Source organism: Ruditapes philippinarum, unplaced genomic scaffold, assembly GCF_026571515.1.
Source record: "Ruditapes philippinarum isolate M1 unplaced genomic scaffold, ASM2657151v2 ctg947_1_1_1_1, whole genome shotgun sequence".
Classification (NCBI taxonomy): Eukaryota; Metazoa; Mollusca; class Bivalvia; order Venerida; family Veneridae; genus Ruditapes; species Ruditapes philippinarum.
This window is the reverse complement of record NW_026861481.1, coordinates 155,343-264,488: the sequence shown is the minus strand read 5'-3', so window position 1 is coordinate 264,488 and position 109,146 is coordinate 155,343. Positions and strand designations below refer to the sequence as shown.

The window sequence follows — 109,146 nt, the reverse complement described above, 5'->3', positions numbered from 1 at the left end:
GAAACATGATCAAACCACAACCCCCAAATTCAATCTATGACTAATACCCTCCTTTTACGGGGTGACTCATATACTAATAATATACATACTTTTAATTCTCGTAAACTACACGGACCAAACCGAAGTGGGATCGAATATTTAAATGAGTGCTATGATGTATTCATAATTGACAGGTCAATAAAATCAGACTATAACTGGGACAGTATTTGGTGTAAAGGTCACGCATATAGACAGCAAACAAAGATTGTCTTGCGCAAACTTGGAACAATTGAACATACAATAAACAAACTTCTTGGCATGATTGCATGTTATTAGTAGGATCATTTTGATTTTAGACTACTTCCGAAGTAACACAAATGATACTTTTGCCAGATTGTTATATAATAATCATTGCCTAGATAAATATCCGTTGTTAGTCATACATGGAGAAATGTTTAAATTTTAGACATATTTAACTTTAATTGTTTGCGATGATTAGTGTACAAGCAATATGACAATTCACAGTAACATAAATGAATTGATAAAGAATAAAATGGTCATTATTACTAAATTAAATAGTTAAATGGTCATTTAATTTAGTTTTTGAAGGTGCTTATGATTAACGATGGATATTTCCTTTGATAAATAGACGTTTTTATCCGTTGAAATCTATTTCGCCTGCTATATTGATAGAACTTTTCAAGAGAGTTATGGTTTTATCTTCATTTTGAATATATTTAACCATGCTTCCAGTAAAAGTTTCGCAGCGTTGCAAGATTAAATTCAAAATAATTAGAGGATACAATGCCATTTTCTTCTCTTTTTTGTTCTTTAAAAGACAATGGATAAAAAAAAACAAATAGGATAATACACATAAATATATTTTAAAAAAAATCAACAATTACAGACTATAAATAAGACAGAGACATTATGTATATGAACTAATCTCCGACGGGAACATCAAGATCATGACTTTGTATAGCCATTTTATCACGACCTTTTCTGTCATTTGTTGGTGGGACATTTTGTAACAAATCTTTGCCTTGGCAGCCACTTCCCGAGCATGTAATGCTTCCTACTTGGGTTTTTTGATCTGCCATTTTGTGGTCTTCACTGTCGTCTGTTTGTGTCCATCTATCCACAAAAGCCGAATTTGTCTCGTCCAAGATCTTACTGTCTTCTGGTATTCCATTGCGGATTCTATTTATTTGAATATCTATTAGGGTTTGCCTGAAATACAACAACTACCGATAGTAAATAATATGTATTTTACAGTAAAAAGCACTATGTCTTGGCGCCATCATTCTATAAAAGTGAATACAACAAAAGTTAAGTTAAAGATATTGATAGTTATTTTCTAATTATCAATTACATGTTATCAGTTATCAATTTACTAGTTTAAACTACATGTATTTTTTCTTCGTACAGTTAAGTGTATGCCTGTTATGTATCACTTACGTAACTATGATAAAACTAGTGGGAAAAGTGGGCTATTTATGATCTAGGATTGCATATTTTGACATCAATGCAATACGCATGAATCTTATTGCCACAGCTGCTACAAAAAATATATCTTACAAGTTCCAATAAGTTTACTCTGAAAAGAAATCAATTTGATTAATAGATTTAATCCTGAACTTTTGCATCATTCTTATAATTTCTTTTTCGATGAACCCGATTTCTTCAATCATAAAGTATTACTCACTTTTCAGTTGAATCCAGATCTACCCTGTTTTGGTTTCGTTTCACAAGACAACAAAACCAGACGATCACACATCCAAATGACAATATTAAAACAAATAAAGCTGACCAATTTAATATGATTGATGAATAATTTCTTTTAGCAATTTCAATTTCCAGTAATCTGTTCTTCTTCGTGCACATTTCCATGTCTGCAAAAAGAAATTCACATTAGCTGCTTATTTTATTTCTAAATTGATTTCATACATCTCTTTGAACAGGATAGCTGTTTTTAATATATACATGTAATTTACTTTATTATTGTGTACAATATGTAAGTGGTTTAATATCGTGTTATTTCTTGTTAATGTTGAATCCATAACATTTATCATTCCATACCCTTTTCATGCTGCTGCGACTGGTTCTGTGGAAGGTTTTCCTCTGCTCTCTCTTCCGTCAAAATTGCTGTGAAATTGTTTTGCATATCTTCCTTTTCCTTTGAACACAGATGACGCATTTTTGCTCTTTCTTCATCCAAACTCTTTGCTATAACATCAATATCAAAATCTTAAATGTTTGCAACTAAAATGAAAACGAAATAAAGATAAGTCATCTTTATTTCATTATGAAACGCTCTTGAAATTCTATGTAACTGATTTTCTGTATTGAATAGCTGTATAAAATTGTTTTCTCGTTAAAGATAATTTGTTCAAAATATACCTTCTATAGCATGCAATAAACTGTTTGATAAACGACAATTTAAATCCGTTTAAATTTAAGATAAGAGAAAATAAAAAACTCAAAATTATGTAACATTTACACTTTTGTACTTGGTTTTGCAAAGTACTTACCAGTGCAGTAGAGGTTGCAACCTTGCAGCTGGTCTTTTGTTCCGCATAATTTAGAAACATATTCCTGGTCACATGGCAGACAATAATATTCTCCGTCCGGTTTTACACATGCAGTGTAACCCCATCGATAACACGTCAGATTTAATGGACCACACAGAAATCTTTCAGCTGGTAGATCAAGTGATTGACTATTTACTAAAGAAACACTGACAATCACCAAAAAAGTATTACGTATGATGATTTTAAGATACATTCTTCAACAGCAAAATCAATGGTTTGTCCGACCAATCTTGTTATCTGTGTTCAATCTGGAAAAAAAGTTTTATCATTCGTAAAAACAATTTAATTGAATATAACCAAAAACAGCATCAATGACAAAATTGTGAACATAGTTTAAACCGTCATGTGAATTTTACGAAATGTTTATAATGAAAATTAAATCGAACATGACTATTAAAAGTTAACAAACAAAACTATATATACTTTTCCTTCCCTCACCTTAAAACGTTCATCTCTTATTTGGCCAGTTTGTGTTGTTCTCTTTTCAATTTTAAATATTTCTTTGCACAGCCATATTAGATTAAATTTCTTATATTATTTTCCTAGACTCAAATTTGCAGCTCACACTTGTCGCCTATGAAATCATAAACCGATAAATAGTACATTTATTTAGATATACGGTACAAAACAAATCATCAGGTGCACGGGAAAACCCAATGGATTAACCATATGAATTAGAATGATATAAAAACTAGGTAATCGCGCGAAACATTTAGATATCTATTTTGTAAATTAAGTTACCAAGCATGAGCGTATATCTGCAGTAAATAAAATGATGTTATTTGCATAATTGATTATGGATTCATCAGATATGAATGTACCCCTTTAAGTACATGTGGCAGTCAGTTTTATATCCTGCTTCACAAATCTGCGTAAAAAGGAAATTAGGTCAGAGGATTTTCCAATGAACTTTTCCAAATTACATAATAATATGTTATATAATTATGAAGATAAGACCACAATGAAATATATATATATTTGTGATTAAATTAACCTTTGCACATGTAATTTTTTAAATTGGTATGCATTTATCTTAAAACAAGTTATCACCCATTAGTAATTTAAGAGTCAAAACAATTAGGATTATAAACATCTTATAAACTGAAATATATTTTAAAATTCGATCCGTGTTTATGTTATTAAGATAGATCTCTTTGGCCGAAAAAAGACTGATTTTGAGAATGATAACACTTGGCTTTCTTTTGTTTTTGTTTTCGATTGTGCAGCGCTATAACATTGATAAACGCAAAGAAAGTAAGGCTACACAGGTATCCTTTTTATAAAACTTCGACTATACATCTTAACTTGATACATGACAGCCCAAAATTAAAAGTTTTTTTCTTTAATATATAAATCAGGAATTGCTGTTTAAAATGCCGTGGTTATATATACACATAAAATACATTTATGAATATTATATTAAAAGAGTTAATCTTTTATCTTCATTTTCTATGCACAATGCACGTTTTTACCTCGATGAAAACTAAAAATCAGTCATTTTATTTTTCACATTGAATATTAAAGTTTTATGTAAATCGACAAGTCAAATTGAATAAATGCAGGATCATTATATTTAACACCAGTTATTGTATTGTTTAAAATTTATATCATTAACACATAAGATAGATAAAACTTTAACTCATGACTGTAATATCTGTTGTATATATCTGTATGCTCTAAATGGGTTTAAGTCAGTATTAGGCCTATCATTAAATTACGTCTCATTTAGTTTGACCCAAAAATAGTAGGAAAGTCCATATGAATTTCAGGAAGTGAAGTGCGTATTAACTTAAACAAACCGGAACACTACCTAAACGTCTTAAAAGTACTCGATTGTAACTACATGTAACATGATAAAGTAATCTCATGCATGTCACGAACGCTCGTCTCATAAATAGGTTTGTTATTACTATACATTTTAACATTAAATATTAACTGTCCCAAGACAGTACATTTTGTAGTATAATCAATGGTAAATATGGCCAATTATCCTAGATTTGAAGAGTAGACATCTTGATCATTGGGTTAATGTTAGAGATTGCGGAGTATTCTGTTGGTGTGGTTTTTTATTGTTGTTGTTTTTACTGTTTTTTTTTTTTTTTTTTTTTTTGGTTTCTTTTTTTTGGGGGGGGGGGGGATGTTTTCTTTAACTCACCTGTACACTTTTTTGGAATTTAAAAATGCAAACTTAAAAAATCATTATATGCTTTGGCTTTTTTTACTCTAAATAAATGCTATATGTATTTGCTTTTAATACAAATTATCAAGATATCACCCATTGATAATTGTTGCCAAAATTCCAGATACGTCCAGATACGTTCAACTGTCATTGTATTTGTGTTATCGACGAACTGAAATTTTTATTACTGTCATACTATTATGGAAACGAACTTCTTCTTTGTATGTTAGAAGCGTGATTAAGTAATTCAGGCCTTTCTTGTTAATGGGGTTGTGTGAACATTGAAATGTAAGTGTCGATATGAATTAAAAGACATGCGCAAGTTTGCAAACGACTTTTACATGTGTTAATTAAAAAACGCGATAAATGTATTATTTAAGGAGAATAAAATACCTGACACATTTGATGATCTTTTTATATTGGGTGGCAGATCATATTTTTGCAAGATGTCCAAAATATGGTAACAACTCCTCAGCCCCCTCCCCGCCCCCACACACACAGACACTGAAATGAAATATTCTGCTGATCATAGAACTAACATATGCTGTTTTAAAATGGAAATAACCAATCAGTTCATTTTCTAAATTACGATTTATTTCAACATTATCTTTGTTTAGATAAAAAAATACCTTCCAGACGCTTCCACAGTTTTTAAATATATAAGTGTGAACTGTACTTCGCACAGACATACTACGTCCGGGTGCAGTTCACTAGTTCAAAAACTATCGTATATCGGAAGTTTTAATGGATTAAAAGATTTTTGTAAAATAAATGGTAGAATAAGTTAAATAATTGTTTCGTAAGTAATGGACAAACATGTACAAAAGGCATACTTTAAAATTACATTACGAATCTTTAAAAAAAAATTATATTAGGTCAGTTGTTTAGATCTATATGTTGTTATTTACTTGTTATTTAAAAGTTGGAAGCTTCAATTAAATAATTGGATTAAGAGATTTATTATTTGCAATGCACGGATACAGTCTAAAATCCTATGCATTGACATTTTCAAAAGTAGTTTTCAAGAAACTCTCCTGCCTCTTGTACTTAGGAATAACCCTACCTTTACTCTTAAGACAAAATCTTCCTAATGGAGATAAAAAAATCACTTGTGTCTTATCCTGCAAGTTATTGTCATGCAAAATAGTAGAGAATGACAGATGATTAAGCAGACACTTGTTAAATATAATTATGGTGTTAGTTGACATTAATACATTAATATTTCTTATCTTTTAATTTGCTTCACATCGTAAATGTTATAATGTAAGAGGACTTATAATATTTTTAGTTTCTTTTAAATCATTCTTAAAAGTGCATATGGCAGACATGATTTTTGAAAATATGTTTCATATTTTACTGAAACGGAAAATAAACTACTTCTTAATATTAAGGAAATAAATCTAAATTTTGAGTGAATTGTTGTAGGATAATGCACATTCTGATTTCTAAGGAATGTAATAACTAAGATTTGTAGGCCTTAAGTAATTTATTACAAAACAATTGAATGATTAACCATGCGTTATTGTAATGTAACATAAAAAAATATCTATCTCCATCAAAATAAGCAATAAAAGCATTTAAATTTTATTATGAGTAGAAGTTATTTTTATGACGTCATTTGCTTTATTGACGTCATATCTGACTTCATATGATGTGTTATCCTTCCTTTTTTATGCCATGCATATATCATGTAGATCTAATAATGCACTTGACTGCCTTTTCTCTTTATAGGGATTTTTGAATTTTCTGTTTATTGTAAAAAAATTACTTAATCTATAAAATAAAACATACGCCAAACTTAGTCCGGCAAAGCCATACCAGTTACAATGTCAGTCATATAGCTATGAGTGGTACGGATTTTCTTTCACTAATTAAACCTTTAACTAATAAAATCATTAGATTGGTTAGCAAGATTGAACATGTTATTTTAACAAATGTTTTATTTACCTTAAAAGTATTTAATTAAGTCATATACACAGCACTTGTTTTTGTATTTATGACTGAAGACAAAAGTTAGGAGTACGCTGAAGCACCCATAGGAATAGTCCTAAGTTTAGTCTTAAAATTGTACTTAGGACTTTTCTTGAAACGCAGTTTTATCACAGTTTTGCACTTACGACTAAAATCGGTCCTAAGATTCTTTATGAAACGCACCCAGACTTTTAGCAAAGAAAGCCCTCCATAAAATAATTGCTTGGCGGTTAATCACCGAACACATTATCACATCTTTTTTTTGTGACCTTGTTGTGCGACTGTAAATTCAAAAGAAGGAATTCACGGATATGAGCACCTCGTATCAACTCCTCTTTTACTCATAAAAGCTGCATCATCCATTAAATATTGAATCTCGTTTTAACTGAAATATATTTCGATCATGCACTGTTCAAACAAACTAGTACACTATCTTATTTATAAAAGGATTCGTTGTATAAGATAAAAGGCAACAACGAAATTCAGTGATAAATATGCAAATTATATTTTTGGAGTGACCAGCCTCATGCCGCATATGCAATGCAGTTCCTAATGAGTATAGCTCTTGGAGGAGCTTTATATGTTGCCCTTTATTTTTCAACAACTGACATGCAAGATACAAAAGTGATGCATCGCTATGACAACAAAAAAATACTAAAAAAGTCAGCGGGCAACTTAGATTTTTGAGACTAATGTTGTCTGTCCTTTTATTAATAATCTATTTACTTACTTTGGTCTAATAACTGACCTCTTTTTCGTTTAAACTCTAAACGTCTTTTCACTGCAATTTCAAATGGTCAGGTCTGAATATCAGTTGACCAATATTCACTGACTTTATAACGTAGTGTGTTATTCTGTAGACCCTAATATGATGCTTTCAATAGGCTGACTATCGGTGTGGATGACTATTTTTTGTTTTAAGAATTCAATTTTGTGGCCCCACTATAGGGACTGGAGGATTTTGATTTGCCCTTGTCCGTTCTTGCGTTCTTATGTTGTGTCAAAAGTAGCTCTAAAGGTGCCTGAGCTAGAGTCAGCACAATTTACAGGAATGTTGATCAGCATGTGAAATTGTGCACATGGGTTTTTGCCTGTGAATTAATTCAGTCTTGCCATAGTTATTGCCCTTGACGTAGTTAAAATTTGCAATTTTCAACTTGTGTCGCCCAAAGCCCAAAAAGTATTTGATCTTGAGTCATGACACTAAATAAATGTTGGTCAGCATGTGAAATTGTGCACCAGATTTATTCAGAATTTGTAAAGTAGTTGCATTTGACTTGGTATAATCTTGCTATTTGCAACTTGTGTCGTGTGTAGCTCAAACATATTGGACCTGGAGTGATGAAACGTTACAGGACTGTTGGACAGCATTTGTTGTTGAACTTTGCCGGTTGGAGAAAACATTGGAAAAATTGGATGTCGTTTTTTATGCCCAAACCACTTAGGGGTAGGGAAGTCATGTTAAACGTCCTATGTCTGTTAATCTGTCATACTGACCTGATTGATATACGTCAGCAGACAGGGGAGTATGGGGGCATCCGTGTCCGATGGACGTATTTCTAGTTATAACTATAAGGTATTTTGTTGATCAATTATATTTTCCAGTAACATACTTTCATAGAAACCGAAGCGTGCACTGAAGAGTGAAATGTCAATAAAATATAAAAAATAATTCATCTTGATACTTTTCTCGTAGTTTAACTATGTCGATATCTATATTTTGTCAACGTTTTTTTTTATCACAATTAATATTTATGGCGGTGCTATTTTTGTTACAGATTCTATGTAATTTTGAGTTATGGAATGATTTGTTAACGTGACACCAAATCAGAGACAGAGTGACTGACAGAAACAAATATGTTGATAATATAAAAAGGCAAGCATGTTATATTAAATAATAAGAAAGTTCTTAAAATACTTAGAAATATACATTTAAAAATAAACTATTGCTTATTTTTTATGAGTGCAGAAATGTTTAACTTGGCTTAAATTATTTTACTAGTATATTTCAATATATATAGTTGTTTTACAATAACAAAACCATGTGGCTTTATTTATTTGTCATTTGTTTATTTATTAGTATGTGTGTGCAGACTGTGTTGGTTTAAAGTCAAACCAACAGAACGAAGGTCTAATGGCGAAGGGAGTCCTCGTGTGCTCTTTGCGTATTATTCCAGATAGGAGCGGTTACATGACCGAATCCGATTTAGATAATGGTATCCGAATCAATAGAGGTGTGGGCAAGTGCCATAGCAAGATAAATACGCTCCAGGTATAACAACGAACATATTGTCTAGCAATAATAAAGGTATTTTTAAACATTAGTATGATGATTACTTTTCAAGGGGAAAATGTATGACAAAGTAAAAACAACAAAATTCCTATACAACGTACAAGAAAAGACCTTTATTTATGCTGAGTAAAAAACTGTTTACTTTTATTATTTTTTGAAATAACAACAGTTTTCTTTCAAATTGCATATATCTTACAAATGATTGACATACGAATTTTTGTTAACTGCCTTATTAGCGCTTGTAAAAGCAAAAATTGAATCATTATCTTCAAAATAGTAAGAAACCGTGTACCACATCTTGCCTGGTGGTATTTTCTTTTGTAAATGTTTGTTTTTGTTGTTGCTTTTGAAGTAATAATCAGACTTCGTGCATAAATGTGATTGGCATTATTTAAACTTTAAAGTCTTGAATCGACACCCACCTAGTGAGTAAAATTAATCTGCAAGAAATCAAACTTTACAAAAAGATATATCAATATTTAAAGAAATGTAAAGTATTCATATTCAAGATGAAAATTTGAATGTATTATATATACAAAAAGTGGTAGAGTTCACTATTATAAACGTATCTATAAAGCTACAAATCTGTTCATTCCCTATCCAGTTTCAATATTTTTTATGTTAAAACTACTTTTCACAAACTTGATTGTTTGACAGTTGTTACAAAAACTTTGATACAAGAATATATTTAGTTGACGCAGTAAATTTGTTCAACAGTTAACGTTGTAGTTGAGTTTTTAATAAAACCAAAACATATGAATAACAATAAATTATAACAATATTATATCACCAGGATGAGCATTAGTTATCACAGCAATATACAGAAACATTAATTCATAGAGCAACATGCTTTAATTAAAACAAATAACAAACAATATTTCAGTTTTAAACAATTAGGGTAACAAATTTATCTTTTTCAGGCTGCTTTCATAATTGCGAGAGGACTTCCAGAGATGATCATCATTTGGGTACAATATTGCTCTTCAGTTGGTACAATATTGTTCTTCAATTGGTGCAGTGATGATCTTCAATTGTTACAGTGATGATCTTCAATTGTTACAGGGATGATCTTCAATTCATTCCTCAGTTCATACAGTGATAGGATTTAAACAAAATACAGTATATGCAATCTAATCAAACAGAATACTGTTGGTATTATAGTAACAATATTGGAGAGATCATTGAAAAGACGAAATATCTAACCGGGCAAGCCCAACATTAGTTTCGAAGAAATTCTTATTTTTATATTAAATGACGAAGAAAATTTAAGCTTAAAGAATATAAAATGTTGATGTACAATGTTTTTAACACACATACATGTATATGTAAGAATCAAACAGTTCTTTCAATAAATTTATATCACAATAATAAATACAATCAGAAAATCGATCTGTGAAAACAACTATCTTTTTTGGTTTTAGTCAAACAAAAAAGGAAAATGGTATTATTATAATTTCGATGTCAATATATTCGCGATCAAACAGGCTATGGTTTTCTTGTATCTTCATCCTGATTCTCAGTTAACCTGTATTTGTCACTTGACTGAAATGAAAATAATTTCTAATATAAAAATATAATAAAATGCAGTTCCCACTCCCTCGATAAATCTTTTTTTTAATACTTAATGCAATATATATAATAATTAATGAAATAAAATGCGTATTTTCGTTTTTTTCGTATTTTCAGTGTAAGCATTTATTTTCACTGCAGTGAAACATATTTTCCGTAATTTTACTGGTGTCTTGCTAGACTACTTCATTTTAAATTCAGCCTATACTTATTTTTCTTAAAAATAAAGGATTTATTTCCATCATGCAAGTGCTATGAAAATAATCATATTTCACCCTATGCTACTGTCACTCACGAAATATTTAGTTTCATACCACTCGTTAAAAATAAATCCTGCATTTATAGAAAAAAAATTGAATATCCTCTTTATGAGCATAACCATTTTGAGCAAACGACAGAACGAGTTCTGTTTACGAAAAAAATATAATCATGAATAAGGAATGTGTGGCGGCGTGGCCGAAAGGCTAACGCGTCATACTAGTTATCTAGAGATTGCTGGCCACGTGAGTTCAAGACAGTTTCAATAAGATTATAGATTCCAACACAAAATTCGTAGAAACTGAAGTAATAATAAAAAGGGGAAGTCATTCAATAAGATACAAATGTCAGGTACTTGGAGTTACCTCTCTTAAATAATTATACAATACGTTATACATGTAACAGATCGGCAAATTCTCTAAGAAAAAGCTCTTATGTAAACTTTTGAATTCCTTCGTCAATAAATGTAGGAACTATAAATAAGCATTTTAATCATTGATAACTAAAAGGCTTCGGTGATCGTAACATGCACCCAGGAAAACTTCACAGCTTACTTTTGTTTTTCCACCTTTTGATCTCAGTCCATGAATAAAAACTCGTAAATCAGACAGAATGTCATTCAATTCAGCATCAGAGTCTCTTCTTTCCGGCTTGTTTTTGCCTAACAATGAACAATTATTTTTTAAACGTATTACTCTTTAACAGACGCATAAATATGTTTGATTTTCCACGCAATCATTAGATTTATAGATAAAAGAATATTAGTAAACATCGTAAATTAGATAAAGTAAACGACTTATATGATATCAATATTATCAACAGAATAAGACAATTTTAATTCTGAAAAATTACATTATGAGTAGAAATACTTTGAGCAAAATGTGATATTTGAATTAAGCTTTAACAATTCTAGTCCACTTTTCAAATCATTTACATGTATTCAAATCAATCAGCATGCATTTACTCTGATCAACGGAATATTTTAATACTTCGCCTGAATAACACATTATTTTTCAAACGAGAACATTACTCTAAAATTCTACATTCAACAAGTTACAGCAATACAAAATTACAAAATTGCAGACTCTGTCCAATCCAAAAACGGCACAAATAAATAATACTTATATTGAATAGTTCATACAAAACATATGTTTCCTTACTTTCATTCTTTTTAGCCGGCTTTAGTTTCCTCACTAACATTCCAAGTCTGTCAAATATAACCTCAATTATATTTGTTGGAGCTAGCTTCTGGTGTTCTTTCCGAACCGTAGAAATGCTGAAGTTCAGAATGGCGGCTGCCATTGTTGCAAGGGTCATTAAAACGAACAATACAAACGTGAAATAGTAAAATTCAGCGAATCCTGGTTTTGCTGTTAGAATATTTGATACTCTATTCTTCCCAATTATAGCCTCAGTTAAAGTGCCGTATGTTTGAAACACGTCTTTATATTTTTCCTGCTCTTTCCCAAACAAAAGTGTACCGCAAATAACGTAAGCAAAATAAGAAATTCCAAAGATTAGAAGAAATCCGTATAAATCATTCGCAGCATTCGATATCACAGCCGCCATCTCGTTAATCTTTCCACTATAACCAAGAATACGAGACACTCTAACGGAAAGTAGGAATACTAAAACACCATATGAAGTGTTTGTGATGAAGTCATAAAAAGCGAGGTTTTCAAATCCAACATAGGCGTTTTTGTCTGACTCGAACTGTTCAATTGTTTTCTGTATTATTGTTATTTTGTAAAGGAAAATCGAAATGGTAGTGTAACTCATTAATAACGCAAGAACATCCAAACAATTCCAAACGGATCTGAAAAATGCTTTCACGTCTGTAAACACTTGGTAAGCCATAGCAAATGTCGCAGCTATGACAAATAGAAAAAAGAAAAATTGTAAAAATAAGAGAAAGTCCCCTTCGGATCCTGAATTCAAGAAAAGTCTGAATACTTGAATGTCAATATAAGGCAAGAAACCTCCGACTTCCGGAAACTCGCCCACAAATTTTGAATAAACAAACAAATTTGTATTTGCATTATATAAAGTAAACTCAAGAATGACTGCTCTTGTTTGTATATCAAACCATTGAAACTGTACTAACTCGTCAAATATGATTACGCAAACATCTCTGTTTACATCCAGTTTCATAAAATAGCCACCGCCTCCATACGTACAATATTGGGCTACAGTTGGAAACCCCCATACTTCTTTAGCAGATGTAAATTCCCATGCTGTGGAAGAGAAATAAGTAGACTTCTCTGCTACAGGACATGGCTGTTTTTTCCATCCTAGACAAAAATCTTGCGATTCTTTCTTGTCGTCCTCATATTTATTGTGACATGTCAAATTTACTCCCAACGGGCCAATACAGTCCTCTGTAAAATAACATAAAATTGCCAGTATCCGCCTTTCTGCAAGTTTAATAGGTACGAGTACTTTATCATTTTGATATTGGCTACGAGTTGTAAGCATACAACAACGAGATAATGAGTCTTGAAAATTTGAACTGTTTTTTTTACGTCTTAAAAAAATAACAGAATCAGATACTTAATCATTAATGTTGGTGACATAATGAAGCTGACTGACAAGAATGTACTGTGGAACGAAATCTAATATTTATTTTTTACCTTGTATAATCCGCAACTGTCTCAACCGTGCCGGTCCAACACGTAGATTGGTTAGATCCTCCATAAAAATTCTATTTTCGTGTCCTACATAATCGGCACCGAAGAAAGATTTCGAAAAATATGCATCAATGAATGTCCCCTTCAGCCATTTTGTGTAAGATTCCAAATCCGTTACCTAAATATATATGAAAATCTTATTTTTATATAACAACTGATAAAACAGAAAATGTTTGGCATTATTATATAAAAAAATCAATACTAAAATGCAAAAAAATATCGCGACACGGCTTTTGCTTTATTCTAAATGGGTCTTCAAATAATATAGTTACAAATATGTTAAATATGTTTTTATTAAACAAAAAAAAAAGCTCAATGATGGTAAGTTTTCACAATAAATATTTAAGTAACATGTATTTGTAGCGGATAGTTTCGTCATCATAGAAACTTTTTATTTCAAGCCGATGTTCCAAGAAAATAAAAATACTTTATCACAGACAAATCCCATATAGTCATTAGATTCCCTGGAGACCGTTAAACTATAATATTAAAAACATCGAAGGTCTACATTAAACCTTTAAAACATCATGTCTGTGATTAGCTAAAGATATAGAATTCATTAACTGTTGATTTTTTTCAATCGTTATACACACAAACCTCCGACGTGAAATGAAACATCTGCTCGACGTGATTTTTCAAGTAGAATGACCGCGGGTCTCTACTCTCGTAGCTTATTGTGTATACCATATACAATAGAGCGCTATACAAGACAAGTTGGGAAACAATCTTCAACAGTTGGTGGTTCCGAATTCGTTTGACTTTATTCTCAGTCAGGGTCTCTTTACTTGGGTTTTCGGGTTTATACAATACGTTGCTGTATTCTAAAATAGCAGAATAAAAATATTTTATATGAGGATTTGTTTATTTGAGTAAACTGTCGTACGATATTTACAATTAAATATAAATACTAGAGCATACAATCTGAACATTTCAGTACATTATTACACTGTGCATTCGTTTCTATATAACTTTTTGTCCTTGAGCATTTATAATTTTAATGGCTTATATGTCGACGACATATCGACATATTTTACTTCCACTTCAAATTGATACATTCGGATATTATTTCAAGGCGTTATTTATTTGATATTTTACATTTATAAATTCCTTCTAATGAATCAAACCATGATGAGCTCAGTATTTGAAGAAAATTACCAAAAAAAAGCTCAGTATTTGAAGAAAAATACCAAAACAAAAACAGTTTGTACATACGTGGTCCAATAACTAGTGTTGCAGAATTATATCTAGCTATTTCCTCAAGTCTGTCGATGTCTATATAGGGTTCAATAGGTTCGTAGGCTCTCTGACACATCAGGGCGTACACTAGTATTATTATGACAATCTGAAACAAATACGTGTTTAATTAGTCTATGGCAATTGTTCCTAAAATTCTGTATAAAGTGTTTCTTTGACTACATAATACCGGAACCTTATTTAAAACGATATCTGAAATCTCGTTTTATACACAATACATTTGAATGAAAGAAAAATAAAATTAATCTTTGCCACATAAAAATGTTACCGTAAACTGAATGCAAGAGAAGACAAGTTTCAAATATTAAGAATTTTGATCTTGAATTTACCTTTGCACCTTCAATTATGATGACCGACGCCAGAAAGGACACAAACACGGCTGTCATCCATTCCTCTGATTTAACAAGTGCCCAGTCTGAGCTAAATGATACCAGAAGAAATGTTGCTACTATCAAAGCCATAAGGAGGACAGTCCAACCGACATATATGCAAAAATGAGGCAAGAAAAAATAATTGTGATCTACAGCTTCTTCTGCTGGAGGCCAGTATCTTCTAGAAAGAACAGACTTGTCCAATTTTATCTTATCATTTACTTTTCGATATGTTTTGTTCATAAACGAATCCACATGAGGACCCTTCTCCTCATTTTCAGCATTCCTAAAAAAGACTGAAACAATAATGATGATAACTGACGCTACAGTCACTGCTATAAGTGCTGCCTCAAAATTCTCCATCGAGAACCGGAAGGGACCAATTACGGCTTGATAAATCGTTGTGGTGTCATCCGGTATCTCGACAATCATTGTGCAAATGATCATTGTCAAATAGATTAGACCAAGTAGACATGAGAGTCGTTGGACACGTGTGAAATTACTCTGAATCGGACGTACAGATACGGACAGCCAGAGATGATGTTCTGCTATTGTATAAGCTATCAAGTCCTGGTAGGAGCGAACATCCTCGTAATGTTGGGCATTAAGCACCCGGTCAACTCGATTATCACCGCTGTCAAAATCGAACCAGGAGTTACAAATAAAGGTGTACCTACAAATAAATGATAGGAATGAATTTAAATATTATAACTGAATAATTATACTATTCCATTGAAGAACTGCAAGCTTAATTGTACACTTTTCAAGTAGCCAAATTGACCGTAATATAAGCAGATAAGTCTATGCAGTTTTAAGTTGATTATTGACTTATTGAACGATCAATAGACTGATTGATTGATTGATTGAGTGTTATTCTTAGATTCGATAGAGAAGAAGCGAACACCTTAATCACTAGCATACAACTAAATGACGATATCATTTACGACATCAACGAAACAGTTAATAGACATTAAAATGGTTTAGCTTATTCGGTTGATTTTGTGTCTGTCTTTCCCTACTCTGAAACTACCTGTAAATACTGTGGAATAATAAGCCAATAGAAACCATTGCTCATTTCGTTTTTGTTCATTAAAAATGTGGTTCACTTGATATGAAAAAAAAAAACAGAAAATGCAAAAATATAATATCTACCGGACTTCTATCTATTAATATGCACCCGTAAAAATATTTTCTAATGGTAACTCAAATACGTCATTTAATTTAAACAAGTTTTACTAAGTAAGTTTCCTTTTCTTTATAAATCATTCATTCATATTTATAAAATTATAATAATTCTGACAAGAAACTGCTTTTTATATGTTTATAGATACAAATAATAATAATAATAATATATGAAAGGCTTTTTTTAATTCTTCACATGCTGGAACCAGTTAGTGATTAGCCATGTCTCAATACTGTTGGATGATTAACTTTAAATCTTAATCATCACATCTCCAAAACTGACAATGGACAATTCAGTTACAAAACTAGAGAATGAACTAATTCATTTACGAAATACAGCGAGTGAAGGATAAACACAAAATATTACCTTTTTCCATCAACTAGATCTGTGACGTTTATTTTATTTAGATACCACGATGAGTTATTTCCTCCGGAATCGTCGTGCCATATTCGTAAACATATTAGTTCACCGAGATGTCTACGTGAACTCATCACAAAAGTACGTATACTTCCTCGCTCAAAGCCCTGAAAAAATATAATCAATAGTACTGTCTTTTGTTTGTAACGGTCTACGAAAAACGCACTCAATGAATTGTAATTTATTTTTGTTGGTTTTACAAATAAAGCAAGATTTTGAGAGAGAATAGTAAGAGTATATGTTTCTGATTCATAGTATAAAAGAGTTCAATTTGTGAAAAGGTATCAGCTAAATAAGATAACGTCTGTTTTTAATACATAAGTTATTCTTTATTCCGTCATCAACTGCCTTAAATCGTGATATATATAGAGTATATCTGATCGTGCGGCGATATAGTTATCACATATCACACGTGTGTGCTTGGTTACACTGTTAGTTTATTTGAATATTATAAGTATTCATATCTTTTCAGACTCTTATTGAATTAGTGATGTCATGAAAGAAATGATGTATTATTTGGTACTGCATTGAAACGAAGAACATAAATTTATGACATAAGCATAGAAAAAATCGTCCACATTGTTGTGATTACATATATCCTTGTATTTAAATCACTTAAACAAATTGGTAATTGGCCACCTAATGTTATAATATCTGATAGTTGTTAGAGCAAAATATGAATAAAAAAATACGCGCATGAGTTCATTCTTTGCTCATATGTAAAATAGACAGCGTTGCTATTTTGTTATTAATGGCAACATACACACAAAAGCAGGTGTATATGATTAGCCTTAAAGCAAAACTGCAAAATAAAACTATGTCATATTTGATTTTTTTAATACATAGTATCAAGCCATTTTGTCCATATTAGTACACATATTATGCTCTGTGAACTTTTGTGTTTTTTGGAAAAACATAATAGTAATATAAATCAGGCGTAAGATCCTTGAAATTTTGTAAAAGCAGCTGGACACACTCAACTCACACTCAAGACGTCGACCAGAATAATTCCGACGGTTTAGGGCATTCCGTAAAGCTTATTTTTGGAACGTTAAATGTTTTTCAAAGAAAGCATTTGTACCATTTGACGACTGCCAATCCGTGCCCGAGGGAAGTCCCTGCTAAGATATTTACGTATGTGTCGTTTATCATGGATAATTTTAGACAGAAATACATATTTCCTTTTATGCAACCGGGAGGTTAGTGTGTATTAAACTAAAACAACCATATTTTAGATTTATTGATTACTAAGCTCGAAAAATATCATATGTTATATAACGGCCGATTTGAAATTCGTTGAAGCATATACATGTATTATTCATTGTTGTTAACTTACAATATGACTATCATCGTCAAGAATCCTTATATTTGTATCACCATCTTCACCAACAAGGACAAATCCAATCTTTGACTGTGTCCCTGCCCCTGTCCGTAGACCAGTAAACACTCGGACAATGTAGAAATAACTATCAGCAATATCGTTATCTATCATTAAGGAATACGACCACTGTAAAAGTAAAATATATTTGAAAAAGATGTTGATTTCTAATTATTATAAAAATTAAATTAACTAAAAACATTAACATAATGGGTCAAAATAAGTTAATCAGAAGTTAAAGACATAATTTGAAACCATATTGTCAATGAAATTCAATGTACACCATTTGATCTCTTCGAGTAATATAGTTCTTCTTGTTTTCCAGCATTTTACGTGAACTAATAAGATTTATTTCACAAGAGGTAACAAGGACATGATACGTTAAGTAACAATATCAGTAGAAATGATTTACCTTATACTGATCCTTCATGTCTTCCCTCCATGCCCAAAACACAAACATGATATAAACAACCACTGTCGCAATCATCATACCAATGACCGGTGACCGTCCCATCACATCACTTATAGAGTCAAGCGTTTTAAAGTCAACTTTGTTAAATGGTACGTAAAATGTTGTGCCAACTGTCATAGTATCCCCAGTATTTTTGCAAGTACAGTAAGTTTCCGAACGCGTGCTTGAAAGCGAAACCTAAAATTTAAAAGATAGACAAATTACTATAAAGTTGTAATAAAGCTGGTTACTTTCTTCATTTTATTATAGACACGATTAATTAGAGTGTGTGCTTTTGTAAAAAGAATATCATTTTAAAGTAAATGAAATATTCGTATGCTATGATAACATTCTTAAGAGTGATGATGATGTGAGACGTAAACGTAATGATTTACCTCGCATAAGTCTTTGTCCCAAAAGAATTCATTTGTAGAATATTCTTCTCTCCAGGCCAAGCATTTAACACTCGTTACATTCGCACAAAATTTTCTTGTTAGAAGAGATAAATCGCCAGAATTTTCTGAAATTTGTATTCATAGTTATTTCTAAATACGATAAACAACTAAAAATTATGCATATTTATTACACATAATACTGTTTTATTAACCTTTAATTTAATCAGATGAACACTTACTTTGATGTAAGAACGTTTTCCTGTTAGTTTTTAAAGCAAATTGGAATGAGAACTAACAAACGGATGGTATATGTACATAGGAATAATTGATGACCAAAACAAGAACTACCACATTCAGGCAAGGATACCCCTTCATACTAATTTTTGAATAGTTTTTTTATTTTGGCCAATTTACAACTGCGGACATAATAAAACAGGGAAAAGCTGACTCTAGTATATCCATTTCAAACTTGTTTGCAGGGGTATAACAAACAACACTTTTGAAAATACAAAATTACATTTTTGAAAAGGTTCTTAATATAGTTTTTACTATTTAACCAATTTAATTATGATTATAAAGTTAAAAATCCGATTGATGATTATAGTGATTTTACCAAGCAAAGGTCTTAGGGCTATCCATATTTTCCCAGTTTCCGAATATTCACTTGATTTAATTAGCAATTTATAACCATCTTCGATATTCCATGTCTGATCATCTTCGTTCTTTTGCATCTTAGTAGAATAAGTATATACATCTTCGGCAACTTTTGGCTTCTCGTTCTTGTTGAAATACAGTTCGTACACCTACATGTTTCAATTATTAAAATTGTACTGTATTTATATTTTATATAAAAATACAACAAGATTATATCGCTACATTTTCATTAGCATTTATTGATCGAAAAGATGCTAATTGCATGTTTAACCTGTAACTTTAAAAATGCCCACTTATTTTCTGCATAACAAGTAAATATTTAGTAAATATATTGTTGACGTTTCAAAAACGTTCAAATAAAAACGCGAGTGACGTCCATATTTTGCAAATGCCTGTGCATGTTAAACTTTATACATTCTTATTTGTGTTTTTAAATATCTAACCAGTTCACTGGTATTAGGTCTGACGAATATCAGAATATCGTCTTCTGCATGCTGTCTGTCAAACAATATATAAATCATCTTGTCTGGGTCATCTTCTTCGTATGTGGGATCCTGGTCACTGTAAAATATGTCAGCAATGTAATATATTTAGTATTTAAATCGTGATTCTCGTAAACAGTATTTGGATCCTTATTACTGAGCGCGTGAAAGCAAGGTAAGCAATTTTATATACATGTATGTTTAACTTTTGAATCCTTGACACTGTAAAACACGCAATCACATGTAAAGCATTTGAAGCATTTTAATACATTTTAGAAATTTATACATATAAAGCAATTGTATCTTGGTCACTAGGCGCATGCCAGCAAATTTATATAATAATGCAAAGCATTATAGCCCTGATACAGGAAAGATATGTCGATAAATTAACGTTTGTGTAGCATTTTGGTTATAGTCACTTGAAATATGTTAGCAAATTTAAATGTATCATTTCATTGATAAAAAATAGAAAATAGCTGATGAGTTCACAATTTTCTAATTTGAAAATTCATGTGCAGAAATCTCATATGCTTTTTGTAATTGTCATTTCTGTCTTCTATAATATGGGTTATGATCAGGTTTGTCCATCAAATATATATATTCATTTCTATCGCTATACAAAGAAATCAGTCATACTTGCAACTGGCTTCTATTTCATTCTGAAGTCTGTATGTAATCGTATCACTTCCAAAAGTAGCTCCATCAATTTCAAACACGGGGACGTATGAGGTTATCCGGTCAGCAAATTGACCCCAGAAATAGGGATTCTTCTTAAATACTATTGTCTGTAAAAAAAAGATAGCATTTGCTTTTCAAATAACTTAGTCGCATGTTGGGAATCATATTTGATTTATTGACAATTTTTCATGTAACCTTAAACATTTACAAGAAGAAAAACTTTAGATATAGAAAGATTAATCAAAATGACATGACATAATATTTTTAATTTATTGTACTTAACCAAATTGTACATGTTGAGAGTATTCGTGAGAGTATTTTAAAATATTAAATTAATTATAAATGAAAAACAAAACGCACCCTAAATTGAACCTCGCTTGAGTTGCAAGCTTCAGGAGTGTCTTCTATCAACTCATTCAGTTCCAGTTCAACACGAGGTCTAGAAATAGTTTTTCCAACAAGAGCGTACGCAGGTTTTATCTCTACGGAAATGTATAGAAAATTATTCTCCAGGAACATTTCCTGTTCGCCCAACGCCGATAGTCGCATCAGAACATATGTAAGATTTTGTAAAGCCAGTGTCAAATGAGGGAGAGCCTTCTTTGACTGTAATAAATAATTACACAATAAATACTCAGTGTAAATGTCACATAAAAACACTCTTTTTTAATAAGTAAGTATTACTATAACACATTCAATGAGTGCTGCTATAATTTTGCTTATATACTGATTCCTTAATTTCTACATGATAACATGTAAAACTAGCAATAATTGTTCGTACTTCTATGTTATGTTATGCTACTCAGGTTTTAAAGTATTGAGTCTTATGCTTACCGCTTCTGACTTTATATACTTCTGCAGATGATACTTTTGTAACTGCTTTTGTGCAAGAAAAGTTTGTTCTTGAAGACTTAATGGGGCGTTTAAAACCTCTTCTGTTGTTTTGAATATACTGATGTATTCGAGGTACTTTCTCATTTCATCAACGGTCGGGTCCTGTGGAAGGTTTGGTGTTAGAACTGTCTGTAAAATCCCTAACAAATTTTGTATCAAATCAATCACACCTGAAATTTAAAATCATAACGAACATCAAAGTCAGAATAAGATAAAGACAACCCCCCCCCCCCATTTGAGTCCGCACGAGCCCGACGGGGTCATAGCACACTGAACTTGGATGTTTACTATTTGGACTGTCTTAAAATTATTGACAAAGGCTGCTAAACAGAAACAAAATTGAAACTGTTGTATAACCTAAAGTGACATGTCAATGATAATGTTTTATTTTACTAAATTGATATCATTACACTTAACGATATCTGTGACTTCACTGTTCAAGCCTGATTTATTTACTAATTTGATTAATTTATTAATATTAAAGTAAAAGTGTTTAAATGTGGTGTACCCTTTGCAGCTGCAAAAAGCTGTTCCGTATTTGGAAATGTACGGTCATTAGATATATGGGCTAGATTTCTGGCTAATACTTCTGCGCAATTCGCACTCAGTATCTGAAATTTAGAACAAATAAACAACTATCGTACATCTTTATGACATATTGAAATAACACAAGCTAGAAAAGCCGTTTTTTACATTTCAAGAAGATTTTCATACAATGATTCTTAGATTTGTTGCTTGTGACATCAAAAAAAACTAATCAGTGATCTAATATCTACATATAATTTCATTTGTTAATAAGGGTGTAAACAAACATTTCAATGAATCGCATGTATATTTTAGGAACATGACATTACATATATACCAGGTCTATGACAAGCTAATACAAGAAAATTTAATAACTACAAAACTTTTATTTTGTTTGCATAATTCGTCATAAAACACAACTCACCGCAGCTGTAACGTTTGAATATTCAGCAATTGCCGTAGATTCATTTAAAGCTCTGCTGATAGTTTCAATTGCCACAAGCGTCATTCTTTTATCAGGCGGCCAGGCCATCACACTTGCATGCAACATGTATGCGTGTTTTTCGCCAACCTTTTGATTAATAGGCAATGACTTTACAAATATGTCCATTATTTAATTTTAGAGGGGAAAATCGATGTTATCTTCATTTGTTATAATAAATAAAGAGTATTCGTATTGTTTTTTTATCATAAAGGTTTAATGTCAAGACAAACTGATAACGTGTGTACTGTTGACCTTTTCAATATATATACATTATATTAAATTGTATCATAATGTAACACACATTAACAAAAATGTGAAAGATAGTTAATTACACTTATTTTGTATCAACTTTGACATGATTTTATGTAAAAGGTTAGGGTTATGTAAATCTTAATGCAAATTACAAAGGCAATAAGCAAGTCGCATAAAAAATTTTAAACTATGACTGAGTACAAATAATAAAATGGATCGAGTGCAAGGAACAAGAAAATATGATAAACAAGATCAACAAGGACTGGCGGCGTTCAATGAACGCAATTGCTTATAATACTCAAACAGTAAGGGTTTGTTTTTACTTGAATGAGGTAATCTGTGGTTTGTGTATCGACAACTTCCACTATGATTTTCCAGTAATCTTGCCAACCAAGTAATGTTTCGTCATCAGTTCTAACATAACCAAGAGATAGTAAGTCATCTGGTGATAAAATAATGCCGGAAGATGTGTTCAGACTCTGTAAAAATAATTAAAGTCAAAAATAAAAATAACAAATTTTGTTGGGAATGAAAAATATCATTCTTTCTTTCACAAGAAAATAATTCTGTCATATATCAACAAAACAACTCAAGTTTTATATATCTGATGTACTTAGAAAATACTATCAGTTATTATAGCTAAAGGATGCAGTTGTGCGATAAAAAAACGAAACGATTCTATTATTTTTAAAGTAAAAATACTTTTATCAGTAGAATTATTTTCATTATTTATGTTCAAATTTGAAATCTGAAGATAAAATGTTATAAGTTTATAAAAAATAAAATATATATATCAAACACTCCAAGCGATAAAAATGTTGGCTTGAAAACATGGTTTGACGCGCAGCGATTTAAGGTGCAGCGTTAATATGATAATAAATGTAACAATGAGAAAACAACTGCTGTCATAACAGGCGTGTGTTTTCCGGATCATAATACTTGAGTTCATATGAACTCTTATTACATACTTACTGTTTTAACTCTTATTACATACTTACTGTTTGCATTGACTTAAAACATTTTCAAGTTTTTTATTCGATACATGTGCAAATTTAATGTTATTAGTTATTCGATTTCTGTCAAAAATTCTATTTATGTACGGCAATTAATTTGCACGTTTCTTACTTTTTCATTTAGTCTAATACATATAAAATACATCATTGAATATGAAAAGTACAATTTGAATAATAATCAAACCTCTTTTAATGTTTAATTTATGTTCCTTAAACACATTGTGCTTGAAAGTGATAATTAGTTAAAATATTAGTAGATTGCAGTGCCATTATTAAGCGTGTCCATTACAAAACAAATATGTTTTGCTTAGACATATCAGGACAAGGGTTTATTGGTACCTATAATATGATGCGTCCTCATTTTATAATCGATAAATTTATACTCTCAAATTCATCTTAAGTCATTTAAACTGTCAAATTGTGATACATTAATGATACTCAATATATGACTATATCATTTCTAAAGAAGCAAAGCGGTGTTTTTAGCTCCGTTTTGGAAAAAAGGGAAATCAGATTGAAAATGACAAGACTTGAGGTATGTTTGTCTGCGCTCTCTATTTGTGAATTAGTATGCATTGCAAGCGAATATGGCTTAACTAGCTTTGTGTTTGATCAAATGAAAAGCAATTGCTATGTTTAAATAAACGTTTAAAAGTGTTGTGTTCAGTTACAAAATAAAGATCATGTGGCAATTGTGGCTGCGACAGTTGTTAGTAATCGATAATTTGATATATTTAGTAGTTAGTTATTTGTTTATAATAAGCATTACATGTGAAATATATTTTAAATATAAAATTATATGAATTGAAAACTAAAATAAAAAGATGTGTACAACTTGTATCAAAATCTATAATTACTATGTTTCGCTTTGGAACAATCACCTGGTCAATAATAGATATAATAAAACTGGTAAATATGCACTTCCTCTATATATCCATACACGGTATATATAAACTGTTAAAATTAATACAGTTATGTTGCTAATGTATTGTCAAAAACCAATCATTGGTTCACAAAACAAAGAACTCATTTCAACATTTTTCGTTCGAATATCAATAACTGTTATCAATATCAAGACATGTTCGAAAGTTAACAAAGATAAAAGCAGAGTATTATGCAATATACATTATCAGGCTCTTTACAATACAGTACGTTAACAATCAAGTTGAATGCGTAAAAGATTGACCAAGACGCAAATACGTTTAAATTTAAAGATAAATGGGATACAAATATTCCCATTTCCTGAAGTATGAAAGAATCATGTTATATAGATAGAACGAAAGCTAAGTAAACATATTTGTACATAAATACTTCAAATCATGTGTTTATCTGTACCTTTATATAACAAAAAGTTTAACAGCTGAAAACAAACATTCATATCAATATCTGAAAAAAAGGGCTCAACATCTGAAAGTAAATAGAGGTTGAATACACGTATATATTTGAATGTATAACTACCTTTTCCAATGAAAAAAATATAAATAAATGAATTTAGTATATTCTTATAATTGAAATATTGAGAAATAGTGATGAAATAAAATGGGTATTTTCATTTCATGTATTTTCACTGTAAAAATACTTTTTTATTTCAGTGAAACATATTTTCCGTATTTTCACTGATGTCTTGCCGGACTACTTTCTTCTAAATTCTGCCAAAAATTTAAAGGAAAGTTTTTCAAATTAAAATGTCAATTAAGAAAAAGATGTATATAATAAACAGAAAATTCAAGTTTTTTCTATAAATACAGGATTTACTTTCATCTTAACAATAATAAACTCTTTATTTAACGGAGGTAACTTATTAAGACAATACATCAAAATATTAGATACAACACATATTATGCAAAATCTTTTTTTCAACAAGACCTTCAAAAAACATAAACATAACAAAATAAATATGAAAATTATCATATTACATTTGTGGCTAGCGTCACTCATGAGATTGTTTTTTTCTTACCATTCAATGAAAATAAATATTGTATTTGTAGAAAAAAACTTGAATATCCTCCTGATTTATACTTAATTTACACAATTTGGCACAATTGCAAATAAACAAGAAGAAATATTATAGCTTACTTAAAATTATTTATCCTGTATTCATAGAAAACTCTAGAATATCTTCTATGTGTTAAATTGTTTTTCCACCTTCAAGATGAATATCCATTTAGATAATGAGTTTCACAATGCTCACATTTAAAAATGCATAATGATAGTACTCATTTTATTTCATTCCTAAACAGAAACAGTATCAACGCTACTCGTATAATTACATTATTACCAGCAGAGAAGAAATTGAATTATTCCGATTTAGTTTATCTTAACTCATTATTCATCGTATACACTTCATAAGAAGGTTTTTTATTAAAACTTTCGGCATTCTTATGATTTTACTTATGTGCGTGACTTTATGATCGTAACTTCCCTTCCGGCTCAAGTCTGAGTGTATAAGACGCACAGACAATATTCCCGTGTAACGAAATATAGAAACAGACAAATGAGCCGTGTCATGACAAAACCAACATAACGCGTTTGCGACCAGCATGGATCCAGACCAGCCTGCGCATCCGCGCAGTCTGATCAGGATCCATGCTGTTCGCTATCAGTTTCATTACTTGTAATAGAGTTGGTAAGCGAACAGCATGGATCCTGATCAGACTGCGCGAATGCGCGAGCTGGTCTGGATCCATGCTGGTCGCAAACCCACTATGTTGGTTGTGTCGTGACGCGGCTCAAATATAAGATATATCTTCAATAATCGGATAGACAAAATATGTTTCCTTACCAGCTCATTATAAACAGACGAGATATCCATGACTTTTCTAGAAATAGTTCGATAATCATAGGTTCTGTTGGCCTTGATCAGATCCTCATCAAATTGATCGAAGTACTCGGATGTTATTACGTACATAGCTGCATTACTTAGATCGGCAAGCTGAGCAGTTGTGAGAGACGGCTCCGACTTGAAGAGAAAAAATGGAATTAACTCTGACTCTCCTGGAACAAAATGTGATTAAGCCTTGGCCTTTGACACCAGCAAAGTTTACCAGGCTACACATTCGTGTAACCTGTCCAGGCAGCTCATGTTTTTGTTCATTGATAGATATTAAAATCTTCTAAACTTTGAATAAATGTTTTTGCAAATGCTAAAATACATTGTTGTTTGATGTATAGACTGTAACTGAATCTCTATTGTAAGGAGCAAAATAATTGTGTAAAAACATGATTGTAAGTCATATTTTATGTGCAATGGTCAATTGTTTGTTAATGTATTCATTAAGCTTCTATAAGAGTGATCTGGTATAAACACAATCTACATTTTGAGAAACTTAAAAATCTGAAGAAGACAAAAATTACCTTAACATTGAATTTTACATCAGTGTAATCGCCGAGTACGTCAGTGATGCGCAGTACAACTGTTGCTTTAAATGCGTCATTGGCATTGCCTACTTGGAACGAAACCAAGTTTGACGTTTGTCCGGCTGATAATGCAAAGAAACTCGTGTACATAATTCGGTCTTTGTTAATTTATTAAATATCAGAAAATTTAGTTGATTACTCGTATCTTACTTCATATTATATTTGGAGATAATAATTACTATTGTGGAAAAAAATACATGGAATATTTAATCAGTAACAAACAACTCTTTAGCATTTCAATTGTTTAATTGCTATATTATAAATTTTAACATGGTCTTACGGTCAAAGTAAAGGAGTTGTCTTCTATAGTCAGCTTCGATATCGTCATTGTTATCGTGTTCACCGTAGGAGAGAAAGAAAAGATAGAAAAGTGGCTCTGTTTCTGAAAATGTGTCATTTGTAAACCCCTCATCTTGCCAACTTAAACAAGTAAGGTTGAAAAGGTCGATTCCTGCTATCACAACATTGTATTCCCCTGTAAACATAATTCGTTCTAGATATATATCAAAACTAAATGCACGATTGTTAGAAAACGTTGGCATCTGAACATTATTACATACATAATGTTTCACAGCACTGATGTTTTGATTTTTATTTTAACATTTAGTTGAAAAAGAAACAAAATCGAAAACGTTTAAACTAAATATCATGAAAATATTTATTTAAATACCTGACGAAGCTGTCGTATTTTGTAACTCTAAATTCAATAAAGGTATAAGAGTTGTTGCGTTCACGGGAATTATCGTACATGTTCCGCCCTCTGGTGGTCTGTTTGTCACAAATTCATAGTAAGCTGGCCCATATGTTACGCCATCTAGAACAACGGTTAACGACACAAGATACCATGTACCGTAATCTAACTTATTCTTCTTTATTGTCAGGGATCGCGCGTTGTTTCCTTAAAGAGTTAACAATATAGTGCATATATGAAACGATTGAAAATACGTCAGTACTGAATTCATTCTCGCTTAACTTATTATCAGTAGATATTCTATTTCATTGTGGTGTAAATATTTAGATTTAGATATAATTATATAGCATGATTTCTGTAAATAAATGTAATTCTTATTATTTATTTATGTTCATCAATAATTTGTTTTGTACGAAATAAGTAAACAATTTCTATGCAAGTATCCGTGGTAAAAACACATAGAAGAAACTGTAGCAATGATTTAAACGTTAGTCTCAAGCGAAAATACTTATTACATTAGCAAATTTATTTTGAAAAACAAAAATGTTTCGTACACTTAATTTGTTTAAATTCTGAACCACTCTGTTTTTAACATATTAGTAATTCCCTATCAAATAACGAAATTATTTAACTTTAAATTTACTGAATATCAAACATATTTACCAGCATTTGAGACCATGTTTGTCATATCAACGTCGACATAAGTTAGTCCAGAATACTTCTTTAAGGTCCATGAAAGAGTAGCTGGGCAGTTATTTGACAGCACTGGTAATAGCTGAAGTTTTGAGCTGACCGCGACTTTTGACAGGCAATTTATTTTGCATCTTAAATAAAACATATAACATATATTTTACAATATGATAATTAATTGATTTAGTATATATAGAAATTAGGTTAGTTCGAGTGTGTAAAAGGCTATCAATTAATGCATATTCTCGAATGTGTTGCGTTAACAACATGTATCATGCTATCTTTGAACAGCTTTTCGTTTCACAGAGAATGATTAGCATAGGGTCATAAACTGTTTTGGTATGTGTACAAGTAATTGAGCAGTTATATCAGTAACCATTTCAATTCATAATACACTGAAGCATGTCACTGGAGTACATACTATCTAAGAACAACCAGGTTTAATTTTATTGATGATAATATCTTTTTTTAATATCAGTAGAGGAACATGCAATTTATATGAACATTTAAATGTTAATGAACAAAACAATAATAAAACAATACGGAACTTACTCTATGACGAGCGGTTCCTTGTTTTCTATAGCTAAAACCTGCGTAAAAGTAGAGGTCAATCCCCTATTATTGTCAACCTTGACAGTAACAACGTAATGCGACTTCGTGGGGTTTTTATTAGTATTTAAATTCATAACACCGGCACTGTCAGTGTATGTACAAGAACTTCCCCCTGAACCAGAAGTGTAAAGGTCAGCTGCTTCATCAAAATCAGCCGCGTCAAAACTGCAACAAGAGATGATTAAAGAAATGCAAATTAAGGATTGAGGTTCTTAAATATACGTTCTATACTAATAATATATCAGTCCAATAAAATGCAAAATCGATGCATAAACTTTTTACCGTTGACTTAGTGTTCATAGATTAAAACATTTAAGCCTGCTGGTAAACTAAAACATTAAAAACAATTTACCTTTCACAAGACCAAATGAATGTGAGGTTTTTCCATGTTGGAAAAACTGGATCGTAAGACAATGTTGCTGCATCTATTGTTACAACATCCCTCTTGACGTTTCTCCGTTTACTCCCAACAATCTCTGCGTGCGGTGGTGGCATCACAAATTGTGTAAATGTTGGTTCAAAGATGCAATTGTTTGGCTCTTCTTTGAAACAGACATGAACCTTCACATTATATTTGAGTTCCGGTACAAGTCCGCGCGTAAAAAGTAAACCATGGCGGGTTGGAGGCGTTTGTCCCAATGTCACGTTGTCCATTGTCCAAAGATTTGTATGAGTTTTCTCAGTAGAACTTGCAACAATTTCTAATCGACTGAATATTTCTGTATCAAGCATTGAGGATATATACATAGGAGAGTCCATTTGAGAGTAAAATCGGTCAAACACACCAGTAAAAAGAAAATCTTTATTGGTGACTGTTATTTTTGTCGTCAAATGAGTTTCATTTATAAGATTCCAGCAATGGATCGTGATGGTATGCAATCCTAACGCAATGTATTGAAAATTAAATACATATGGATTTTCGTACGTGACTGTCTTATAGTCAAGCTCATACGTTTCACGATGAATAGGATCGCCCATATTCCACTTACAATATAACCTTGGCAAGTAAAGGTCATTCTCTTTTATCCTCAACTTTGCATCTATCGTTCCATTAGGTATAGCTACCGTGTACGGTATATCCATTGTTATATTTACTATCGGATTGTCGCATGTCATATTCATATAATCAATCTCTATAAATGATCCATTACTTGCTGTCACTTGAACAAGGTGAACTCCATACTGGGGACAAAGGTGGTGAATGTCACAGCTTGCCATACCAGAGGCATTGCAATGATCACTTGGGGAAGTGTCGTTAAAGTAAACTGTGTAAGTTGCTGCCCCCTTTACTCCATACATTGTATACTGTACATCCGTTGTATTAATAAATTGCACTGTGGTGTTATATTCATAATACATCAAACCGCATCTTAAAGAATATGATATTGTATTTGACGTACTGGATACCTGAGCGTCTACAATAACTGTGACAGTGTAATTACCTCGTTCAAAATACTCGTGAGAATAAGTTCCCTTGTCGTAGCAATGGCGAACGCCGTCTCCTAGAAGTATGACCGTCACCAAAATCCCAATCTAAAGTGACGTAGTATGGTAAAATTTCAAAACCCCCATTGTCAATGTGAAAGTATACAACGACTGAATCAGAATGATTTAGTGGGACATTGTCGTGAAACACTAAAGATAGATCCGAGGCAAGGAATTTTCTCACTTCTATGTCAAAAATGTACGTGTATGAACTCACGTCATTTGAACAATTAAAAGTTGAGTTATAAAATCCTTCATTAGCGTAGGTATGTAAATGATTGAAAAAAGAACTGTCAAACGTAAGGTCAGCCTCAGTTCCTGATCCATCATCCGGCTCATACAAGCACGTTGCGTTTGTAGGTACTGGAATGCCGACATCCAATGTAATATTCAATGATATGCTCATATTTTGTAAGACCGACCAAGGGTATTTTTTACTAATTGGCTCAAGAGTGAAGCCAGTATTAGGTACTTTGTTCTGAACATAAACAAATAAATGGTCGGCTCGATCGTATTCGAATGCGCCATTTTTGGCCGTCCAGCTAACTTTGTATACCCCTGGACTTGTAAAGACATGTGTAAAAACAGGCAGATTATATGGAGCATAGAGGAGACTGTCGTCAGTACTAGATACTCCCGTAGTACCATCGCCATAATCAATAGTGTATTCAAAACCATAGTTTGGAACATTTGTAAAATTAAACCTAGCGGTTGTGTTTGTGATTATGTACTTTCCAAATCCATTTATGAACTCCAAATCCAAATCTAAAAGTGAATCCCATATTCTCATTGTTATATTGTAAACTGTTGAACCTAAAATACTATTAAGTGTTGCTTCTACAAGAAAATTTCCTTGCATATCAAATAAATGTGCATACATATGACTTTGGTCCAAGCCATAATTTTGGTCTATGAATATGTTATCGCTTTTGCTACTGCCATGCTTAAAGTCGATGGAAATATTGACATCCTTCATTGGTAGCAATGCAGTTGAAAGCAAATGAAGATCAAAATCTATTTCGTGAGTTGTGTTTCCTAATGTACTTGCGACAGTGAAGGTAAAGTTGTTTATTTTGTAGAACACCTCAACAATTACATCAACTGTTTGTGAACTAACCAAATTCCGTGCTGTCACTTTAATGTTAGTCTTTGGCCTGCAAAATATTGATGGTATCTGTTTATTTATGTGTATATTCTATAAATTAAAATATGCCCAAATTGATTGAGTATATGTACAAATAAATAAAGGTAGAAATTCCTTTGAGATTTTTATAAGTCGATCAAAACTCCTTTATAAATTATAATTGTTTTATAATAACTTAAAGCTACATGCCTCCAGATGAGTCAAAATATTTCAATAAAATCAAACTTGAGAAATATGCACTACGATTTTAGGAAAAGGAAAATGATTCAAGATTCAAGTAATATTTAACATGTTCTATGCGGTAAATGAATACTTTTTTCAGTATTTACTACTATATTTCTACTGCGTTACAAACGCAGTAGGGGCTATTTATGCATATTTTGGCCACTTTTTTGTAATTTACGTGGGTCGTAAGTGCCATTTATAACGTGTAAAATGCTTCCTTTTGGTTATTTCACAATATTATACATTCAAATACATTTTCAAATTTTCATGAAAATAAGTGTTAATCTGGAGGCGTGTTGCTTTAAAAAAAGGCCCTTAGATTGTCATTGCAACAGTCTCAAAACACGTTATAAGATATCATAGCTTGCAAAAGCTTGTTTAAAGTGATTTATTCATGTTAAGTAGTGAATCATACATATACCCATCTATGTTGACTTTAAAATTCAATATGGTTAGACCAAATAAAAATGACTCAATTGAAGGCATTATTGTAGGACTATTGAAGCAAAATATTGTCATACAGAAAATTGTTTGACAAGAAAAAAAGATGGGACATAATATTTCTGCTGCTACTGTGGATCACATTCAACATGGTAAAGATGCTATTCCAAAGAAATAGTTAGCAAAACAGGTAAAAGTGGTTATTTCACCAAACGATGCACATCAGCTACTGCTAATGTCGTACGTTAAACCTGTAATATGTCACGTTGGTGAATCCTCCCATACAAAGAGAAATGGCAGTATGGGGTGTCGCTAGGCACTGTCAACCGAGTAAAATCAAAAATTCTATTAGCAAAACTCAGGAAAAAGTGCCGTGTTTAAAGGCTAAGTTAGGCGTGGACAGTAGCTTGTTCTTATCACTAATGTCTATAAAAAGGCAAAGCCAAACTCAGTTTGCATATTTTCATTTCAGACAATATTCTACACATTCGTTAAAAGTCTCCTTTTAAATAACAAATCGTACGTTGACAAGCATCGTGGTACATCTATTTTCAGAATGTTGCAATAACAGAAACTTTCATAGTAAGTTTACAACGAGTTCATTTTCTTATAATTGCAATCAAGTGACTGTTTCATCCTGCCCAATATAAAAAATATAATGACACATCATGTGCATACATACATGTTACTTTTATACCTACATACATTATTCGTAACGTACATTTTCTTCCGAAGAATATTAAGAATGTTGACATAAACAACTCAAATAAACGATGGCAAGAATTATTGGAACACAAAACGGTTACCATACATTTACAAATGTACTTATTATATAAAATATTACAGTAAAACAAAATAAAACTCACTTTGTAAAGGCGTAGCCAAAGTTGCCAGTACTAAATTCTCCAGGATAGCTTTGTGTAACTGTAATATTGTCCTCCATTTTCCAGTCAATTGAAACGCTTGTTCCAAGTGTTGCATTTGCATAGAAATTATATGTATCCCATACAGCTAAATATATCATTGTGTGGTCCAAAAATGCCTGCAATTTACAGAGAATATAAATTGATAAATATTAAACAAACGTTACTTTCATAAAGTCATTCAAATACATGTAAGTCTATTTTTCCATTGTCTGTCAAGCGAATCAACTCAATTTTATGCATGATGCATTTGCAGGTAAATGCAAAGGTAAAAAATGTGTATAAATATGTACAAGTGTTGTAGAAGCTTTATTAAAACTAAAAAGTGTATACATGTTATATCGCAATGACTTTTTAAAATTAACTGACAACTTTAATTTACAAAGGTTCTGAATCCTAATATCCTGTTACATTATCAAAAGTTACAGGATTTCATCAACTTATGTAAGTAAGCCAAATTATTATAAAATAAAGTATATTTTACAACTTGGAATTGACCATCAACCTGTGGAATGTTTTTAATGGAGATGTCCATCTTCCAATTTTGTTTTGTATTTTGGTATTGTCAATTATCAAAAGAAAATGACCATTTAAACTTAGGCAACAGGTTTAGGTCAGTGTAGAATGGTTTTATTCTAAACCAGTAGCCTATGCTTATCTCATTTTTATTCCAGTAGGTTAAAGGTTTGAAAGTTTTAGTCCGTACACATTGTAATTTCTTATAACCTTTACTTAATTGAATAATAAATAATAATAACAACAAATAAAATTTAAAAAAACTGATGTTTAGAGAAAGAAAATTGCAAAATACAAAAATATAAAAATCGGAAAAAGAAGTTATTTACATATGTTGTGTATAGAGTTAGTACATAAAACTCACTAAAGAGAAATCTAATATTATATATTTTAGTTCAAGACCAAAATATATTAAATAGTAATAAAAAATAGCACACTATCTAGAAAAATGACAAAAATATTTAAGAAAAAAAATTCATTACAATATACAGAAAATACAACTTTCTTAGTTACATACAGTATGCAAAATATCTGCCTACAGCAAAGTTGAAAATTATAGAGAATTATGCCATTTGCTATTCTATCTTATGTTTTGCTATTATTCCCTGCGGTCTGGAGACCGCAGGGTATTGGTATGCGTTTAACTTTTGAGGCATGGAGGAGCACGTGACCTGTTTTCGGTACATGGAGGAGCATGTGATCTGTAAACCGTATATGATTGGTTAATTTACCTTTTCGAAAACCCAGCTAAATACCGTTTGCCGTTACGTTACGGATTTACCTGTAGGGAATTAGTCCGAATTATACCTAATTGAGAACATAAAACTATTACGTGATATTTGTAATTTTCTTTAATTATTTTACTTGAATGATGTGTTTGAAAATTATCAATGTTTCTTTAATATCTATCTCAAATTTTACAAACAATAAATTGTTTAAACTGAAAATCTACAAAATTAAAATATTCGTAGTGGCATCTGCCATAATAAATAGAGATATTTTCTGCGTAAACTTGTGTGTTTACTTTATTTATTTTTTGCTCGGAATTATTCATAAAATGCTAGGCCTATTTAATCATTTTCTTAAAAAGAAATAATTGTTTTATGTTCGACCTTCTCCGGTCTTCAACGGTCACCAGTTTCCAAAGACCTTCTTCTATATTGATCGATTATTGTCAACTATATTCCTGATACAAACGTTTATTTATCCCCCCCCCCCAAAAAAAAAAAAATGTTGAAAATAGTTAAATGAAATATCTTTTATATCATTAAAATGTTCACCGCAGGAAACCATTTTACTTGTAATATAGATACTTTAGTCTTGAAAATTGATGATCTGCCGCTTTTATGTAATAAACAACAAATTTTAAGTTGGAGCATAAAAATGCTCCCAATTAAGAGATATGATTGTTTCAATATATCTATATCAAAATGTAAAGACATACAATTTAGACAAAAAGCTTTCGAGCTAGCTTGCAGAAACAGGTATTGTGGAATGTCAGATATATTTACACACATAAAAAATGAGTTAGAGGATCTTTGAGCCTGTGTTTCATTTATTATCATGTTAAAATGACTTTACTGAATATATCTGTAAGTAGTTTGAGGCATTTCTATATTACAAGTACTAATATGTAAACAGTAGAATTATTGTTTTGACAAAACAGTTTGACCTGATTCTACGATATTGACTAAACCAGAAATTATCGTCATTTGTATTGGACGAGCTGATATATTGAGCATGTTGAAAGTGTGTGTTTTCAGAACATATACATAAACAAATACATAATAAATACATAACATATATCAACGTTTTTTCATCGAAAAACACAAATCATTTAAAATGTATATAGACATTTCTACTGCTAAACACCTCTATATACATGTATTTTCCAATGTAAATCACACACATTTAAAAGCATGCATAAATTGAATAAGTAAAACGCTGTCAAAAATAGAAAGTTATAAATTGTGCAAAGTATTTTCTCAAGCAGATTCGACTTCTTCAAAAGCCGATGAAATAAAACTAGTAGTTTATGATAAAATTGATTAAATACAAAAAGGTCCAGCACTGTGAGATGTTTCGCTACCTGAAAGTTAGTTATTTCGTTCTCCACAACTATCCACCTGTTACCAGTTTTGGAGTATCCACCGTTTGAAACGCTCCAAGCAACATTATAATTCCCAGGTGTTGTATATGTATGGTTAAAATATGACAAACTGTACAATTCATAGAGGATTGAAGAATTAATGCTTTGAAATGTTGTTCCACCTGCATCATTCATATCAATAGAGTATTCAAAACCAGATCTTGGAACTCCAGTAAATTCCAAACTCGATTCTGTATGTGTTACTGCTATAGGACATGCTAAAACACACTCAAGCTCTATATTGTTCAGTTTGTCCCATATCATCATGTTATGATGTAACGTCATTGAACTGATCGGATTAACCATCTCAACAGTGACTTTATAGTTGCCCTGGGTGTCATATGTTAGATCTTTCTGGAACAGTGGTGTACTTGGTAGTATCTCTTGTGTGTCAGTTATAAAATTCACAGGTGCATTTCCATCCAGTAATGTTATAGTGATGTTGATAGGACCCATAGGTCCAAGAGCGACTTCCGAATTGAATGACAGATCAAAACGAGCAATTTGAGTCGTCGTTCTTCTTACATTATTAACGTTAAAGTCGATATTATTCAATGCATAAATCACTTTCAGCGGAATTGTTACATATTCACTACTAACTGCATTACTAACACTGACTGTAACGTTCGTCCAAGGGCTGATAAAATTGCGGAAAAAAAAACAAAGTATAATATTATTTAAATGTAGATCATATTCAGGATCACAAAAGTCTATGTGAAAGGCAGTTTACCACATAATGCGCCATTTTCATAGTAAAGCCATTCACATATATTTCAATTGCACAATGTATGGATATTTCCTACCATCGAATATAGTATTCATACAAGAACGATCAATGATTACATGTGTCGCCTTATTATAGCCAATTGCATGTTGCAACTACTGTGTAACAGAATGCACAAATTCATTAACAGGGCTAAACGCACTGTTTATTCAAGGACAATAAAACGGCCAAAATCAACCAACCGGAAAGCCTTTATTATGTGCACGAGTACTTGAGCTACCAATCAATCCTATTAAGTTTCATTAAAATTGCATTAAGAATATAAAGGAAGAAATCCGGACAAATTTTAAAAATAAAAATCATTAAAGGGTCAAACTTTTTACAAAAATCATTGAGCAAAATATTGTCAATGATATGCACAACTGGACCTTGTATTGACTATTCCTGTGAAGTTTGGATAAAATTGCACTAGTTGTTTCTGAGGGGTAGTCTAGATAAGGTTCTGTGTAGCTGGCAACACTTTTCTTATTGAATGGCCGTAACTGCAAAAAAGTCATTCAACTGTAAAATGTGTGTAATACGCACAAGTGTTTGAGCTTAAAATCAGTCCTGTAACAGTTTCAATGAAATATCATCAGTGGTATAAGAGGAATAGTCCAGACAAACTTTTAAATAAACATCATTAAAATGACATAACTCTGATAAAATCGTTGAACCTGAAAGTGCTGACAATAAACACAACTAGAGTTGGAACTGATTTTTGCAGTAAATATTGGATGGAGTAGTCCGGATAAGTTTTGTGACGAACGGAAACACAGACAGACAGACAGGTAGACGGATGAACAGACGATGGAGAAGTGATCCCAATATGTCGCTACTACTCTGTAATGAATTAATTGATTTGATATTAAATAGATTGGATTAATTACAGTTTCAGTATGTACAAAGTAAAATATCAGTTGGTGTAACGATCTAAAGACACTTATGGATGTTTACTTTTTGACTTAGCTATGCCTATTATACTTTCGAAATATAATGTTGTGAGAAGTAGTGGATTTCATTATGCATATAAAACTTACAACACACAAATATGTGTCCGATAATAGTGGAACAACTGCAATAAGCAGTGTCCAGCTTATCACATTTATTTCAGTTAAAGCGGCCTTCGGCTTTTCTAAAGGTTAAATATGCTTTTTCTTTTGATAAATCGTTTCTTATAATTGTCAAATCAAAATAATTAAAGAGGAAATTTTCCGTCGATGAAATATATTTACAGTAAGGAAACTATAAAGAAATCCCTAGATACCTCTAATGCATCGTTCAACTCTCTATATGCAAATTAGTAAAGGGGAGGTTTTTTTCCCGGTCTTCTTTTTTTAGAAACAATCGACACTGCCGCGTTATAATTAGCTCTCGACAGGCTGTTTTGAAGATTGTTTAGCAGTACTATGATACATTTGCAAGATTAAATTACTGAAATACTTAATTTCAAACAACACAGAATTGTTTGCCCTAAAAAAGATGAAGGCCACTTTAAATCAAAATGTTATATTGTTTCTATTTTCTATCATAATCTACGCGTATATCTACAATTATAACAAGAAATAATCTTATTAAAATCTATTACTGATAAAAACGAGAAATTACAGTTAGTTAATGCATCAATCCTGAAAAAAATGAAAATCATTCCATAAAATTGACAAAACACTTAAATTATACGGGTGCGTGTTGAATATAACCTGTTAAATGTGTGCATAAAATCCATGTAAGAAAAGTCTTCGTTGTATGCATATGGCTTTGTTATATTATCCTCTAATGCCCAAAGCATGGACATAACTGAGCCACTTGTGGCATTGGCCTCAAAATGGTACGCTTTGCCGACCTCTAGGTATACATCGGTATGATCTAACCACGCCTGTAAGTTTTAAAAACATATTGAAATGCATTTCTTTTTCTTTTCTTTTTTTTGTGTTTTTATGCATTTAATATTAATAAAAATCATTAACACTTTCCAGTCAAGTGAATCATATTTGAATTAACCGATCATTTTAATTAAAAGCAAATGAGTGCCTTCTTAACAAAATAATAATCATTAATGTACTAAAGGCATTTACTTTAATTACTGATACATTCGTTCTGGGTCTGTTCTCCTTCTAACAATGTAACAATGTGATCTTCAATTAATTGACAGTTGTCTAAAAAAGACATTAAGGGCTATCACTATTCGAAATGGATGTTCTTGTGAACAATTTTGGTACGTTTATACTCTAATATAGGAGAATATATACACTGGCAGTGAAACTTGTCCAAGCTTTATTAATACATATGTAATAAATATAATTTAACTGAAATTATAAAGTGAGTCTAACATTAGCACATCGCTTAAACAGCAAAATAAAAACTGCATTAAATGCAATGCAATATACCAAGCACATAATCTGATAATCTGAACCATTTTCGAATTATCATTATGTCACATGTTACGTCAAAACATATGAGATTATATCGTGTATACGCTAGAAACTACTTTAATAAAGAATAACTATATTGTTATAAACGCATAATTAAGTGTATTCATAAAAAAGTAACATATATAGTTTATATTGCAATTGCAACGAATAGCAATAAGGCGTGTTTACGTGTTTGTAAGGTGAATGTCAATTGTGTAGCCTTTTAGCGTACCCGTAGCAGTGTCTTGTATACATGTAGATATATAATATACAGCAAACACATTGTGCAAGATAATGTTTACAATTCTGTAGCAAACATCTCATATTCCATACGTTTAATTTGTGGTTTAACTTCTAAAACTCCTCTATTTACATGTTTTCTATTACTGGAACCTTACTTTTTTAATCTTGAAGTATTCAAATGATCTTCGTCATGATACAAATAAAATGTTTTACTCGTTTCTACACCTACGACTAACATTTTCATAAACAACACCATAAAATATGTTTATAATGCATACATATATTTATTACAATTCAATCAGATGTCATTACATTGATTAATGGTTTATCTTGTAGAAAGGTCTAAAGTACATAAAGTATATTATGTCTTTGTGTGTTAGAAATCATACATTTGAATGTTAAGGTCATGTTACGTTTGACAAGATGCTAGTAATCTATAATTATTGATAAAGATCATTCATTGAGGTAAACTAGTAATAAAGGAAACAAATAAACAAATAATAAACAAACGTTCGTACAATGTTATTTACTTTATTTATGTGTTCATTAAATAGTAAGAGAAACTGATATGAAAATGATCCCGTATGTGTTGCTCATATTCTAATTTACCACATAAAATGCTGAAACAGCAGGTGTTATGTCAATATGGCATTCCATGTTCTATGATTCACTACGTATAATATCATGTTATAAAAATATATGAATTTGCGTCACAAACGAAATGTCATGAATGCCAAAGCCTACACTTCATTTCAATTTTGGCGACACAGAAAAAATGATGGGGTGCACCATGTCTGCATCTACTTATGGCAAGGAAAGTTATCATTTCTTATATATTCATTTACATTTTTGTGAAATTTGAAACTGAAATATCTATAAATATCGGAGAAAGGACAGAGTTCAATTTATGTTTCTGTTATATGATCCATGCATTATGATTATAAACATTCCTTATCAAATAATAGTTTTATTTTGATGCATACACAAAATACTCTACTTACTTGAAAACCGACGATTTCATCGCCAAAGAAGACAGTTCTGTTAACATCAGGATAGGTTCGTTCACCATGGAATGAAGACATAGTGCAGATATAGTCATCAAGTTGTGTACTACCCGTCTGTTTCAATGTCATAGTGATTTCAGTCCCGCTAACAACGTGGCTGACGTCTAACAAATTTGGATCACATGTTATAGTGACGACACACATTCCATCAAAATCAAAGACCGTTGTGGTTTCATTAACAGTCGTGTTAAACCAAGTTAACGCAGGTTCAGATGGACTTACTGTTATAAAATGTTTAACTGAAATAAAAAATTATATATTTTTGTCTTTAGACGTATCTTTAGAGGTAGTAGATACGCATACGTTAGATATAAATGTAATATCAAATTTAGAATCGTTTTATTTTTCACCATCTTACTTTACTAATATCTACAATTTAACTGAAAATGAAAAATGTTATGAGCTTTATCCAAATAAACTGTTCATTTGCGACTTCTCGGAATGTAAAAACGCAAACAAAGATCATATTTAAACGTACCCGAGCAGTCTACATCAGAGGGTGGGAATGATCCACTCTCGTTGCAGGTTGTGATGTTGCCCCCGGAAACATAGTGATAGTCAGCATCACACGAGTAGTCGATAGATGTATTCCAGTCATGTTCTATCAGACCATTAGGCACATATGACGTGTGTGCTATAGGCGCTGGAGGGTCACATGTTATGACTGAAAATTCAGTGGCAAATGAAGGTGAAACGCATTATAATCACAATACACAAGGTGAGGATAGGGATAATTAAATTAATACAACTGATCTCTAGCTTTGATATTATTTCACTTTGCCTAACATTTAGCCAACGGTGCTGGTACGCGTTAAAAGGATTTAGCAACTAGTCAATATCAATATTTTTGCGTATTGGTATCTGAGTGACCATAATCCAAAGTAAACGAACAAGTAAGACTTGTTATTATATTATGCGCATACAATTACTGTATTGGTTGCGCATATTGAAAGCTGCATGGCTTCCGTTATAAGGTAGTCACAGCGCTCGCTGCCTGAAGCTAATCCGCCTAAAAAATGAGTATATTATAATAAACAATTTATATTTGGTGCTATATCTATAAGCGAAAAATTCAATCGATAGTATACACTACCAGATTGAACAGTATAATGATTGCTAACAGCACATGATAAAACACATGTGTTGGACCGTGTTTAACTACATGCAGAATGAATATAAACTGGAAACCTTATGTGATTATGAAGCCTTGTAATGCTACTTAAAACATTCCGAGGAGAAATACAGACATGAAAAGCAAATGAAATTATTGCCAAAAACAAAATGAATACAAGTACTTTTAGTCTGCAAAATGAATACAAGTACTTTTAGTCTGATATGAACAGATTCTAAGTACTAAATCTAACTGCATATATATATATATATATATATATATATATATATATATATATATATATATATATATATATATATATATATATATATATATATATCTATAAAATAATATATGAAAAAAGAGCTTTTACAAATCATTGAAACATATATCCTAGCTTTCATGTGATAATTTTCCCTCTAGATGCCTGCTATGCCTGGAAACAAAAACAAAAAAGTCATATGAAGTGCTGAAATGCACAATTACTCTACATGTATATGTGTTGTGATAGTGTGTATTTGTATGCGCGTGAATGTTTTATACAAACTTGTGCAGTTTGGTAGCGTTCCTGTCCACTCGCCGGTATAGTTACAAGTTCTAAACAAGTCCCCGTAGCTATGATTATAGCCTACCACACATGTGTACTCTATTGTAGTGTTAAAGTCGTGGGTGTCGGAGGTAGGCGGACTAAATGTCATGTACTGTACATCAATCTTGTCACAGGTTACAACTAGAAATAAAATATAAAACAAATCTTTGTCATTTGTTTTAAAACATGTAAGATAAATCAATTATATTGCACAGCATATTTTAAATACAGTGCCTCGTTTTGAACTTATTTCTAAACTACTCAGACAAATTCAGTGATAGTTTTGCACATATAGACTGTTTTGTAAAATTATGATGGTTTTGAGGTACACAGACGTTTTTTATCAACAACAAATGATCAAAGACGTACTGCCGGAAACATTTTCTGTAGAGGAAACCCGAGATGTAGTCAAAGGGCATGATCTTTCTGCAAAACAGTCGAGTTCGACATAATATTACTATTGGATCGTATGTTAAGCAGAAATGAAAATTTTGATGAGACATAAAATTTCAATTTATATTTCTCTTCCTTTAATGAATCTTATTTCACGGTTCGAAACCTCGGATATTTTTAATAGTACAATAAAACTGACAGAACATTTTTAAAAAGAAATTTACATGCGAGAGCCAATTAGAAATATGTTGGTTGTATGAACACATACACATTAAAGTATTGCTTTATCTAAACGTGGCATGCCAAAGTTTTGCTAACCGTCTTCACATGATAAGGATTATAGTCACATGCTAATTGATAGATTTTAAAATCTATTTCAATGGAATGAAAATTCATTATCTCAAACGCTTGAAAATAATTAATTTGTAAGTATTGTTACAGGAAAGAGCAGGTCCATACAGTGAGTTAATGTAATTCTGCAATCCTAATTATTTGACGGCTAACAGACTTTGGCGCATCACATTCAATTTCTGCAATGTTTTCTGTGTTTGTCGTTATGGACATGCACCATATTTCTGATTAACTCTCACTTTACGGGTTTACAATAAGAAAAAAATCGATCATTTACATGTACCCACCAAAATAAAAAGAAATCGTTGTTCTAAATATAGAATGTAATTCACAAAGAGGAAAGAAAATTAGATCAAAATTCTATACCTGATCAAATTCTCATTGATGTTCATGGTGCCATGAAACAAATATAGTATATCGAACTTCACTTTTACGTTCAAATGTTATGTACGGTTTTCTCTACAGAAAATGTTTTATGCCTTACACTTTCGATGTTTTTTATACAGAGAAAGACCTACTTGGCAATGGTATTTCTGTCTCGTCGCTATACTTGACTGTAATAAATCATGTTCAAATAGACATTTAAAGATAGTAAATGCTATGAAGATGTAAAGGATCGGCAGGACTTATGAAATATTAAGTATTGTATACCATGTATTCTTTATATTATGATTAATTTTTTGCATATTTGCTTACCAACACATACTGGCGTTATTGCAGACCATGTTTTAGTGTGTAGACAGTATGATTCAAGGTCACCAGAGCTATGATTGTAGCCTATATCACACGTGTATGTCACCGTGTCATTCCACACATAATCTAATAATGCAGGACTATATGTATTACGAACGCCATCTGGTGGGATTGGACAGTGAATAACTGAAAATAGATACAATAAAAAATAAGAGAACGGTTCAATAAAATAAAGGATGGAGCAATAATTAACTATGTTAGAATTGCATTAATTTGTCTAAATAAGAGTGACACAGTGTAGCACACAACTTACTGATATATACATATAAGGGAAAATGAATGGTGCAAATGACATTAAGTCTTTCATCGTGCAAACATTAAAGTGCGGCTTAAGTATGTGTTTTATTTATGGAATATAAAAACAATCTAATATTGACATCGATCCATTTTATATTACATACTTGTACATTCCGGAGCTGTTCCAGTCCATTCTCCGAGTTCAGTGCATGTTCTTGTGTCATTACCGCTTGTCAGTTCGTAGCCAAGGTTGCAAGTGTATGTCAGCTTGTCTAAGTAAACATAAATGCTTTTTATCAGATCCAGCGAAGATTCGTTTACAGGTGGCGGGACGTCACATTCCACAACTGAAAAGAAACATATTAAATTGTATCACATCAAAATGTTTTAAAATAGTATAAATTGTACAAAATGTTACATCTTGTGAAAGTTAACATTTAAGTGACATAGCGATAAAGAATAAAAAGGAGGGACAATTCACAACACAATGTATGTAAGATGCGCATGCTGATATTTACTAGTATATTAAATACATGTTTGATGATATCTGTCAGAGTAAAAGAAAACAGAATAACAACATGATTCCTTTAGCATTTTAAAGAGAGCTTACTTTTCAAACCTAACCCTGCCTTGATCAATATTATAATACGATATATATACAGTATAATAGTTGGTTGGTTTGATTATGTGTGTGAATATTTTATACAAACTTGTGCAGTTTGGTAGCGCTCCTGTCCACTCGCCGGTATAGTTACACGTTCTAAACAAGTCACCGTAGCTATGATTATACCCGATATCACATGTATACTCTATTGTAGTGTTAAAGTCGTGGGTGTCGGAGGTGGGCGGACTAAACGTCATATGCGGTACATCTATTTTATCACATGTGACAACTTAAATAAAATATAAAAAAATTCAAATATCATTCTTTACTTGTATAAACCTGTTGTTAAACACTGATGAAAATAATTTAGCGAAAATCTTCTCGTCAAAACTGTCCGACATGTATATATTCCATTACTCGACAGTCAGATTTATTTGTGTATATCGCTCTGTAGTATTCGGTAATGGACATAGCTAAAAATAGCATTTTCATTGATTAAGCTTTTACGGAAATAGTCGAACATTTTTTATTGGGTAAAAAAGATATTCATCCGCGAAATTTGTGATTGTAACCTCATATTTCTATTGACTAATGTAAACTTTTAATGCACTGTAATTCGTTCACTGCCTACATTAAAATTTATTCTTTCTTTTAAATTTCTGGTTTTTAAGCAGTTTTGAGTGAGAACTACTTTGCGTTGTTAGGTCTGTGAGGAAATTTTGTGTTAGACCGTGGATGTTAGATATGTATTTACTGATCTTGCGATCAGAAAATACAAAAAGGAGGGACAATTCACAACACAATGTATGTAAGATGCGCATGCTGATATTTACTAGTATATTAAATACATGTTTGATGATATCTGTGAGAGTAAAAGAAACCAGAATAACAACATGATTCCTATAGCATTTTAAAGAGAGCTTACTTTTCAAACCTAATCCTGCCTTGATCAATATCATAATACAATATATATACAGTATAATAGTTGGTTGGTTTGATTATGTGTGTGAATATTTTATACAAACTTGTGCAGTTTGGTAGCGCTCCTGTCCACTCGCCGGTATAGTTACACGTTCTAAACAAGTCACCGTAGCTATGATTATACCCGATATCACATGTATACTCTATTGTAGTGTTAAAGTCGTGGGTGTCGGAGGTGGGCGGACTAAACGTCATATGCGGTACATCTATTTTATCACATGTGACAACTTAAATTAAATATAAAAACAAATATCATTCTTTACTTTGTATACTTATAAAGTAAATTGATTTGCAAGCTTCTAGTTTTGTATTAATTGTTCATCTACTCAGAAGTTTTGTATATGATCCTCAGATGGACGAAATAATACAATGTTTAAAACTAGTGATCAGTCTAAAGACAATGAATATTCATTGTTGTAGGGATCGTAATAATTTTTGCAAGATTCAGAAGTGTGTGAAATATATTCTTTATATTAAGGTTGTATTTTGTATATTTGCTTACCAACACATACTGGCGTTATTGCAGACCATGTTTTAGTGTGTAAACAGAATGATTCGAGGTCACCAGAGCTATGATTGTAGCCTATATCACACGTGTATGTCACCGTGTCATTCCACACATAATCTAATAATGCAGGACTATATGTATTACGAACACCATCTGGTGGGATTGGACAGTGAATAACTGAAAAAATAAGGGAAATGTTCAATATACTGAGCAATGGGAAAATGTTTAAAGCTTTAAGTCTTGTAAGTAAAGTATTGCAAGTAAAGAGTGACACACAAAATAAGTGTATGTTACTACTGTTTTGTAAACATTTAATGAAAATGATAGGTCATTACTGCATTTTATCTCGCATCGCGCAAACATTTTAATCATTGTTTGAAGTAAAAGTGTAATTTTGTGTTTTTGTTTAATTTATAAAATAACCTAATTGAGATAGCTAATCAATAGATTTACATACTTGTACATTCAGGAGCTGTTCCAGTCCATTCTCCGAGTTCAGTGCATGTTCTTGAGTCATTTCCGCTTGTCAGTTCGTACCCAAGGTCGCAAGTGTATGACAGAATGTCTGCGTAAACATAAATGCTTTTTACCGGATTCAGAGAAGAATGATTCACAGGTGGTGGTGCGTCACATTCCACAACTGAAAATATGATATACAATATAGTATCACATCAAATGTTACATACATTTTACAAAACTGCATAATGTGAAAGTGTACAGTTATAAGAATTTGCAATTTAAAATAATAAAAGGCAAGATTCGATATTATAAGATATGTTTCTATATTATACTTCACAAAATGAAGCAAAGGCCTTTTAAAGAAAATCTACCATAAAGAAATGTCATAGAACAGGGGAAGAACGAGATAGTATAGATAAAAAATGTGACTGTATCAACATATTCAGGTATTCGTTTACGTCATAGGACGAATCATGCTTACTTGTGCAGTTTGGCGGGGTACCTCCCCAATTGCCTGTATGGTCACACGTTCGTGTAGCATCACCGTCTGTCAGATTATAGCCAATCACGCACGTTGACGTAACCGAGGTGTTAAAGTTGTACAATGTTTGATCAGGAGACACAGTAGCATGGGCTTCGGTAGGTTTGGAGCACTCCATTACTTACAAAAAAGATATTTATACGTTTTGAATGCCGAGAAGACGATGTTATTAAATGCTTAAATAAACACTGTTCAAGCTTTTGTTAGTACAACATAAGACAAAATAACCCACTCCAGGGTATCTTTTTATGATAACCGTCAAGTTAATATATTATTTCTTTTTAGATTTAAGAGTATGGGCAAATAATGTTTCTAGCCAATTTCCAGCATATACTAAAAATTTAACTTCTCAGTATATAGCTGACGGTCGTGTATAAAAAATTATTAATACATTTATTCAAACCTTATAGTTTAACTTCTAAATATACTTTAAAGATCATTGAAATAATATTATACTATATACGTATACATCAATGTATTTCTAAAACGATAGTCAGAACTTGTATCATATAACATTTTTTAATTGAATGAATTGGAATTATATCTGAAAACAACCAAAATGCTTACTTTTACAAACAGGTTTGGTGTTAACCCAGTTAGCATTTTCGTCACATCTTTGAATATTATTGCCACTAAAAAGGAAGTATCCGAAGTTGCAAGTAAAGTTCACCGTTGTGTTATAATCATATTTTGCCAACACGGGGTGATATGTGCTGTCAGTTATATTGGCAGGTGGATCACACGTAACCACTGAAACAAAGAATTCATTCGACAAATTGTATATTTTTGGAAAGGGCATTTATAATTCATAGTAAAAAGGAAATGATCTATAGAGCAAAGTTTAACAGTAAGAAACAATGAAATTTTCATTAATTCATTTAAATAGTTCAATTTATTTTATTTCATTTTTCCACTTTTGCTGAAGAATATACATGACCCTATCGTGAGTTTAGTATATATTTCGTTTAAAGATAAACACTAACCACCGCAAAAGATAACGAGACCCGCCCGTTATTGGTGTGAAATATTTCTTTATTTCGTCCATTTATGATTGCGAAAATACATGTTTTATACCTGAGAGCTAAGATTCCTCGGTACTATTGAAATAAGTTCTTAAAAAATTGTTATTTATGTTTGAATGCAGTAACACACATATTCCATGGTACATATGTCATTGAAATAGAAAATTTTATATTTTAATTAAAGTGTTTGTTAAATAAGCTAATCCATCAATTAATTTGTCTGAATTTAACGTACATGTGCAATTAGCCTCCGTCCCATCAAAAGTTGAAAGTTCTGTACATCGTCTGGTCGCATCACCATCAGTTCGATTGTAACCGAGGTCACACGAATACGAGAGGGACGTGTTGTAATTAATTTCAGCCACATTTGGTGTAATTGACGCATGCGCAGGTATAGCAGTAGGACAGGTAACAACTTCAATCATTTAAAGATTGGCATGATAAATGTATTGCAAATAATCAGTTATAAGGCAACTTTTGTTGAAAAAAAAATCACAAATTATTCAGCAACTTTCAAGTAGAGCAAAACTTATCACCTATTAAATCAAAATATTATATTATAATATTGCAATAAAAATATATGTTTTAGACTTAATATGGCATCCATTTTAATTGAAAATATATATTCATTCTACGGGTGTAAGAACGTTTAAATGGAAAAAACTGAAATAAAACATATTCATACGAAGTACATAAAGCATTTGTTGTGCGGCCGAAAAATGATAAAAAAATTTCTTTCAGCAAAATATGTGTATTAAAATAAGGTTTCAAAGACTTTATAACTGTCGGTTAAGCAAGTTTTCAAACGTTTAATTAAAAGTCGTACAAAGTTAACCTTTTTGCAAAAAATAATTACGTTTTGCCCTCCATCCCTACCCGAGAAAGATATTTTACAGCAAAAATTAATACATTCAATCACGTTTTTTGCTTCAAATGATATGCAGAGTTGTTTAAGCAGACGACAATTATAAAGCCTGACAAAAAAAATAAAAGAAAGCATCAACTTATATTTAATAAATTTAATAATAAATAGCATACTTATGAATATATGTAAACATATATATGCATGTATATGAAATATGGGAAGCTATAGTATGTGCTGACTATATAAGGCTTCTTCATGCAGCGCCGCAGCTTTTTAAGCCAACCATCAGCAAAATGATGATATTTGATTAAAGCATTGGTGCATGACTTTCTCGTTATGATTAAAGTATGAAGTTTCGCTAACTTATATATCAAACAAGATGTTATGACCATTCTATATAATATTCAACGGCACATATAGTTTTCCCCTTAATTTATATATACATGCTATTTAGATTAAATGTAAAAAAAACACAACATTTCATTTTTAATGCCTATATCAAATTAAACTTCATTGACGTATCTTTGGCAATAATAATTTGTTAGTGATTGATTAAAGAAAATCAAATCTTTAAATAATCTAAATGATATTTTAACATATTATGTTATATGTGTCTTCTATTATACATGTATGTATCATTACTTACTGACACACTCTGGTTTTTCTCCAGTCCAACTACCATTATTTATGCACGTGCGATTCGTGTCACCAGAGCTGTAGTTATATCCTAAAATGCAGTCATATACTACAATGTCACCGAATTCGTGAAGAATTTTGTTAGGAGTTGTTGCCATGTAAGTTGAATCGTCTTGTATACAAGCAGCAACTGTAAATAATATCATAATTTAAACATATATAATGAATACGGTAATATAGGATCATTTTAACGGTCAACTTGCTAATCTAACATTACTATATACTTGTATAGTACACAATTGAAAAGTGTATCAAGCTTTAATACAGCTGCTTCTTGTAATGTTTGAATTTTGAAAAGAAAGAACAAGTCAAAAATACCAGGCATATGTTTGTATATTTCCTTAAGAGCCAATGTTGCATGTTAGAAATAATTGCTATACGGTTAAATACCTAGTTAAAAACAGCCTAATATTTTTTTGTAAAACATTTTATTCCGTTTACGAAAGCAACTCATTGATAAATGAGACATTCAGTGTTATAATAGAAAAGGACAGAATCCCCCAAAGCGGTAAAAAGTGGAAAATATAGCAGGCTGAAACTGCAAGCTGCCCTTTCGAGAATCGACTATAAGATCGTAGAAACAACATGTGACCGTTTATAAATCTTATAAAAGTACTTCATAAGATATAGCTTTATACCCTTTAAATTAAACCTCGAAAATAAAGTCATTTTGGACAGGGAATATGAAACAAGAAAATAATTAGATTACATAATTATGTTTTGATAACATATTTTATCGTAACCATTAACAGTTATAAATCACTTGACTACAACGTAATTTTAATTGCCTTTCTTTCCAAATGTTTTCTGGTATGATAAACTATTCCCATAAAAAAAACTTTAGTTAATCAAGCAATCAATCATGTAACACCAAACATTTATCCTATGTCACGTTTAGCACATTTTTGTGTCGAGAAAGTATCAAACTCTAAACTACAAGTCTAAGGGCTCGATTACAAATACAAATACTGACTAAATCTTTGCATGATACTTAAGAAAAACATGGTCCCAACATTATGCCCTAGAATTTGCATATGTGTTTACGATGAGCGTCTGTATACTAGCGATCATTATATTAGATAATAAGAAGATGTTTACTTGTACAAGTTGGGGCGTCGCCCGTCCAGTTAAAGTCTTCTTTACATGTACGTGTGAGGTTACCAGCAGTATGATTGTACGACAGGTTACAGCTATAAGTAATGTCTGTGTTGTAATCAAACTTTACAGCAGGTGACTGAGAATATGTGGAGAACATCACTGTCGCTGGCAGGTCGCACCGTACAACTGTAATATATATATTATTATGCATATGTTTCTGTTAAATTGATAACATAAACATTGTTACACTTCTAGTGTCGCTTGAAATAAAATACATGTACAATCAAAGTATATAAATATATAATTAAGGTTCCTACAATGTATTTTTTAATTATTTTTTATCAACAAGTATAACAATGTATCATAGGAAATAGATATCACGTTCCGTTATAGCTATTTTATTTGAATTGATAATTTCACTCTTAGTACTGTTTGAATGTAGCATCCAGTCACCATATAACAGGCATACCTGTATAACTGTCGTATTACAATGAAACCAACTTACTTACTTCAAAAAATATCTATGTACGTCATAGCGCCAATGTGTGGGGCGTACAATTGGCATAATAAGTCGTGAAAAATAAGCGTTCAAAATTTGATATCAAATAATGTATATAGTATCATTGCAATCTTGATAAAGGTGTCTATTATTGTTTCATATAAGTTTTGTATTTAAAACAGACTTACGCGAGCATATAGGTAGAGTATTTGTCCATGAGCCATCTGTTTGACATGTTCTGGTAGCGTCTCCAGCACTAATATAGTACCCAATGTCACATATGTAAGTTATTGTATCCCCAAACTGCGTTATGACATCTGGCGGATTATAACTTCCAAAAGAAGTATTTTCTGGTATACACGCAGCCACTGTAAACAATTTCAAATTTAAGCCACCCAATTATCATTATAGTGCATATCTAACATTTTAAAGACCAAGTATTGTATCAATACATTGATGCATACCACGTTTGAATGAAAACTACACAGAATATATATAGCAAAAGGTATCAAAAATGTAACAAAATGAAACGATTTCTAAGGTGTGATTCATTTGTTATTGATTTCTGCAATCAACTAATAATTATAATATGAACACACTAAGAAAGCTTTCCTTTAGAATCTGAATTTTAATAAAATAAATTGCACCTCTTTGATAAAATGGTTTGTTATGAAAGAGGTTATCTTTTAAGATTTACCTGTACAAACTGGTAGTGTTCCAGTCCACATAGCTGAAGCATTACATGTTCTTACCAAATCTCCATCCGTTTGGTTAAAACTTAAGTTACAACTGTATATAACTGACGTGTTAAAATCATATGTCGGTGTGTCGGGAACAGCTGCGCCATTTGCAACAACTTCTTTTGCACAAGTTTTAACTGGAGGAAAAAATAACAAATGTAAACTTGCAGTGTGCTTTCTCTGTTATTATGAAAAAAATACGTTTATATGTGTGCTTAAAACAATTGTGCCGAAAATTACATACATTTTGTCGGTACATATTGAGAACATTTGAAAAACAATGACAAAATGAAGCAGTGAGGTTAGTCATACGCATGATTGATAATTTAGAAATATTTATCGAATCTTTGTTTGGATTGATTATATATTAATGAATAGCAATCCGCAAAGCAGTCTTTAACGATATGGTGTACATCAATATTCTTCTTTTTTTCTCTTTTGCATATTCAACTAATTTTAACATGTTGCCCTTTTGAGCGTAGTATTCCTTTAAGATAATAAGTTAAAACTTATATGTATGTGCGGGTATAGGTTTCAAACTAGTACGTGTTATATCAGTATTATATATACACAGCCAGCATTTATTTTTACTTATTTGGGTTATTTACTAGAAGAAATGTACTTGTTACATGCTCCAAACGGGTTACTGACACAATGGTTAAAACAAAAATGAAGAACAAACTGATTTACCCCTACATATTGTATAATTCAACCTATTGGTATGTTTGCTTCTCTGACTGGTTGGAGTGGCTTAAATATACTGATTATATAATTATAATGTTAATTGATAACTTCCAAGATGACACATTGGTCATGAAAATAATATAAGTGGTATTAATTAACATTACTGGTGCAGACTGGTGCAGATCCACTTAAAAATCCAGTAGCTTGGCAAGTTCTTTGCAGCGTTCCACTAGTCTGTTCATAGCCAATATCGCAGGTATAGTCTAATGTAGTATTATATGTGTACGGGTCTGCGATTGGAGTAAGCGATGAATGACTCACTGTTGGAGGAGCTGCGCATGTCACAACTGAAATATAGAAAATTTTAGATAAACAAATAAGTTCTGTAAATAGCAAATAAAAAGTAACATTTTACCATGATCTCTATGAATCAAACGTTTCGCCGCTCTAAACCAAAGTATGATAAAAATTCGTATGTCATAAGCATTACTTGCTTAATGCGTTTTAATCCATGTCATGTATAAATGATTTATATTTTAAGCAACATGCAATATGCCTCTAGATGACTTCTTCCCAAAATATCAGACGTAATAAGAAATGTATAGAAGTAAAAATTACATCCATCTATGTTATTCACAATAGATTAGTTTACTATTTTAACTTGCTTTTACTTTGTTGCTATATGTTTAATAGTTTGTAATAATTAGTAAGACTATCTCAAATCAATTTATTTGCTTATCGTAAGTAAGGTTATTTGCTCACTATCTGATATTCATAAAACAGAAAAAAGACATGCTGCTTTAATAATTTGCAATATGTCTCTAATGGTCTCATTGCATGTTAAAATGATGCGTCCTTGAAAACAATTGTTTGCTGCTGCAAAGGCATTTTGAACAGTTGGAACATATAAGCATATACCAGCATAACAATGTTACCTGAGCACGCATTATATATTTTCTCATCTAATGTTGCCATTTTAAAAATGTATTATTAAAAAAGTACTGCACCGCCTTAGGCTCATAACATCTAAATATAACCAAAACTATTTGACTATATCTATATCAAATATCAGATACTTAGCAACTCTTGCAGCTTGCATGTTTATTTAGAAATTTTACTAGTGCATGCTGGTTGGGTGCCGCTCCAGGTTCCGTCAGCCGTGCAAGTTCGGGTTAAATCCCCGGTATCCAGCTTGTATCCCATGTCACATGTGTACACAACTGGTGTGTTGTAGTCATAACTCGGCTGAACCGGCGACTTTGTTGCAAATGTAATATTAGCAGGCTCTGCGCATGTCACAACTAAACAAGACAAAATGTAAATACCTTATCATTGATAATACAAAATAAACTATAATCATCACTTCTTAAGTATTTTTCTTTCTTTTGTAACAGAAATTGAAAAGAAAATGAATGTGTTACAAGTAATTATTTAACTTGATCATACTTTTGTGTTTAATTGTTTTTTGTTTTTTTATGATCAAAATGGTAAATTATTAACAAGAATAGTAAAGGTTTACTAAATGTTGAATTATTACTACTAGTATTTGTTATGATAACCTTGTGAGACATTGACTGGATCAGGACAAATGATTGAATTACGATTAAATAGATCATACTGACGTCAAAAGAATATCATTCAATTAAATACTTAAATGTTTAAATATGCCAGAACCCTTTTGCAATACCAAATGCTTGATTTAAACAGCTATTTTTTATCATTTGTAAACGTTAATCTAGTTAGAAATGCATGATTTTAATCAATATGTTTTCTCTTATAGTAATTGTTCAAGTTGACAGTTAAATGTAATGGACGTTCTACAGGCCTAAAATGTTCGTTTCCATACTGTTTTGTTTTGTTTCCATTTCAAAAAGAAATATTTAAATTTTTAATGAAATGACATTTAACAAAACTCTATATTGTGTCATAGTTGAAACTAAAAATGTGTTTGAATAAAATGTAAAAATTTACTTTCAATGGAAGATATTGTTTTATTGATTTAACAGTTTGAAGTTGAAGGGACTATTTACTATGATAATATATCATTTCTATAGTTTATTGTTAAATGCAAGCCCATGGTTTCAAAAGCATATTTCATTTCTATTATAATTGTTTTAGAATAATAAATAAGTCGTACTATATCTTGACATTTCTAAAGTTCGTTCTAAACTTCGCCCGAGGGAATCCAGGAATATATCAGTTATGATTATGATTATATATAATCATCATAATTATTGTATAAACATCAAAGGACACAATACCCATGTTGTAAATTAAGAATTAAAACAGAAATGTCCTATGATTCAGATGCATGTTTTTACTTCTTTTAGACCCTCTTGTGTATTATGCATTTAACAGCCTTTATGTCTTAAATACTTAACAGCAAAATGAGATCTACTTTTGAAATATATTGAACGTTAATGATATGTATGACTATGTGTGTGCGCGCGCATGCTTGCGCTTCTGCGGGTTTTGTAAATTTACGTTCTTTAGATCTAAAATAGTTGAAAGATTCTAACAAATTTTATAACTATAAACATGTGTATAACATAGACTTGCAAAATGTAGCTTTTGATTCATTAAAATGTGATGTTTTATAGAACTGAATGCTCTGTAAATATTATCTGAATAATTAATCATTCGGAATAATGTCACGCTAACACAGTTCTAACATTTATGATAAAATCATTAAATAAACAATACACACAAAGTGTTACTTTCAAGCTGAAATATCAAATATAATTAAAGGTAAACAAAAGAGATAGTTTTAGTATCCAATATCTAAAGCGTAGTTTATTTTGATGTTCGAAACATCGATCACAGTTATCTTAAACCATTTTAAGTCCAATGTCACGTTTCAAGTAAAGATCAAAAGAACCACGTACGGTTTTTTTTTTTGAAAAAATAGTTAATTTTTGCAAGACAGGATAATCCCTCGCAAGCCATGAAAACAAATGGAAAATCACAGACATGTTAAATTGTGTTACATAATTATTAAAAGTTCAAAGCAACAGACATTACATGTGATCATTGATTATATAGATGTATGTAAAGTATTCATTTTTTAAATTGTATAATTGTCCAGTTTGCGATGGTTGAAGATCCAGAACTAAAATTGCCTATATTGGCAACATTTTATCAGCTCTATTTGTCGTGTTTTGTTTAATCTATTACGCAATAATACAACCAAAACAATCATACTTGTGCATGTAGGCGCATCTCCCGACAGTGTGCTATTATGCTGGCATGTTCGTGTAAGATCCCCGTTGGTATGGTTATAGCCTGTGATGCAAGCATATGTCAGGTCTGTGTTGTAATTAATAGTTGCTGTATTGGGCGACTTATTAGCAAATGCAATTGCTGGTGCGACACATGTTTTAACTGCAATGCAGGGAAAGCACAAATGCTCGCAGATATATACATAAAGATATACACAGTTGACACATAAAATAATCACTCCAACCTTCTACACGTTCGACATTTTTTTTAAATTGCTTTAGCTCAGATATTTTCATTATAGAAAAGAAATGATAAAGAAGTTTAAAGAAAACAAATTTGACAACAAATAAGTCAAAAGCGCTTCCAAACCATCTTAAATGAATGAAATATTTTACCGAAGAGTTAATACGTATATGGATATACAATAAACAGCAATAATAATCATATTCTTCATAACCATTTTATTAACAAATATTTTGCTAGCGTTGATACAGATACAATGTTAGCTACAGTTTGCCTACAAAGAACAGCATTTTTAGCACAATAATATAAACCAAACTGGCGAGATCAATATATGCTTGAATTTTGAATTTTATTTCACATCTTTTTGTCAAATATATTCGGGGCAGACAAAAAAATACTAACTAGTAACATTTTTAAAAATAAAAATTCATTTCATTTTGTTGGTTGTCAAAATTTACCTGTGCTCGAGTTAAATAGGCTGACATTACTTTTATGTGAAGAATACTGTTTAGAGTGACGCCCTTGGATATTCTTACCAGTAAATATTTCATAGCTTAAAAGTGTGTATTAATTTTTCCCCGAGTGCTAACTGTTCAAATCTCTACAGAACTTCAAAAGTGAAATGTCTTAGAATTGATATGACAATTCAGATGATGCAGAAATGTTTACCATTTGATTCTTAAAATATCTATATACGACTAAACATCGTTTAAACTCTAAAGTTTAAAACGTAAAACTAAATCTATACAAAGAAAAACATTTTTAATAAACAAAGGGTTTATTTAGCGTTAAGATATTTTAATTCACATAATTCTTGGAAGGAAACGAAAGAACCAAAAAACCTACTAGAGCAGACTGGAAGCGTCCCAGATAGATCGCTGCTAGTATCGCATACCCTAACTGTATCGCCGCTCGTGACCTCATATCCTGTGTCGCAAGCATACGTCACAGTTATGTTAAAGTTAACTGGTGACGTCGCTGGTGATTTCGTTCCAAATGTAACATCAGGCGATGCGCAGGTGATCACTAAAAGGGAATGATTAAATGTAAGAAAGTAATGAATGTAAGAATAACGCTGTTCTAAAAAGTTTCAGGAATGAATTTAGATTCTTGGCAGATCATATTGTTGTTTAAATATCTGCATGTACATCGCTTATGAAGATGTGCAGCTTGCTTAGTAAAAGTACATTTCATATCAACGAATGTGTTCGTATGCACACAAGGCAATTAAGCGGTGCAAATGAAAAATGAAATTATGTTAAAACTATCATACAAAGTATTTTATCTTGTGAAAAAAACTTAGTGTGCAAATTGCTTCAAAGCTAAGTAAAATACGTAATAAAAAGTGATATAGAAAACAGATAAGGCGCAGCGCCACTAACATACAAATGCAAACAGGTAGCGTTCCTGAAAGGCTGCCGCTTGCTTGACAAGTCCTTGAAGCGTCGCCGCTAGATATTTCATATCCGAAATCGCATGTATACGTCACAGAAGTGCCGTAGGTGACAGTCGCTGAGGTTGGAGATTTGGTGCCAAGTGTAACAACTTCGATATTAGAGCAGTTAACGACTTTAAAGCAGTGAAAGAGAATGAAAAAGAAGAATTTTACATTTTACTGGACATAACACTTTGATAAAAGCTAAATAAAATAAATAAATATTGTATATACCAAATATTGCAAAAAATGTGTACTTAAGAAATATGTATAAAGAAAAATAGCTTGTATTTGGATCTTGAGAATAAATTGAAAGTCATTTTAATTGTAAGGTTAGCATAGAAATACAATCTTGAAAATACTGTCATACCATGCTGTCATACGTTGCAAAACAAGTAGTTGATATAATATTACTGCACAAGAAATAAACAGGTAAAATCTCAGCCAAATGGTAACAGTTCAATCATTTGACTATGCCCCTTAATGATTAATGGCAGTTAGTAGCATAACAACATGTAGAAGATTGAAAATGACATTATACTGATCTAAGTGTAATTAGTTAGTCTACACGTAGCATTGCCATAATTGTATTTAATTTTGTGTTTGACTTTCCAGATATAATCAATAAGTCACATGACTTATGGAAAATTCTCCTCATTTCAAGCAGAATGTATCTGGAAAATATAGAATAATGAAGAATTCCTAAAACACGCTCAAAACAACAAAATTGAAAATATTGTAGGCTAGGTTTGATTGAACCTGTTGGACGGTAATGGAAAGTGCAATTTACCGTCACCACCCCCTAGCACCGGTTTAAGCAGAATTCAACATTTATTGATACATGAATTGGTAAAATTTGGAACTTTTGAAACATCAACAGATGTGGTCATACAGCGGTTATCATGGAACATTCAATGTGACAAAAGTGCCATTCCATGAAAAGCGGCGTATGGTCCCCATGTTAAAGAATGCCGGTGTCCTAAACGAGAAAACAAAAGGCGGAACTAAAAAATATGGAATTTTGAAAGAGGATCAGAGGTTATGAAGGCTGCATATCACAGATACAATGTAAGACGTCAAAAGACAAATCTAAAAGCAGGCTACATATCCTACGGGTGATTAATCAGTATTCAAGTGAAGAGTGTTGGAACAACCCAACTAGATGAAAAGAGTTAGGCAGTATTTTTATATTTTAGGCAGTTTTTATAATTTGTCCTTTTCATTTTTAATTTTTGTCAATGACCATTGAAATAGTCAATCTTTTTAAATGTATTACTAATTATACTCATCATAAGAACAGGAACAAAAATATAATATTAATTTAAGATATCATTTGAAAAAGAGAATCTGGTGATTGTATAAAAGTCATTGTAAACACAATAGATGCTCATTCATAAGAAAGTCAATATGAGAGAAATACAAATAAATAACAGTTATTCTAAATGTATAACAATTGCTAAGAAATAAAGACATAGATGCCAGAGCACATGTATGCAATGACATGTTTGATGTAAATGCTTAAGAAGTATATAAGTTTTCATAAGAAATCATGTGTCATACGTAATATTGGTTTGCATACAAGTGTATCACTTTCCAGAAGACAATACTTCACAACTATTCTATTAACGTTTCGGGAATTTTATAAGAACAATAGAGGTTTGAATTATGCTTGCTAGCTTGTAGAATAAAACATACTAGAGCAGACCGGAAGTGTTCCGGAAAGAACGCTGCTCGCTTCGCAAGTCCTTACAGTATCACCGCTTGTGACCTCATATCCTGTGTCACATGTATACGTGACAGCTGTGTTGTAATTTACAAAAGCAGACGCTGGCGATTCTGTAGCAAAAGGTACGTCGCTAGAAGGACATGTCTTAACTTGAATATAAAAAAATAAGTGTGCATAACAAAACTATTTTACACATATATTTATTTTTAAAATAATGTAAGCTTGTTATCTTAAAGAATGATGTTCACAACTTCAAATATAGTGGTTTACAACATAGCCGCTTAAAATACATATTAGAATTTAATGCTTATCTAGCCTTATATCACGCTAAATCTAGCCTATAGTATAGCAATGTCGCATGCTTAGAAACTCCTTTTGTACCATTTTCAATGTCATGTAACATTACTATATGGAATCTCTGCTGAAATTTAAGTAATGATATTTAAAGCAAGTCAAAATTCCCAGTGGAGATCAGCGATTGAGGTAATAAATGTTTACACTATCATCACGGTGCAAATCCATATCGGTACCCTCTTTGCGGAATCTGCTCAAACGGTACCCTCTTTGCACATGCACAGGTCATTCTCTGCTAAAAACAAACCAGCGATGTTTAACAATCCAGTAAAATTTCATTGTAATAAGGAAAGGAGGTATGACACGTAGAAAAGATGTATACCACGGAACACTAGAATGTTTTATATATGTGCTGATTCGTCATGTGCCCGTTTTTCATGTACTGCAACTTCAGAATAAGCTACAAAAAATCGACATGTCTTGCCTCGCCCATCACCTCGACATACTTTTCGGGCTGCAATGTAGTATTTTTTACTTTTATGTTATATTACATACTTAACGATTAACGCAAATAAAAGCATATGTCGTGCCTTGAGGGTACCTATGTGTTAAAAAATGAGAGGGTACCTGTGATATAAAAATTCAAATAAAGAGAGGTAGCCTGAACCGCTGCAAAACCGAAAGTAGGGTGTTTTTATAAATTTTACATTTATTTTTGACAATATACTGCCATTTGTCCGAAGATGATATGTAAATGAACATATTAAATATGTACGATACATATATAATCAAGCCACAGGTTCATTGCAGCCCGAAAAGTATGTCGAGGTGATGGGCGAGGCAAGACATGTCGATTTTTGTAGCTTATTCTGAAGTTGCAGTACATGAAAAACGGGCACATGACGAATCAGCACATATATAAAACATTCTAGTGTTCCGTGGTATACATCTTTTCTACGTGTCATACCTCCTTTCCTTATTACAATGAAATTTTACTGGATTGTTATCCATCGCTGGTTTGTTTTTAGCAGAGAATGACCTGTGCATGTGCAAAGAGGGTACCGTTTGAGCAGATTCCGCAAAGAGGGTACCGATATGGATATGCACCGTGGTCATCGCCTGTAAGAACAGACCGGGCAGATGTCTTGCTAACATTTGCTGCAATGCATACAACATACAATTAAATACATAACGCAAGCGATAACCAAACATGTTTTCGATGTTCCACAGAGACAGAACAAACTATCAGAATTTAAATATACATGTATATTATGGTGTCTTGAAAAGACTGCACTAGATGAAAATATCATAATTATGATAAATACACAATGATTCCATATTACACGAGATGAACATCACGTGCTTTCACAAATGTAGCAAACATGCCTGAACATTTTTGTACATTTCCAATTAAAATTTGTAGCCAACATGTTGACAGGTAGTTAACGTTATTTGTATGAAGATACTGTTTTGCAAACATTCAGTATTGGTACGAACTACCCTAAAACATTGAAAAGATATACAAAACATCCATTTCCTCCGAATAGAGAAGTATATTGTTGTTTGTTTGTTTTTTGTTGTTGTTTTTTTGTTTTTGTTTTTTTACCTATAATGTGTATATTGTTCAAAACCAGAAGACAACATTTTAGCTAAAAACAACAGTAATGATAGGGTTGAAAAAATAACTACACTATTACTGACCTCCTTAATGAATAATATACTTGAGAAGACTTGAACTTTCCCAGTAAAAAATGACAACAAAATACCCGGTATGCAGTATTATAAAATACACACGGAAAGGAATTTGAGGTATGCTCCCTGTACACGACTTTTAATGGCGGGCATTTCTTTTATTTGAACCTTCAATCATTTAAATAGTGTTTGAAACGACTCTTTTGAAACACTTGTCTATATTTAAACCCTTAAATATTTGATTGTTTTAAAGTGTACAATATAATTTGTTTCCAAGTACAAATTACTTTCAAATCTCTAGACAACATTAATAGTCAACTGTCGTTGAACATAACCTACAGATGTAATATATATACTTGTTAAACATCTATACACACTAAGTAAAAATACCTGTTGATAAAGGCAGATGTAAAAATGAAGAAGTTAACAAAACATTTCACCTAAAGCTATTTGATGAAGTTTTAAGTCTAGATGTACACAAAGAAATATATCTTTGAAAATACAAAACAGATTTTTCAATCACTAAGATGCGTTCACATGGTACATGAGATTACTAAGATAAAGGAAGAAATAAGAAAACCTACTAGAGCAGACTGGAAGCGTCCCAGATAGATCGCTGCTAGTATCGCATACCCTAACTGTATCGCCGCTCGTGACCTCATATCCTGTGTCGCAAGCATACGTCACAGTTATATTAAAGTTAACTGATGACGTCGCTGGTGATTTTGTTCCAAATGTAACATCAGGCGATGCGCAGGTGATCACTAAAAGTGGATGATTAAATGTGAGAAAGTAATAAATGTTAGAATATCGCTGTCCTATCCTAAGTTACAAAACAAAAAAGTTGAAGTTTTGTCAGTTGACAAGTTGCAGTGTTGCTGATATTTATCTGTAGGCTAAATGGACACTGCAGACGGAAGCTCAAGTAAGAAAAATGCATTTTCATGCAAATAAGACATTAAAGCTCTAAAAATTTGGTAAATAGAAAAATGTGGTAAGCTATATTAAAATACTTAAAGAAATAATTCCCATGCAAATTGATTCAAGCTGAAACAAACATCAAACATAATAAATCAGAACTTATGTAGAAAACAGATTAGGCGCAGCGCCACTAACATACAAGTGCAAATAGGTAGCGTTCCTGAAAGGCTACCGCTTGCTTGACAAGTCCTTGAAGCGTCGCCGCTAGATATTTCATATCCAAAATCGCATGTATACGTCACAGAGGTGCCATAGGTGACAGTCGCCGAGGTTGGAGATTTGGTGCCAAGTGTAACAACTTCGGTATTTGAGCAGTTAACGACTTTAAATCAGTGGGGAAAAAGGAAGAACGATTATACATTTATTTATACTAGAAATAAATCGTTGATGATCGTTAATCTATAAGATAAGGCGCTATGGAATGAAATGCTTTTGCATTGGCTTGAATTTGACATAACGAAGTAACTGTTCAGACACAAAGTGATCTAAATAAAAAGACGATTTTACTAAATAAAACAAACAATGCTTGTAACCTTTAATCATGGATTCATTTACAGTGACAAGACAAAAGAAAATTTACCCAACACTTTGCAATATTTGGGTTCAATTTTTAAATTTTACAATGAAAACAATAATCAATACTCCGCTGACCAACGGAATTGTTCTATAAATATCATTCAGAGTGTATTAATAACGCACCACCCTTACAAAGAGTGGAACATTCTTTGAACAATGTAGGTAGTGTTTTATATTGTATCATAATATTTATCATTATCAGTCATTGGCCAATCACCATTTTAATGGCCATTCTTTTTATATATGAGCCGCGTCACGACAAAACCAACATAGTGGGTTTGCGACCAGCATGGATCCAGACCAGACTGCGCATCCGCGCAGTCTGATCAGGATCCATGCTGTTCGCTTTCATGTTTTCTACTTGTAATAGAGTTGATAAGCGAACAGCATGGATCCTGATCAGACTGCGCGGAGGCTCAGGCTGGTCTGGATCTATGCTTGTCGCAAACCCACTATTTTGGTTTTGTCGTGATGCGGCTCAAATATATTACTAATTCAACTCAACTTGACAGCAAGAAAATGAGCACGTCATCTATTTAAATAAAAATGAAATCGATGGTAAGTTTAAAGAAATATATTCTATCTAAAGCTAGCATAGACAAACAAATTGAGAGTATATAGGTATTGTCATGACTCGCATAGAAAGAGTGGCCATTTAAAGAGGGCGTGTGCATATGTTGACTAATCTTGGCACAAAATTGTGTAGTTTTATTTTCCTCCTTCAAACGTAATTGACAATGCCTTTTGCAGTCATATAAGTTCAATAGCTATCAAATTATATGTAGGATGAGATAACAATATTTCAGATTCGCAGATATATTGATAAATTTATGCTTGTAATAATTGAAGGATGATAAATAATAATAATAAATGTTAGTGAAAAGAATATCCTTGTCCTATATAAGCCAAAAACAATAGGTACCAAAGGTAAATTTTGACTTAAAGACTAGAAATATGCATTTCTTTTTTAAAATGTAAATACCTTTAAGTAAACAGACTTTGATTGTGTCATATATAATACGGAGCCCAGATGTCAATATTAAATGTTGCACTCGTAAAGCTGACCAAATCAAATAAAATGCGTATTTTCAGTTTCTGTATTTTCTGTGTAAATAATGATTTTTCATTGCAAACATATTTTCCGTATTTGCAATGGTGTCTACTACTTTCTTCTAAATTCAGCCAATGCACATAATTTAAGGGTCATTCTTTCAAATAATAATGTCAAAAAAAGAGGAAAATGCATATGATAAACACACATTTAAAGTGTGTGTTTTTTTTTAAATAAATATTGGATCTATTTTCACATAATTGTATAAAAATTATCATATTTCACACGTGGCTACTGCCGCTCATTAAATATCTGTTTGCATACCACTCAATAAAAAATCCTCTATATTGAAAAATTGCGCATATCACATTATTCTTAAGATAATAACGCAAAAAGCAATAAGTTGTATACTTGAACAGACTGGAAGTGTCCCGGAAAGAACGCCGCTAGCTTGGCAAGTCCTTGAAGCATCGCCGCTTGTCAGTTCATAGCCGGTAATACATGTGTAAGTCACTATTGTGTTGTAAACTACCGTCGAGTTTGCAGGGGCTTCTGTAGCAAATGCTGCGTCGCTTGATGCGCAGGTGACAACTTAATATTTAATTAATATTCAATTATTAATTATTGCTTGCAAGCAGCAATTTGAAATGAACATAAAGATGAGAAAGAAACTTAAAATGAGACATTTAATTGTGAAAATTAATAAATGTATAAGCATCCATTATTAAAAATATTCGAGATTGCCGTTTCATTTGTTTCTTTTATTTATTAACCCTTCCTTAAATATATGAAAAGGACTTGCCCATCTTCAAATTTGGATGATTTAGAGAATATTTCAAAATATTTACTTAGTAAATAGCGAAAATTGTAAACCATGATTAGACGGCATGGGTTTGCCAGTTGATCTTGTCTATACTGGCCGCATTGATAGATTCAAACACTTTGCAGGATTATTGGAAACGGAATTAACCCACTTCCGCGCTAGAGCAGTACCTCTAAATACTTTGACATAAAACATTACCACAAAATAGACAGATAACGCTTTTTTGGCTTTTCATGGACGTAAACAATTTGATGTGAGGAGATAATTACCCTCTTTAATGTGCATTTCTGCGGGTAAAAAGGCGAGATTTTAGCATTTAATAATTTTAACGCATTGTCCAGTTTTTACAGGAATACGGTATTTGCCCAAACACTTCTTTAAGTCTCAATCAGTAGTAATGCCATGTCCTTCATTATGTGTATACAGTAATGTTATAAAACGGTATTTCATTATTTTCATTAATTTAATTCATCTGTCTTGTTTCTAAATCATTGGAAAATGATGACAGCAAATAAAAACAAGTTATACCTGAACATTTTAAAAGATACACTTTTATTTGACTGTCGGAATCGCAAATTCCTTGTCCAATATTTAAAACACATTACCATTGCAAGCTAGAAGCAGTGATGCCAGTATCATAAATATTAATTTTGTAAGCCTTGTTCTTTCAATAATGTATAAAGCTTCATACTTAATCATCGCAAATAAAACATGTTTAACGTTCTATGGCCTCAAAATGAACGTAGGAATTTCAAAAATAGAATTTGTACAATGAAGAATGCATAAATATTTGCAATCTATTTAGAATGTTGAACATGTAACATGCATAATCTTTGGCAGATTAAATACTTTTATAACATCTATAATCAAGGGCATAATAAAAATTAATGATATTTAGAGGAACGCATAAAGCAATAAGTTGTATACTTGAGCAGACAGGAAGTGTTCCTGAAAGAACACCGCTAGCTTGGCAAGTCCTTGAAGCATCGCCGTTTGTTAGTTCATAGCCAGTAATACATGTGTAAGTCACTATTGTGTTGTAAACTACCGTCAAATTTGCAGGGGTTTCTGTAGCAAATGCTACGTCACTTGATGCGCAGGTGACAACTTACTATTTAATAATTCAATTATTAGTTATTGCATGCAAGCATCAATTTGAAATGAACATAAAGATGAGAAAAGAAACTTAACACGAGACATATAATTGTGAAAATCAATAATGTATAAGCATCCATTATCAAAAATATTCGAGATTTCCGTTTCAATTTTTTTTCTTTTATTTATTAACCCTTCCTTAAATAACTTAGGACTTGTCCATCTTCAAATTTGGATGTAATCATTCATCAATTAGGGAAAATTTCAAAATATTTACTTAGTGAATAGCGAACATTGTAAACCATGATTAGACGGCATGGGTTTGTCAGTTGATTTTGTCTATCCTGGCCGCATTGATAGATTCAAACACTTTGCAGGATTATTGGTAACGGAATTAACCCACTTCCGCGCTAGAGCAGTACCTCTAAATGCTTTGACATAAAACATTACCACAAAATAGACCAAGTCGCTTTTTCGGCGATTTCATGGACGTATAGAATTCGATGTGAGGAGGTAATAGGATTCTTAATGTGCATTTCGGCAGATAAAAAGGCAAGAGTTTAGCATTTAATAATTCTAACGCTTTGTCCAGTTTATACCGGAATACTGTATTTGCCAAAACACTTCTTTAAGTTTCAATCAGTAGTAATTGCCATGTCATTCATTATGTGTAATGTTATAAAACGGTTATATGGCCTCAAAATGAACGTAGGAATTTTAAAATAGAACTTGTACAATGAAGAATGCAAAAATACTGCAATCTATTTAGAATACTGTATATTGAACATGCATAAACTTGGGCAGATTTAATACTTTTATAACATCTATAATCCAGGGCATTATAAAAAAATAAATGATATTTAGATGAACGCATAAAGCAATAAGTTGTATACTTGAGCAGACTGGAAGTGTCCCTGAAAGAACGCCGCTAGCTTGGCAAGTCCTTGAAGCATCGCCGCTTGTCAGTTCATAGCCGGTAATACATGTGTAAGTCACTATTGTGTTGTAATCTACCGTCGAATTTGCAGGGGTTTCTGTAGCAAATGCTGCGTCGCTTGATGCGCAGGTAATAACTTAATATTTAATAATTAAATTATTAATTATTGCTTGCAAGCAGCAATTTGAAATGAAAATAAAGATGAGAAAGGAAACTTAAAATGAGACATTTCATTGTGAAAATCAATAAGGTATAAGCATCACTTATTTAAAATATTCGAGATTGCTGTTTCATTGTGTTTTTTTTATTTAATTAACCCATCCTGAAATATCTGAAAAGGACTTGTCCATCTTCAAATCTTCAAATTTTGATGTAATCATTCATCAATGTAGAGAAAATTTCAAAATATTTACTTAGTGAATAGGGAACATTGTAAACCATGGTCAGACGGCATGGGTTTGTCAGTTGTTCTTGTCTACACTGGTCGCATTGATAGATTCAAACACTGTCAGCAGGGTAAGTGGCAATGGAATTAACCCACTACCGTATTAGAGCAGAACCTTTAGATGCTTTGACCCACAAAATAGACAAATATCGTTTTTTCCGGCTATTTCACGATCGTATAGAATTCGATGTGAGGAGATAATTAGCCTCTTAATGTGCATTTCGGTGTGTAAAAATGCATAATTTTAGCATTTTATAATTTTAACGCCTTGTCCAGTTTATACCGAATACTGTATTTGCCCAAACACTTCTTTATGTCTCGCTCAGTGGTAATTGCCATATCATTCATTATGTGCAATGTTATAAAACAGTATTTCATTAGTTTCATTAATTTAATTCAAGTCTTGTTTCTAAATCATTGGCAAATGATGACAGCAAATAAAAACATGTTAAACCTGAACATTTTAACAGAAAGACTTTTATGTGACTGTCGGAATCGCAAATTCCTTGGCCAATATTTAAAAGTTAAATAAAACACATTACCATTGCAAGCTAGAAGCAGTGATGCCAGTATCATAAATATTAATTTTGTAAGCCTTGTTCTTTCAATAATGTTTAAAGCTTCATACTTAATCATCGCAAATAAAACATGTTTAATGTTCTATGGCCTCAAAATGATCGTAGGAATTTCCAAAATAGAACTTGTACAATGAAGAATGCATAGATATTTCGGTCTTTGTAGAATGCTGTATATTGAACAGCATAAATTTGGGAAGATCTATTACTTTTAAACATCTATAATCTAGGGAATAATAAAAAAAGATATCAAGATGGACGCAAAAAGCAATAAGTTGTATACTTGAGCAGACTGGAAGTGTCCCTGAAAGAACACCGCTAGCTTGGCAAGTCCTTGAAGCATCGCCGTTTGTCAGTTCATAGCCAGTAATACATGTGTAAGTCACTATTGTGTTGTAAACTACCGTCAAGTTTGCAGGGGTTTCTGTAGCAAATGCTGCGTCGCTTGATGCGCAGGTGACAACTTTATACAAATGTATTAAATAATTCAATCATTAATTATTGCTTGCAAGCAGCAATTTGAAATGAACATAAAGATGAGAAAGAAAACTTAAAATGAGACATTTAATTGTGAAAATCAATAATGTATAATTATCAAAAATATTCGAGATTGCTGTTTCGTTTTTTCGTTTATTTATTAACCCTTCCTTAAATAACTAAGGACTTGTCCATCTCCAAATTTGGATGTTATCATTCATCAATTTAGAGAAAATTTCAAAATATTTACTTAGTGAAAAGCGAACAGTGTAAACCATGGCCAGACGGCATGGGTTTGTCAGTTGTTCTTGTCTACACTGGTCGCATTGATAGATTCAAACACTGTCAGCAGGGTAAGTAGCAATGGAATTAACCCACTACCGAGTTAGAGCAGAACCTCTAGATGCGTTGACATAAAACATTAGCACAAAATAGACAAATATCGCTTTTTTTGGCGATTTCATGACTGTATAGAATTCGATGCGAGGAGATAATTAGCCTCCTTAATGTGCATTTCGGTGCGTAAAAAGGCGAAATTCTAGCATTTGATAATTTTGACGCCTTGTCCAGTTTTTACCGGAATACTGTATTTGCCGAAACACTTTTAAGTCTCACTTAGTAGTTAATGCCATGTCATTCATTATGTGTAATGTTATAAAACAATATTTCATTAGTTTCATTAATTAAATTCAATGTCTTGTTTCTAAATCATTGGAAAATGATGACAGCAAATAAAGTCAAGTTATACCTGAACATTTAACTGATAAACTTTTTATTTGACTGTCGGGATCGCAAATACCTTGTCCAATATTTAAAACACATTACCATTGCAAGCTAGAAGCAGTGATGCCAGTATCATAAATATTAATTTTGTAAGCCTTGCTCTTTCAATAATGTATAAACCTTTATACTTAATCATCGCAAATAAAACATGTTTAACGTTCTATCGCCTCAAAATGAACGAAGGCATTTCAAAAATAGAACTTGTACAATGAAGAATGCAAAAATACTGCAATCTATTTAGAATCATGCCTAACCTTGGGCAGATATAATACTTTTATAATATCTATAATCAAGGGCAAAATTAAAATAAATGATATTAAGATGGACGCCAAAAGCAATAAGTTGTATACTTGAGCAGACAGCAAGTGTCCCTGAAAGAACGCCGCTAGCTTGGCAAGTCCTTGAAGCATCGCCGCTTGTCAGTTCATAACCGGTCATACATGTGTAAGTCACTATTGTGTTGTAATCTACCGTCGAATTTGCAGGGGTTTCTGTAGCAAATGCTACGTCGCTTGATGCGCAGGTGACAACTTCATGGCAATAATAAAAGTAACATTTTGAAAATAAACTTTGATACAGTTTGCTTAAGAAATCAAGAAAAAAATATGAAAAGCTGCCTAATACATACATGTTAAACGGCGATATACAAATATACTGTCTTTTAAACTGTTCAATTTGTGCCATTATACCATTTTATAGAAGTAAAATGTTGAAAAACATGCAATACGGATATTGACTCTAACGAAATACAAGTACAACTAATAAATATTAATGTATAAAGCTTAAATCTCCAATGCTAAATTGAAGCTATTAAAATTAAAGTTCTGTATTGTTCACTACAATTATATTGATTCAATGTAAAACCTGATTCGCAATCGAACATCGTTATTGTCAGAATGTAACAAAATATTGAATATCACTAAATAATAAAAATTACAAGGTTTTGTTTAAGTATCGAACGCGAATTTTTCTGTTGATTATGTATCAATAATTAAAGATACGCCGTATATAAAATTAACTCTGAAATAAACTCTGAAATAGAAAATGATCGATGGCTAACCACCGATAACACTGCGGTGTTTCGCTTCATTTGTAAAAAAAAGTACATTATTTCTCTTCGTTAATTTAGTATGTACGCGCAAATGTGCATTTTCTTATTATATTCACTAATATAATTGCACACATTATTATGATTGTTTATGCATATATTTTTCATAATTGGTTACTATATCAATATATGTTGTTTTTATTATTTAACATTTATTTCGATAAATCTAAGTATTGTATTAATTAAAAGCTTAGGTGTTAGATGTGTGCATCTGAATTCATTTCAACATTGGCCATATATCATAAATGTACTAGTTCGTCTGTCAAGGTAGATAAAATAATTTCTCATTTTTAGATAATTTTTGAAATATTCAACAGAAAACAGTACAGCTTAAGATCAGACAGCTCTTATGTGCCGACTGATCTTGGCCTGCACTGATCCCATTGTAAGAATTTATTTCTGACACGAGGTTAAGTGTTATTAATGTTGTTATATGGTAAACAATGTTTAAGATAAATAAAATGTTACATATTATTTGAAATGATTGGCACGTTTACTCACCTGTGCAAGTTGGTAGCGTTTCAATCCATGTTCCGTTAGAATCGCACGTCAGATTAAGACTACCGGAAGTGAGCTCATATCCTATGTTACACTCAAATGATACAATTTCATCGCTGTTGAACGAAGCTTGATTGGGTAGATAAGTCGAGTCCGGAATATTGGGTGCTGTACAAGGTACTGAAAAGCAAATTAGCCGCGTCACGACAAACCAACATTATGGGTTTGTGACCAGCATGGATCAAGACCAGCCTGCGCATCCGCGCACTCTAATCAGGTTCCATGCTGTTCGCTTACAAACCCTAAAATAAGTAGAGAAACTGACAGCAAACAGTACGGATCCTGATCAGACTGCGCGGATGCACAGGCTGGTCTGGATCCATGCTGGTCGCAAACCCATTATGTTGGTTTTGTCATGACACGGCTTTATTATAATACAGTAATTATTTAATTTTAATATATTTGTATTTATTTGCCATTATCTGCAGAATTATCACTTTAATAAGCTACTTATATTCAAGAATTGGCAAGTAGTAGTAATGCTGATGTAATATTTCGGTCGTATTTACTTTTTAGGGCTTCATGATGTAAAAGTAATCATGGAAACTACTTTTTTGAAATTGTCTTTTAAAGACGAATGCATCCGTGTAAGTATTCATCAATAATAGCATGAATCACGCTTTAATGCCACGTTTGGTATGTCATGTTTTTTTGCTATTGTTGTTTGGGTTTTTTTCTTCTTCGTTTTATATCAATTAAATGCTATCAATAAATTTCAGACATTTCCACGATTTAGAAATTGTATCTTGGTATAAAATTGCTCATTAAAGATAACATTCAGACTAAATATGGTAAATACTGCGATATTACTATAAACAGTCATCATAATATGATCAAACTTTTTGAAACTGAAATGCAGTTTTTAGTCTACAAAATAAAGGAAATATGTTTCGTTATGTCAAAAATATCTAGAAGAAACTCCGTTCCAAAGACAATTCAAAGAGTATCATAACTTTATATACCCTTTAACAAAATCGTATTAAATATGGCGCGGTAACACAATTTCAGAAAATTGCATAAATTTTGCCCCTTTATTTAAGGAAAATACATTGACACACAGGAAACTTGTCGTTAAAAAGCATATAAAACTCTGTTTCATGACAGCAAAACGCCAAGTCATACCCATTCATTATAGATTGAGACAAATCAATACTAAATTAAACAAATATGTCAATGATACTTTTTCCAGGTACAGATTTCTATAAAATCATTGTATCCGGTGAAAAAGCTTATGTCCAAAAACAGCCTTCTCCGTTACATTAATTGGCATTTATATTGTACTACCTTAAACCCGGAAAAACAAGGTGAATATATTTAAAACAAAGCTCGGACAGGGATAAATACCCTCCAAAAATAGAAAACTATTAATTATAAGTTTACAGTAAAAATAAACATTTTCAAGTTGCTTCATTCTTCACTTGTTCATGTCAGTGATTTACATTTTTCTGGTCGGTTGGTGTTATTAAGTCTATACATTTTGTACAATTGTCGTATATCGTATACCAGTCGAGTCTGTTAAAGCATTACGGTTATACCTTTCGTATATGACATTCAAATATCACAGGTTACAATCATCTTAATATGGAAAAGCCATTTGTAATCCCCGGTGAATAGCGGGTACTTTTACGTTAAGGTTTTAAATCCCGCCCTGCAGGACCATCGATTCGAAGGTTTGACGACAGTTTTTGAGACCAAACAAAATAACTACATTGTCCAGGCAATGTGGAGAGAGACGGAAGGTATCCCTGGCCCTGGCGGGGGGGGGGGGGGTACAAGAGTAAAAATTGACCAGTGCATTATAAAGAAAATATCTCTCACCTGGCGGTGGGGTTGTTACGCTATAGCTCAGTGTTACTTGAAGAATAACCAAAACTGAAAATATAGAAATACACATTATTGAAAGTTTCACAGGCTTTATTTGAGTCGTCCACATAGACAAAATAAATTCCCAATAGCTGATCCCCTTTTTGCCTATACTAAATAAAACTTTACCTAAATATTGTCTCCTGAGACACTTTACATATAAGAGAGTTGTCTCAAAAGTTACCATAAATGTCCATTACAAAACATACAATACTTGTTTTAAGAAAGATAATGTATTTATTTTCAAGCATACGGCAAATTTTATAGAAAATATTTCATTATTACTTATATTTTAATTTCTCTTTAAAAAAAACTTATTTTGTGACCTGTTTAATTAAAAGATCATGACCATTACTAAAGCAGTTTCATCTGTCACTTTAATCGTATGATATACTGTTTTCTTTTTTTTGTTTTTTTTTCATGTTTTTTTTTTTTTTTTTTTTTCTTCATTAAAGAATGGTTAAACACTTGCTTGATTGAAAGAAGCCCTAGCACCGGCATTAATATAGGACATAACGCAGTTTGGCTATCAGAATATTGTTACTAAATTCACATGTGTATTTTGTCAATTATCTTGATACACTCACAATATGTATGTATACATAAATAAAGTCATTAAAATTTGTTTGATTATTATACTACATTTGTGAAATTTTGTATAACTTTCAATTAAATCTCGAGATATAATATATGCTATGTTTTTATGGATTCTAGTGCATATATTTTGTTCCTTTCGTGTCTGACACCGATAACTTCATGCATGCATGGAATTAGCATAAATCTTCGTTTACAAAAGTTAGGCATACCTGGTAAGGTGAAAAGAGCAATTTCAAATGTAATGATTTACAGGAATGAAGACTAACTATTGATAGCTATTAGCAACGTCGTCACGTAAAGGTATTTCGTTAATACATTAAAACATGCTACACTCTTATTTTAAGCATAACCTTCTAAGTAAATATTTGGAAATACTCTGGCACATCCTATTCAATATGACATGGTCAGAAAATTCCTGGTGTTCATTTCAATATCGTTCTGGGCAAACATGTAGACAGTGTAAAGTTTAATTTTGAAATATTAATCAATTGTTTCAGGTCAAGTTTTTAGTGTTTGTAAATAGATATATTCATTCGTTTAAATCACAGGTCTAGAATAAACATTTTTAAAGTACAGATAATGACTTAGTACATAAAGTTTACTTAATCATAATTCCAGGTGCAAGTTACCTTCAATTAACCTTGCCATTTTGCAAATAAAGTAAACTCCGCTTAAAACGATATTCAGGGGACCGCCGGATTTACATCGTGATATCGAGCCATCGTTATAACCGACATGCAAACAATTTCAATATAAGTGTCGGGACCACAAAAAACAGCATCGTTTACGAGGGATATAGTTAAAAATGGTGTTTACTGAAGATGAAACTCATGAAGTGTTCAACCTATATGTTCATATTGACAATTTTCTAAAAAATGGTATTTTACTCCCTACAATAAGTTCAAGAAATGGCAAAAGCTCTTTGCATTTGGGGAAATGTTTTAAATAAAAGTTAAAACAAAATGCTCAGAACTGAACTTAATTCTGAAATTGTTAAATAAACAGCAATTTTACCAACTTCGGGAATTTTCTATAGCATTTGTTAAAAAAAATTGCAAGAAATTAATAAGACTTTAGCAATTGATCATTAGGAATCAATGTAGATCGAGTAGAAAATATTTAAAATAAAAAATGTTTGAATTATTCTTTCTAAAACAACGTAATCTTCTTCCAAAATTTAGACGACAATTACTTGAATCACATTAAAAGCTTTTAACTTGTTATCATTCATGTTTTTATAGCAGTGTGTTTTATAATTACATACTAATTCATCAATCAAGAACGATAAAGTAGGTAAATTCTTCTAGACATATTTCGGCGTTGAATTTTACAAATTTTACTATTCTTTATTCACCGTCCTATCATTTTAAATAATTAATGAAGAATTTTGCGCCTTATTTAAATTTTAAAAGGTACATTAAACTCCTCTCATGGACGGCATCGCTTATATCAATAAACCCGGCTTTATCTCGATGAATGCTCTTTTCGAGGTCCCGGACTCTTGTTTAAATTGTTCAGCCTTTCTGATATACGCCAATATCCCGGATATTAGATAGTAAATTCGACGGTTTCCCTGAATATCGTATTAAGCGAATGGTATCTGAAAATACGGCGAACTCCAAGCTTTTACTGGACATATAAAATGCAGATGCTGTTTGAGGACTCAAAATAAAATTCAGAAGCGGTTTAACATAAATTAAAAAAAAGGCCCTTCCTAAACTTGACAGCCTGCATGTATGGAAGAAAGCCAATGGTTCCTGTCGTCTAGACGCGTTAAGGCGGCCGGTGGTGGTTGTCCGAACTATCTTGACCACTGTCACGGCACAGATTTAAAGGAGTTATTCGCCTTATCAAAATTTGTCTTGTACTCTTTGTATATCAGTTTCAAATAGTTTTCTTTTTGTTAAAAAGTGTGATTTAAATTAAACAATTTACAAATAGTTAGAGCTCTTAAGAGGTACAGAAAACGACAAAATAAATCATTTGAATTTATTATATTATATCAACTGGCGCATTTAAAACGGAAAAAATATGCAGACGATAGTAGAGAAATATACCCAGGTCATATTTGCCTGCGATTTTAGCCCACTTTGTGTTAAAGGGATTTAAACGCTTTTCATTTTGAGGTCATTTTTCACTATTTAAATTATTATTCAGGAATAACGGACTGAGCGAATGATCTGACATTTTGTATAATGATACAGACCTGTATCAAACAGCAAAGAAAAAAAATACAGTAAATCATATTAAAAAATATCCTCATTGAAGTCTCTTTAATGTAAAAATACAGGAAAAAATAATAAAACACCAAAATCTTGTTAAAAAAACTTTTAAGGATCTTCCCAAAGATTTGTCCAGGAAAGGCTTTGCAAAAACTATAATTTCCTAAAATAATAAACATTTTTCCCTTTCGTCCCCCCTTTTAACTCCTTCCTTTTTAAATGGAAAATGATCCCCCGGTTAATCAAAATTTAAACCCCAAATTTAAATTTAACATTTTTTCCTGTAATTAATAAAGGGAACTTTTAAATCCGTTTTGTTTTAAAAGAATTTGCATAAAAAATTCCCTGAAAACGAGGGTCAAATGATCACTCCATTACGCTCTTTTAAATTATTTATTTTTCTTTTTGGAAAACTTAAAATCGGGCTTGTCTTAATATCCCCAACACCCCAAACAATGTCGTTTTTGCCGGGCCCTTCTGTTTTAAAACCCGCTCGCATTATTTGTCCATTTTGTATTGAAATATTGACAAATTACAAGTGGTATCTATAGACAAAAACGTAAGTAAACATTATCGGAGGTTTTCCATTTAAAATATATGAATTGTATTAATGAAAGAGAAGAGCGACATGGCAGCATGCGCTGCTGTCAGAAGCATTGATCCCGCTAGTATTGAAATGAACGCATTTTTAAATTTAATAATGGTCATACCTTGGGTTTGTTTTCTGAACTCGATCGGTTTCTGTTTGTAACCATACCCATGGGGCTAAGCGAGCTAATTACAGAAGGTGTGATGTTTTTTAATGTTTCTCTTGAATTATTAAATTGTAATTAACAAAGTTAGTGATGTCGAAAGGGCTGTCAATGATATGCTACGTGCGTTCGGCAATGTTCTGTAAGTCCCTCTTTAGTTAGAAAAATCAATAAAAAAAAGCCCATTTTTATTTGGTAATTTCCCAAATTTTTTTTTAGAAATTTGGGAAAATAAATTTTTCATATGTGGCGGAAAAGGGGTTTTTTTAAATGTTGAAAATAGGGAAAATGATTATCAGTTTTTCTCAAATATTTCTTTTATTAAAACTACATAAAATAATAAACATGTTTTAAACTATTGACCTTTTAAACTTATAGGTACTAATATTGTAAAAATGCCCCTGTGATTCCCCCCCATGGCTAAAATTCCCTTTGGGAAGTTTTTCCTAACCACACAAAAAAATAAAAATTTTTTTAATTTCAAAAATAACGGTTAATGGGGTATTTAAAAAAAAAAGGAAACGAACGGGTTTGAACAGTTTTTAACCTTGACAGTTTCTATAACTTTAAAAGGGGTATAAAACTAAAAGAAAAAAATAAAGAATCAAGGAAAACCCTTATTACCACTTTCTTCCCACAATTCAAAACAGATATCAAAATCATAAATTTGAATGTCTTTGTAATCGGGGGTCGTTTTTGGTGTCGCAATGCTTTCCCTTTAATGTAAAACAAACGGGGTTTTCTTTATTGTGTTAAAAAACTCTTCAAACCCTTTCGTTTACTACTGGAAGGGGGTACTGATTTTGGGGGATTTATTTCACCAAATTTTTAAAAACAAAAATCTTTACGGTACCATTACATTAAACAGTGAATTGTTTTGGAAAAGATGACCAAAACCCTAAAAAAACTGATTTTCCCCGGGAAAAGGGTTTCGGTATTGGGGTTTTGGGTTTGCTTTCGGTATTGTTTTCATTACGAAATTTTTTTCCCTAATTTTAAACCTGGGGCATTTTTAAAAAATTTTTTAAAAATTAAAAAAACATGCAACATAAAATTTTATAAATTTAATTTAAAAGGGAAAAATGAACCAAAAATATTCTATGTAAAAATAAGTTTTTTTCCAAAAAAATAAAAGAAATGGGTTTTTGTTAAAACCCCCCGTAAAAATCCGTAACCGGAAAAACCCAGAAAGCGCGCCCCCTTGGTTTGAAAAATTAGATTGCTTAATACTTTTGTTTTTAAAATAGAGAATTATGGAACAATTCAGCCGGCCACCAGATCGATAAATATCCATAAAAAACCTCCAAAACCTTTTTTTTAAACCCTTTAATGACTGTATCTTTCTAAAACTCTCATAAATAAAACAAAATATCCTCCCGTAAAATCCCCAAATTAAAATTCGGGGGGAATTTAAAAGGTTTAAATTTCCCGGAAAAAACAAAAATTGCAATAAAACAAATTTTTCTTTATTTGTTTTAATTTTTTTTCCCAAAAAAATTTTTCATATTTTTTAAATTTAATTGCTTTTTGGGGTACTTTGGGGTTTTAAAACGTCTTTAAATTTTTACGAAAAATGCATCAAATTGGGTTAAATTTAAATTTTAAAAAATTGCAATATTATTTCCCTTTTAAAATGAAAATATTTCCCGGGGCCTTTTTTAAACACTTTTTATTTTCCGGGTTTGAAACTAAATAAAATTAATAACAATAATAAAAAAAACTTTTTAAAACATCTGCAAAATGTCCCGGATAAAAATTTAAAACCATCTTTTAAAACCGAAACCCTTTTTTGGCCTAAAAATTTTTAACCCATTCAAACCATTTGCCGACCAAAAATAAAAATCCCTTTTAGGCCCATGATCTGATATTTTTAAAAAAATCCCTGGAATTATGAATGTTTTCAACGGATTGAAAAATGGACAAGTCCATATCAGATATTTAGAATGTTAAAGGTTGAAATATCTCTTAATATATTTTAATATCATATTCAACATTTATCACCTTATAATACTTTATTTGGATGACTGCACATTCTGATCGACACATAGATTATATTTTATTTTTGTTTCTTGCTTAGTTTCCACTATTATGATAAAACTTCAAACTTTAGAAATACGATGATGTAATTAAAGGGAGACACAGGCAAATTTTCATATTTTTCGTTTTAAATTTTTCATTCATTATTCTGTAAATGTCCTCAAAATGAATACACTAGGCAGTCACAGGAACAAAATTTAATCTTTTCTCATTATAAATATTAAATGATGGTTTTTCTAACCTAACCCACGTGGGTCAGGTAAGAGCATTAAGATTTTACAATAGTTGGCACAGTAAACTTTGGAAACGTTAAAGAAATGAATGACTTAGATTTGTTTTAATCAAACAATATACACAATATCTGTTATTGTAATTTCCATGTTTTGTTTAAGTCACATAACTTGTTTTAAAACTACCCGGTGATTCTGTCGGCTTCTAAATTTCATTCAACATACGAGCTCGTATATAGATATATTTACGCTTCAAACCCAAAATATATAGAATTTAATACAGAAATTCATTCTGGGCTTTTAAAATATGTCATTTTAGCGTGATTTGAGTTCATAAGATCATTTTATATTTTTGTCATTAATTTGCCTGAATATCCCTTTAAAATCCTGACAATTAACATCCATTATAAAACAAATATATAGTGATATTTAGAATGATCATATCTGTGTAATTTATTTTTAACCTTCAACTTTCATGTGTATAATTCTAATTTCGGCCTTTGTCGGTGCTTTGGGAATCGCATGGTTTCTCGCAATCACCATTGTGGTCCTTAAACCGGTCCAATCATTTCTAGTCAGCAACATTTTCAATTTGACTATGATCTTCAAATGACATTCAATGTTTTCACTTTTCAGTATATTAAATTTGTGTCCCAGCATCTAAATATCTTTCAATATTATTAGTCAGTATTTAACCGCATATATTGATGAAAATTGATTGTTTATTCAACACACAAATTATTCTTTAAACAAATTCTATCATTTACGATTATGACACCTGATTTAAGTGCACCAGCTATCTACGATTTACAGCAGAAACCCTTCGCCCATGAAAAATTAAGAAATGGCAGCAGACACATTTATATTGATAAGCTATTTATTAATCAGTTTAACATTTTATTTGTATCTGCTTGAAAGCTCTCCGGAAATTATTTTCACTGTTCAAACGCCATAGATTTGCCGACGTAAAATCCGCTTTGAAGTTCGATAGAGGATGAATTGTGCAAAATAAGCGTGCATTTATAACGACTGGTAATTTATAGATTTCTGTAGATTCTTTAGTAATATACTAGTATTGACGTTAATATAACCATCGGATTTATCAGTTTAACATTGATTTTATACAAGTTTGTTTGAACGTTTTGAATCTCTTCGGTGATTGTTTCCTGTGTAAATGACCAGGACTTGCTTCTTATAATTAGAGCTTATGGGCGAAGTGGTCCCGTTATAAAAATGGTGATTTTGAACTAAAGCAAAGAGCTGCCGTTGTTAAATAAACGGTAACATAAGGCTTAAAACGTGGATGATTAAACTTTATCTATGATTATAAAGTATCAGTTAATGTTAACTCTTACAATATAACATATCGGTTATAGTTCAAATGAACTAATCTTAAAAAATAAGTTAATGTTGGCAATCGTGAAATAAACAAGAGCTGTCGGTAGGTCAGCAATGCACGACTATTCATAGTGCTTGATAGTAAAATAGCCTAAATGATAATGTAAAATTTTCTAAGTTAACAAAAGGGCAAATTTTTTCTTTAAATCCATGTTACAATTATAGAGAGTCCTATTATGCTCTCAAAGAAGAGTATACAATTTCAACTTGTTTCAAAGCCAGATGTCAATAGAATATGAAAATATCTGAGGTGGTATGCAGACTTAAATATAAGATCTTAGTTGAAAAAGGGGCATAATTCTGTCAAATGCTTCACAGAGTTACCTCCTCCTGTTGACTTTGAAAATATTTGGGGTATTACAAAAACTTTAACGTAAATTCTAAGTCAAAAAGGGGGATAATTCTGTCAAAATGCTTTATATAGTTACCTACTCTTTGTCACAAAGTGAAAGTACATTTGTAAAATATTGCATTATATTTTCACGCCGAACCTCATTTTTACTCTATATTCATTGATGTGAGATTGCATCATCTTTTGTTCAATTTAGAGTTTTCGGGTGAAATTATTATTTAGAGTATTTTTATGGTTTGCATAAATTTCCATGTCTTAATTTAAACATTTTGCCGTTTATTTCACAAAAATCCTTTCAGTAATAAGAAAGTTACATTTTTGTTTTATGAACCAGATATATGTATTATGTCTGTATTTGAAGGACGGGCCTTTATTTCACATTACTATTTTTCCCGCCGTCCCAGCTTTATTTCGTGCAAATCGATTTTTCATGTTTTGCACGATCTGTTTTCCCGCTCAGTACTCAGTAGTTTGCTATATATTGACTAAATTTTAAGTGACATATTGCAATGCACTGGACGTTATACAGGTCACTATGACGGTGACAGACAAATTATATTTGTCATAAAATTACAGCTTGTACAAGGTAAATTTAATTTTCTAGTGATTTTGTTTCATAAATTTTTGCTATTTCGTAAAATACTATTTTCTATTAGAATTATAGTTTATTTGATTCAGGTTTAGTTATTTGGCAGTAATTTATTGTTTTCTGAATTTTCTAAATTTTTGCAGATTAAATTTTAAAAGCTCTTTTTATTCTAGTGTTTCGCTATTGCAAATTTATACCGAGACATGTTAATTGATGTATGTTAATTGAAGTTTTGATTATATTGTAATTGTATAGGAGCCATGAATATTTTATAGATATATATATATATATTATCATAAATAATTTATTATGGTTCTACCGTATTTGTGTAACTTTATGTAAAATGCTGCAGTATCGTAATGATTTGTTTCAATCAATTTAATTTACGTTATCATCTTACTTCATTTCATTTATCATCAGTTTTTGTTATAAGTAAATACAACGTATCAAAACTAACGTATCTCTAGAGAAGGATCTTCAGTGGCATGATTTTGGAAGACGTTTATTTATTGGTGGTTATTATGTGGCGTATATTTGAATATATTTGCAACGCAGTATTATGCGGATGTGATTGAATTTTTGTTCCACGGAATGTATGGTGTACTATAGTGGACATTTTGTTTATTCAAAGAAGCACGTTATTTTATTGGAAACCGACAAAGGTCGAGTCTTTTCCAAGGGACTTTATATTTACCCTTATGTTTGATTATCATGGAACTTATCATGTTTTATACTTTGTAGCTTCTTATTTGAGGACACACCCGAAGATGACACGGGCCCTCCACACGTATGTCCATGGCTAAAGGGTGACGCATGCCCTTGTTCAGGATCCTATCAACTGTGCCAACACTGTAGGAAGTACAGTTACGCTTGATAAGATTTTATACAAGACGCCCGCCATTGAGACGAATTTTGTTTAACAACGCCACCACTTTATAGAAACATGACAGAAACTGTATGGGAGAAATAGACTGAGATACGTTGATAGTGTTTGTTTGTGCAGTGACTTATCATAGTAGTTTATCATATACAATCATTTTTCATTTATAAATATTCATTTCTGTAAATAAATTTGTATATATTTTTCTGTTCTGAGTTGTTGGTTGTTTTAGATAGCAATTGTGGTCGGCCTGGTATCCCATCGTAGTCCCTATTGTGACATTTGGTGACCTCGACGTGATTGGATACCGGTTGACTATAGTTGTTATCTGAAACAAACCACACTCACTTTACTGCAGCTAGGTTATATAGCTAACACTAGAAACTTTGGTTTTATTTTAAGTAAAAGTTTTATTTACAATTAAAAGTTAAATTTAGTTTACTTAAAGGTAGTTAAATTTTGTATCATTTTTAATTATTAATTCTTTTTATATTTAGTGTGATTATAATTTCTTAACATTTTCAGATTGATACCGTGACAAATGAAACGGACTTGTGTGTGTGACAGCTATCCAGCTGAGAGGTTATAACAGCCACACAGACCCGACAGTGGACGTTTGGACGTTTAGGGTGAGTTCGTTCCATTTTCCTCCTTTTAGGTGTCACTTTATGATGAGACCACCAGTTTTGTAATCTGAAAGTGACCTTTCGGTAAAACACCGGAAGTACATATATACACACATACACTCTGCAATTTAAGGTACTACCCGCCTTGTGTACTTTTTCTAGATAAAGAAACTGTGTCTGTTATCTAGGTGAACATTTAATTTATTGTGTCATTTACAATTTTACTTTGTGTTTACTTTGTGTCTGTAGTATATTGAAACTGGCCATATGCCTTTATATTTTTGCACTGTGGGGTAAGTGCTACGCGACATTGAGTTTTGGGTCGTAGTTTGGACTTTGAAGTTTAAAGTATTTTGAACAGTTTTAATTATTGCCTACTGTCTACTGTACACTTAAGATTATTATTATACAACCTTAGTGAGATACTTAGATGAGTTTGAAACTTAGTGTTTGTAGTGGTGAGGTATAGTGTTTAGAATAAATGATACATTGTTTATTTTAGTACTGTGTACAGTGAAGGTACATTTTGATTATAGCGCTAGAGTGATAAATGCGTTTAATTATATGGTGTTACACTGAAGTGTAGTGTTATAGTGCACCGTGGTTGCACTTAGTGAATATAGCGTTTTGTGTTTAAGGGTTGTAGTGTTACCCTTTAATGATACTTTGATATCATTGTTCTACCTCACGGTAAGATTTTACTTGTATCCTAAATTGTTGTTGTAGTAGTGTTACAGTGTAGGAAATATACATAATAAGTTCAAGATGACTAGTGTAAATGAGTTGATGAAGGTAGGTCAGGAGTTAGGGTATACAGATGAGGCTTTGAGAAACTTTGTTAAAGAGGAGCAAGCCAGGGAGCGTGAAGAAAGACATAGTAGGTTAGAAGCTGAGAAGGAACGTTTAGAAGCTGAGAAGGATAGGTTAGAATTAGAAGCTAGGTTAGCAAAAGAGAAGTTAGAAGCTGAGAAGGAACGTTTAGAAGCTGAGAAGGATAGGTTAGAATTAGAAGCTAGGTTAGCAAAAGAGAAGTTAGATTATGAAGTCCAGATTTCTAAGGAGAAGTTAGAAATAGAGATAGGAATGGAAAGAGAGAAGTTAAGTAATGAGGCTAGTGTTGCAAGGGAGAAGTTAGATTATGCTCGTCAGTTAGAAAGAGAGAAGGAGGAAGCAGAAGCTAGGAAGTTAGATACAGAATATAAGATGAAGATAGAGTTAGATATGTTAGGTAAGAAGAGTGTAGGTAAGGTTAAGGTTAAGATGACTCCATTTGACGAAAAGATTGATTCTATGGATGCGTATTTGAATGTTTATGAAACTTATGCGTCTGCTCAGAATTGGGAACATGAAATGTGGTCACTAAACTTACCGTTTCTGTTAAAAGGTACTGCTAGGGAGGTATTTGATAGGCTTCCATTAGAAGATAGGACGGATTATGATAAGCTGAAAGATGCTTTGTTAAGGCAGTTTGAGTTGACTGATGATGGGTATAAGAAGAAGTTTAGGACTGAAAGGCCCCGTGAAAATGAGACTTTTGTTATGTTCCTAGCTAGAATTTCTAGATACTTAGATGGGTGGCTAAGATTGAGTAAGGTGGAGAAGACTTATGAAAAGTTGTTAGACTTCATAGTAAGGGATCAATTTTTAGATATCTGCAATAGAGAACTATATCAGAACCTTAGTAGTAAGAAGTTGTTTTCAGCCCGTGAAGTAGCGGAAGATGCAGATTTGTTTGCCAAGACTAGAGGAGGTCCAAAGTATGTAGTGAATCATGGAATTAAAGACAGAGCTAAGCCTTATGCACTGCCGAGTAGACCTGTAGATAGAAATCAAGGTAGTAGTTATCGTATGCAAAGAGGTAACGATAGACTGGTAAATAGAGGTAGAGCATCTCAGCAGTATGAAGGTTATAAATGCACATGTTGTGGTCGTTTAGGGCATACAGCATTTTTCTGTAGAAATAAGGCTACAAATAAAGCTAACGCAGCGGAAGACATAGAACCGAACTCAATGAATCCAAGTAAGAATGATAATAGTTATCAGGGTAATAGAAGGCGAGGAGGTTATAGAGGTAGGAGTAGAGGTAGAGGAAGAAATAGAGATGCAGATTCGAAAATTTCGATGCCGAGATCAGATAGTGGTAGTAGTTTGATAGAACTTGGGGATTTTGAAGACGTGGGCACAGTTACTATAAATTCATGTCCGACAACTAGAGGTATATGTAATGGTAAAGCTATAGTTGCAATGAGAGATACTGGGTGTACATGTGTCATAGTACGAAGGAATTTGGTAAATGCAAATCAATTGTTAGGGAAGTCCAGACGATGTAAGTACATTGATGGTAGTGAGCACAGATTAGACATGGCGTTAATTGATCTTGATTGTCCGTATTACAGGGGTACTGTAGAAGCACTATGTGTAGATAATCCTACAAATGATGTAATTATCGGTAACATAGAGGGTGCTGTAGAACCAAATTTTGGTAAGTTAGCTTCAGCAGTAGAAACAAGATCGCAGAGTAAAGTTAAAGCTCATAGAAAACTTAAAGTTCCTTCACAGATTTTAGACATCACTAATGTAGAGTTTGTAGAGAAGCAGCAGGCAGATAGGTCATTAGATGGATGTAGAAAGAAAGCAGAGGAAGGTACTGTTAGAAACTGTAGAGGTAAAGGGCAAGTGAAGTTTCAGGTCAGGAATAAGATGTTGTTTAGAGAGTTTACGGCAGGAAATGGTGACGTAAGTAGGCAGTTAGTAGTTCCTAAGGATCTTAGGGAGACTGTGTTAAAAGTAGCGCATGACTCGCTTTTGGCAGGACATCTTGGTATTAGGAAGACAAGTGATAGAGTCTTAGGGGAGTTTTATTGGCCAGGTGTTCTTGTAGAGGTTAGACGATATTGTCAGTCTTGTGATATTTGTCAACGTACTATTTCTAAAGGTAGAATAAGTAAGGTAACTTTAGGTAAGATGCCTTTGATTGATACTCCTTTTAAGAGAGTTGCCGTTGATATTGTTGGTCCGATCGAACCTATGACTGATAGGAAGAACCGATATATTTTGACCATGGTAGACTATGCTACCAGATATCCTGAAGCAATTGCATTGCCTAGTATAGAGACTGAAAGAGTAGCCGAAGCATTAGTTGACATGTATAGTAGATTAGGTGTTCCAGAGGAAATGCTTACAGATTGTGGATCACAATTTACTTCACAGATTATGAATGAGGTTAGTAGGTTGCTGTCTCTTAGACAGTTAACAACTACACCGTATCATCCGATGTGTAATGGTTTAGTGGAGAAATTTAATGGTAGTTTAAAGCAGATGTTGAAACGGATGTGTAGTGAAAGACCTACAGATTGGGATAAGTATTTGAATGCTATGTTGTTTGCGTATCGGGAAGTTCCACAAGAGAGTTTAGGATTCTCGCCATTTGAATTGTTATATGGACGTAGTATAAGAGGTCCAATTACCATTTTGAGAGAGTTATGGTCAGGAAAAACAGAGAATGACGAAGTTAAGACAACTTATCAGTATGTAGTTGATTTGCAAGAAAGACTAGAAAGTACATGTAAGATAGCACAGCAGGAGTTAGAGAAGAGCAGTATTAGGTATAGAAAGTATTACAACAGGAAAGCTAGAGATAGAACTTTTAAGAAGGGAAGTAAAGTACTGGTTCTTATACCTACAAAACGCAATAAGTTGTTGTTACAATGGAAAGGTCCATTTGTAGTTTCCGAGGTCGTGAACAAATTAGATTATCGGATAGACATAGGTAACAATAAGATCAAAACTTTCCATGCCAATATGCTGAAGGAGTATGTTGAAAGAAATTTCGAACCAGAACGAGGTGCGTTGGCAAAGGTAAGTGCAGCTATTGTAGAAGCGGAAAATGGGTATGATAGATTAGAGGAAGATGATAGTTTAGAAACAAGTTACCAAGATGATAGTGACATATTGTTATGTCCATTGAAGAAAGGTTCAGAGACATATAAAGATGTCCAGGTCAATCCTGACTTACAAACAGATTGTAAGACTCAGATTGCAACCTTGTTAAAGAAATTTTCAGATGTTTTAACAGATATACCCGGAAATACGTCATTAGTTCAGCATGACATTAAGTTGACTACGTCAGAACCGGTAAGGACTAAGGGTTATCCTATTCCTTTTCACTCACAGCAGATAGTAAAGGAAGAAGTTGATAAAATGCTAGAGTTGGGAGTTATCGAACCTTCTAATGCTCCGTTTTCTAGTCCAATTGTCCTTATCAGGAAAAAGGATAACACGATTAGGTTCTGTATTGATTTTAGACAGATCAATAAATGCACTGTATTTGATGCGGAACCGATGCCCAATATGGAACAGATATTTTCGAAATTATCAAAATACAGGTATTTTTCGAAAATTGACCTTAGTAAAGGATACTGGCAAGTTCCTTTGTCTGACAATGCAAAACCTTTGACCGCATTTGAAACCCCGTCGGGACTTTTTCATTTCAGGAAAATGCCCTTTGGTTTAGTCAATGCCCCTGCAACGTTCTGTAGACTGATGAGAAAGGTTTTGAAAGATCTAGATCACTCAGATAGTTTTATAGATGATATTTTGGTCTATACAGTCACATTGCCAGAGCATATCAATGCATTGTATGAGTTATTTACCCAATTAAGAGAGTCTAGGCTTACTGCTAGACCGTCCAAGTGTTTCATATGTTTTGAAAAATTGGAATGTTTAGGTCATATGATAGGAGGTAGTAAGTCCATTGAACCTGTTCTCAGTAAGGTCAAGGCAATTCAGGAGACCGAGAGACCCACGACTAAGCGAGGAGTCCGGCAATTTTTAGGGGTTGTGTCTTGGTACCGGAAGTTCATCCCTAACTTTGCCGCCATTGCTGTTCCGTTGACCGATTTGACAAAAAAGTTTCAACCAAATCGTATTGAATGGGGTGAAAGTCAGGAAAAGGCTTTTCAGACTCTTAAGGCTAGTTTGACCGGTCCGCCCATTTTGAAATTACCAGATTTAGACAAGATGTTTATTCTCAGAGTTGATGCTTCTGATTGTGGATTAGGATCTGTATTACTTCAAGAACAAGGTGAGGAGAAATTTCCAGTAGCTTATGCCAGTAGAAAGATGTTACCAAGAGAACAGAAGTATTCTGTAATAGAGAAGGAGTGCCTTGGTATTGTTTGGGCAATTTCTAAATTTCACAGATACTTGTTTGGTAAGGAATTTATTCTAGAGACAGATCACCAGCCGCTTTTGTATCTTAACAAGGCAAAGTTAAGTAACTCTAGAATAATGAGATGGTCTTTGCTTTTGCAGCCATACAGGATGAGGATTAGAGCAATCCCAGGTAGAGAAAACATAGGTGCAGATTATTTAAGCAGGGTATAATGTAGAGTGTAGTGTAGTATTTATGGTGGTTATAAATATGGTGTACAGTATTTCTACTTACATTTTTGCAATTTGTCGTTTTCACTTTGTTGTATTTAAAGAAAATTTATCAATTTTCTTATTTAAAGGGGGGCGTAAATGTCACAAAGTGAAAGTACATTTGTAAAATATTGCATTATATTTTCACGCCGAACCTCATTTTTACTCTATATTCATTGATGTGAGATTGCATCATCTTTTGTTCAATTTAGAGTTTTCGGGTGAAATTATTATTTAGAGTATTTTTATGGTTTGCATAAATTTCCTTGTCTCAATTTAAACATTTTGCCGTTTATTACACAAAAATCCTTTCAGTAATAAGAAAGTTACATTTTTGTTTTATGAACCAGATATATGTATTATGTCTGTATTTGAAGGACGGGCCTTTATTTTACACATAACTATTTTTCCCGCCGTCCCAGCTTTATTTCGTGCAAATCGATTTTTCATGTTTTGCACGATCTGTTTTCCCGCTCAGTACTCAGTAGTTTGCTATATAATGACTAAATTTTAAGTGACATATTGCAATGCACTGGACGTTATACAGGTCACTATGACGGTGACAGACAAATTATATTTGTCATAAAATTACAGCTTGTACAAGGTAAATTTAATTTTCTAGTGATTTTGTTTCATAAATTTTTGCTATTTCGTTAAATACTATTTTCTATTAGAATTATAGTTTATTTGATTCAGGTTTAGTTATTTGGCAGTAATTTATTGTTTTCTGAATTTGCTAAATTTTTGCAGATTAAATTTTAAAAGCTCTTTTTATTCTAGTGTTTCGCTATTGCAAATTTATACCGAGACATGTTAATTGATGTATGTTAATTGAAGTTTTGATTATATTGTAATTGTATAGGAGCTATGAATATTTTATAGATATATATATCTATTCATAAGTAATTTATTATGGTTCTACCGTATTTGTGTAACTTTATGTAAAATGCTGCAGTATCGTAATGATTTGTTTCAATCAATTTAATTTACGTTATCATCTTACTTCATTTCATTTATCATCAGTTTTTGTTATAAGTAAATACAACGTATCAAAACTAACGTATCTCTAGAGAAGGATCTTCAGTGGCATGATTTTGGAAGACGTTTATTTATTGGTGGTTATTATGTGGCGTATTTTTGACTATATTTGCAACGCAGTATTATGCGGATGTGATTGAATTTTTGTTCCACGGAATGTATGGTGTACTATAGTGGACATTTTGTTTATTCAAAGAAGCACGTTATTTTATTGGAAACCGACAAAGGTCGAGTCTTTTCCAAGGGACTTTATTATACCCTTATGTTTGATTATCATGGAACTTATCATGTTTTATACTTTGTAGCTTCTTATTTGAGGACACCCGAAGATGACACGGGCCCTCCACACGTATGTCCATGGCTAAAGGGTGACGCATGCCCTTGTTCAGGATCCTATCAACTGTGCCAACACTGTAGGAAGTACAGTTACGCTTGATAAGATTTTATACAAGACGCCCGCCATTGTGACGAATTTTGTTAAACAACGCCACCACTTTATAGAAACATGACAGAAACTGTATGGGAGAAATAGACTGAGATACGTTGATAGTGTTTGTTTGTGCAGTGACTTATCATAGTAGTTTATCATATACAATCATTTTTCATTTATAAATATTCATTTCTGTAAATAAATTTGTATATATTTTTCTGTTCTGAGTTGTTGGTTGTTTTAGATAGCAATTGTGGTCGACCTGGTATCCCATCGTAGTCCCTATTGTGACACTCTTGTCTATAGATTGGGGCCATGATGGTGAACAAGCTAACATAAGGGTTACGCTGACGCCGACACCGACGCCGACGTTCGGGTGATTACTATAGCTCTACTTATTCTTATCGAATAATCGAGCTAAAAATGGTACAAGTGATAGTTAAATTATCGATAAAACAGATAAAGTCCTGATAAGTTAAATTATCGATAAAACAGATAAAGTCCTGATGACAAAGTATCAATAAAACATTTATAAGGTACCGATGAAGAAGTATCAATAACATATTAGATGCCGAAAATGAAGTATCCTCCATTCATATGAGATACCGATGATGAAGTATCAATAAGAAATGTGAGGTACCGATGAAGTATCGATAAAACATAAAGTATTGCTGATAAGTATCGGTAAAATGATACAGATGTTGATAAATTATATAAAATGCCGATAATAAAGTATTATCAAAAGATTTAAGTTACAAATGATGAAGTTTGGAAAACATAAAAAGTACCAATTACCTATTGTCGATAAAACATATAAGGAAACGATGCTAAATTATCGATAAAGCAAACAGATGGTAAAATATCGATGAATTATATAACATGTCGATAATAAAGTATCGACAAAACATTTTAGGTGCCGTTGGTGAGGAATCGCTGAAACGCATAAGGTACCGATGATGAAACGCATATTGGATCGATGAAATACAAAAAAGTACCGATGAAAAGATATCGATTATACGCATAAAGAACCGATTATGAACCGTTGATGAAAAATTAATTATTTATGAAACCATTTTATATTTGTAAGCAATCCTTTGAATTATAAATGTTATCGCCACTCCCATTGTCAGCCATTTTTTCCTGAACAGATATTTCGTTCGGTTTTAATTTCTAATACACGTACTAGACATTTAACAATCACTAAATAAATTTTAAAAAATCTAATGTAAATATATCATTGCCTATACTATATTAAATGAAGTGCGTGTTTAGCAGTTTCAATTAAAATGAAACATTTTGCTAATATTTGATGGACATATTTTATATGTATTTTACTTATTTAATCAATCAACATAATACACCAAACGTGATGAAATAATCTTTTTGTAATTTAATAGCTAATATTTAACCATACAATACCACTTGTCATTTTTCTTCATAACTAGTTAAACCAAGCAACGGTTGAAATGGTATTGGCACGAGCGTAAATTCACCTATAAAGTGTCAACACGGTTATCTCTTTACCTACATTATTACTTTAATAAAACCTCTTAATATGACTTTTACTTACCAACTTATTAAAAGGGTCGTTTCAAAACTGATAATTATGCGTACCAAAATGCAGAATGAGGAAATAAGGTGTTACTGTTTATAAATCATATTTATTCATTTCTCTAATTGCTTCTTTTTTTATAAAAACAAAACAGGACATATATGTAATATTAATTGTATGTTTTTTTCTAATTATTGTAGTTAACTTATGATGACTTCAACAATAACGATTGATTTTTAAAATTCTTAAATTTAAATTTACAATATACAAATAAACACGTCTAATTTTACATCTGTAAAATGAATTGTTTACGTTTCTTTTATTTCCAACCTAATAAAATATTTATAAATTAAAAGCATACACATTTTTTATAAGAATCCAATTTTTAACCACTCTTGAATTAACTGCCAATTCTTTTAGTAACGGATTATATAATGGAAAGGAATACCCTTCTTACTTGGCAGGCCATTACTTTGGTATGCATCATCAAATCCCATTTCAGAATAATTGTTTGACGCCCCTGATAAAAAATTGCGATACTTCTTATTTGACCCTTTCAAAAACAAACAACACATACAAATACTTAATAACCATCACTGTCACATAAATACAATCTTTAATAATGATATAGATAAACTCAAGTATGAGACTCTGAGATATAACATTCAATTTTAACGTGTTTTGGCTATTCTTACTGTCTTACTGCATTCCGCCACAAACTTTATCATTTTTGGTTATTTATTTATCAAAGTTTGTTCACAATGACTCTGTGGTTTATTTTTCATCTTTGGATAGTTTACCAAAATTTTATATGGGTATGTTTTTTGTTTTTGTTTTTAATACAAATGTTGAAGGAAGCGCAAAATTAACTCCTTTTTAAACGGCATGCATTTATTCATTTTTTTAAAACTTGTAATAAAAATTGAGAAGACTGTTTCGTACGTATTTGCTATAATACATGTACTGTACATTTAGAAATTAAAACTTGCATTAGTGATTAAGAAGTTCAAGTTCCTGACCAAGAATGGTGTGTCATTGGTCCCCTGTAACGTTTTCTTCTCTTAAATACTTTGTTCGAAGCACTGACTTGCTCAAGGGGCCATCCTAGAACAAATACTCTATAATTGATAGAATGTCAATGTGATAAGTTTGGATAAGGAGCAAAACAACAATACTACCACCTTTTAGTGTTTGTTCACATATTGTCACACAAAAGTTTACCATCACTTAATTAATAAAAGTAACAGTTTTGTATCTTAAATTTGGAAGAAACAATTGGCTACTGGTACTTTATCAGCATCACACAATGGTATAGTTATACCTAAACACCGCACAAACTATGGTACAAGACTATTTGTTACAACGGTGTAAAGATTTGGAATAGAATACCATTTAACATACGTTCTTCTAATTCTCTGACATCTTTTAAAAAATAAGTATAAAAACATATCTTGCAGATCAAATAAGTGTTTTCATATCCCTGCCATTATGTTATCATGTTATAATGTAAACATGTATATTGTTTCGAATAATTGTAAATGAAAATTGTATAAATGATATTTAATATCTAAAAGGAGCGTTTGTAAAAAAAAAAGCTTAATGGAATATAGTTGTTATTGTTTTATGATATTGTGTTTTTGTGTTTCTATATATTGTTAATAAGGCCATATTTAAAATTAAGATATGCTATTTGTTTTCTACGATGATTTATCTTCATGTGTTATCTTCTTTAAATAAAGATATTATTCTTATTATATTATTATTTCGTCTGTTGTAAAAGGAAATTATATACTCATTTATGTAATTCTAAACAGAATTATTTCGATCTTGCAAGAGATATTTCTTACTAAATTATTCTATATAACTAAATCTAATGGCCTAAAGGTGTGCGTCGATGCTTCTGGTTATGTCGAAGTGAGATTGATTTCATACCGGAACAAAAATGGAACGGACGATGCCGGCAAATGTTGTGATAATACAGCGCCATCTGGCTGTTCTGCTTGTGATCCTTACCTCCAAATTTATTTAAGTCAGGGAAATTCAAGGTGAGTTAATTTTGATTCATCTCGAAAATCACTTTATATTCTCAGTCACTAACTAACTCTGCTGTTTCTTTACTCGATTTTCATCCCACGAAATGCACTAATATCTTACGATTAAAAGTTAAATGACGATAAGATGTGAAATGCAAAACGGTCTGTCACACTGGAATGAAAACACCTGTTCCAACTAAATTTTGTCTTTCAAATAAGATATATGGGTTATAGATTATAAGTAAAACATTATTGTGCATATTTTCAGTGTAAACGTATCAAACATTGTGATAACGAGCGTTTACAATAATACAAACAGTATAGCGTTTGGAAACACCACTGGAAAAACTGGCAACCCTTTCAAGTTAACGTTTGTCAACTTCACTGTAAGACATTGGTATTACTTTCTTTAAATGTAAAACAAATTTTAAGCTGTTCTTTGTATAATAAAAATAAACTTTGTAATTAAAAAATGAAATAAAAGTACAATGAAATTGGTTATCAGCAAGCTAGTAAAAGTAAGCAACTTTTGGTTCATAGTATACTTTAAAAACAGATACTAGTTTATTGAAATAATTCATTCCGATAGAAGTATGTTTAATTTACTAATCACTCATTTGCACTTTTTACATTTGTGTATTGTACACGTGTTATCTGTTTTAGTATAAATGTTATTTAAACACAATTTATTATATTAAATTGATTTGATTCATTAAAGAGAATAAAATCATGTATTTTTATAGAACACGTTTGTACTGTCACTTATAGCCTGGGATGACGATAAAGTTGACAGCGTTAACAAACCTAGTGATAAACTTGAGGAACTTCTGTTTACAGTTGGACAAGGTGAACCGTCACCGTATTATAGCAGTCCAAAATTTGTGCAGAAAACAATTGACGGCAAGGCTGTCAAGTAAACATGATTTATTTTCATTTACCAATTCTTTTAAGTACTTAATTGGTTAAAACGCATTTGACTTTTTTATACAAAACTATATTTCAACCAGGATATTTAAATGTTTCGTGATTAATTCGGATTTGACGAATATGTTTTTATGCAGCTGTTCATACAATCGCGTGTCTATGACCCAAGTTCATATATGACACATACTTGAGAGATATTCATCCGTTTCGTCAGATTAAAATGTAGGTAACTTTTTGTAAGGAGAAAATGATAACTCTATTTATTGAAATTGTTCGATATTCTTTACTTGCTATTCTTAAGATTTAACATTTAATGAATTGTGCGTTTTTTTAAAGATGCTTTTTTCAATATATATATACACATACACCTATTCAGAGATTTCGACGTTTGGTATAATTGTAGACTGGAATTCGAATATATCATATCATGCAGTCAAGATTTCTACGGGGGCAGCTGTAAAAAATACTGCAAACCAAACCCTGGGCAATATAACTGTAGTCGATCTGGTGACAAGGTGTGCGAATCTGGTATGAACATGTCATGATGAAATCAGAAAGTCGTGGCGTATATATATACATTGTACATAATAGAAATAAAAATGAAGAAAGAAAAGCATGTATCCTATCAATAAGTGTCAAAATGTTATAATATTTTTTGGTCCTTCGGAGCGATTCCAATACGTTTTAGTTTTGAAGATTGAATGCAGTTTAAGTCGGTGCTAGTTGCGTGAGAAATTTAACAACTTACATTAATCTCTATCAAACGGGTCTGCAACTTTCAACATTTCATTTTTATTTCATTGCTTCCGAGGGACCATTCCATTTCCAAATTTATTCCACTATGTTGAAATAATTTCATTTAGAATATGGTTTTGTCAATTATTCATGTATTTACATTTTGAATGAAAAAAAGTGATCAATATTTATATTGATGTTATAATATACTGACGATTACACAATAATCTAACATGTGGCAATGTATGCCATATTACAGGATGGAGTGGACACGAATGCAATACAGGTGTTTGTCAGAACAATAAATGTGAAAATAATTCAACATGTAAAGTTGATTTAACTGTGGGAGGATACAAGTGCTCATGTAAACCAGGATATTCAGGTATTTCTACATATTCGAAATGTGGGTCCTTATCTGCATCTAAACTATTGTCCTTATTTCTTTCATAATGAATTAAATCAAAGACAAATACACTGCATCATCGTACTTGATAATCATCTCATTTTGAATAGTTTTACATATTTTTTAGATTTTTATGCCAAGTGGACAAATAAAATGATTTCAGAAAAAGGCATAAAAATTACAGTTAATGTGTAATTTTACATAAAAGCACAAAACCCATTTGTAACAAGGTAGACATTATTGTGGTGGAATAGTTATTTTGCTCATGATTTACTTAACAATTGAAAAACCTCTGGAAATTTAGAGATTTTATACTTTGTACATAAATTTTACTTTAAGTGTCATTAAAAAAAGGTTAACAGATCAAGTAAGTTTAATTCACGATTCGCTTTATTTATAGGACAATTTTGTAATACGTCAATGTTTCCAGTTACAAACAGAGCATCAACACTACAAACAACGATGTTAGCTAAGGTAAAATAGTTCATTATATCTTAGATGACATCATAATATATATATAGACACGTGTATATATCGCTAAAATCATTCTTTCTCAAGAAGTTGCTGGCGCACACATTTGTTTGGTTTTACGGCGCAACAACACAAACTAGGCCTTATGAAGCACACATACGTATTTCTTTCGATAAAATCAGATTATACCCGAATAGCAATTAAATTCGATACCTTATTTTTTCTCATTAATGATTTACATGGCTATAACTGGTATCTTTATAACTATCTATCTGTATAAACGAGTAAATCCATATAAATTATCCGGATAACTGCCCACAGAATGATTGATTCCACGTGTGGGGTAAATGGCTTTTGCATACTTGCACTTAACGTTTATTGTGAGAACGATCGACGTGACGTCAAGCTTTAAAAATAAAATTTAAAATAAACAACCATTTACCAAAAACGGATTAAAAATCGTTATCTTTCCAATTAGGTCTATTTTTTCAACATTGTTCTTATATTACTGCACAAATGAGTCAAGTGAAAATAACAATATGCTAATTTTCCTCAATATTCTTGTGTTAACGTATAACTTTTATACTAATGGCAATTTCATGTTTACAGACTATGAACAATTCTTCCATCCGTAAAAAGTCTGACAGTTATTCATCAGCTAAGATAGGAGTGATTGCTGGTTCCGTGACCGCCGCTTTCCTGATAGTCACGCTGCTGGTTCTGATAACACGGTAAATGTTTAATTTCCGCGAAACCTTTCATTTCGCGTAATATCACAGTAGTTACATCTCAGTGTTTCAATTCATTCAATTATTGAACGCTGCATTATGTTCCATGCAATTCACTTGCAAGAAGATCGTTTTAAAGGCACATCATGCCTAAGAAATCCATATTTGTTTATTCTTTTGAAAAACATTAATTGTATCAAACATGTATTTAATAATGTTTAAATAATGGATTTAAAGCATGTTGGATGGAAGAAGAGCTGTGCATGCACTAATGTGTCATAAAGATACCAAAATGTGCACAAAATAGTATTTTGACTTCCATATACTAATTCACTATAACTATACGTTGTACCAATTGCCACCAGAGCAAAAGAAGCAAACAGATAGTTCATCTCTGTGTCAAATGTGTATTATTTTGGAAACTGTAAAAGATGCCGAATATAAAAAAAGTTTTTAAGAAATAAAAATTATAGCATGGCTGAGGCATAATGGGCCTTTAACTATAGCCTGGCACATTTTATAACATCAAAACAGTACGATGAACATAAATTGATTTTGAAGTAATATTCTATAAGCAACGGCTGAATGAGCATTTGGATTTTCAATTACAAATTAAAGAAATAAATTGGCAAAAGGTTTTCTGTTCTACCGATATTGCGTCAAGGTATGGATTGAAGAAAACAGTGCCAGCAAAGTTATATATAATATATATATAATGTAAAAGGAATTATCACATAAACCGCGGCGCAGGAGTGTAATAAAGCCATTTAATAAAAACGATATTACACTAGACAATATTACATATAGGATATTTGTTTGTTTTGCATGTAAGATTGAAATATAATTTCACTGAGTAAACACCAGATGCCATATTTTCAGGAGTGGCGTAGCCACGAGTGAAAATATAATAGCTGGTGTTCACGAATGAAATATATTTCAATCTTATATGTAAAACAAATAAATTTTCTTTTTATTTCATGCTTTTTAAGTGATTTTAAGTATTTTTTTACTGATTTTGCCGCGTAACGTCGCGCATTCTCCTTTGTGACGTCATCACATCATGACGTCACATCATTAATTTTGAAATATAGTTCTGTTAAATTTTGTCTAATTTTGTTACATTTTTAACATGATGTATGGTGACATTGACTTTCTTTTCCTAAAGAAGCAAAATTTACGCATGACAGCATTTATTTCTGCCTGTTATTCCATTTCGTTATGATTTTCTATTCATCCGCATTTAGATATAGTCCGGCTACAGTGAAAATTATATTTTATAAATTTCACTAGTGGTTTATCAGAATATAATCATCTGATATATTACAATAAAACACTGGAAAGCATGAAATAAACTAGTTTATCACACACCCGTGCCGATTTTGCGACTCCGTAAATATGGTATTGCACGGCCGTGCATATATTTTGACGTGACGTCATTAGCGTTATACAAACATAGTGTAAAGACGTGCTAAATGTTAGCGTTATACTATTGGCGCGTCAATGAAAATGACACTTATTTCACTTTAAATGGTCTTTATTTTGGGTATGTGATAAATAGAATATTACATTCGTGTAAGTTCATGACTGAATTTATTGCACGAGTTGAATAAAATAATATTATGCTCGCCAGAGGCTCGCATAATATAATTTTATTCAACTCGTGCAATAAATTCAGTATTGAACTTACACTCATTCAATATCCTCTATGCAATAACACTTTGACGTCACGTCATTTGCACTATAAACATAGAGTTAAAGCGCGCTAATATTAGCGTTACACTATAGGCTCGTCAAAGAAAAATGACTTTTGTTAATGTCCGTGAAGTACGCGGGCTAACGGGCTAGCAGTCTAGCGGGCTAACAGTATGAACTGAGCGGGCTAGCAGTCTAGCGGGCTAACAGTGTGAACTGGGCGGGCTAGCAGCCTAGCGGGCTAACAGTGTGAACTGGGCGGGCTAGCAGTCTAGCGGGCTAGCAGTGTGAACTGGGCGGGCTGGCGGGCCAGCGGGTTAAAATCTAAAACTTTATTGATTGAACATAAAAATGTTATGATACATTACCTGGCAGTGTGAAGTGGGCGGGCTAGCAGTGTAGCGGGCTAGCAGTGTGAACTGGGCGGGCTGGCGGGCCAGCGGGCTAAAATCTAAAACTTTATTGATTGAACATAAAAAACGTTATGATACATTACCTGGCAGTGTGAAGTGGGCGGGCTAACAGTGTAGCGGGCTAGCAGTGTGAACTGGGCGGGCTGGCGGGCCAGCGGGCTAAAATCTAAAACTTTATTGATTGAACATAAAAACGTTATGATACATTACCTGGCAGTGTGAAGTGGGCGGCTAGCAGTGTAGCGGGCTAGCAGTGTGAACTGGGCGGGCTGGCGGGCCAGCGGGCCAAAATCTAAAACTTTATTGATTGAACATAAAAACGTTATGATACATTAACTGGCAGTGTGAAGTGGGCGGGCTAGCAGTGTAGCGGGCTCTCAGTGTGAACTGGGCGGGCTGGCGGGCCAGCGGGCTAAAATCTAAAACTTTATTGATTGAACATAAAAATGTTATGATACATTACCTGGCAGTGTGAAGTGGGCGGGCTAGCAGTGTAACGGGCTAGCAGTGTGAACTGGGCGGGCTGGCGGGCCAGCGGGCTAAAATCTAAAACTTTATTGATTGAACATAAAAATGTTATGATACATTACCCTGGCAGTGTGAAGTGGGCGGGCTAACAGTGTAGCGGGCTAGCAGTGTGAACTGGGCGGGCTGGCGGGCCAGCGGGCTTAAATCTAAAACTTTATTGATTAAACACAAAAAACGTTATGATACATTAACTGGCAGTGTGAAGTGGGCGGGCTAGCAGTGTAGCGGGCTAGCAGTGTGAACTGGGCGGGCTGGCGGGCCAGCGGGCTAAAATCTTAAAATTTATTGATTGAACATAACGTTTTTAATAAAAAACACATTTTTTCCTCAGTGATACAATTGTATCTTTACCCTCTGTGTCGTAAAGTATTGGTTTTTGACTGATTAAATTCATGTGGCTGACATCGGTTTTTTTATGTTCAATCAATAAAGTTTTAGATTTTTGTCCGCTGGCCCGCCAGCCCGCCCAGTTCACACTGCTAGCCCGCTACACTGTTAGCCCGCCCACTTCACACTGCCAGGTAATGTATCATAACATTTTTATGTTCAATCAATAAAGTTTTAGATTTTAGCCCGATGGCCCGCCAGCCCGCCCAGTTCACACTGCTAGCCCGCTACACTGCTAGCCCGCCCACTTCACACTGCTAGGTAATGTATTAAACGTTTTTATGTTCAATCAATAAAGTTTTAGATTTTAGCCCGCTGGCCCGCCAGCCCGCCCAGTTCACACTGCTAGCCCGCTACACTGCTAGCCCGCCCACTTCACACTGCCAGGTAATGTATCATAACGTTTTTATGTTCAATCAATAAAGTTTTAGATTTAAGCCCGCTGGCCCGCCAGCCCGCCCAGTTCACACTGCTAGCCCGCTACACTGCTAGCCCGCCCACTTCACACTGCTAGGTAATGTATCATAACATTTTTATGTTCAATCAATAAAGTTTTAGATTTTAGCCCGCTGGCCCGCCAGCCCGCCCAGTTCACACTGCTAGCCCGCTACACTGCTAGCCCGCCCACTTCACACTGCCAGGTAATGTATCATAACGTTTTTATGTTCAATCAATAAAGTTTTAGATTTAAGCCCGCTGGCCCGCCAGCCCGCCCAGTTCACACTGCTAGCCCGCTACACTGCTAGCCCGCCCACTTCACACTTCCAGGTAATGTATCATAACGTTTTTATGTTCAATCACGGATTTATGTAATATAAATCCGTGGTTCAATCAATAAAGCTTTAGATTTTATCCCGCTGGCCCGCCAGCCCGCCCAGTTCACACTGCTAGCCCGCTACACTGTTAGCCCGCCCACTTCACACTTCCAGGTAATGTATCATAACATTTTTATGTTCAATCAATAAAGTTTAAGATTTTAGCCCGCTGGCCCGCCAGCCCGCCCAGTTCACACTGCTAGCCCGCTAGACTGCTAGCCCGCCCAGTTCACACTGTTATCCCGCTAGGCTGCTAGCCCGCCCAGTTCACACTGTTAGGCCGCTAGACTGCTAGACCGCTCAGTTCATACTGTTAACCCGCTAGACTGCTAGCCCGTTAGCCCGCGTACTTCACGGACATCTTTTGTTAACAGTTTACCGTTCTTATTTTATATATGTGATAAATAGAATATTATATTCGTGTAGATTCAATACTAAATTTATTGAACTCGTTGAATAAAACAATATTATGCTCGCCAGAGGCTCGCATAATATGATTTTATTCAACTCGTTCAATAAATTTAGTATTAAACCTACACTCATTCAATATCCTCTATATATTACATGAATTGTTTCCTGTTGTGAACTGTTCATAATTAAGATTAAAATGTCAAGGTTACGATTTCCATCATTTTAAACCATTAACAATAACACACGATGTTGAAATTTTCTTTTAATGAATGTTTTGTCAAATATTACCCACTTTAATCGTTCCAGGATGTACTTCAGAAAGAAGCAAAGAAATAAAACGGAAAGCGCACTAGTCAGCACATAAATGCAGTGATGGTAGATTCCTTACTCCAAAATGGGTTATTTACACTAGTTCACAACCACCAGTTCGTGTGTAATTTGTGTTTGTACTAATTAAACAAACTTTGAATAAATGATGCAATAAGAGAACTTATTCTAGTTGAAATTTTGTACAATATTTCGGAATATATAATACAAAATACTTTGAAATTAAACAATGCGTTACGTTTTAGCACATTTACTTTTATCACTGATTTTAAATAATCTTAATAATTCCGTGTCTGAACAGACATAAGGACAATTTCGTCGCTTGAAAACTGTAATGTTCTATCTCCAAATTTTCCAAAAACAAGTTAAATACACAATTTTGTCCGTAATGGACTGTTCTATCTCCTTGGCATGTTATATTAGTGCTTCAGAGCTTCATAAATAAATTACAACGAAACCATCCTGTTCTATCTCCACAAATTTACTATGTTTTGATAAATAGACTGTTCTAACTTACTGGACTAATCATATCATCGATAAATGTCACGTGACCTGTGGGATATATGCAACATACTGTTCTAAATCAAAAATTATCGTATCAAAACAGCATCAAATCACGTGATAGCAGGACATCCGCCATGTTGTACGAAACATTTTGAGTTGGATGGTTTGTTGTTTATTTAATATATTAATGCTAAATATAAGTATTGAATGATATTATGTATTCATTTATTCCCTCCAATCATTGATATTTTAGTATTAAGTCCTGTAAATTTACTGCATGTGATTAAACAACAAGCAAAACTGATCATGATTTGAAAGTAATTTCGGATGTGTATTTTCGGATAGAAACAACCGTGATCATACAATTTCATCAAACAAATTCGCAAAAAAGAAAATTTGTTATATGTTCTTAAGTTTCTTTAACGTAAGGTACATTCTGTCTCAGAAACCAATTATTTATCTTTATAACAGACACATATGAGTTTAAAAAATTGACTGTACTCATTGCCAACATGACACAAAAGCATAAGATGGTTTAGGTTACTGACCAATGTGGAATATTTTGGAAACTATAACAGAACTCCAAATATCAGGCTTTTGAGAGATTAAGGTAAAAGCATTTCTGGGGCAAAAAAGGCCTTTAAGAAAATTAATAGATATTATACGTTTACATATAATATATGTTTTCGAATGCGTTAATGTTATATAATTAATAGATTGCTTTAAAGTAAACACATTTTATACCAAAGACAGAAGGAAGAAAAATATTCTTATACGTATATTTTGTTTGTCTTGTAATTTGACTTTGAATTTCTAAATGAATATTTATATAGCATTATGTTTGTAATGTTTTTGTACACGAACAATCTTTAAATATGACATTTTTCAAATATAAGTCATGCCTGCTCCACCTTTAAGGTCTGGCAGATATGTTTTCATTGCCTATTTAAGTTATAGAAACATTTTTTACATACCTTCAATTATAAACACACAGAACGTGTAAAACGCATAACAAAAAAATTACTACTATTTCATACTTTTGGAAGGAATTTGAATTTGACCATCTTTTGAATTTTCATTAAAAAAAATCTTGATTTTCCCAGCATTCTAGAAAATTTGAAAGTGTTCCTTTCCCGTTTGCGGCTATAACTTTCTTTTTCCAGACATTGAATCACTTTGAATGTGGCCAAAGTTATAAAAATAGATAAATGTCTACAAAATTTATGTGGGTATATTATCTTTATTTATTTAAATTATTTGTTTAAATGTCATTTAATAATGTAATGGATTTAAGGATTTTAATAAGATTTCGAATGTCATAGTTCATGTAGCTACATACATATGGTCTAAGAAATAGTGTAGTGTCAAAGTCAACTAATCAAGGGATAATTAGCCGAGAGCATTTTTGGCAGCATTTTAAAGATAAAACATACTGTTTTATATGATATAAATCGATTCAACTTAAAAGACATAATGTTCTAAGTCACATTGAACACTCTGATTTTAACAATTTTTGAAAAAAAGTTACAAGGACTGTTCTATCTCCAAATGTTTTTTTTAGATTTTTAAGCAAGGAAATATTAAAATCCACATATCTTTAACGATATTGAGTTGTTCTCCTGGCACCACGTTTAGTAGTTTTTAAATTTTCAAAATCCGACAATAAATAAAAAAGTTATGCAATACGTAATCTTTACATGCTTTTTTCTCAAAAACAACAAATTGGCACTTAGAACAAAACGTTTTTCAAGCGACGATTTATCTGAACCATTTTTTAGCATAATATTTATTCTTAAACCTACATAGTTCATTAATATAACGAATATTTTATAGAAAGTTCCAAGAGCAAAGTTTTACTCTGGACAGGAAGTTTTTATTTCTCTACTAAATCTATTTGAAAGTTAATTTGTCCTGCTTAAAATGTGTTATTGTTACGCATATCCTAGCAGGAATTTGTTATCAAAATTTTCAACTTTAGTAGCAAATATAAAGTCATCTTAGAGTACAATGGATGCACATTTCGCCCGATCAGAGACAAGCTGTTACCACCGTTAGAATTAACATTATCAAAAACCTATGGAGCGGAAATCATCTAGCGACAAGGAATTCTATACACGGACGTACATATTTATAATAAAACATTATATGATTCAGTAACAACCAGTAAAAATGGATGTGCGTGGTTAACATTATTTCACACGGACTTAGGCCTTATTGCTCCGTTGTTTCCGAGGCAAATCTAATCAGTTCGAAATTCAGTTGTAAGCATAAAATAAATCTCGCTTCAGTTAAGTACGATTATTGTCACATTATGGGTATATACTAAGTGACCATCTGTTAATAATGTGAAGACAGTAGTGCTCTTGGTTATTACAAGAGTAATCAGTGATCATGTGTCGCCTGATGATATCGAATTGCATGTTGCAGCTACTGTGTAGGAGACACAAGTCATTAACAGGCCAAAACATTTTTTATCTAGGGACCATAATCCTGTAATGTTTCACTGAAATTGCATTAGTGGTATAAGAGAAGTAGTCTGGACAAACTTTAACAACTTTGACAAAAACAATTTTAAACCGGAAAAGTCCGACCCATGCACATCAAGACTTGGTACTGATCATCCCTGTTAAGATTTGATGAAATTGCACCAATAATTTCTGAGAAGAAGTCAGGACAAGCTTCTGTGCACCTGGCAACACATAATCATGAACAGGCCTAAACACGTTTTTAATTCAAGGGTCATAATTCTGCCCAAAATCATACAAGCGGAAAATACGATTTTCCGTGTAATATGCGCAAGTACTAGATCTACTGGTCAATCCTGTAATTTCATTGAAATTGCATTAGTGGTGTAAGAGGAGTAGTCCGGACAAACTTTAAAAATAAAAATCATTAAAGGGCCATAACTCTAATGAAAATCATTGAACCGGAAAATGCCGACGATATGCTACTGATCATGCCCGTTAGTTTTGATGAAATTGCAATAGTAATTTCTGAGGAGTAATCCGGAAAAGTTTGTGACAGACGGGGACAGAAAGACGAGCGATCCCTATATGCCGCCCCTACTCTGTAGCAGGCAACACAAAAAACATAAATCAATAAATAATTCAAATGCCTAAAAAACATTACTTTATATTCTCCTTTTAATAATTATTTATAAGTTATGTCGGCCTTAATGCAAGTCAGCAGTATGTGAAACTCGACAGCTAGTTAGACTCAAGGATATACTCCTCAATTAGATTGCATATACTCTCACAAATATTTTTAAGTGTTACCTACATGAACACAAGAACCGGTTGAACCGGGTGATGCTCCCCGAGAAGGTTCTGGACACAGGAAAGTATAAAAAAAATGAACAAAGGGCAAAAACTCCAAAATTAGGCAAGGAGGAGTTATGTTTTTTTGCACTGCACTTCTATTCAATGAGATCTATCTATCTATAAAGTTTCCTGATGATATCAGAGTTATGTCCCAGGTAAAATTCAAAGTGTAAAAATGAACAAAGGGCAATAACTCCAAAATTAGACCAGGCTTTGTTTAGATTCTTTAAGCATTGCAGTTCTATCCAATTATATCTAGCTACCTACAAAGTTTCATGTTGATATCTCTAATAGTTTTAAAGTTATGTCCCGGACAAAAGTCAAAAAGTAAAAATAAACAAAGGTCAATTACTTCAAAATAAGGCAAGCCAGAGTAATGATTCTTAAGCACTGCACTTCCATCCAATGAGACCTATCTATCTACAAAGTTTCATGTTCAGATATCTCTTATAATTTTAGAGTAATGTCCCGGACAAAGTTTAAAGTGTCAAAATGAACAAAGGGCAATAACTCCAAAAGTAGGCAAGACAATGTTACAGTTCTTGTGCACTGCAAACCTACTTAATGAGATCTATCTACCTACAAAGTTTCATGTTGATACCTCTTATAGTTTTAGAGTTATGTCCTGGACAAAGTTCAAAGTTTAAAAATATACAATTTAGGGGGATAATTAAAAAATTAGGCAAGGCAGAGTTATGGTTCTTGTGCACTGCACACCTACTCAATGAGATCTATCTTCCTACAAAGTTTCATGTTGATACCTCTTATAGTTTTACAGTTATGTCCTGGACAAAGTTCAAAGTGTAAAAATAAACAAAGGGGAATAATTCAAAAATTAGGCAAGGCAGAGTTACAGTTCTTGTGCACTGCACACCTACTCAATGACATCTTTCTACCTACAAAATTTCATGTTGATACCACTTATAGTTTTAGAGTTATGTCCCGGACAAAGTTCAAAGTGTAAAATAAACAATTTAGGTGGATAATTCAAAAATTAGGCAAGGCAGAGTTACGGTTTTTGTGCACTGCACACCTACTCAATGAGATCTATCTACCTACAAAGTTTCATGTTGATACCTCTTATACATTTAGAGTTATGTCCCGGACAAAGTTCAAAGTTTAAAAATAAACAAAGGGGGATAAATCAAAACTTAGGCAAGGCAGAGTTAAGGTTCTTATTCACTGCACACCTACTCAATGAGATCTATCTACCTACAAAGTTTCATGTTGATACCTATTATAGTTTTAGAGTTATGTCCCAGACAAAGTTCAAAGTGTAAAATAAACAAAGGGGGATAATTCAAAATTAGGCAAGGCAAAGTTACGGTTCTTGTGCACTGCACACCTACTCAATGAGATCTATCTACCTACAAAGTTTCATGTTGATACCTCTTATACTTTTAGAGTTATGTCCCGGACAAAGTTCAAAGTGTAAAATAAACAAAGGGGGATAATTCAAAAATTAGGCAAGGCAGAGTAATGGTTCTTGTGCACTGCACACCTACTCAATGAGATTTATCTACCTACAAAGTTTCATGTTGATACCTCTTATACTTTTAGAGTTATGTCCCGGACAAAGTTCAAAAATAAACAAAGGGGAATAATTCAAAAAATAGGCAAGGTAGAGTTACGGTTCTTGTGCACTGCACACCTACTCAATAAGATCTATCTACCTACAAAGTTTCATGTTGATACCTCTTGTTGTTTCAAAGTTATGTCCCGGACAAGAAAAGGGGACGGACGGAAAGCCGGCCGGACGGACAAGGCGGCGACTATATGCTCCCCCGAAATTTTTTCGGGGAGCTTAATGAACCAACCATATATATTCACAGTCACTTTTCAAAATAATACCCATTGTCATACGTAACTGTGATCGTAACTGTGATCGTAATTGGCCATAAAATATGTTCTAAAGATCTCCCATTCTCATAAAGATCACTTGGTGTGACAAAATGGTCATTACATCATGTTTGACTGTATCCTGTTACAATTTATATCATAGTCAATCAAATAAAACTTTATGATCTCTCAATGAAACAACACACGTAGTCTTGCATACAATGTTTCATAATTTTTTATTCAACAAAATATTCCAAGTGAATAATTCACAAACTTGTATCAAACTATCAACGATCAATAACACAATAAATCAATCTAACAGCACTATATCAAAACTTATCTCTTACAGAACAGGTTATCAATTATACAAGATCATCAATAATATTAGATCAATTATTGTACATCAATTATTGAACTAGTTAATGTACAAATTAATTACCAAACAAATGTGTGTAGATCTATGGTCTTTCAATTGATAAAAAATCCTGTTTTTCATTTCATTATTAAGTTTATAGGGGAAACTTTCCATTCCCATTTCAAAATACAATAAATTCTAAATGATATAAAAAATTAATGAAATGTGCAACATTATTGACGTTATCAAACATCTTTACATCTTATAAATAAACAACAGCACCAAACATTAAAAAAAATCATCAATTCTAAAGCACCAAATCAAATACTGAAGTATATAACTACAAACAACGACAAATATAAAATTAGGCACTTATATCACTTTTAATACAGTTCAGTAAACAAGATGTCCATGATAGGCCTGAGGTCGCTCACCTGTATATACGCCCCCCGGAGCAGGGCCAATTTAAACCCCAGGGCTTTTATTTGAACAAACTTGGAAGACACACATAAGAAGATGTTTCATGATGTTAAGTTTTTACTACACACTTATAATGAAAAACAATGATCTCTACCCCCCCAGGGCCAATTTTAATCCAAGGGCTTTTATTTGAACAAACTTGGGAGACACCCATAAGAAGATGTTTCATGCTAAACATCTAAGCTCTAGCTCATTGGGTTTTTTAAAAGAAGATTTTTTAAGTTTTTACTGTACACATATACTTAAAAACAATGAAACCCCTTGGGCGGGGCCAGTTTTGACCCCATGACTTTTATTTGAACAAACTTTGTAGACACTTACTAGAAGATGTTTCATGTTTAATATCTAAACTCTAGCTATTTGGGTTTTTTCAAAGAAGATTTTTAAGTTTTTGCTATACACATATAAGGCAAATCAATGACCCCCGGGGCGGGGCCAATTTTGACCCCAGGGCTTTTATCTGAACAAACTTTGTATACACTCACTAGAAGATGTTTCATGCTTAATATCTAAACTCTAGGTATTTGGGTTTTTTCAAAAAAGATTTTTTAAGTTTTTGCTATACACATATAAGGAAAATCAATGACCCCCTGGGGCAGGGCCAATTTTGACCCAGAGCTTTTATTTGAACAAACTTGGTAGACAACCATTAGAACATATTTCATGCTAAACATCTTAGCTCTAGCTCTTTGAGTTCTTTAAAAGAAGATTTTTTAAGTTTTTACTTTATGCATATACAGAAAATCAATGAGCCCCTGGGGCGGGGCCAATTTTGACCCCAGGGCTTTTATTTGAACAAACTTGGTAGACACTCATTAGAAAATGTTTCATGCTAAATATCTTAGCTCTAACTCTTTGGGTTCTTTAAAAGAAGATTTTTTAAAGTTTTTACTATATGCATATAGGGAAAATCAATGACCCCTTTGGCGGGGCCAATTTTGATCCCAGGGCTTTTTTTTTAACAAACTTGGTAGACACTCACTAGAAGATGTTTCATGCCAAATATCTAAGCTCTAGCTCTTTGGGTTTTTTAAAAGAAGATATTTAAAGTGTTTTCTTTTGGTTGTCATGGCAACCAGAGTTCTGCATGGAATTAAATTCTTTGAACAATTTTTAAAGCTGACCACCAAAGGAACATTCCTGTGAAGTTTGGATGAAATTGGCTTAGTGGTTTATGAGGAGATGTCATTTAAAGTAAATTTTTACGGACGGACTGACGATGGACGGAAGCCGGACGAAAAGCGATCACAAAAGCTCAAAAACTAACAAGATAATTTTTTTTTTTTAGAACATCTTTGTATCTTTTTAAACCAATTAATTTACAAGTACACTAGTTTTTAGCCATAAACATGATAAATGAACTTAAATTTCAATGTTCATATAAGTGCATAAATTTTCATATAACCGTATGAATTAAAAAAAAACCCTATCATGTTCTTTTAAGTGTATAAAGCTACCTATTTGCTGTCTGTGGATTATAAAATTACTGTTTAAATTTTGAATTGAAATTTGATTTATTGATTGAAATTTGTCAGTAGATCTATGTTTTAGTAAAAGCGAGCGAGACATGCGTGAAATCATTGCAAAACTTACTAAAAACAGCAGCAAAATATTTTGTTCCAGGACATTTTATTCTGTTACGTACAATCACAGAGATATTAAATTATGATTGCTTAACTAAAAAGATTACTCAAATATTCTACACTATCTCCTTATCAAGCAGACTGGGCAAATGATGCCATTAATTAAACAATAATGCACATAATAGACAGGAATGTTAACACAACATATGTCAGATATGATTGACATCATGAAAATCACTTCTCACTTAAAGTAGTCTCAACACATACAGGGTATTTATACTTTCCCTATACATTGTCCTGTAAGAATGGAGTTTGATTTTCTTTTTA

At 32.2% G+C, this 109,146-nt stretch overlaps 5 protein-coding genes and 1 long non-coding RNA gene across 7 annotated transcripts; 3 read left to right on the top strand and 3 right to left on the bottom strand.

The window, feature by feature from the left end:
- Window positions 1–844: 844 nt before the first annotated feature.
- LOC132715770 (uncharacterized) lies at window positions 845–3,391 on the bottom strand. Its single transcript, XM_060698834.1, has 5 exons — window positions 3,009–3,391; window positions 2,511–2,818; window positions 2,059–2,205; window positions 1,685–1,871; window positions 845–1,209 (listed from the first exon to the last, which is right to left on the bottom strand). The coding sequence occupies exons 2-5, from the start codon at window positions 2,761–2,763 to the stop codon at window positions 921–923; spliced, it is 876 nt and encodes a 291-aa protein (XP_060554817.1). The 5' UTR covers window positions 2,764–2,818; window positions 3,009–3,391; the 3' UTR covers window positions 845–920.
- A 5,413-nt stretch (window positions 3,392–8,804) lies between these two features.
- Window positions 8,805–10,415, top strand: LOC132715769 (uncharacterized). The gene is made up of 2 exons (XR_009623730.1): window positions 8,805–8,992; window positions 9,934–10,415. It is a non-coding gene; the product is annotated as an uncharacterized LOC132715769 (long non-coding RNA).
- A 1,478-nt stretch (window positions 10,416–11,893) lies between these two features.
- LOC132715777 (uncharacterized) lies at window positions 11,894–30,727 on the bottom strand. The gene is made up of 24 exons (XM_060698842.1): window positions 29,721–30,727; window positions 29,309–29,533; window positions 28,730–28,890; window positions 28,046–28,273; window positions 27,656–27,850; window positions 27,313–27,437; window positions 26,741–26,917; window positions 23,269–23,424; window positions 22,634–22,780; window positions 22,193–22,295; window positions 21,625–21,854; window positions 21,151–21,396; window positions 20,749–20,897; window positions 20,074–20,191; window positions 19,590–19,779; window positions 18,977–19,101; window positions 18,543–18,779; window positions 18,089–18,259; window positions 16,702–16,859; window positions 15,111–15,825; window positions 14,740–14,869; window positions 14,125–14,348; window positions 13,471–13,645; window positions 11,894–13,218 (listed from the first exon to the last, which is right to left on the bottom strand). Exons 1-24 carry the CDS (start codon window positions 30,725–30,727, stop codon window positions 11,894–11,896), a joined length of 6,717 nt encoding a protein of 2,238 aa, XP_060554825.1.
- A 73-nt stretch (window positions 30,728–30,800) lies between these two features.
- On the bottom strand, window positions 30,801–73,989 carry LOC132715776 (uncharacterized). The gene is made up of 20 exons (XM_060698841.1): window positions 73,971–73,989; window positions 72,700–72,753; window positions 70,825–71,001; window positions 62,057–62,236; window positions 59,456–59,635; window positions 57,712–57,894; window positions 57,172–57,351; window positions 56,065–56,244; window positions 53,982–54,164; window positions 53,028–53,210; window positions 52,137–52,316; window positions 51,628–51,807; window positions 50,941–51,126; window positions 49,793–49,972; window positions 41,211–41,396; window positions 40,670–40,971; window positions 38,715–38,890; window positions 36,192–36,888; window positions 33,530–33,705; window positions 30,801–32,007 (listed from the first exon to the last, which is right to left on the bottom strand). The coding sequence occupies exons 1-20, from the start codon at window positions 73,987–73,989 to the stop codon at window positions 30,816–30,818; spliced, it is 4,974 nt and encodes a 1,657-aa protein (XP_060554824.1). The 3' UTR covers window positions 30,801–30,815.
- Window positions 73,990–80,429: 6,440 nt separating this feature from the next.
- On the top strand, window positions 80,430–88,237 carry LOC132715767 (uncharacterized). Of its 2 annotated transcripts, none has more exons than XM_060698833.1 (2): window positions 80,430–80,918; window positions 82,327–88,237. In XM_060698833.1, the coding sequence occupies exon 2, from the start codon at window positions 83,193–83,195 to the stop codon at window positions 87,810–87,812; it is 4,620 nt and encodes a 1,539-aa protein (XP_060554816.1). In that variant the 5' UTR covers window positions 80,430–80,918; window positions 82,327–83,192; the 3' UTR covers window positions 87,813–88,237. The 2 variants fall into 2 exon arrangements, with proteins under 2 accessions (XP_060554816.1, XP_060554815.1); XM_060698832.1 differs by having other exon boundaries at window positions 81,663–88,237.
- A 3,298-nt stretch (window positions 88,238–91,535) lies between these two features.
- On the top strand, window positions 91,536–100,928 carry LOC132715773 (protein jagged-1b-like). The gene is made up of 9 exons (XM_060698838.1): window positions 91,536–91,686; window positions 92,756–92,916; window positions 93,173–93,290; window positions 93,648–93,817; window positions 94,232–94,356; window positions 94,823–94,945; window positions 95,367–95,440; window positions 96,047–96,168; window positions 100,718–100,928. The coding sequence occupies exons 1-9, from the start codon at window positions 91,633–91,635 to the stop codon at window positions 100,773–100,775; spliced, it is 1,005 nt and encodes a 334-aa protein (XP_060554821.1). The 5' UTR covers window positions 91,536–91,632; the 3' UTR covers window positions 100,776–100,928.
- Window positions 100,929–109,146: the final 8,218 nt, after the last annotated feature.

Coding starts and splice junctions, on each gene's coding strand:
- LOC132715770 (XM_060698834.1), bottom strand. CDS start 2,763: ATGTATCTTAAAATCATCATACGTAATACTTTTTTGGTGATTGTCAGT. Junction 1,872..2,058: donor GTCGCAGCAGCATGAAAAGG/GTATGGAATGAT, acceptor TTCTTTTTGCAG/ACATGGAAATGTGCACGAAG. Junction 1,210..1,684: donor GATCTGGATTCAACTGAAAA/GTGAGTAATACT, acceptor GTTGTATTTCAG/GCAAACCCTAATAGATATTC.
- LOC132715777 (XM_060698842.1), bottom strand. CDS start 30,727: ATGTATTATGAATATAACACCACAGTGCAATTTATTAATACAACGGAT. Junction 27,438..27,655: donor ACAACTCCTTTACTTTGACC/GTAAGACCATGT, acceptor TTGCATTATCAG/CCGGACAAACGTCAAACTTG. Junction 13,646..14,124: donor TGTTTCATTTCACGTCGGAG/GTTTGTGTGTAT, acceptor ATATATATTTAG/GTAACGGATTTGGAATCTTA.
- LOC132715776 (XM_060698841.1), bottom strand. Junction 51,808..52,136: donor AACACTACCAGTTTGTACAG/GTAAATCTTAAA, acceptor AATTGTTTACAG/TGGCTGCGTGTATACCAGAA. Junction 33,706..36,191: donor ACGAAATAACTAACTTTCAG/GTAGCGAAACAT, acceptor TGTAAATTGCAG/GCATTTTTGGACCACACAAT.
- LOC132715767 (XM_060698833.1), top strand. CDS start 83,193: ATGACTAGTGTAAATGAGTTGATGAAGGTAGGTCAGGAGTTAGGGTAT.
- LOC132715773 (XM_060698838.1), top strand. CDS start 91,633: ATGACTCTGTGGTTTATTTTTCATCTTTGGATAGTTTACCAAAATTTT. Junction 95,441..96,046: donor AAACAACGATGTTAGCTAAG/GTAAAATAGTTC, acceptor TCATGTTTACAG/ACTATGAACAATTCTTCCAT. Junction 96,169..100,717: donor CTGCTGGTTCTGATAACACG/GTAAATGTTTAA, acceptor TAATCGTTCCAG/GATGTACTTCAGAAAGAAGC.